This window comes from Copadichromis virginalis, linkage group LG22 (assembly GCF_057382275.1).
Source record: "Copadichromis virginalis isolate Kocher_CV1m ecotype Utaka linkage group LG22, C_Virginalis_male_GT1.1, whole genome shotgun sequence".
In the NCBI taxonomy this organism is placed as follows: domain Eukaryota; kingdom Metazoa; phylum Chordata; class Actinopteri; order Cichliformes; family Cichlidae; genus Copadichromis; species Copadichromis virginalis.
In genome coordinates this window covers 13,545,648-13,664,858 of record NC_140638.1, presented here as the reverse complement: position 1 = coordinate 13,664,858, position 119,211 = coordinate 13,545,648, and the positions used below count along the sequence as shown (strand labels likewise).

The following is a 119,211-nucleotide window of genomic DNA, read 5'->3' as shown; positions in this document are numbered from 1 at the left end:
CCTGAGAAAATTGTGAGATTGCAACAACACACACCTGAATGATCCAGACTGGAAAACTTCCAAAACGTTCGCTCTTATAGACGTGCTCATACTCCCTGATTATCAACTAATCAATTTCTCCTAGCTGCCACTTGCTTTCTTAAATTTTATGGAACACCCAAGGGTGTACTTAGTTTTTCTCATAACTGCACAAAGTTCAGTGAAAACAAATCATAACTCTCCTTCTGCAACACAAATTCTGTAAAGGAATTTCAGACATCTTTGTGCTACTGAAGGAAAATCTACATGTAAGTCAAATAAGTTAATAATTCAGTAAATAAAAGAAGCAATTTTAAGATGAAGTGTGTAGGATGATTTCAGTCATCTTACAGTCTGTGTAAAGAAGTCTTTCTAAAGCGTGATGTTACAGCAGTGGATGCTTTTGTTTAACTCGCCAGATGGCAGCAGGGTGGACAAGCTGTGTCTGGCTATTGTCTTTTGGTTTTCTTTTAGCAGAGAAACATGACACTCAAATAATTCTGAAAAAAGAAAAAATCCCAGAGTAGTGGCAGACATATCTCTCTATTTGTTTTTTTGGTAAAAATGGAGGTAAGTTTATTTTTTATTTTGTTTTTTCATGACCTATTGAATCTATAATGTGAACAAGCATCAGTTTTGTTCAGCCCACCCACTGCTGAGCTGTCTGCATTTAGAGTGGAGGTGTTGGTGAACATGTAACAGGTATAAATAAGCGAACACTACAGCTTCCAGAAGCTTCCAAACACTATATACTGTAGGCATGAACTGTGCCATCAGGAGTTGTGCATTTTGGGAAAATAGAATAAAGTTGCTTTTATCTTTTATACAGTTTTGTATAGTTTCTACCTTTCACATAGTTTTCTATTCTATTCTCAAAGCTTTTTAAACCATATTTTAGGCAAAGTGAGAAAAACCTTTTAGCTTTTTAAAATCCAATGGTAAATCATTGCTGAAGCTCTCCACCCAATTTAGACAGAGGCTTCAAGTAATACTTAAAGCGAGATAAATGTGATCACACGGTGCTTCATTCACACCGTTTCTGGTTGGCTGATAGAAGTAAACATCAAGAAGGTAAAAGCTGTTGTCATGTTGAGTATCAGAGTGTACACACACAGCTATTAGGATGTTTCCAGCTTGCTGATGACAGCAGAAAAGATTTATTTCTGTTTTGTTTATTAACATTTCTATATTACATATTTAAGTGTATTGATAATACCCTGTTAATTCTTTTCGATATTATCAGTTTTTCTTTATGTTTATTGTTGTCTGTGTTTTCTGCCGCTTCCCCGTTTTCGTGCTGCTTCGTAGCTTCAGTTTCTTTTTAAATCTGCTCACAGTTGGCAGCAAAGGAGACGAAGATGAATGGCTGGATGCAAAAGTTATAATAAATAAACATAAGACTTATTAGCGATCCTTAATGCTGTGTGAATGTGTCACTCCAGTGCATGATGATTTTAAACACATTTCTAAAGACAAATTAAGACAACCTCGCTTATATCTCTGTAACAAGCAGATGGCAGCAAGTGCAGGTTGGCCAAGGTCAACCCCAGGGTACTCAGAGATATCAGCGCCTCTGAGGCAGCACTTTTATCCGCAGCCAAGACTCACGCTGCTCCCTGGAGCTCTGCCTCTCCTCTCGATGCCACCCTCTCTGTCCCTTCTGGATCTGCAGGCTTAGCTAACTCAACCGTGTAAGCACATCTTCCCCACCGCTGGAACCAGCCTCTGTAGGGCCCCTTGCTTGCTTTGCCACGCGGCACACACGAGGCACGAGGCATGCACCCCCAGTTTCTTTTCAAGCTTGATAGACGTTCATGGAGAAATCCCCTGCAACCACCCTCCTGTGCTCTTAGCTCCTTCCTAACCTAGCACGCTGGTTGTACCGCTGAGGTTCAGTGCCAGTCATGTCACAACCAAGCCTTAAGCCATGCGAGGGCCTGCTATTACATTCCACTGATTCCTGTCCGCCGCGTTTCAGGGGGGAAAGGACTTGTTCAGCCCGATCAGGGTTTTTGGAGATAGAGTGCTAAATGACCCTCTTAATGTCACTGGGGAGAAAAATGGGCAATCTCTCAATTTGGCATGAGCCGGTCCGTGGCAGCAAAGCAAGAACTTGATAGAGTGTGGAGATTTTAAGCGGCAGGAAACCTGGTGACCTTTCCCTGTTTTCTGACGCGCTGACTCGATTGCCCTTTTGAAAATGCTAATACCAAATGGTTCGCTACAAAACAGGTCCTCCAAGAAGGCCCTCGGCGTGTCAAATAAAAGGGTAGAAGAAGACCACAAGCAGCGTGTGTATTCAGGGGGCACTTTGTTAAGATTTGGGACTAAAGCTCTGTGTAATGTCCAGCTGTGTCACAGTAACTCTCATGTCATGTAACTCGTGTCAGAGTAAAATTAGAGCTTCTTGTAGATAACTTCAAACACTCAGTTGGGCTCATCTGGACACAAAAAACTTCAACATGTCAAAAGTTAACAAGTTTATGGTGCCACTATGAAATCACTTTAAGCCCTCCGTTTTAGGCTGAGAAAGTTTTTTTCTTTCTCTCCTTAACACCTGGCAAATCTTCCACATGGCACTTAGCCGCTTAGTTTCTTGAGCTCTGCAAGAACACATAAAGAGCAACTTAATTATTTGCGATTTTATTCATTCAGTGGGCCACAGAGGTGTGCAAAAGGCGATAGAAAGCATAATTATCCTAATGGAAGACTGAGATGCATGCCCTTTGTAACACAAGCACCTCTTAACAGCCAAATCAATAGCACACTATGGCGGTGCCCTCAGCCCAAGAGTGGATCACCTCCATCTCCACTATCGAGCACTGATGATCATAATAAGCTGCTTTGATGCGATTCACATCGCCACAAATAATGAGGCATCCTCAATCTAGAGAACGCTATTAACTTTTCCATCTTCCTCTCTCTACCTCTCTCAGCAAAGTTCAACATTTATGTAGCTAAACAAGTTTCTCTCTGAACCTCTCCAGGGTTTTATGTCCTTTTGCGGGTTGAGGAGCATCTTATGGAATATTAATTAAATTACCGGAAAAAAAATTTGTCACATCATGAAAAACTCGGTTTGGCAGTGTGATGAAAACAAAAATAGGGAGACCGAATGTGATGACTGTATCGCCCTAGTGAGTTATCAGCTCATCAGAGAGCGCTGAAAATGAAAAAGGACATAATTGTGCAAGATGGCTGCCATACATCTGCGTACATTCAGCTTTAAACCAGATGTAGCTCCACACAAAGTCCCTCATGAGGCTTGTATAACTCCATATGAGGCCACGTCAGCTATGTGTCACTGGGCTATGAACAAGTAACACTGATTGCTCGGCTCATTACTCCTTCTCACCGGACTACTGACTAACAATACTCCTCTGAGGCATTGCACTTGGCCTTTGTACAAGTGCTGAGAGCAAAGCAGACTGTGTGGCTTGCTGAAATAGCTCTCTGAGCATCAGCTGATCCCCCTGTGGCTCGTACTGACGTTAACAAAAAACAGAAGAGCCAGGGTGTTTGGTGTTAAGCCAGAACATGGGGATTTAAATAGAGGCAGATAAGACTTTGTGAATCTCAGCTGGGACCGCCGTCAACAGTCTTGAAGAACTGTGCATGTGATCGGGGCCAGAGCAAAAGGCGTCAACCTTCCTAACATTTGGGCAATGCGCATGCGATTTGACCAGCTGCGTCTGACGGCTGATTTAAGTGTTTGTTCCCAGGCACCGCTGCCATTTCTGCAGTCCTATAGTTAAGTGAATGTGCTCATTCTGACAGTGGAGAGGCAGAGCCATTTGGATTGTTCACAGTCAGCAGCGGGCGCCTCTGTCAGATGAAGGCAGTCTGTGAGAATGTGAAAAGCACTACTCTAAACTGATTATGACACATGGAAAAAATACCATTAGCATTAAGATGCCACTTCTGCCCAAGCTCCCCAGAGTGGATGAGAGCATGCTGTGTGGACAGTGTTGTCATGTTTGACAGAAAAAAAGAAAACATTGTTAAATTAATAGTCAAAGGATTTATTTCTATAAACTCCTCTGCATTAAAGTCTCACAAATAAATTGGAACAACTTATCAGCGCATGTTTAACCTGTTTACAGTTAAAAAATTTGTATTCACACTTTCCTATATGTATGTGTCACTCTAAAGTTTATAAACTTAAACTTTGGGAAGCGTATCTGTAACCGGAAGGTCGCCGGTTCGATCCCCGGGCTCTCTGTCCTGGTCGTTGTGTCCTTGGGCAAGACACTTCACCTACCGCCTACTGGTGTTGGCCAGAGGGGCCGATGGCGCGATATGGCAGCCTTGCTTCTGTCAGTCTGCCCCAGGGCAGCTGTGGCTACAACTGTAGCTGCCTCCACCAGTGTAACAGGAAGAAACCTCCAGCAGGACCAGACTTAGGGAAGGGCGGCCATCAGCAAACTAGTTGGGGGTAACGGGAGTAAGACGGGACAAAGACATGCTATGTAAGGGAGCGAGAGGCAACAGTGTAACCCACACTGAACCTGACAGCATAAATGAAATGATGATGACTACGATGTGTTCAAATTGAACCAAAGTTATGAATCTAGTTCTGACTTGTGATATTTTCAGTGATCTTTTGTCCATACTCATTTTAAAGTGTCCTGTCTGAGGTGCCTCTGTGCCTCGTTGCCACTGCTTGCAGCTGTGTTATAAGTTTGTAGAACTACTGCTTAATTTTTAAGAACAGTGAAATCCATCTGTGCTTTCTCCAAACACATATTTGTCTGTTGTCTCTCCATCTATTATTAGTACATATTAGACAGACACGTTAGACACATGTTATAAGCACAGGGTTGGACCCCTTTGCCTTCAGACCTGCTGTAATTCTTTGTTCCTCAGAGATTTTGGTCCATATTGACATGATAGTATCACACAATTGCTGCAGATTTGTCTGCCTCACATCCATAATGAGAATTTCCTGTTTCATCACATCCCAAAGGCGCTCTATTGGTGTGAGATTTGGTGACCATGGAGGCCATTTCACTACAGTGAACTCATTGTCATGTTCAAGAAACCAGTTTGATGGAAATGAGCCTTGTGACATGGGGTGCTATCCTGCTGGAAGCAGCTATCAGAAAATGGGCACAGTGTGGTCGTAAAAGGAACAGAGATCATCAGCAACAGTTGGTTTTAAGGGCCCAAAGTGTGCCATAGCCTGAAACACTGGTATGATACTTTCATGTTGTTCAAGCAGAATTGTAATGGTAACATCTGAATATTGCATCAGAAATCACGACTCATCAGACCAAGCAATCTTTTCTTCTGTTGTCAATTTTGTTTTTTTTGTTTTTTACCATGTGAAGTGTAGCCACAGTTTCCCATTTTCAGCTGACAGGAGTGGCAGATAGTGTGGTCTTCTACTGTTGCTCATCTGCTTCAAGGTTTGTATAACACTTTTATAGATGCTTTTCTGCATTGATTGTAACGAGTGTTTATTTAACTTACTGTTACCTTCCTATCAGCTCAAAGCAGTCTAACCATTCTCCTCTGACCTCAGGCACCAACATGGCATTTTCTCCCAGAGGATTGTAGCTCACTGGATAATTTCCTTTTGCAGACCATTCTCTGTAAACCCTAGGGATGGCTACTCGGACCTACCAGTCTGGTTCCAACAACCATGCCATGTTCAAAGTTATTTAAATCACCTTTCTGCCACATAAACAGAATTGCTGCCATATGATTGGCTGATTAGATATTTGCATGAATTAGCAGTTGAACAGGTGTACCTAAAAAAGTCTCCAGTGACTGTAGATGATGAGACGTCTCTTTGAAGCTGCTTTTGCTTTAGTTTTCAGATCCAGAAGCTATGGTCAAGGATGATCATAGTTCACTAGAAAGAAAAGTATTCCAACAGTACCCATCGCTTGTGTCTGTTTATCTGAATATAAAAAGTGTTATAGATGGATTAATAACTGAGGAAAGGACACAGAGACAAGTGGCTCTCTACTTTTAGCTTTGTTTACAGCTAGTACTCTTCTACATCAATGAATAAAAGGTGTCTGAAAGATTTAATTTTATCCCAGCCAGCGACCAGCTGTCCTTACTGTCACCCCCTATGCTACACACACACACACACACACACACAGGTGGAAATTACTCAAACTGCTAATTAGGTCAGTCGGTTCCTTCGGCCCTGGAAGTGGAGGCTTGTGCAAGATGGTCAGGCCTGACATAGTGACCTTATGACGGCTTGCCTGGGCATCACTAGCTGGGATTGGTCCAAAGCTGAGGGATGAGCGGCCTGAGCATCAGTTGGACTGATGATTGAAATCCTGAGCATCAAGTACAGGGCTTCTGGGCATCCTGCCATATGTCACTGTGATACTGTATTCTACAAACATAGTGAAACAATCAGAAGGAAAGACCTTTTTCATACAGTTAAACAAGGTTTCATTTTAACACAGAAAAAAACCCTCTTAAATGAAGAAGTTATTTTTAGGCATATAAACAAAGACCTTGGAATCCGATCTTTTAAATAATTATTCACACTTTTCCAATACTGAGAGATAGACTACACAACTAAAATGATATAAAGAGAGTGCCTTTTTCTGTTTTTGAATTGCCTTGCTTGTCACAATCAATGGGATTTTCCACAGAAAGTTGTTTACCTCTTATTATTTGTAATCTCTCAAAATAAAGCATGTCTTCTTGTGACCAGTCGTTACTGGCAGCATAATGGAGAGCTGATGGATTTATCATTTCTGCTGAGGAGCTGGCTTGCAGGTTTACATCAGTGAATGAAGCGCAATGCCCTCATGACATGAAAGCACTTATGACACTCAGTTTTCAAGATAAATGCTTGCATCCTGCCCTTTTAGGCATCATTCAGAAGTTATCAGGAAGGCAATTGTCCAACATTTTCTGGTTTTCCTCGCATATATCTATTGTTGTTTGAAATCACAGCTGTCAGAGACTGACAGAGAAGAGGGAAAGCAAAAGTTAGAGGAAAGATAGAGCTTTAATGTCGAGTCTTAGAAATAGCTTTAAGGAAACATTAAGGTTAATGTAGTTAACTAAAATAAAAACTAGACCTTTGAAAGAAATTAAAACTAACCGAAACTGTTTTAGGGAACTTGCAAAGGTAACTAACTAAAATAAAAATATAGAGGAAATATCTTTAGTTTTAGTGTTTGTTAATTTGGTAAAAAAAAAAAAAAAGAATATGTAAATATTAGGGGTGCAACAATACTCGTATCGGTATTGAACCGTTCGATACAGTGCTTTCGGTTCGGTACGCATATGTATCGAACAATACAAAATGTTTTATTTATTTTATAAACTTTTCTTCTGACGATGCTGTCTGTGTTGAGAGCTCAGTGGATCTGCGTTCGACTACTCCGCCTAGGTTGCACTGTCGAGCGCAGATGCACTGAGCGCAGCACAAGCTAGCGAGACACAAGCTAAGTTCGTTGCAACATGGCAACTGCCTCAACGCTAGCCGAAATTGAACCTCCCCCACCCTCATTCAGATCTGGCGTTTGGAACTATTTTGGTTTTCATGTGAAGTATGACCCTGATGGTAAGCGCGTCATGGACAAAAGTAAAACAGTATGTCGGATGTGCCACGCAATGCTCAATTGGTGGGAACTAGTGCGTTAGCGTAGTTAGCTTGTTAACATGTTGGCCGTCTAGCCCCATGCACGGGGCGATCCGCAGTAGCTCGTTAACGGAGATTTGCCGTGTTGTGGCGTTAACGTCATTTCAGATTAACCCTGATAGCACTAGTGGGAACACAACGAATATGACTGCACATTTACGCCGACATCATCCTAGTGCAAAGACAAGTGGAAGCAGACAAAAACAACAAGCACGCATTCTACAAACTTTACCTGAGTCATTTAGACAGCCGTTAGCACATGATTCTCCTTATGGGGACCTGATATGTTTAATATGCTGCTGAGAATATAGCCCAGAAGAAGCGTATAGTATAGCTTTTATTTTGGAAAGAGCCATTTCTCTGTAATAAACTCTCTTTTCCAAAGATGAGTGATTTCTCGATCAGATAGATTTATTTTTTTTAATTATTTTGTTGTTTCAGCAACATTACATTTAAAAACTGTACTTTTGAGTTAAAATATATATTTATAATTTTAATAAATGACAAATTAAAAAGGAATGAACATTTTTTGTATCGAAAAAATATCGAACCGTGACACCAAAATATCGAACCGAACCGAACCGTGAATTTTGTGTATCGTTGCACCCTTAGTAAATATCTGTATATCAAAATTTGCTTTATGAGGCTTAGATTTATGCATTTGTCGAGACTTTGGATGTCCATAAGCCTGAGAGTCAAAGTTATGTGTTTTTATTGAAATACCTCTATTGATCTTCCTAAGAATCTTACCTCTGACACATGCCCTCCACACTTAATAATTAATAAAGACTAAAACTCTGACTGAAACAAACAAATACTAAACTAAAGCTAACATTTCAAAAATCAAAACTAAACTGAAATAAGCTAGTTCACCCCCAATGAAAAAGTAAAAAAAGTAAAAAAAAAACTTCGTGTTCACCAACTTTCTTTTCCGGAAGCTTGGGACTTTTTCCAGTTCTGCTTTTAGCGAGGTCAGAAATGGAGAGCCGGAAGATCAACACTTGTATGGAAACTGCTAATGAGTACATCAAAGAGTCAAAAACTTATAACCAGACTATTTGGACCTTGAGTTGAAACTTTCCACAAATATTCTGTGATGTTTGCACATTTGCTTTCATGTCCTTTTTAACTTGTATCCATTAGCTGCAAATCTAATCCCAAAAGCAAACTCCTCTGTGTCTACTTTCAGTTGGACTTTGATTTCTCTAAAATTCAGCTTTATTATGAGGCTGTCATGTTTCGGCTGTGTGGCAGGCAGGAGAGGACCCAAACGCGAACTCACAGAGACAAAAGGTAAACTCAAAAAACACAGCTTTATTGCTGGCGTGGGACACGAAAAACAATACAAAATAAACTAAACTGGGAAAACTAAAGCACAGGGAGCCACAGGGAAAAATCACACAGCTATGACGGAGACTACGACACTGACAAAGAGAAACACAAGGCTTAAATACACAGAGGGATAACGAGGGAATGAGACACAGAAGGGGAGCAATCAGGCTGGACGAGACAGAGACGCAAAACTAGAGACACTCAAATGAGGCATGGACCTACAAAGTAAAACAGGAAACACACTGACTGAATTCTAAACATGCAAACTTAACAGCAACAGGGGAGACATAACATGGAACACAGGGAAGCCGTATGACAAAGCCAAAGAGCAAAACCTAAGATAACCATAACAGATCTAGGGAAACACGAAACAGTACCACAAAGGACTCAAAACATAATCCATAATATAAAAACACGAGATCTCTCCAAAATGAAACAGGAAACATGAGAGGCAGACATGACAACATAAGACAACAGACATGAAACACACGAAGGGCAAGGGAGACTTCACAGGGGTTGAAAACACAAGAGGGAACTAATAAGCAAATGAACATAGGAGACCTGATGAGCTTAACATACTATAAACATCAAAATGAACTAAAACTCAAAACACTGGGTCCTAAGACCCAGGATCGTGACAGAGGCTTCCTTCAGAAAGTGTTGTTTTGCCTCACTCACATTTCCATAATCTCAATAATAAAAGTTGTAAAGTTAGCACCACTCATAATCAGAAGTCTTACCAAACTAAGAACCAGGATGAACAATGAAGGAAAACCTGTTTAGCCTTCTCACAAAATCTCGTTTGCATCTTGCACCCGGTGGTTGCTTTAATTTATACTGCTGATGTATGATGTTTAACCTGACCAAAATCGAAGCGCTTGCAGTTTTACAAGTGATTGTGAGTTGTGAATCTTGCACAGTGTCTGACAATTCACACACACAGGATCAAACCATTAGTTTGCAGCTACAGTAGATGAATGCCGAGCCTCTGAGAATATCTTCCTCTATAATCTGCCTTTTCTGCTCCCTCACCTAAATCCGAACCTATCTTTCCATCCCCTAATTTGAAGTCATAATCCAGAGGCTGTGTTTTTTCCCCCCCTCCTAGAAAGCTCGCACAAAGAAAGGTTGATGTCCATGCCAGGCCTTGTGACATTTCTCCCTCTCCCTCGGGGCTTAGCTGCACCCTCCCTCCTCTGTACACCCTCTCATCCAAAATGCTCCAATTTCTTGGGAGCAATATCTCCTGCTCACAGAGAAAAAGGTCACATGCTCCATTATTTCAAAGTGAACTTTCGACCTAACATTTACAGAGGAGACAAAAAATAGCTGTCAATGTGAAGACGCAGCAGGTTTAGTATAGCTGTATATTTTTGGATGAAGGATAGATTGCTAGGTGAGTGGAGGCGACGTGCAAAGATTATCATTGTTTGACAACACATGGTTCAGTCTCTATGAAGAGACAAGGGATAACACGGCTGACAGAGATAAGTGGTCATACATTGATCTGAGTGTCGCTGCTGCATGTAATGCACAAGTTACTGAAAGTGGTTTCTTTGCTAATAATAGCTGTTCTCCTTGTGCATTACTGAGCCTATACATGCAGGATCCGGCCAACCCCCGAGGCCCTGATGGCAGTGACTAACACTGCCTTTTGACTCTGACTCCCTCTGCCAAGATCAGTTATCTCTGCCAGTGCAGTTCTAGCTTCATAACTTCTCATTAGAGCAGTGGGCAGGCTCGGTGATGAGAGGCAAAGCCTGATTTTTTTACTATTCAGCGTGTGCCTGTATGACAATGAGAAGTTTACTGATGTCGCTCTTCTTAAAGCCTAATCATTAAAGGATTTCACAGCACTACCTTTACTTATCAACAGGCATCAGTGAGCACAGATAGAGAGGAATAAAGAGGACGATAGGGTGAGAAGCAATCCTTTGTGAATACACTGAGATGCTAGCTTAATTGCATCCTCAATCGATGTTTGTCCTGTGGTCAATCAAGGCTGCTAATTTGTGTTTTGTTATTGACTTAACTGTTGCTTGGTTTGTTGTATAAAAGCAATCCTCTGGGCTTTCCTAGCAGCAGAACCAAGTCCGGAAAAGCTTTTTAACTAGACCTAGCTCTTATCTTTCAGATTTTTCTTTCTTTCTTTTTGCAACTCTTGTTGCTCTCAGCATGCTATCAGGTTTGTCAATACTTGTACCTACTTGTACTTGTCAAATATTATTGGAAAAGCCTTGTGTAGGCATTTTCAGTGCTTGGTGTTCTATAATGATGCCCATCACCTGACACACCCGCAGTGAACAAAAACACTTGGCAACAACATTTTCCATTACTTTTATTGATTCCTCGTCAATCACGAAGAAGCAGCAAGATTTTCTTTTGTTTTTATCTTTGAAGATTAGTAGCATGAAAAAGGGAAGTAGACTTTTGCACAGTGCATATATACTTCCACAACAAAGTGCAAGAGTTTGAGCCAGACCTTATTTCTGCAGAAAGAAATGAGAAATGATCCCGCGCTCCTTCGGTAATGTTGAAATTTCAAATTTGTTTCATCACTCCATTAGATCTGTTTCCACTGTTGTTCAGCATAGTTCTGTAATTTGGCGTACCTCAGCCTTTTTTCCTCATTTCCCTTCCTTAAGAATGGCTTCTTGACAGGTAATCTTCCACTGAGGCCATTTTTGATCAGCTGTCAGTGAACAGCATATGGATCAGCTGCTCACGTGCTGTATTTTTCCTATTTCCCATGGATGCAACTTTCAGATACTGCTGTAGACCGTTTTTTTTTTTTAGGTCTGCCATTTCTTCTTTTGTCTTTTACCGTCCTCAGATGTTTTTTTTAAGGGCACACTGCAGAGCATGCCAAGTTTTCAGCTGATAGTTGCTTTGGAATCACATTGTTGGTGCAAAAATATAATTTCTGCCGACAATAGCCTAAAAATACATCTTAAAATTGATTATTTGCTAAGTTGTCTGTTATGTGTAGATGCAACACTGTTTCATCCCTTGCGTGCCTTTTCTATGCTTGAATGATTCATAAGTGTGGCGGGGTGTGGTCTGTGGCTCTGCTGCAGAGTAGGGGGGGTGCAGCGGTTTCAGGGGGCAGTGTCAGGAAGGCTGGCAGGGCAGCTGGGACCAATCTGTTTTCTATGCTGTCCCTATTTTATTAGGTCATTGGAACCGGAAGGAAGAGCAGTGGAAGGAGTACTGATCTGGAGAGAGTGGGGCTGAAAACCCTCTCACCGAGTGTGTTGAATTCTATTGTCATAAATAAAACCTCAAATAATATTCAGGTGCTGGCAAAACTGTCTGTCAGCCTGGGTCCCTGGGTTATCGGTTAGTTAAGTTAATAGTTAAGATGAGTTAACAAACAAAGCATTATCGCACTGGACCACATTAAAATATAAAGTAAAAAATAAAGGCCAGTGGTGACTTAGGACTTTTGCATAATACTTTATATTGTAAAATGTCATCTGGCATTATGGATGTGGTGTTCTCTTTGCTTTAAAGTGTTTGCCTTGCCAAAGAGGTTGTGGATCGCCATAGGTCTGGCTGAGGATTGTTAACAATCACCGAAGAATTTTTGAGAAAAAAAGGATTCAAGTGTGAGGAAAATCATTGATAAATTCAAGCAGATTTTTAGCGACTGTCAGTTTCTCCAGGAATAAACATCCCTTCATATTCAAGCAAAGAACAGATTATTTGATGAAAGAAAAGTGTCAAAGAACCTCAAAATGTCATCACAGAGTCTGCAGGCGACTTTTACAGGTGCTGCTATCAAAGTGATCAGAAAAGCATTGCACATCTTTAAATGAATGGAAAGTATGCCAGGAAAAAAAGCCCGCTGATCAAAAATTACATTAGAGCAGAAGCAGTTTCTTGTTTGCTGCATAAAAACATGCAGACAAAGACCAACTCTTCTTGAACAAAATGCTTCACACTGACAAATGGGGGCTGTTATTAACAGTATACACGTTTTGTCCCAGTCACTACCGAACAAAGGCAGACCGAAGACTCACCATAACAACACCACAAGTTATCAAAATACTATGAGAGTAATCTTAGCCCACGTGTGAACCACGATGGTAGAAATGTACTGGCCTTTGGTTTCTTTACTGCCTCGAGGACATCTTGCAGACACTATTTCAAATATAAAATTTAACATCAAATGAAAGATGGCTTAAATAGAATTCGAGTCTACATGTATGCCAGTTGAAAATGAAATCTATCATTAGTACAAACCAAATCCACCAATGACCAGTTCAGAAAAATTAAAAGATTTTAGGAATGGTCCTGTGGGGTGGAGGATTAAACCACTACATGCAAAATAACAAGGCATTATCTCTCCTATGGGAGGAATAGTAGTTTCTAAGCTAGCATTTTCACACCTGTTCATATTTTTTTTAGTGAGCAGTTGTTAGATTTTCCATATACGTAAAAAAAGATATTTTCCATAACTTTATCATGTGCCCAAACCATTTTAATTTAGCAGATCTATTCTTCCACTACTATTATTTGCTCAATATAGCATTAATCAGTTTGTATCTCACTGGGTTTATTTGGTATCTTTGATTCTCTTTTGTTAGTAATTTAGGCCTGTCAAGTTGGTGTTATCATGTCTGTTTCCATGTTTGCCTGTTTTATTTTGAAAGACGCTTCCGTTCTTTGTCATTGTATTTAATTTCACTTCCTAGTAGCGTCAGTAGGTTCATGTGTGCTCATGTGTTTTCATTTCCCTAATCACTCTTGCGTGTATTTAGTCTGTGTGTTTCTGTTGATTCGTTGTCAGGTCGTCTGTTAACCTCACCCCAGTCAGTCATAGGCTGTATCCCAATTCAGGGTCTGCAGCCTTAAAGGCCGCATTTTAAGGCCGATTACGTCACAGCGACGCGACGAAGGCTGTCCCAATTCGAAGGCTGCTCGAAATGCGGCCCTCAAATGCGTCCTTCATTTCCCTGAATTTTAAGGACGTGGTGGTGTAGACTTCGTGGCCCAACATATCCCAGAATGCATAGCGCGGCGGTGGGTGTGGATAATTTTGCCGGCGGATGAGGGGACCCGAAGAGTAAACTTTAAGTAAGTACTTTAAGTAAGTACTGAATATTATGTCACTTATTTATGTGCAAATGTTTAATAACGAAGAACATTAAAACATTCCTGTTGGCCACATGTCGGCAAAGTTACGTGACATTGGTGACGTTTGTACTAACTTGGTTTTAAAGCCTTTACTTTAAAATATACGCCGTTCAATAGCTGACCTTAATCTTACAGAGAATGATCAAAGCTCATGTAGAAACAAACAAACAAATGAACAAAAGATTTTCTCCTTCATTTCTGTCAAACAAAGCTGTATGACACGTTTCCAGCTGTCAGTATCATGGTTGCTAGGCAACCTGGGCAGCGCAACGGAGGCTAGACCGTCCCATTTCACAAGCCCCGCACTTCCGGCCTTAGCAGTCTTTAAGTACGCGGCCCTTGAGGACCGTTGAGGCTGTGTACTTTAAGGCTGCAGACCCTGAATTGGGATACAGCCATAGTGTCTCATAGTTTGTCGTAGTGTTTCATGTTTTTTCATAGTTTTCTTAGTTTACTTGTTTATCTTTTGCCACCAGCCAATAAAGGCTTGTTTTTGTTCAAACTGCAACTTCTCTTTCAGCATCTGCTTTTGGGTCCTGTGTCCTGTCACAGTGTACACCGCCTCTTGCTCCATCGCAGCTGAGATAGGCTCTATTTCACCATCCTAAATTGGATAAACAGGAAAAAAAGTAGTGAGTGTAACGATTCAAACAATAAGGATTGGTTGAATTGTTTTCATGTAAAATTCTACAAATGCCCTCAAAAGGCTTGTTTGGTGTTGTTAACATATACTCTAAAAAGGTTAAAAGCAACATGGTTTTGTGAATGTACTGCTCTCATTACATAATTACATTACAATATAAGTGTGCTTGAAAAAATGAATCATACTGGATATGCAGCTGCCTTTCTTTTGATGTATTATGAAATCCTATTTTATTTCTCTTCACCAACATTTTTTCCTAGAAAAAAAAGTCCTGTATTCTTCTATTTTTGCCTCCTGAAGGTTTTGTGCAATGGAAAATATTTCTCCTCTCTGTAACAGTCATGCTAATAATTTCTTCTCTTTGTGTTTGCTCATCAGACACATGCTGCTTGGCTCTTGTTTTCTCTCTCCTCTCCTCAATATTTCATGCCACTGAAAGTGCATCTATTCTCAGCGTCCCCATGCCCTACCACCTCCTGACTGTCAAAACATAATTTTCTATCATTCGACACCCCTCCACCTTCTTAACCCTCTCTCTGCCACTCAGTCTTCCAACAAGAGGCCATTACTGTATGTACGTGTATTAAAGTTATCTAAGGTGTTGTTTGGGTTTATTTCGGACTTCGGACTAAACCTGATGCAGCCAAACACAAAACTGTCCTTTTGTTAATATGTACAATGCACCATATGTGATTTTCAGAGTTTTACTTCTCTCAGCTTCACAAAAACTACATGGCCTAAAAATTATTTATTTAAAATATGACTTTTTGTTATTTCAGTCCACCTTCAGATGAACTCTGGTGACTTGAGCCATTAAGTTTTTACCAAAACGTTCCTGCCGCCAGTCATGTCCATAATAACAGGTTTCTGGCAAAGTTGTAATTTGTTTCCCCCTGAGGGTTTCCATTTGGAAACCAGCATCAAATATTGCAAGGTGTATGGGTTACCACACCTATAAAAAAGTGGGCTGTGACCCAGAACTTGGCCTGCCACACTATGCTGACACCTTGTTCACATTTCATCCAGTTTCATTATTTCTTTATTATGAAGCAGCATCTACTGGAGTTTACGTGTGTTCCACACATACAGTACATACCATAAAGGTATCAGCATGACTTCAACAGAGGGTCAAATAGAATCTGAGTCTCCAGTTTTCTACAAATCTCTGATGTTGGAAACGGACAATCTGACAAAAAACAAGGGATGACAAAAAAAGTAGGATCTGAGTATCTCTTTTAAGCTTTACTTCTTTGATTTTTACCAGAATACTTCACTGATGTGTGAACAATCACACAGTATTTCAGGATCTTGTTTGAAAACCAGCATTTCGGACCATTGCGTGTTCATTTATAGGTTTTTGACTAGTATATGTATCCATCCATCCATTCTCTGCCTCTTATCCTTTTACAGGCTCGCGGGGGGGGGGGGGGGGGGGGGGGGCTTGAGCCTATCCCAGCTGTCTTGGGGCGAGAGGCAGGGTACACCCTGTAACCCTAACCCTAAAGGTTGCCAGTCTGTCGCAGGGCTGACACATACACACAGACAACCATTCGCACTCACATACACACCCGCATTCACACACACCAGCCATTTGTTACTGGGCTGGGGGACAGCCGAACGACAGTCACCTGGTGCTAAATAACTATTATATTTAGCTTAGCAAAATAGCGTCACATAATTAGAAGGATTATTTCTTTGCATCAAATAAAACAACAAACCAGGCTAAAGCTACACGAGCCTGTTATGGTCAAAAACTGCGCAGGATGCTTTTGGTCTCGGTGGACTTCACAGGCCACAAACAGTAATGGTCCTTTCAAGCTATCTAAGGAAATATCATTTGCAGAATATCAGACCAATTTACAGTCACTTATGAGTGAAAATGAGGTCTCTGTTTCAGAATCAGTAAGTCATCATCTATCTATCCATGATATGTGTGCTATTTAATGAGGAAAAGTGGAGACTAATATGAAAAGTGGGAACCCATTGCAGAGGGAAACCCTGTAAAGCAGCCAGGATTTGCAAGCACTACAGTATAGGTACAACTGCTGGAGTATTAAGAATTAAGAAAAAAATAAACATGTAGTAAATTAATAAAAGCCATCAGTGACACTGAACTGAACATGGTGACTTTGTGTCCCAAAGAAATCTTTCAGTTTTTCCAGGCGCCGCTGGAGTTACACTGATGTACATTGTGCTGGCTGTGGGATGACTGGACACTGGAGAGGTTACAGTCTTCTTTTTAAGAGCAGTTAAGTTTGAAAATGGAACAGGGTGGCAGAGGTCCAGTTTTCAACAAGGAGACTGCAGTTAAAGTCCAGTTTTGGTGCTTTATGTTTCAGACTTGTTACCCTAGTTTTCACTCGCTGGTTATTTGTGGGCAATTAAAAGGATTTTCAGGTTTAAGAAAATATTTATTTTGATTTGTTTTAAAACTGTTTTACTTACCTAGAAGGGTTTTGCCAAATGGTTATTTACAAGCAGGAGGGAGTGCCAAAGACTTGGAGACTATAGGCACAAACAACAATGACTCCTTGGGTGTTTCTATGAGATGCCAGTGGCTGTGATAACACATCAGCAATTGACGCCCTGGGAATGAATTGGGACGGCGTGAACCCCCAGATGCTGACATGCAGAAATGCTGGAACGCCCAGGGGATCTAAAGAGGTGAACAAACTTTGATTTATTAAGAGGCAGTGCACCTTTGAATGTCAATTCATTCCCTCAATTATTCCAGTATTTAATTTCTCTCTAAACAGATTGCTTTGACAGTTCATCTCCCTGCTTCTGTCCTTTACAACCATTTAGCACATCACTCTCTTCTCCAGGCCCCATCCCAGCGTCCATTTCCTTGCGCTGTCTTTTAATCGCAGCCTGATGCTGAGGAACATTATTCTTGATTGCTCGGCAGATGCCATTGTCTTGGGCTTATATCTTCACAATCACATTAGCCATTTGCACAGCTGGGTACTCACTGAAGCGAGGCAGGTTAAGCACTACACTCGAGGGGACAAAACGATGGTGGCCCACCTGGAGTTTGGGCAAGGCCTGTCCTCAGCTTCATGCCATTAACAAAAACACTGCTGGCCTTGCTTCCATTTGGCTAATGCCTCCATACCTCCCTTCCCCACCTTCCTTTTCTCAGTCTCAACATGTTGCCTCCAGATTTTCACCAGTTTGTCTTCATTTCCTTCTCTCACACTTTGTAACTTTCTAACAGTTTTAAACCTACAAAATATATGTTCATGACAAATAAAACAAAAAAGCAGTAGGATGAGGGAGGGTTGACAAGGTGACACACTGTGACACAGGGATACACACTTTTACTTTTTACACAGCGCTTTTTATTTGTCTACGTTACCAGGTTCAAAAGGCTCCTGCCTCTGCTGTTTTTTTTTTTTTCCTGTCACACTTAGTTTATATTCAAAGTTTGACATTTCACTAGATTAACTGATTAATCAAATAAATTGTTGTTTACTGACACCGCCACTGGACATTAAACTCAATCAAGGCAACCTCATTTTAATCCATTAACATTAAAGCTGAGATAAATCCAGAATGAGATGTAGGGAAAAGAAGAACAGATGGGTGTAGAAAATTAGAGATAGCACAGATAGAAGCCAGGAGGAAGAATAAAGAGGTCCCGCTGAGGAACAAACCAGCACATCGTTTTAACTGTAATGTTCAAATCAAATCAAATCAAATCAAATCACTTTTTATTGTCACATCACATGTGCAGGCACACTGGCACAGCACATGCGAGTGAAATTCTTGTGTGCGAGCCCCACAAGCAACAGAGATGTGCAAACACAACAACACAAACGAGCAAAATACAAGAATGGTCAACCTGAAACTAATAAATATATGTACAATATATAATAGTGTATGCATTTCTGGATGTGTATACTAAATATTTTCCTACGTGTGTGTGTGTGTGTGTGTGTGTGTGTGTGTGTGTGTGTACACATTTTTACAAATTAAATAGTAAAAAAATAAAATAATAATAATAATAATAATAATAATAATAATAATAAAATATATAAAATATACAGAGTTGAATATGTGCAAAACAAGTGGCATTTATATACAGTGTGGAGTGCATAATGTTGAAGTTCCAGTAGTGAAGCTGAGGTGTCTATGACGTGTTCAGCAGTCTGATGGCCTGATGGAAAAAGCTGTCTCTCAGTCTGCTGGTACGGGACCGGATGCTGCAGAACCTCCTTCCTGATGGAAGCAGTCTGAACAGTTTATGGCTGGGGTGACTGGAGTCCTTGATGATCCTCCCCGCTTTCCTCAGGCACCGCTTCCTGTAGATGTCTTGGAGGGAGGGAAGCTCACCTCCAATTATCCGTTCAGAGCACCGCACTACTCGCTGGAGAGCTTTGCAGTTGTAGGCGGTGCTGTTGCCATACCAGGTGGTGATGCATCCAGTGAGGATGCTCTCAATGGCACAGTGATAGAAGGTCCTGAGGATGCGGGGGCTCATGCCGAATCTTTTCAGTCTCCTGAGAAAGAAGAGGCGCTGCTGCGCCTTCTTCACTGTTTTGTTTGTTTGCTTACAATGGGAGTAAAGTAGGCTGAAGAATGAAATCAATAATGAGCGAACGAGGATGCATGAAAGCATTGAGGTTGATTGATGAGAAAAAATTATCAGAATAATCAATATGCCTATAGCTGCTGTTCATGAATTAATCACAAACACAGTCACAGTTAAGGTAACGAGCCGTGCTACTATAGTATGTATCAGTGCCTACAGCAAAATACAAGCTGTGCAGCTGCAGAGGCTGCGTGAGGCAATAAACACGTATAAACAGTGCAAAAGAACAAACGTGTTCAATAAGTTATGATACCGAGAAGCTTCACTCGGTCACATGATCAGAATACACTCAAAGCACATTATAAATCTGCAAAATCGGAGCCTCTGGTGGTTGAGACGAGCCGAAACATATGAAATGTCTTTCTGTGCATTTTCTCCTCACTTTCTCTGGTACTGTGCGGTCAGGACCCGCAGCAGGAAGCAAGAGATCATTGGTTCAAGTAGAGGGGGAAGAATATGCTCCTCGTGGATACACCACTTCTTTCCTCCTGAGTGAGAGGTGACAAAAGGATGACAAATGTTGGAGTGGATGGAGGTGAGTGATCCAGGAGAGCTGCACAGATAGGTGGCGGGACAGAGAGAGGGAGTGGGGGGGGGAGAGAGTTGGGGGAGAAAATAAAGTGATGGTACTTGCTCTTTCATCCACCCCTTTACTCCAGTCGCCACGGCAACATGCCCGGAGGGCACTCAAGAGAGGCGTCATCACTGACAAAAACAACAGAGAAGCGGGGAGTGAGTGAGAGCAAACGAGAGCAAACTAGACAGACGGTGTGTATGAATGAGAGATGAAAGAGTGGAAAGTAGGCAGCAGATCTACAACCGACTCAGGCTGCGTCTCCTCGCTCGCAAAAATTTCTGACCTTCAGGGACTCGGCTAAGAAGTGTAATGAGCATTCATTTATCATCGGCGGTAATTCAGATTAATGTTTGGATCGCTCAGCAAAAAGTTGCACCGACAGAGTCTACGACCATGTTTATGGGTGTGACTATCACTGATATCCCCTCCAAAAAGGGACACCATTATGAGATATGAAATTGGCAGAGTTAATCAAACCGAGGCTAATGCTTAATATTTGGAATTAACTGAGCCATTAATACTGTGGGCAACCATTAGGCTAGATAGAGTGGTTAAACCACCACCGGCGAAATTAAACAGGTTAATTAAAGTCTCCAAATTTTCATACGCTCCCCCCTCGGTCTATATTTCACTGTTTAACACACACACATAAGCACACAGATACACTCACACACACATATAATTACTCAGACACATGTGTTATTACTGTACTTGTAATGGCCTTGCACTCACTGTATTAATTTTCTAATATTAATGTGAATCTTATTTCTAGCCGTAACCTTAAAGGGATAGTTTACCCCCCAAATCAAAAATACATGTTTGTTTTTTTTCCACTGGCGTGTTGTGTTGTTTGTCCCTCTAGATTATTTTGGTGTGAGTTGTCCAGTTTTTGAAATGTTGGTTGTAGAAATGTCTGTCGTTTACTGAATATAATAGAAGAAGATGGCTAAAAAAAAAGGAAACTGGAAAAATGGAAAACCTCAGCAGCCTCAGCCGCCTGTCTTTTTCCACAAATCATGATCTGGCATTTCAAAAAAGATAAATCAGTTTGATACAGGAGCTGTACCATTGGGTAAAAGAAGTGTGTATTATATACCTATTGAAAGCACACAATCTCTGGACTTCACGAGCAAGGCTTGAATCTGACGTAGAGACTGAAGGACGCTGTAATCTCACAGTAGCAACTTAACAATCATAAGGCTGGCCCAACATTATGCTATATTTGATATGACTTTAATTTAGCAAATCAGACCTTAGACTTAACTCAGGGGCACAGATCAAAGGAAATTAGGGTCGTTTTCCTTCATTAGTGTCACCTGTTAATACTTAGCTGAACCCCTTTTGCCTTCAAAGCAGCCTTAATTCTTCATGCTATAGATTCAACAAGGTGCTGGGAACATTCCTCAGATCGGGTGACCATCTGAGTACAGTGAACTCCCTGTCATGTTCAAGAAAGCAGTTTTTGATGCAACCTTCAGAAGATCGATACAGTGTTGTCATAAAGGGATGGGCATGGTCAGCAACAATAGTCAGGAAGCTTGTGGCATTTAAAGAATCTTCGCTTGGTAATAAGAGGACCAAAGTGTGGCAAGAAAATACCCCCACACCATTACACACCATTACACCACCAGCAGCCTGAACTGTTGATACAGGGTAGGATGGTTCACCGAATTCTGATCATACCATTTGACTTTTGCAAGAGAAATCAAGTCTCATTAGATCAGACAATGTTTTTCCTTTGGAGCCTGAACTGAACTTTGACTCGGTTTTCTTTTCTTAGCTGTCAGGCGTGGATCTTCTGTGTCGTTTTCTGTTGCAGTAACACATGTGGCTCAAGCTTTGACATGTTTTGCAGTCAGAGATGCTCTTCTGTATTAGTTGTAGTGCGGATACACGAGCCTGCATGCAGCCTGTTTCAGCTCCTATTTTTCCAGGACTTACATCATTTCCTCTGGGACTAATAAATTATTCTGATTCTGATTCTAACTCTGTTATAACAAGTGGTTATTTGAGTTCCCGTTGCCTTCTTATCAGCTGAAAAGCAGTCTTTCCATTTTTCTCTGACCTATGACATCAACAAGATATTTTCTCCCAGAGAACTCCTGCTTACTATATTTTCTCTTTTTCAGACCTTTCTCTATAAACCCTAGAGACAGTTGTGTGGAAAAATCCCACTAGAAACATCTCAGCAGTTTCTAAAATACTCAGGTCATCCCTTCTGGCACTGACAACAATGCCACATTCAGAGTCACATAAGTAACTGTTCTTGTCCATTGTGATGCTCGGTTTCAACTTCAGACGATCGACCATGCACATGTTTACATGGCTACATGCACTGAGTTGCTACCATGTGATTGGCTGATTAGATATTTGTGTAAATGCGGATTTGAACAGGTATAAATCACTTCCGCATTTGCCTCATTTTTCAGACCAAGAGGCTACAACCATCTTCTATATACACTCTAAGGTCGAATATTTTGTGACCGTGTGAGTATTGTATCCCTCCTCCACCTCAGCTGAAGTTTGCAGATGTAGTTCACTAGAAGTAAAATTATTTCTGCATGAGACATCGCTTTTATGCCCACTGGCTTACATACCTGAAATTTTTCTAAAACTTTTAATTCCTGAGTCTTAAAGAAAATTCTTTTCAAAGCACTGTTTAGGATTGTGCAATTTGTGTACTCGTTGTGCATCTACACACACACAGAATGAAAAATATTGATAAAGAAGTCCTGAACACGATGGCGCTTTACATCAAGATGACTGAGCCCAGCACTAGATAGCTCTGTGTACCACTATTACAGTGTGGTGGCTTTGCATTAAACTTTCAACCATTTGTATATCAAACACTATAGCTGTTGAAATGTGAACAGCCTGATGATAATTAACTGTTAAACATGCGATAATGAGTCGTGAAGCAGCCAGAGGGGATGTTATTCTTACAGTGTGTTCTCCAGTTTAATCTCTCAGTAAACCCTGAACCTAATCTGTTCTTATGGAAACAGAAAAAAATACTTAAATTTTCAAGATGTGACCTGTACTGCATTTTTAAGGCCTGTAATTATGAAAGGAGTCATGGAAACCGTTTTATTTTAGATATCAGAGTTGTCACATTACCACTCTATATAACATACCGCTTAAGTGCTTAAAGGAGCGCACTCTACCATATGGTCTGTGTCAAGGTTTACTAAAACAATACCTGATGAGAGGCTGTTTGGGGGGGGGGGGGAAGGCAAAAAGACCAAAGTAAAGTAAAGGTGATTATTTTTAACTCGTTAACAAATGGGAAAATGTGACATCAAATAAGTTGATTTTTCATGTTTTGCCTATCAGTAGTAATTTTTTATAGTTAGGTACACACAATAAAGCAGAAAAGCTGGAGCAAACTATCCACTGGGTGCAGCACTGACTGATTGACTCTGACCTATTTACTAATTAATAGGTGGTGCTAGATGGGCTCTTTTGGAGCGGTTTTATTGTTTGTCAAATCAATGTCCTTTAAACCTAAAATCATCTTCACCTTAGCTTTAAATAATCAAATTCCTTACTACAATATGACTGATCCTTTTATTTTTACGCATATATTTTCATTTTCTTGTGAGACGGTGCATGTTTTGAGGGGGCGGGGCGGGAGAATAGATGGACATGTGGGCACATCTCAGCCGTCAGAGGGCGGGTTTGTAGCGTTGTGTTCGCAGCGTGTGGCTGCTGCTGCTACTGCTGCTGATTAGAGAAGCGGCAGGTCACCTACAGCTACACAAATCTCAACAGCAGAGGTCCAGCGCCTTGGATGCGACTCTAAAGCGCGTCGAGAACAATAAGCACCGACTTACAGCTGTTAGTTTTGAATGTGGTAGACTGTCTTTCTAGTGAAAGAACTGGGAAAACAAAACAAAAGGTGTGACTTGAAAAAGTGCCCAGCGGGCACGCGTCAGAAGTCCGGATAGATTTGGCACAAGTAAAGATGCCCAAATAGGTTTCGTCGCAATGGGATTTGAGTTGAAGAACACGTAACCACTTACAAGTCACCCCGATTCAACCCGTTGTTAAGGTAACTGGAACTTGAAAAGGCGTATTTTCTTTCTCTTTTCGTCTTCTTCTTCTTCTTCTTGACCGCTGGGATGTTGTGAGTGACGCGTCGCCTGGGACAGAAGGAGCGGGGACGCAGAAGGAAGAGGGGGCACCAGAACTGGCTGAGCAGCGGAGGGATTATGGCTCTCGCAACGTTTTCCCTCAGCCTCATCACGCTGGCGCTTACAAACTTGCACCTTTCGAGAGCCAGCAATCGGCATGCGGTGTACTGGAACAGTTCAAACCTGCTGTAAGTGGTGCACTCTCTCCCCTTGTTAGCAAATTATCCGATGCTGGTCTTTGTCGATGCACACCTGTGTTGATAACTTGTTTACATGACGGTGTGAGCACCTTCTCCTGCAGCGACGTGCTTCTTTTATTTACAGCAAAGCCCTTGAACCACCACTGAAATACACCACAAGAGTTATATTTAAGAAATACGAGTTTATAATAAGATAATAACCAGTTGCAGTAGTTCATAAGTGTCTTCTTTTTTATCTCTTCAATAATTCCAAGCTTCAGATGTTTCCTTTGTTCCCAGTCATTTAATCCATTTGAGTGCAGTAATACATCTCCACTGGGAAACTGTTTTTGCGATGCTCCTCGTGTTCACCCTGCCTGTAAAGTGCCTGCTATATAAATATTTGAATCCTGTCTCACATTTAGACCATCTACTTGCTCCCAGTATTGAGTCATTGAAGTAGTTTTCATTTTTTTTTTTTACCTTGCTGTCTGCTCGTCCTCCCTGCCCCCATTCAGCATCAATGCATTATTCACATACATCACTCAAACTTGAAGAAGTCAGTGTATATGTGTGGTCATTACAAATAAGTATGCTTGCCACACTCACTCAAACATACCTCTGACTTTATTCTCATCCTGTGATTCCTCCGGCATCTGTGAGGTTGCTTACCTCTGGTGAGCTTTCTCAGGCTCTGCTATCTCTCTTTCTCTCTCTACTTCTATAAAGCCAGCTTGCTGTGGGGCAGAGATCGATGTGGATTCTACTGCCTTTGTCTTCTCATTAGCCAACAGTAAATTTATCTTTCTCACATTCTTTTATCTCTTCTCCTCACACAGCTTCCCTCTTTGCCTCCCCCACCACCCCCCACTCCTCGTTCGCCTCCTCTATCTGTGTTCCTCCTCTGTCCATTTGTATTCACCTCAGACGCGGGTCTCTCCTATCGCCTCTCTCTATCACATACTTTGCTTTTTTCTTCCTTCTCTTATTTTTCTACTGTGTATCACCAGCCCGTCTGTCCCCCTCAATTCCACCCCCCACCTTTCTTTTCCCCTCTTTCTGCATCTCATTTCCGCCCCCACATCTGCTGCTGCTGGTCCCTCACTCGCCTTCCGGGCTCTCTGCTGGGGGCACACATACAGTAAACGATTGGAATTAGAAAAGTGGGGTGAATTTAAAAATAGTCATTATAATAACAGTTCGGAAACCTGATGGAAACAGTAAAGGTGATGTCGCAGCAGTGTCACTTCCTCATTAACATTAATGTGAGAATGGCAGAGTCACATTCACAACTGTTTCAGATTTATGACTACAGTTAATCCCGTCAGTGTGACATGAATAGAGAGGGGGTGTATTAACTGAGACTTAGTTGCGTTTTAGTGCTGAAAAAGTGCACGGGTTTTTGAGTGCCATAATCAACAGTAGTCTATCTATCAATTTTAATTAGTTGTCTGGCGTGTGCTCCATCTAAAATGATTTTCACAGCGTGGGTATGTTTGCTCGGTGTAGTTATTCATTACAGCGTTAGCACATTCGGTGGCTTTAAATTGACATTTATGTGTTAAAATGACAAATATGTGCACATATTGATGAATTCAAAATGCAGTGTGTGTGTTTGTGTGTGAGAGAGAGGCATAGAGGGAAGGAAGCAGAGAGAGAAAGACAACGTGCAGGTGTGGGTCTACATGCATGCGTGTGCAAAACCTTCTTTCTCCACAGTGAGATACAAATCTCTAAAATAATGCAAAAACTGACCCAGTTTGCAGGTAGCAGACAAATCCTCAGAGGCTATGGCAAGAATACTGATGGCCATCAAGCCTTAAAAGGCCCAAGGCTTGGAGCCATTTCTCCTACATGCACAGAAACCAGCTAAAGGCCTTGCTTGTTCAGTAACGCAGCTCTGTCTCTCATCCAGCTTTCGTTATAGAGGCAAGCTCAGGAGGGAGCAGTAAGAAATGAAGGCAGTAGGAGAGAGAAAGAAACCAGAGGCCTTTAGGGCCAAAACTCTGGTTCAGGCCTTAATGTTTCACCCTTGAGCGCAGCATTCAGCACAGATGGTTACGGCACAGCTGCAAGAAATGGGATCACTTGGAAGCCAAGCTGTTTGTGCCAAAGCCATGAAAATGGCTTTTTATGATAACGCTCAGCTAGAAATGTCTTGCTCTGGTATACTGAAAGTCAAAAGTGGATTGTCACACAGTGGATTCCTCAGTAATACTGCTCTGTTTGATTCTTTTCAGCTTTTCTGAGGTAAACAACATCAGATGATTTATTATTGCTTTTTGTCATGCCTCGCACAATTTGAAACGAGATATCCCGATTATCATAACCCCAAGAAATACCTCGGAGTGCTTTGATTACCGCCCAAGCCCGTCACGACCGCACTACCCCCCATTAGAAAGTGTTGGCCTCAGCTTCCACTCTCAGCAGTGTGCCTGGCCAACTCGTTACAGATGTCCCTGCTAATGGCTGACTGAGGCAAGAAAAAACACACACGCAGGCCATTAAATCATCTCGCATCTGAGGCCATCTGCCAATTAGAGGGGGGAGATGTGGAACATCTTGAGAGCATGCCGGAGCAGCGGTGCACTGCGGTAGCCTCGCCTACCCGCAAGCAGCGTCCCATACTCCTGCCACCTCCTCCCATCAGGTGTCTGGCCTCGCTGGTTTCACAGGACGCATCTCCATAATTGCCCGGTGTGATGTGGGTGTGATGAAAACAGCAGCGCAGCTTTCATTCAATCTCCCACTCCCTCACTAAGTCACATAGTTCATCTGCTAATGCTTTTAACTTAGCAGAACACCAGAGCAAAAAAGTCTTTGCATGGGTGTGTGAAGGAATACCAGAGAATTGCGTTTGAAAATGTGCCACACGTCTCTTTGCTAAATCGCCATTCCCTTGCCTGCTCAGCCAGATGAAAGCTTTCTTTCGCTGTTTGTGGCCGATACTTAGTGATTTACAGCTCAGCGTGTTTTATGCTACACATTATGGACTGATTTGGCCCTGAAATGGTGTCTGTCAAGCCCCTGGAACACACACACACAAAAGAAAACAACCCAATTCCCCACACAGTATATCTGGTGCTACAAAATAAATTATCACCTTGACAAATAGCTTCCCAGAGAGTTCGAGGAACAGCGGCCCGGTGATCAATGTTGAGTCAAGGTGCCGTCTTTCTCAACAGGCTCATTAACCACCAGGTCGGTTTTTGTGGGTGTGTAGACCCAGCTAGAGTTGGAGGCGGTCCCCTATGGGACAGAGGAGAACCTGGTGCCCTGTAGGAAACACTTTGTAGATATTAAGTTGCAGTAAAGGCAATCATTACTGAGAAATGAAGAAATGAGAGAGAGAAGGATGGGAAAAAGAAATGTCAGGTAATGGATAAGGACATTTCAGAAGGTAGATGGAGAAAAAGCAAAGGCTACAAAGTGTGAAGAATAGTACTGTAAGGAAGAGCTGGCTCTAACTGAGAGATTGTAATAGAAAGGAATGGAAGGTGAAGATGTTGGAAAGGTGGAAAGCAGAGATGTCTTTCACTAGAATAAAGCAGTGGAAAGATTAATTAAGTCGGTCAAAAGTCAGGAAGGGTGAAAAAGAGCGCAGGCTTTGCCGGATATGGAAGTTCGGTTATTTGGCTGAATGTGCTGTAGCTGCTGTTTTCTGGGGAGAAGATACCCACAGGAGTTGATCCGTGCTAATGTGGACACAGGCTGGGTCATTCATGTGGACCAGTGCTCCGAGACAATAGCTGCTGCCACTCACCTGCCCCTCGGCCCAGAGAAACACGGCGACGCATACGGAGCTTACGGGAGACAAGCAGATTTGCTACCTGATTACATGCACGTTCGTCCGCCTGCAGCTCTGTCTCTTGGCTGTCTTGGTAATTTTGCATACAAATGCATCTTATTCACCGGCGTTCAATTTGTTCTTTTGCATTCATTGTACCACACAAGCGCCTCAAACAGCAGTAGATAGTGGGCTTTTTTTCTCCTTGGTTGCAGTTATGTTAAATGAGAGGGAATGTGTGTGAATAACACTGATTGAAAAGTGCAATTTGACCTTTTGAGTTTTTGAATTAATCATGTTCCTCCATATCTAAAATGGAATATTCCCCTCTCCAACTATTCAGGTTGTTTGTTGAGATATGAATGCTTTCCATTTCGTTTGTTTTAGACATTTAGAAGATTCGTTTGATGAGCACTGCTTTTAAATGGACGACTAACTTAGTATCATCGCCCAGCGCTCATTGGAAGTGAAGTGGTGGAAAGTGGTTAAAGGTTACTGGTCTGCAAAGCTGTGTTCTGACCATTTTTAGCTTGTTGCAATGTGGTATGAGTCACATAAGTGGATGGAGAAACACTGAAAGGATATTTAATGGCTCTTATAGATCCAAGAGTGGGTGTGCAGATCAATACATTTATATGGTATGGGAAGGTGAATGGAACCTGGCCAAACAAAAATACGAACTGGTTGCTTTTGGAGCAGCAATCAATCCGGGTGCATCAGGTGATCAATTTCCAAATGCATTTTTAATTTGATTTTGTGGTGTCCGTAAAGCGCCGTGAAGCATTCGGCGCTAAGCTCGGGAAGCTCAGATCAAGTATTGCCTTGGAACAGCATGCCTGAGAATTGATTATTATGGGCTTGTCAGTCACTGCTCCGGGGTTCATGCTCCTTAGAGGCCTTAACTATGTTTGTGTGAAACAAGGCCTTGGTATAGCTTCAGCAGGAGCTCCAGAGAAAGCAAAGGTTAGAAAAACACGAGTGCAGGCACGGATGAAAGAAAAGTAGCCTATGTGTTTTGAATAAATCCAAGACTCAAAGTAAATGCAACTTATTCCTCTGAAATGTGAAAATAAAATGAAAAGCTTTAGGAAAGTATGCACCTGTGCAATTCTTTCACAAGATAAAAATGAAAAACCTTTATCACAACGTTCTCCTTATGCGCATATTTTATAATATCTACTCTCATCTTTTTCTTTTCTTCCAGATATGAAACATGTGATTTAGAATTCTTAACACAAAGAGTGAAATTTAATATATTTAAGGGACGTAATTGCAAAAACAAAAATAAAATGGCACAGTGTTCATTTTTGGCCACTGCTGTTGTTGGGCATAAATCACACTCTACCAAGCAGTTTGATTAAAGCCAACATGCAATTCAACAGATTTGAACCAAGGGAAAAGTCTGAAAACATCAGCTATTGTTCTGTTACAATAAAGTCTCCCGTCTTGGTGTTTCGGCTTTTTTATATCTATTCTGATCCTCCTAAAGGTCCAAAGCACTCCAAGCCTGCTGAGCTTCATTTTAATAAGGAATCTGCAGGTGTGGTGGGCCATTATAACCCGTTCATGAGCTCTGATGGGAAGCTACCTTGGGACTCATCTAAGAGCTACCTCAGGTGACCTGGAGTGCTTTTTTCCGTGGAGGAGTCCAAGGGAAAAACATAGTTAGGCTCTTCATATGTCATCAAAGGCCATTAGCATTCCTGCACTCCAAGCTTATAAAAACTGCACTTAACTGGCAGTGGGAACTCACAGGAGATAGTCCTGATCCCAGACAGGTAGAACCAATTTCAGACTCAATGATTTGAATGCAAATGCTTTCTACAAAGAGGGCTTTCCAACTTCAGAATGGCAACTCCACAGTACATTACACTGGGAGTCTGCACCGCAGTGCCCGTTACCCACTGGGAAATTACATTGCTGCTATGATGAAAATGGCTGCCATGTAGGAAAAAGATCAAAGCTGTTGATAGGTGGATGGTCACTGGCTGGAGTTTGATTATTTGGGAAATGGGCCTTGTTAAGCTACATGGCCAGGAAAACAATATGGCAGCCACAGCAGTTGGTCAAAATAATTTGTTTTTTTATTGAAGCAGAAGGCCTCTTCTGAGGTATGGCAATTGAGGCGGTATTTTGCACCAACTGGCGCCCTCAGAGTTATCAGTGTCCTTTCATAAAAAAGGCAGCGAGCGAGGACACAGGTTTGTGCTCTGTCATATCTTGTTCTCTGTTCATTCCCTTCAGGTCTTGAGCCGTGACAGGTCTTCCCTCTAATGCTCTTGGGTGCTTAACAACAGCCGTGTTACGAGAAGTGGAAACTGTCCTCACAGCTTAGTGGATGATACGGCTCCAGTATTCCTTTTTATGTGAGGGCAATTTCGGATATGGGCAGCGTAATAATTAGATATTCTCTTATAATTGAGATTTTTCCTATTGAAGATGTAATTATATGAAGGTCTAAGACCCTTTGGCAGCCGTCGTCTCTGTAATAAGAATATTTGAAGAAAATTGAAATCTCTCTCTAGTGCTCTGTGCATCCAGAATGACAAAAAGTAATTTGACCTCTCAGCGGCAGCCGCCGCCGCTTAATGTATCCCTCTTATGTTGTTAGAGGGAACATTTAAATCAGTACATCTTCAAGCGAAACTGCTCTATTACAAATATGATAGCAAAGTCGTTAAAACTTGAAAGTGTGGCGCAAGTGAATCGGAGGGGAAGCTACCTACTGGCAGAAGTAAAGGTTAGATTGTTGTCAGGAACCTGGAGAGCTGTGCTGCGCAAATTTAAACTGCGGAGATATTGAAATGCTGTGCTTGTTGAGGTAATTACGTTGGAGGTATTAAATAAAACCCTTTTTTTCAGGGAACATCCAGCTTTTGAAAAATATAGTACTGTACACGCAAGTCAGTATGCAGTGTCCACATCGGATTGCTGGGAAAGAGGTCGAATAGACGCATTAGTCCTTCTTGTTGTGTTTCTGTTGTGTTGAGGGGGACCAATAAACAATACTGTGAAAGCTGAATGTTTTTGAGTGCTACATGAGTTCAAAGTTACATAAGAAAATAAATGAAATCAAATGAAATAACAGTTAATATTAGATATATTATATTAGACACACAGGTGATTACTTTTTCAATTAAACTGAAGAAATGAAGTGAAGCCTGCCAGCCAGTTCAGGCAATCAACTTGAGCTGCGCTGCTTTGTACACAAATGGCATGGCTCATTCTCCTCATGAACACTGAATACTTCCTAACAGTTCAGTTGTCTATTTAATGCTACAGTCACACTACAGAAGACATTGATTGGACACTTTAGCACAACCATAATTACTGCAACTATGTGCAATTAGTTTTTTCATTGAAATGTTTGCCTTGAAGACAGGGATTATGACAGGGTCTATGACTGGTGACAATGAGCTGCTGTCTTCAAAAGTGACTTTGCATCAAGACAACATTAAAATGGCAATAAAACAGAGTCTGTTTGTGATTCAGTGGGGTCAAGTTGGCTATTAATGTGTTAATTGTGATAATTTGTCAATTAACTTTGGTAAATCTGCAAAAATTGCAAATCTGTTGCAGTGTTTGGTGTGGTTGTGGCTTAAGAGGTGGAGCAGGTCATCTACCAATCAAAAGGTTGGTTATTCAATACCTGGCCTCTCCAGTCTGCATGTCCGTGACACTGAACCCCAAGTTTCTCCCGATACATTCACTGGACCATGAATGTGTATCAATGTTAGATAGAAAACACTTAGCCATAGAAAATAGTGCTTGTATAAAATCTTTTGTATAAATGGGTGATTGAAGCTTGAAGTACAAAGCTTTGAGTGCTCAAGCAGAATAGAAAAGCACTGTACAAGAACCAGTCCATTTACAATTTATTTCCTATTCTAAATCTTTTACTGTCATCGTGTATAGAAATTCACATTAACTACTTAGTATTCCAGAGTCAGAATCTGATAGATTTGAAACAGGAATTCCTCCACAAATAGTGACATAGATGCACCACGATGGGATTGGCAACCTGTCCCTTCTCCTTGTGATTGATCATGGTCACTCAGAGTTTCAAACTCTGGTTGTTGCAACTACTTGGAGTTTGTCTCCAAAAGCATAATAAACTAAAGCAGTAACCTATTTTTCCTTGTGGCAAAGATGTTGCCATCCTACTTTAGTGTTACTAAATCATAATGAGGCTCACGCATGACCACATACATGGATTAAACATTATGGCTGTGGTATGATTTTGACAAAGAAAATTGAGAAAATTAGAAGAGACAAAATACCTCAAGCAGCGTTCTCATGTTGCCGTACATTTAATTGCTGGGTATGCCATATGTGTGGCTTGCTGTTGTGGTTGCCAGTCACAAGGCAAGTAGTCTGAGCTTTGACTAGTTGTTGGCATGAGCTTAGCTGGCAACCTGTGACTTACTTTGATCACTACAAAATTCTTGATTTAAATAAACATGATCTGATTGGCTGGCACTTGAAAAGTTGAACTTTTCGCAACTCCAAGCAGCACAAACAAAGCATGGTATCGGCTCCGCAATTCAGTTTGACAACGTAAGTCATCTCCTTCAATGTGAATGACAGGCGAGAGCGTGAAAGCCTGAAAGATGTGCATGTGTGTTCTGTACAATACGGATTGCGAGAAGTGTGTCACTTTCTAAAGAGGGAGTTCTTGCAGGGTAGCAAGACTTCACTTCAATAAAGAGGACTGCTCATAGATCTTTTAGTAGGTGCTTTATTGAAAGAAAAAAATCTGATGCTGTGAGATGTCAGGCCAAGTTCAGATGGTGTTTGTTTCCACATAATAAGAAGCAAACCCCAAACCCTGAATGCTAAAACTGAAAACCAAGTACTTACCCAACTGACAAATAAAGAGCAAATTGAGTTTGGAGCCTACAATCCAAACTGTATTCTGCTGCTGCAATGAATCATGTGAAACTTCAGCTGTCTGACTGAAATGAGGCTTGTTTAATCTCACACTCATATGGATGAAAAACAGGGTGAAAATAATCTCCTGCTCCTCAGACTTAGCTATGCCACAATAAAATACTTGTGCAATTATTTATTAGAGACAAATGGGCAAAAATACATTTTTAATGGTTCAGACTTTTATGTAATATAACAGGAGGTACAGTCAGCAGATCAGCAGACAGCTCAGTGGTACTCTGCTCCTTTCTTTGCACCCATGTTTCCATATCTTCAACCTCATCATTTAATCAGGTCTCGTGTTGGTCTGCATAAAAAAAATACCTACTCTGAATTCATTTGCCGCCTTGATGTGTAAATCCAGTCATGGTTAATGCATGAGCGACGGCACATGCATAATTATGACTCTGTACTCACACACCTGCGTTTTTTTTCCCCTGCACTTGGACAAGACATGACTCAACACACTGTCGGCGTCCTCCGTCACCGAGGGTGGGAAGGTTGGTGGTGGCGAAGGTGGGGATGTTTCAGTCCTTTGCTCTCTCCTGATCAGTTTGAAATGTTGATGAGGGAAATAGCTCTACATCGCAGTCTGTTATTTGCATTTGTTAAAGCTCGGAGGATGATTTGTAGAGGAATAAGAAGGGGTGGCGCCCTGCTTGTTATCGCAAATTTTTGAGAGCCGTAGTATTAATGACCAGGTTCTTGAAATATAAGAGTCTGTAATCTACCTGTTCGACATGCCTCCTGATTAAACTGTGCAAATCTCCCCTGGCTATGTACCAATCTGCTGCAGTGCTTTGTTTGTTATTTGGTTGGTTCAGCTGCTTTTCAGCAGCTTGGGGCTATGTACAGCAGACATCTGTGAGTGCTGCCCCGATGACCATAGTGTTAAAGCTACATTTCTTACTTACCGTGAGTGTTGTATATGCAATGTTTTCTCATGGTAACAACCGGTGTAATGCAGCATAGCACTGTGTCTAGACTAGCATGGTGTGTAAAACTGGGAATCACACAGAGACGAGCCCAGCGCTTCACCATGCTGTGTGTGGGTGTATAGAATATCAATGTCCTGCTGTGCTCTCTCACTCTGTGTTTGTCTGGCTGCTATTAGGTGACATTTAAGGTGTTTTCATGTCTCAATGTCTGTCTGGGTTCTTGTATGTGTGCGCGTACATCCTTGTTTGATTGATTGTCTTTGAAAGCACAGTAATGATTCTGTCTCCTCGTCTTGGCCCTCTCCGTCTCTTTTGGTCAGTGTCTCCCTCACGCCTGCGTTTGCCTCGCAGAGCAGCAGCGCTCTCCGTCTTCCTGCCGTGTTGTTTGAAGTGTTTTTGCTCAGCCTTCTGTTCCTGCTCCGTTCTCACCTTGTGTGGAGTCAATGGGAAGTCCCAGAAGACTGCCTAGCTCAACCGCATTGCTGTGCGTGGGAGGGAAAGTGGGCACTACCGCCCATTTACCTCCCTTTAATTTATCGCTCTATTGCAGTTGAAAGAGTGAATCACATAGGTCGTCTCATTATTTAGAAATCATCTCGCTCATAGACGTCTTAGTACAGTGTGAGAACACAAGGGAGGCTGTGGTTTTCCTTCTCACTGCATTCTTTGTGCCCGTGTGTCTTTCAGTATAGGATAAAGTATATGTACTGTGAGAGATAGATGGTTATGATAAATAGATTTGCTTTTGCAGCGCTTAAAGGGATTCTGTGCCACTTCCCAGGAGGAAAACGTAGAAAAAGTTCTGACAAAAAATAACCAAAAGGAAGAGGAAGAAAGTGAGTATGGGGGAGGAAAATGAGGGGAAAAAAGGAACTTGTGAGAGGGGGATATAAAGCACTTCTAAGACGTAAAGGCTGACAGTGGAGTGGAGGTGGGGGATAGGCTAGGACGAGGAGGAGGAGGGGGGAAAAGGGGATATTTGTATGTAGGGGAGAGGAAGAGTCTGCATGGAGAATATTAATGGTGTGTCAGGAATTGGAGTATCTTTAAAGACCTCAACCTTTTCTGTGGTGCTGATGTGTACTGTATCAGAACAAGCAGCTTGGAGGCACTGCTGAAAAATCAGGAAAAATAGCAGAACAGGCAACTGTCACAGTGGCTATTCTGAACCCACACACAATATTGTACCGGTCGGAGTAGTGTTTGCATGGCACAGATCCTGGTGGCTATGAATCAGGAAATAGTAATGGCCCACTCAGATAATTTCCACTGCTTGTCCACAAGGGTTGGGAAATTGGACAAATATATCATGATATATTGTGCTAGCAGTGATTAGCCAAGTCCATTATCAGTGGTTCTTTTTCGAGCCGATTCTCGATGATGATTTTTATCTTTGTAGGTTAACAGTTTGGAATTCTTCTTTTATGAAAATGCAGCACTATGAATTTATAGACACTGATACCACTGATCTGATGCGGAAAACTGGCCTTTGAATGGTCCACAGTATTTCCCGCAAATTCAGTGTGTGATGCTAGTGTATGTGCACTCATCTGGTTTAGCATGCATGGGTGTGCATGTGGCTACTTTCCCAGTACATTGGCTTTCTTAAATGACTCAATAAATAATAGAGTTTCTTCTCTACAAATATTTTATTTGCCTAGAACTTTGCAGTAATAAATAAATAATAAATATAATCAGATGCTTCTTTAGTGAGTCTCTCATCCTGCAGATGAACTCTGTCTTGAACTGCAGTTATAAAAAGTAGTCCTTGTTCTTCTCTGCATCATTTGTCAGCTTGGTGTCGTGGAAGGTTTGTAATACAGGTTCTAGCTAGACTGGCCCTCCTGCTTAGATTGGATCTCCAGAGCAGTATAAAGAGTAGCAGCAGTGCTCCAAGATATGGATATGGAGTCTGTCCAATGGTGGTACGAGAAGCTCACTGGGGAAGCAGGTAATTGATGTTGAGGGCTGTAGTAAGACACCTGAGCTGGGGAAATAGTCCTCCAGTAAACCAGTCACTGGTGGCATTGTTCTGTCAGATGGTTTAAAATTAAAAACAAATAATAAAAATAGGCATTTGTTTATGCACAGCATTTCAATCAGGTTGAGGTCTCAGCTTCCTCTGGGCTATTGTGGCATGTTGATTCTTTTCTTTTTCAGTCATTCTGTTGTAGAGTTGCTGCTGCACTTGCGATTGCCCTGGTCATGTGCTGAAAAACAAGCCTAAATCATTACCTCTCCGCCACTGTACTTGACATTTCATATAAGGTATTTGTCCTGACATGCTGCAATGTAGTGTTGTGTATTATGGCCAGACATCTCTGCTTTGGTCTGCCTGTCAGTCTGTCCAAAGGACAATTTTCCAGGAGTTGGACTTTGGATGCTCTTCCAAATAAGCCAGGTTTGTTTTTAATTGGACAGTCATGAGCTTTAACTTTTAACATGCCAACTGAAGCCTGTAGAGTGTTTTTTTTTTTTTTTTTTGGCAGCGTCTTGGAATATTGCACAATCTGACCTTGGAGTGCATTTGTTGGGACATCAGTCCTTGGAAAGTTGTGACATTGTGCCATTGTGTCTGCATATCTATCAATCTAGCTAGCTAGCTAGCCAGGTAATTCACTCTGTACCTCTCTCTTTAAGTATTATTCACATGCCTCAAACACAGCCACCAATTTTTCAGTTGCTGTCGTGTCAGGACTGTGAAATCCCTCCAAGCACCTGTCAGCTCTGGGATCTACAGCAGGAAGGAGAATAGAGGGTGCTGCAGGTGTGCGCATTGTGTGTGCGCGCACATGCGTGAGAGGGAAGGGAAGTGTGAGAAAAGGAAGAGGGAGAGAGAAGTGACACTCATTTACCACATGATGCAAGGAAGAAACACACTGTCTTTTGTGGAAGCCTGTGTCACAGGTGACAGTCAGTGACAGGGCCATGAACAGGCCTGTCAGGAAGGTAGGAGCCAAAGAAGGGAGAGACGCAGGAAATGTATATGGTAGTCCTCGTATAGCAGATGAGAAATAGAGTGAGTATAGGCGTAGGCTACGGTGGCAGCGAGAATAACAGTGGAGCACATTGTTAGGAGTTAAATGATGTAGTGAAGAGAATAACATATATAGCCTGAGGTCTTTGTGTAGAAGATGGGGAAAGCAAGTGACGCACAGCAACTGCAGGAGATGGATTCCCCTTGTGGAAATTGGTTTAATACCAGGAGGTTTATTCCTTGGAAAAGCTTGCTGCCTTTAAAAACATTGCGGTTGTAATTAGAAAAAAGGGAGAAACTGTAGATAATCAAATTCACGTCTCTGTCTGATATCTCTTTTGTTTTGCTTTTTAATTTAATCCAGAGTAATGCAAATTGAAACATCAAACTCTCAAGTTCTCCTTTCTGTCAACACAAATTGTCTGCTGAAAGAAAGTTTTACTCGTCTTCAAGATTTCCTAAAATCTGTGACAGCCTCAGACTTGGCATTTGCAATCATAAAACAGCCTGTAATCCCTAATTAGCAGGCTTTAATTTCGTTAACGGGAATGAACTTTTGCTCAAATTAGAGGTTCCATTAAGTTTTGATTCGAACCTCCAGCGCACGCCGTGCGGAGGGAGGGAAACGAGTGTGGAGGAAACGATATCTCTACCTAATGTGCAGTGCTAGAAAGATAACGGCAGTTTCAGAAATGCCAGCGACATTAGCATTCTTGCATCGTGGTATGTGTGTGTGTGCGGTCTCAGTTTTTAAGTCTAAAAAAACCCCAAAACTGTTGTGCGTCAGCGAAAACCAGTACCCGCACCCCCTCACAACACACACCTCCTCTTCATTAGACAGTTCATCAGCAATCTGTCATCATATGTATTATTTATGAGTGGAGCTGAGTTAATTTTAAACATGCAGCACAGGTTTCTTTAGTTATTTAGGTTTCATTTTTTTATTTTTTAACTAGTGTCAGCCCTATTGTATATTTAGAGACAGGGAGAGAGCGCTCGGAGCTTTAGAAAATGATGCTTTTCTCCTTAATGAGGACTTGTTTCCACCGCTGCCACCTCAACCCGAGCAGAGCGCCAGGGTTTTCTGCTCTGCCAGCCTGTGCTTGTATGCAAATATCCATTTTTCAATCAACCTTGCGTTCGATACAGGTCTGGCCTTTTGCGAAGTAATTCACCCAGAATTCCTTTGACCTCCGAGGTCAGCGGGTGGAACGACACCTTTAATCACTAACCTCCACTCGCTGTCGACCGAGACCCAGGGAGGTCACTTAAAGTAAACAGGCTCTCGGATTGCATTTAAATAAGCAACTCATGATAGTGTAATGGCATTGACTGAGTCAGGTTAGCGCATCTGTCTGTAACAAGATAGAAATTTTGCACCAATGTTTGGAACTTAAATAGGCAAATTTGCATTACAATAGGATTATCTGTGACCAAGATGTTTAATAAGCTACCAGGCATCTTCTGTTTTTCAAGTAGTTTCTGGTCAGGAGGCTTTTTTCTGAATATCAGAAATTAAGCAATACTGTAACATTGCCTTACTACTTCAATTTTAAACTTGTTTTGAACAAAACTTAGAACTGTAGCTTTTTTCTGGATTTTTATCCCCATTAAAAAGCACCAGTGATTCCTTTTTTGTTGTTGTTGTTGAGTTAAAATAGGCAAGAGAGAAAACGTTATAAAGCTTGAAAGTTTTTTTTCCCTAATTGTTTTGGCACATATCTCATAACACTTTAAAAAGAATTCTCAGCAACAGAAAAAGCATTTCCCAAAACTGTTCATGTGTTCAGCAAAGCACTATAGTTAACCTACAAAAGGCTGTAACTCATCCAAAACTGTCAAAATGAAGTTTTTGTGTCCATGAATACGTCGGTGCCACCAACATCTTCTGATGTTTTTACTGATATTGAATTTCTATTGTAACTGACTGCTATTGTGTGTCAAAATTAACTGCCCCGATTTCCGGAGCACAATGTTCTGCATTCTGCTTTGTAAAAATAATGTGACGCACGTAATGCTCGAAAAAGATAATTATAATTTCCCTCATGGGAAGGTTGGATGTCTGAGATGATTAACAGTTGAAACCTGTTTGTTGAAGCTGTGCTTCTAATGTATTGCTGGCAAAGCCACCTGAGTTCCCAAACCAAGTCTGACCAAAAATATTGGAGTTTTAAGATGAGTATTTGACTTCACTTGGCCTTCCTCTGGTTTAGTCCCAGGAACTGCCAAATAATTTCATGCCCTTTAGGACTTCTTCTATGGTTGAATTCCTGGGGGCGTGTGCCAAGTGTGATGTGAAGCTGGGAGAGGTTTAGGAATTGGAGGATTTACAGGTGAGAGAAAATTCCTGAAACAAAGCATGCTTTCAAAAATGTAAGTGTCAATCATTTATTTTCATCAATCAACAAAATGCAGAGAATGAACAAAAGAAAAATTCAACTTCAACAACAACAACTTCTTGTTGTTTTTTACTAAAGAAAGGTCTTAATGACTTTTGCTGTATTTTTGGGGTCGTTGTCCTGCTGCAGAATACATTTGGGGCCAATAAATAATCATTTATATTTCTGAAAGCATCCTTTGTTTACAGCATTTTCTTTCTGGAGTGCCTGTATAAATGGGAATTGCTTTCTCAGTTTTTAATCTTTTAATTTAATTTTTCTTCACTTTTGGCCAAACCAAAGTGCACTATAAATAGGCTGTGGCAAACCACTACTAGGAGATACTGTGTGCAGTAACGTAATGCAATAACACAATACTGCTGGGAATCACTGGACACCCTGTCAGTAAGTTTTGCCACAGATGCTCAACCTCCTCACACCTACGTATCGCTCTGTTGGCAATGTAAGCCCAACTGTGAAGAACTCCTGTGTGCCCAAACCATCCTCGACACTCTTCTGCATGCTTCTGTTTTCTGCTGTCTTCCCCTTAATACAACTTCTTTCTCCTCTTCCACTCACATGAGCTGGTGTTGCCCCTGCAAAATATTTATCTGAGCAGGCTTCTGTTTTTGTTTCCCCTAATTTTTATGAATATTTTTTAACAATACTCACAACTTACATCTATAAGCTGACTGAACAACAGGCACCACTGAAGGAGCCAACAACTGGGCAAATACCAAAATTCCTTGTTGAGTTTCAGCTAATAAGGCTTTTTAAGTTTAGCCTATGTCTTTTCAGGACTCATCACTTGGCCGTGATCTTGAAGCCAGCTGGGCATTTATTTGGTCAGTCATTTTGAACCATTATTGAAATGATCTTTTATTTTATTTTTCACAGGGCCATAAAATGTATTTATACAAAATTAAAAGTCAAATCTAATAAAATAGCACTTGCTGACTTATTTTTAAAGTTTGAATTTGTAGTTCTATTATAATTTTTGTTGTTACAGAATTTTCTCATAGATTTTAATGCAGGAAACGTGCCTCTTTCTATTGCTGTCTGTGGTTTAGCAGACTACCTACATCACACCATAAAACACAAAGTCTCCGTCAGTGTGTTCGTTTGTTACTTTGTCCACAAACTCCTCGTAGGCCCACCAAGAGTTGAGCTGCCAGACTTGGCCACTTAAGCCACTGAAGGTTCTTATCTATAACAGATATAATGAGGCATTTTATTGCCTAGCAACCACCTAGCAACATCCTAAAAGAATTCGTTTTTAGCATTTTTGCATCATGTAACTTTTATTTAATGACAATAATATCTAAATGATATTATGACAACATTGTTTTGCTTACCAAAAGGCTAGCATGGCCTGTTTTTGCACTTGTGCATCTATGACACCTTATGAAAGAATCCGGTTGTTTTAACGTAGCAATAACAACTCATTTATACCCACAAATGTTTCATTTTAAACGTCTAAAAGCCAGCTAAAATGAAAATTTTAAACAACAAATACAAAAACAACCAGCATCCACTCTCAGTGTGATTAAGTATGCCACTCTGCCAACTGCATAAACAGACACAACAATACTGTAGCATGGGCATGTACCAGTCAGTGAAATTTATGAAATGTTGGCTCACAGGAGCTTGACACTTAGATGTACTTTTCTGTATAAGATGACTAACGACAATGACATAATGTTGGCATGTTTTGGCATGTGACATTTTTCAACTGAGAAGGAAACATAATCTTTTTTGATCACATTTAAAACTAATAGTTATTCAAATTGCCGTTGTATGTGCAAAACAAAAATGAGAAATTTCTGTTATGCTGCAACAAATAATCAAATGTTCCAAAGAATTTCACTTGATTTGTTTTGCCACTAAGTTATTCAAGAATTTAATCATAAACATTTATAAATAACACCGAAGCTTACTACTTAAAATATGAAAAGCGTACCTTTAGGGATTGCATCCATATTTAACAACACTCCGGCGCTATTATACTGAACAAGCATGTTGTTTATGTGGAGGTGGATGGCCATAACGATACATCTATCTTTCATGCAGCAAATTAGAGATTTTACCATACATAATTAATATCTCCCTTTTTGTATTTTAGTATTCTAGCCTCAGCTGTACCTTAACTATGGCTTACTATAACCACAGTCTTTCTTTTCATGGTCTTACTTCTGATTGTATTGAAGAGGTGAAAACAAATTTCAGATGTTGCCACTGGAAGTGAAAGAAATTGTCTTTGAGTAGAATTTTATGGAATAGTCCAGCTGCACTATTCTGTTGTAATATCCAGCTATAAGCCTCCGAAAGCAGAAAACTTCAGCCTTTTTTTAACATTTACCGCCAAGGTGCCCTTGAGCAAGGCAATAAACTTTTAATTACTGACGTGCCGTAGTTTAATAGCCAGCTGTACAGGGCTGGTTTTACAGTATGTGTAACCCTGCTCTCTTATGACTTCAGGCTGCTACAATAAATGTTGTCCATGTAAACAAGTCTGGATAACAAAGAGAAAAAAAAAATGAGTCATCCATCTGTAGTACTACACATACTATAGGTGTGACCTGTAAGGGGGAATTACACTGTATATTGTCATTCTCTGAGATGCTTCTCCTGCCACTGAGTAGTTTATCTTAGATGTGGCATCAGTCTCTGTGCAGACACCTCATCTCCCTCTTTACCACATAAACCCAAATGCCAAATCTTCCATAAGCCTCACGGTTTAAACCAAGATACGCTGTAAATCCACTTGCCGGCACTTTACATCTACCATACACGCCAACATGCCAATGCAGACAGTACTGTTCAGCTTGACTGGGAATTCTTAACAAGGCGATAATTGTAAAATTGTATTGAGTATTGAGAAATTATGCAAATTTGCATTTGTTCTGCATATCTTTTAATTCAAATACATGCAGAGCAATCATGACAAATTGATTAAAGTTTTGATTGGAGGAGATTTTTTGAATGTTGTTTAGTTATTAGTGATGTGGTGCTTTTATAAAACAGCTCATCAAAGACACCCCCCCCACAAAAAAAAAGTCTTTGTTTCCACCGAAATAACTCAATGTCTAACTAATCAAGGAAGAAAAGAGCTACACACACACTTGGACACACACATTCACACAGACAGAAAATCCGGTAACTCTGATTCTTCTCTGTAAAGCCCTGCAGGTGTGGTCCACTCCTCCTGTGCTATTAGCACAGCCTATCATTGGTATTCATTTCCCGCTCCTAATTCCCCCACAGTATTTTTTTCCCTTCTCACTTGACAGAGGACCGTGGGTTAAACGCCGGGGGGAGCGCTTCATCACGACTAGATCTGATCCAATTAAATACAGATTTAATCAGCCCCGCAGTCGGCGAGTGAATACTCAATGTGATCAGGCCGTTGGTAACTGGAAGCCCAGCAGCGTGGGCGCTGGTTTCCATCCCCAGGCCAGAAGATTGGCTTGGTGGGTGAGGAAGCACCTTAATCCTATCTGACCTGTCAACTGGGCTCATTCAGATATCTGCAGATAGGCTCGGTTGTCATTTTTTATTAACCTGATAGAACGCTGAAGCTGTTTCTTAATTCTCTACAGTGTCCACAAGCCCTTGTTATAATGCTTCCTAACACAATGTTAGTGTTGTGAGATGCTGCGACAGCAGGAAGAGCTATAAGATGAGGCCTTAATGCAGGCAGTCACAAAAATTAAGAGATTTAAGGAGTTATGTGTGGCAGGCTAGACATTTTGCTGGGGGTTAACATTTCATTTACTTTCTCGTGTACCAGTGGCCACATGAATGGAAAGGAAAGCATAAACCCCCCCGCCCCTCCTTTCCTGCCAGAGAGGGAAGATTTTACCTCCTTCTTTGCAAATGGCTGCAGCTGCTGATTGTTGAAACCTTTTACTCTGCAGAGGAAGCAGTCCTGTGATATGAAATACAGCTCCCCGGTGCCCCATCAAAGTCCACTGTAACTGCTGTGTCACCTTCAGAGTTCCAAGGGAGGATTGTACATCGGGAGCTGCTGCAGAGCTTACTAATGAGAAGTCATTGGGAATCGGGTTGCTTTTTAACATAGCCCAGTGTCTGGGGGTCGTTTTAGTTATGACCTGAGACTTAATTACAAATCCTGCTATTTAGTATATGGTGTTATGCATGAGAGCCAGCGAGAGAGAGAGACTGGCAGTCTGTGACTAGATATTTCTGTGAAAAATAACGACTCTGGCTGTCATTCAAATGTGTAACTGTAAATAAGTAATGCCTGTCTCAGTTAGCCACATCCCACACAATGCAAACATAACACACCATGTCATTAAGTGCACTGTTTAGTGTCTGAATCAAATCCAACCTGGCAGGCACATTGCTCTGGCTGGCGAATCTTAACAAGCTGGGGGTTTGTTCCTCATCTAGTATGCCAGCAAGTCTAGTTTCTACCAAAAAAAAGAAATCTTGGTCCACTGATATCATATTTTTTCTTCAGCAAACTCAAAACAGTATGCACATTAGCTTGTAATACCAGCAGCACGAGAAGTTACTCTAATAATCTAAAATGTTTCCATTTTGATGAGAAAGAAGCTTTTACATCCAGGTTTGGGTGTAGCTTCTGGTACTGGCAGAAGCTGACGCTGTGGAATCTGTTGTTTGATGTGGGAGGAGGGATGGTGGATATATTGGGTAAAACATGTTGAACATGGAGCTGCCATGCAGCAGGACAAATAGATTCATGGAGGTAATAAATGAGGAGGTTGGTGTAACAGAGGAGGATGCTAGGTATCGTGTAAGATGGAGGCAGATGATCCTCTGTAGCAGCCAGAAGAACTGTAATCTCACTACTGATCTATCCATCCATCCAATGATCTGTCAATTTTCTTCCACTTATCCAATACAGGTTAGCTGGAGCCTATCCTTTCTGTCATAGGGCAAGAGGTCAGGTAAACCTTGGACCGGTCAGCTCAATCTCAGGGCTAGCATGCATAGCATGTCTTTGAAATGTGGGAAGTAGCTGGAATCCCTGGAGAGAACAGGGAAAAGATAAAAACTCCCCACAGGAAGATCACAGCCAGGTGGTTGAACCCAGAGCTGTCTACAGATTAAACTTTTATATACATAAATCACAATTGAGAAGCCATAGCTCTCAGTCAAAGCCTCGAACAGGAAAAGTTGCTTGAATATATTAATGCAAACAAGTTAGCTTACCAATTTTGGATAATATGTCACGTTGATTGTTGGGCTGTGATGTGCAACTGGTCTTTCCAAAGTTTCCCAATGACTCTGTGGCCGTCCTTTATAATATAACGCAGCTACACCCACGACTTCCTTTGAAATATCAATTAGTTTGGAGCAAGTAATCATTCAGTAAACATTATATATGTCAGACCCAGCAGTTTGCCTGAGGTTGGGCACGTTGGAAGTTCACAGGTACTCTGTTCTTCTGCTGCCAAAATTACTGGATTCTCCCTGGAAGACTATTGATGTACTGCCTTTCTGACCATGAAAGTAACACTGGTGATTGTCAGACCAATAAGAATTTGTGCTGATGAGAGGGTATCAACCCAAACCATCGACCACTTGATCTGGAGACTGCAGCCCAACACAAATCAATCTGTTATTTTAAAGCGAACAAGAAACTCATTTTCTGTTCCTTTAAACTTTGCAGTTGTGAATTATGGGCTGTCAGATCATATCCTGAGTGTCATTGACATTCAAAGTGCTCCCCAGCCTTTATTAAAAAATAACACAGAAAGAGATGGTTTTAACATTTTACATTGTTCAGAAAAGCTTATCTATGTATTGAATAGAGAAATCTGAAATTAATACAAAAATTACTTTTGGAGTGTGTTTAGTGTTTCCTACTAAATGGTCCAAAGAGGTGCAATTTGTTAATTACTTTGTGAAGTGATTCCAACTTCTATTGTGTGCATTTCAGTCACATCCTGCCCCTGGGATGGCTATCTTTCACTCTTCTTCTACCTCAGATCAGTAGTCTTTAATTGCCTCCTGTGTTTGGGGAAAGCCTCACCTCAACTGTTATTTCCATGTGTAAATGAGATGAGGACAGAAAGGTTACCCCGAGCCCCATAAGACTGTGCGGTCCTTTCAGTTGGTCTCAGCTCACCCCTGTTTCTAGTCTGATATTTCAAACACTGCTGTGTTTGAAGTGCGCGGTTGGGTGCCTGCGCATTCGGCACTCGGGCGCGAGTCGTGGTGCTTGTTCAACTCTGGCAGCCCGTCTGTAAGTTCCTTCTTTTTGTATTTGCATACCGAACAAACAGGAAATTGTGTTCATTTGTATGCAAATGTGTTTGTCCCCAAGGCTGGGATTTTGAATTAAAAGTTTTACCGTCCCATTAATTCCAAATTACACACAGGCACTGACATGGGCTCCTCCACCCGGCAGGGGGGGTATCCGATTTGCCATCCAAACACATCTCTGTCAGTTTAGGCTGTTTAGTTTGCCATCTGCGAAACCGAGTCGGAATTTGGGTTTAATCTGGTCCGCTGATTTGCAGATTGATCGTCTGCGTCACATTGCAATCTCCTCTTAATTAACTCGCGAAAATATGCAAAGATTTCGTTGTGATTGATATTCGAGAATACTACTAGAGACAGACGTGAGGAGGCCTTGGAGTGTCTGACTGACAGGTTGTGAGCAGCATGGTGAATGAGAAGGAGTAGCGAAGGCCGTCCACCATGCCGATGTAGCACACCTCATCAGCCCTGCTCATTAAAATACATGTACAACCTTATGAAAAATGCATGACCCCATCAGTGACGTGTGGCATGTATGGGCTGATGCTGACAGTCAAGGTAATATGAAAAATTAGCACTTACGCATATGCTTCTCAAAAGGGCCTTGTGTTTATCTTAATATTGCACTCACACTGTACCAATTCAGCCTTTCAACCTATTGATTATAATGATTGAATACCTGTTGTGGCTTCAGATGGACAGATGTATAGACAGACAAAAGGCTAGTGACACTCAAAATAATGAATGAGAGCCTCCATGCAAAAAAGATTAATGAATCAGAGTCAAATGTATTGATCGATTTCCTGATCTAAGTGATACCCTCTTCATGCCTCCTGCTTCCTGAGTCAAATTTAAGAAAAGGTACCAACTTATGAAAATAGCATAAAATAGAAATGATCAAAGCACTCTTTTGGAAGTATTTACTGGTCTTTGCTTAGAGGAGTATAACATAAAAGGCCTGAGTTCTTTTGTTCTTGAGTTTCTTTAGTTTTAATGGTGCTTTGACCTTAGAACTGAAGAAGCTTCTCGGATGAGAGGTGAAACGTCTTCAAGCAACTTAAAGAAGTCCAGACGCTTTTCTTTGCAAGCTCCTTTGACTAGTTCAAGACTTGTTCTTTAGAATACTTTTGCTTTGAATGTGATGCAGAAATGTTTGCAAAACTGATCAAGAAACAAAATCCACGAAGGTGTTGCAGCTGCTGAATGTACACCGCTATCTGCGAATGTGTAAAAGTGATTAAATTTTGCACAAAGAGAAAAGCACAACAGCATCCACACAGTGCTGTTCACAAATTAATAATGCATGGAGCACATCTTGTATACATGCAAAATTTTGGCAGACATCTGATGTCTCTGCGCGATGAGCCAAGGGAGACATCATTTTTGACTCTACAGTCAGAGAGTGATGGTGGCTGAGTGCTTGGATGCCAGGTTTGCTAATGAAAGAGGGAATCTGGCTTTGTGTCACTACAAAGACTTTAAAATAGGTTATACTCTTAGGAAATGGTACAGCACCTAACCGGCAAGGAGCCAGTGACTTGAGGGGGGTGAAAAAGAGAACTTTGACAATGAAACTTACAAATACGGAGAAAAGGAATTTTTCTGTTTGCTAAAACAATTAAATGAACTTAAAATATGGCTTAGTCTACCGAATTCAGGGTCATGCAAAAACCCCAAATTAAAAAAAAATCCTGCTCACTGTTGTTCTAAGAGAACTAGATGCCGGCTCATAAAAACAATAAATAAATCCCCTGATATTGCCTCTTTTATATTGTGTACAGCAATCTCCCTGTATTGACTATGACTACGTAAGTGCTGCTAACACGAGATTGAGTTATTTTGGCAATACTTTATCTCAATAAAAGAACGATATTCACAACATCTATTCAAAGAAATTGACTTGCAAGTTGCATGCCCTTGTTTATTGTTTGTACTGAAAAAAATCAATGTGAAACTTAGGAGCAGATGGGAGAGGATTGTTTTGCACCTGAACAAAATCATTTTACAGCACTCAAAGAATGCTTGGCAGATTTCTGGTTTTATTAGCAGGTCTGGCATTCACGCGTCCTGCTCACCAGAGTAATTACAGCCATATAGTTTTCATTAGTTTATATCTTTGTTTCATAATTGATGTTGTGTTTTTCAGAAGTTCAGAAGTGGGTTAGCTTACTCAGGATTTCCTGGTTTTAGTCTTAGTTTTACTTATTTATTATTATTATGCAGAGTGTTAGGGGAGAAATTTTAAGAAGTTCAGAACAATACATTATATAGAACAAATGCAAGACTCTGTATTGGCAAATCCTACAGTGATCATCACAGTTTACCCACAAAATATACAAAAGTAGTGTACTCTAATAGCCTGATCAAAATGAAGATGTTTCTCCGTTTTTAGTTATACTTTTAAGTACAGAATATTATATCAGTTTTTTACACCCAATTTTAGTTTAGGTTTTGTTTACAGATGCACCGACTGCAATTTTCTTGCACGATTTTTGTAGTTTATTCAAACAAGAATCTATTTTTTTTCAATGCATAATATTATTTTTATAATAAAATCAATTATCAAGCTTTTCCATTGCTGTGCTTCTGAAAAGACGTGTAAATAATTAAGTGAAAATTAATTTCTGTACACCTTTAGCATGTGCAAAAGATTTATATCATGTACTTCCATCATTTTGCAGTATGTCTGTAACTTCACCAAATGACAGGACAACCATCCCTTTCTGGTTTTCACTTGTATCCATGATATATCACGATATCTTTTGCTAATACCGAGGCTGCTGATTTGTGGTTGTCACTGGATAGCTTTAGTATTAGTATAGCTTCATGACGTGTTAGCAGGTGGTGGGTGTGATGAAAGGAGCATGGCTTTCTGCCTGCACTACCGTGTGATTGCGGCACACGGATAAAATGGACTGGTTTGTAATCGGTCGACTGGGTGGTCACTGGTCTGGACCAAGAATAGAGAAAATTGGCCAGTTCTCTAGTTTAATTGCTTCTAATACTCTTGGTAAGCACTCATGACCGTAAATGCAGAAAAAAACAAAACTGCCCGTCTCGTTGACATTTGTTGTCCTGTCAGATGATGCTCTGAAATCCATTTATGTAAACAAAAAATGTCACAGGTAAAATTTGAATATAAAATGCTTTGATTTGCTGCTTGGCCTTATATCACATTTATAAAATTTTTATATGATTGAAACCATGCAGGAATCCTTGCAGAAGTTAAAAGAATATGTGGATGAAATGATAAAGATTTTTGAGTTTACATCCTAGTCGCTGTTCAATTTAGCAACAACCTTTGGTCTGGAATAAATTTGTAATGGATTTTTATGCAGAGCATTGAAGTGAATACTAAAAGTAATATGATTGCTTAGTCATGTTGCGTGCCTCATCATCCTTCCTCACTATTTCACAGGATCTGCGGCTTTTTTACCATCTGTGACAGAAGGTACTGCTTAGTAATGAGGGCTGCTGATATGTTTCTGCACCAGTGGCACTGAGACAAATTAGAAGCTGTTTATTGTACTTAGTGGACAAGGTGAATCTGAGATTGTGAGAGGGGGATACAGAGAACGCAGTCTTTCCGGATGAAAGTAGGCAAACTGAATGTTAGAGCTATTCATCCTTTTTTTAATACAACATGATGATGTAGTTGGTGTGCATTTGATACAATTTATAGGACTGGGTTAAAGGTTTATTTCTAGCTTCCAATAAATCTGTTTGGTCTCCCCGTTTTTGTCGGTTATACAGATTTAAGTCGATGCATGCGGGGGAAAAAAGAGGCCGTTTAATCAATCACTAGCCAGAGCAAGTGACAGCTGATTAATAATCATCTGAAGAGAAACCTCAACTGTGCTTCAGAACTCAATTCAGAACAGCAAATTTATTGATAACCATTGAATCTGCTGACAGCTTGTGTGCCTCTTTGCTGTTTTATACCCAGACTATTGTTCTGCCGCTGAATGAACTGCCACAGAGCACAATATGGTCTGTAGTGTACATTTCCTGAGATGAGGAATGTTGTCACAGTTGCCACACTAAATCTCATGAGTGCTAGGAAGAAAGTTTGACCTAGAAGAGAGATTTGGGCTGGATGAAACCTGCAGCGTAAGAGATGCTGTAGGAAAGTAGCTTATAAATGTAGACACAAGGTTAAAGGAGGTGGCATGAGAACGTGGCACAAAATCTACCGTCAGCACCCCCCCCCCCCCCCCCCCACCACCACCACCACCACCCACCCAACGCCATATCCACTGGTTATTAGCTTTGAATTGGAAGAATTGAATTAGACTGACTTGTCTTTAAAGGCTCCTAGAGTCTAGCTGCCAAAGCGTTTTCTGCCTTTCTGCCCGAGAGCGAGCAAGGGTCAGCGGGAGTGCATGAGTGGGCAACAACTGGCAGCCACAGCCACTCAGAGACACCCTGGAGGGGCTGAGGAGAGAGCCGACCACAGCTTGGCAGCTCCACTGGAGTCTGATAAGCTTTAATGGCACCGCCACAATGATTCACACCATGCGAGACATACACACACACGCAGAAACACATACACACACCTCTAGCTGCCTTGTGAGGAATAATTTCTGGACCCTGGATAAATTTGCAGTAGCAGGGAGTCTCTATTTACCAGTAATTGCATTTCTCTGCCCTCTTTCAGCCCTGCCTTCAAAAATGTTCTGTGCCTCAGGAAGTTGAAGGTGGCTGGGGAAAAAGCAACAGAACATGTTGTTGGCCTCACACGGTGCTCTGCCACAAGTTGACAGCTTATAGGCCAATCTGTACCACACACGAATACAAGCTGCGTACGGTACACAGCCTGTCAGACAGACATGCTGCATCATCTGCATTTCCCGAAAGCCTGCTCAAGCGAAACAGAATATATTTAACCGATGCATGTGTGTCTACTCTCTATACAATGACTTAATTGATCCATTACTCACCATCACAGACACAGCAAAATTATATATCTCGGCAAATGAAGATGTTCAAACACAACATCTGTATTCTCTGCCTCTGTTTGTTGGTGTAAATTATGATTTATGGTTCAGGGATTTAGTTAATTTTTCAATGTGCAAGTGTCTAAGGGTTTTGTGTTGACATTGAGGAGATTAGAAAACTGTGCACTATCCCTGGAAGTTTATATTGGAGGCACATAATTTACATCCAGTTTCAGTGTTCAGTGCCAGGAAGGATGGTCGGGTTAGATAGATGTCATCTGATTTTCATCTGGTCAGTTTTGACATCCTGGCGCAGACCTGCCTTTAATATTGTGTTGTTTTTTAAAAGAAGCAGTAGTCTTCCCCTAGTGTGGAAGGGTTACACAGCTAATTTAGTGTTGAGGTGTAACAGAAGGGGTTTGCACTCCACAGCCCACCAGGTCTAAGTCGACCCCCTTCAGGTCCTAAACTTCAAGGATTTGTTTAACATGTATTTTTAAGGTGTTTCTTCTTTTTCTAAAACTCCCTAACCTGCTGTTCCTATTGGCCATTTTACCTTTATTAATACTCATTTGTAGAACTGTAAAGTTTAAAGTAAAAAGCAAAGTAAAATAAAACTAGGCAGAGATTATAAGTTAAAATGGTTTTGTCTGTTCAGCTGGTATCCATCAGTTCATGTTCATTAATTAGAGTGTAGGGACTCAAGAGGGAAAAAAAGTCACCTCACATAAGCATGAATGCTGGCAAATGCTGAGGTTGGCCACTTGCATAGGTTAAGGTTACATGATGGACTCTGGAAAGATTCCCTGCAGAAGTCTCAATAAGACCTTGGTCTTTATTCTCATTTAACTGTGCATATGTTTTAAATTTGCTTTAAGGTGACCTCGAGGGTTTTAAAAGGTGCCTTTAAATAGAATGTATTATTATTATCGTCATACTGGAAGTGTGGAATTACACTCCCTGCTTAAGGCTCAGCTAACCAAGTACAGCATTACACACCCAAGCAGTTGATCGCTGCCACTGGGCCTAATAGCTTTCTTGGTAGAAACCCTGTTCTCCATGGTGTCAACTCTCCATACTATGTCTTTAGCTTGGTACAAACACTGGGGACAGCCTTGGCTTGGCCTGTTTAAAGCCTCTTGGCTTTTCAGAGGGTTTTCATATACGGCGTGTAAACAGCACATGTGTGCTCTACACACATTTTGCCCTTTGGTGGACAAATAAAGTTGAACAGACAGTAAGTGTTGCAAGCATGAGGAATCGAGAGGAGACCCATCACCAAATATGGTCTGCACTTAAGCTACTGCCTAGACGGACACACACAGTGAATCATCACATGGGAAAAGTCAGTAGTGTGAAGCAGCCACTCTAATAAAGTACCCAACTCTGCCCAGCTTATTGCAGTTTCTGAAGCTTCAAACGCCCCAAGTCTGCTCCTTGTTAGCAGGAAGTCACTACAACGCAATAATGTACTTAGCAGCTTTGTCTGTAGAGAGTGACTGCTGCGCGGACCGCTACCAAGTGGAACAGATTGCAGTATTGCATATGACTCAATGTCCATCTGCCCCCATTATGTGTGCACTGTCTTTTTTTTTTCCTCATTTTTGCTGCTTTCAGCACTGAAGCCTAGTCACACATTTCTCTCTGCTTTTTGGAAGCTTGAACATGAAAACGCAGGGGCAGGTACTTAAACACATTTCCACACATAGAGGGAGCCTCTGTACAACAGGTAATTATTTGAAAAGAATGGAGCAAATGCGTGGGGGTGGGGTGCTAATTGCATTGTGGGATGGCTCTGCAGGACAGAGAGATGTCAATTGGAGAGGCTGCCATTTCTACGTACACCTCATCCATTGTTCTCCCTGGTGAATTGCAGGGGGCAGTGTAACTGTATTTATGTGTACCTGTTAGAACGTGGGTGTAGTTTGTTTGTCTTTGTCAGAGAGGATGATTTGCCCCTCGCTGGAGAACACTGGCTGTGCACAAACTGCCGGTAAATGGGAACATGAGTTTAGCAATAATTCGGAACCCCTCTTGAGAGCGACACAGAAAGCCTGTCGCCACCTGTCATAACCCTCAAAACAGCAGGTAGGGCAGAGAAACACCTGCCTGTCAAAAGTCTTTTCTCTCTAATTGTTCTGCGCACAGATTAGTGGTTTAATTCCGCTTTATAATCACCGCACATTGTTTCCACTTATTGTTTCTTTGCTCAATTTGTTTGTTTGTGTTCACACTTTAGCAACACAAATGTTCTTTTGTCATGCCAACTAAGCGATTTGCGTTCGAGGCAATTGCTTTTAATTTCATTTAAGGAGAACATAGACGAGGCAGGAGAGCAATAGGGGGAAATAGAGAGCCACCTGCAGACGTGGGAATCAAATGAAGCAAAGTAGGAAATCCAAATTAAAACTGTTTAATTCTTTAAGGTTATATGGGAACTGTTTTAACCAATGTAACTGACAGAAGATGATGGATTATTCATTTAAAGGACACAATTACCATATTAAGTAGGCAGGTTCTTTAACTTGTGAATCAGGCGGCTGTATCTGAAGATACATTACAGTAAGAACAAAGCAGCCCTATTGCTTTTCGGTTGCCCGTGCCTTTGTCTGTGTTGGATAATGTGAAGTTTTACACTTATCTTTTGAGGTTCAAGAGCAAGTAATCCTTTGATCTTTTATTCATTACAACTTTCAAACAGAAGATATATTACTTATTGTCAGCCAAAAATCTTTTAATCACTTAATATATTACAGTGCAACTGAAGCATAAATAAAACATATAATGCCCCTTTGTGATAGAAGGATATTGTTGCTGGTTGAAGCATGAATAAGGTCTAGTTTAATCCAAGCAATCAACTGAAGATGTTGTTACAGGACAGATCTGTACCTGTTTTTTGAAGTGTGACATTCCTCAGACTGGAACGTGTCCAGCTTGCTCCCAACTGGGCTGTTTGGTGGTTCAAGGCCCCCTTTTTGCCCGGCAAGTAGGGGTGCCGAAGGGCAGCAAGGGAGGAGGCTGGTTGAATCATTTTTACTCTGGGGTTGTCATAGGTCTCTTAACTTCCTCACAAATCAATACAAGCCTTAAACTGCAGCCAAGCGGCTCAAACTGACTGCAATTTCTTCCTAACGCTGGTTTCGTCCACGTTTTTAATCAGTAATAACTGAGCAGTTTGAACTGAGCCAAACACCCCTGTGGGCCAGAGAACACTGACTCATGTTGTTCGCGCGCATTAATAATTTATTATAGCATGTAACACAGGATAATTAACCGTGCTGTTAAATACAAGCTCAGTACAAAGTGCCATTCAGCCCGGATGCTGTTTTCCGAGAGTGAGAAAGCACGGGGTGATGACTAAGCCATCCATCTCTGTTATGAATGATTATAGGCTTCACACTTTTTGTTTGGTTTGCATTTTGTTTCATCGTTATGTCAACAACAAGTACTACAATTAGGGTGTTATTAATCAGCTGCTCAGTCGTGAGCCAGACAAAACTTTATTTCCCGAGTTCAATAAAAATCCATCTTAGTGCTTAATGAAATACGGCTAGGGATAACTTATTACTTTACCTTTAGGTTTTAGTATTGATAGCAGAGTAATCAATGCTTTCTCATCCCAGGGCACCAAATACTGCAATTTTGTCAGGAGGAACCTTGTGTGTCACGTTGTGCACATGTTCTGTTCATGCACAAAGTCTACATTATAAGTTCGGAGGAGCGGACATCAGACAGGAGACCGTGATTTGTGTCCTGCTCAGAGCTTTGGCTAGCTTTAGGCAGTTACTGTAAGCACTCTGTGAGGTTTAGGGAAAGGTTGCGGTTTGGTTAAAATTCATCCCTTCAAATTTGCTCAGTGGCTCAGTCACACTAGAGTGAAAATAGCCTGCTTGTGACTAGAAAAAATGGGTGATTGTCTGGTGAGTAAATTTTTCACTTTCAGTGACCAATTGCAAGTAGCTGTGTCAACAACTTTTATTTTTCAAGATTATTTTTGGCTCCTTTTTTTTGGACAGTAAAACAGTGAAGAATAGACAGGAAGGAGGGGAGAGAGAGCAGGAGAAGACACGCAACAAAGGGCCGCAGGTCGGACTCAAATTTGGGCTCCTGCTTTTAAGCTGTAATGCATATGGGTGGCTGCTCAACCACTGACCTAAACTGGTTTTGTTTGAACGACGAATGCCAACACGCTTTAATCAGGCCGAGTCAGTCTGCTCTGATGAGTGCAAGTCGTCTGCGACTCATTTGCAAGAGTGAACTCCACTCAGCCGGGTTGTTAGCGCAGTGTATTTTGTTATATATTTCTACAAAAAAACACCATTGTCATTATGCTGCTACATCACTGTCCTGCAGCAACTGCGTCACTATTTACGGAGGAATTTCTAAATTTTTGTTTCAGGTCGGATTCAGGCGTGGTTTTGGATGGACTTTGAATCTAAGTAGTTAACGTATGTACTGTATGTAGATAGCAACAGATTTGTGATTTTCACAGATCTTTCACAGTTAATTGCAGTATTGTATCACAGAATGATTTAATGTAATTGCCAACCTGACAGAATTTAGTCACAAACTGACATCAGACTGACTCTTATTGGAGTTTCGTTGCCAAACTTGCTCTGAAACTGGCAACTGACTGCAAGTAGTTATAGACCTGGTTCTCGCAGTGAGATTGCTCGTGTTTACAGTAATTTCTCTGTTTTCACTGGTGTTACTGGGATATTTATTGCTTTTAAATGTGATCAGCTGCAGTTATATTGCTGATCGTTCAAGTCATCTTAAGCAGAAATTCTTTTCTCTGAAATTATCGTTTTGTATATCTTACAGTAGAAATCAGGCCTTCAAGACTTTAATTATTTGTAATATTAACATGAAACAGTTAAACTCTTCTTTAATGATCATTACAGATCACATTGAGTAAGTGCAGCAGACTTGTGGTATGCTGATTTTACCTCGCTGGGTTAGCTCTGGACTCTTATTGTTCCACCCAGTACTTTGTGTCTATAAAATCTCATCACACCACAACACCTTTACTTCTGTGGTGGCTCATAGTTCATTCCAAGCCAGAAATTCTCCCATAAACTATTTATTTTTATGTAATTTATCGACTTTTTGAAAAATCTTGACTTTGTCCCCACCACAGAGGAAGAATGTGAGATGTGGTTGAAAACTTTGAAATTGCTATTATCGTTTTATTTTGTCTAAATATGATCTTTTTTTTTTAAATATTACGTTGTTTTGCAGAAAACCAAATACACACAAAAAAATCTGCCAATTGTTTGGTGCTAATTTGAATTACTCAAGAATCGGCGATATTCCTTCCCATCAGTACGCAGAATGACTTCGTTATTTATGAGCTTCAGTTGTTTTTCTCAGCTTTTCTTTTGTCGTTTCTTGTACTGAACGTACTTTTCTCTTTCACTGCCTCATGCTGCCTTTACTTGAGTCCCTCCATGTTACATTACAAGCAGACCAGCGATTTGATTCTGTCAGCCCTAATCTAACCAATGTAACTATCTAATTGATCACTTCTGTGTAATTGGAATCATTTGAAGCTTTATGCTCCAATCCATGTTAGCCATGCTCCAGTCCCCTCTGTAACACTGCTCCCCCCACCCCCCCTTTTCTCCTTCCTCTCTCTTTCCTCTTGCTCTCTCCCTCAATCCCCAGTGGTTCTGGTCCACTGCTCACCCTCCATCTCCCTTGGCTTTTTATTGACTGTTGAGTGTAAGGCGGTGTTAAACCAGCGTCGATGTAATAGTGGGCATTAGCCCTTTGAACTGCCCTTAATCTGGCTTTAATATACTCACATTTATTTTGGCAACACATATTTGCACTTGTATTAAAGCAAACACACACAAACACATGTGGACAGATATCTTACAGAAGTGTGTGTGTGTTAGGAAATTAGTGTGTGAGGGTGTGAGCAAGATGGTTCCTACATAAATGGGCATTGTAAAAGGGATAGCAAACCCTTTTACCTGTCAGAAGCTCTTGTGTGCTCCAATGTACTAGAGCTGCGCTTCAGACTTGCCTTTAATTGGAATGTAATTGGAGAAGCACCATTGATCATGAATCACATTCAACTCAGTCTCCCTCCTCCCTGAACTCAGGGCTGTTCTGTTTTCCACTCACTGACTCTGAATCTTTTGCTCCCAGTATCCCTCCCTCCGTATGCCCCCTCTGCCTCCTTCTCCCATATGGAGAACGTCAGTCATGTGCAGTGGAGCGATGCAAAGGAACAAGGCCCCCTACTGGGTCCACAGGACGTGGGTCAATGTGCGTCTGGAGCACATGCAACAAGAAACAGAAAAAAAGGGGGGGGGGGGGGCACAAAGGAGAGGAGAAAAGCGATTAAGAGAAGCAGAGGTGGGGGGAGATGAGATGGAGAGCAAAAGTGGAATCATTTATAATGGCTTGCGCGCTCTATTGCGCCATTTCATCCAGCATTTAGTTAAACGAGGTTTGTTTTGTTTTGCTTGTGTTGTTTCGAATGCTCGGAGAAGTCAATTTGTTGGCTCATTTGTCAAACGCTGGACTGCGTCACCGGCATCTCAGCGGTGTCATGGAGCGGAGAAAAGCTCTCTCGCTCCGGAGTGTAGATGGGAATCAGGCTGCTGGAGATTGCCTGCGTACCGTCTTAAATGTGGACTGGAAAACAATGGAAACTAAGGGCACTAGCAGAGAACCTCTGTCCCAAATTGATTTTTAAGTGGAATTGGGCAGCATGAGCGAAGAGCTGGGGGTGGGAGTGGCGGGGTAAAGAGAAAAACAGAGAAAAAGAGGTGAAGATTGCAATGAACTGTAGATACCTTGAAGTGATGAAAGGTTTTAATACCACTGTTATGATTTTTTAGTAACACATTTTAGTCTTTAATTCTTTTTTAACCACAGATTTAAATCATAGTGTCCAACAAATAAGAGTCTTAACGAGCTGTAGGGTGTGAAAGTTTTACTTGTTGGCTGTTTATTTTGCAAACACTGTTGGCAGCAGATTTACCCAGCTGCAGCTAATTAACATTAATTGTTGACCCAACAGTGAGTTGACTGAACATCTAACACATCCTTGTTTGGTTAATATGCTCTCTGCATGCAAGTGTACACTTGTCCCAAGATTCCTATTATGAAGGAAGAAACCACACAGTGTAATTTTGATGTTAGCCTCACCACTCCAATTGGTCCCGTTTTGGATAAAGAATCTCTCTGATGAAGTTAACAAGTGAAAACCACGGGCAGCTGGCAGTCCGCGAAATCTTCCAGTTAAACTTCATTTGTAAAGCTCAGTCCGTAGGCATTCTTTGCAAAAGTCACAGTAGGAAAACCGAGAGGAAAATTTGTGCATGCTCACTGGGACACAAATGAATAAAACAGAGCCATCATTAGTTATCAGTTATTAGTGACATTCCCACTCATGAAAAGCAAGTATCTGTCTAAATATATACAGTATAGTTGGCATGACAAGGAGATACGGTACATCTTTCCTTCCTGCGTCACACTGGGAGGAAATAATGTAGTAAGTAATATGTAGAATATGCAGAAGTTGGTACCAATACCAGTAGAATTAAACCTGTGTCCATACACAAATTGTTTAAGAAAAAAAATTATACCAGGGATAATTTACTATGAGGTATAACAATAGTTCCAGTAGCTTAAACATTTGCATAATGTTAGACATTGCAATAGTTTTTACTTAAGCTTGACATCAGAATATCAATGTGATGCTATGGTGCTTCTAATTGATTGATTGAATCTTTATTTTGAACATGTTGAAAAAGTATAAAAAAAAAATAGAATTAAAAGAGACAAATGAACAAAGCAAACAAAAGGAAAACGAGCAACCACAACTCCAAATAACGTCCATGTTCAAAAAGGAGCAGGAAGAAGCATAAGCTTATTTAATCCCACCCCTTTTCCACTATCTAGTATCAATAGACTACAGAAATACCTCCTTGTAATTACATTATATGTTATGTGTAATTTTTTTTTTTTTTTTTTTAATATATACACATATATGTTTCTATCTATCCATACCTACGTATATACACACATACGCACATATACACATTTTCAATAACCCCATTAACACCTGAAGGATACACAACCTACAATTTTATATATATTTAATATATATATATATATATATATATATATACAGATACATACACACACATACACACACATACACATATATATATATATATATATACATATACACATACACACATATATATATACATACATACATATACACATACATATATACCCATACCAACAAACCCGTGCATGCGCACACACATGAAAATATTAGACAAGAACACCCTATCAAATCTCTACCTTTTCCCTGTACCCTGTAAAAACCATATCCTTAAACCGCTTTTTAAACTGCGCCATGCTTGGACATTGCTTCATATCTTTACTTAGTCTGTTCCACAGCTTCACTCCACACACAGAGATGCAAAAACTTTTTAATGTTGTACGGATACGAGGATGTTTTAAATTTAATTCCCCCCTCAAATTGTATCCCCGTTCCCTTTTAGAAACCATTTTTAGAATATTGTCAGGAAGCAGGTTATTTATTGCTTTATATATAATTTGTGCTGTGAGAAAATGAACCAGATCTGTGAATTTTAGAATTTTTGATTTTAAGAATAGTGGATTTGTATGATCTCTGTAACCAGTTTTATGGATTATCCTTATGGCCCTTTTTTGTAATATAAAGATTGATGATAGCGAACATTTGTAAGTATTGCCCCAAACCTCTGCACAGTAATTCAAATACGGTGCAATCAGGGAACAATAGAGAATGTGGAGTGATTTGTGGTCCAGAATGTGTTTTACTTTACTCAAGATTGAGACACTTCTTGAAATTTTGTTATGTATATGATTTATATGAGACTTCCAGTTTAATTTATCATCTATAATCACACCAAGAAACTTATGTTCAAGTACTCTTTCAATTTCCACACCATCTACATGAATCTGCACTTGTGCATTTCTAAGGGAATTCCCAAATAAGATAATTTTAGTTTTACTTAGATTTAGCGATAGTTTGTTCCTGTTAAACCATTTTTTAATTTTGCACATTTCTGAAGTAATTGTATCCAGCAGCTCCTTTAGATTCCCCCCAGAACAAAAAATATTTGTGTCATCTGCAAATAATACTAATTTTAATATATCAGATGCCTTACAAATATCATTTATATAAATAATAAATAATTTTGGACCCAGTACAGAGCCTTGTGGAACACCACAAGCAATGTCCAAGCATGATGAGGAATGGACACCCAGCTTCACAAATTGTTTCCGGTCACTTAAATAATTTTTCACCCATTGCAGTACAACCCCCCTAATCCCATACCGTTCCAGTTTATTAATTAATATGTCATGATTGATTGTGTCGAATGCTTTCTTGAGATCCAGAAATACTCCAGCTGCATACTGTTTCTGATCTATAGCATTCGTAATCTCCTCAATTGATTCGATTAATGCCAGAGATGTTGATCTTTTTGATCTGAATCCATATTGACTGTCAGAGAGTAATTTATATTTATCTAAGAATTTGTCTAATCGTTTATTAAACAGGTTTTCTAGGATTTTGGAGAATTGTGGTAGTAAAGAAACAGGCCTGTAATTTGTGAAGTGGCGTCTATCCCCGGTTTTATACAGCGGCACAACTTTAGCTATTTTCATTTTGTTTGGCACTTTTCCCGTCTGAAATGATAAGTTGCAAATATATGTTAGAGGTCCTACAATTCCTTCAATGACCTTCTTGACGATTTTCATGTCAATATCATTACAATCAGTGGATGTTTTATATTTACACATGTGTACAATGTCAATTATTTCTTTTTCCTCCACTGATGTGAGGAACATTGAGTTAGGGTTCCTATCAATCAGGTTTTCACTACATTCTACTGATGGCAGTGACTCAGGAATTTGTTCTGCCAGTTTTGGTCCAATATTTACAAAATAATGATTAAAGCTTTTGACCTTATCAGCAGTGTTTTCCATAATATTGCCATTATCGATAAAGTATTGTGGATAACTTTGTTGTCCAGAATTATTTTTAATGATACCGTTTAAAACATCCCATATTCCTTTCATATTATGTTTATTGTTGTTCAATATTTTACTATAATACTCCTTTCTACATACACGTATAATATTGGTCAACTCCATGAATCTTCTTAAAAATATGCCATATGCAATATCAATATCAGCTTCTTTGTACACCTTGTCCCAGTCCTGATTTAATAGATCGTTCTTAAATGCAGTCATAGTTTCTTCCGTCCTTACACGTCTGTATCTCAGTTGTTCTTCATGCTGATTTTTCTTATAATTAGTGTCATAAACTGCAAAAACTGGTAGGTGATCACTGATGTCATTAATTAATATTCCACTCACAATGTTGTTTTCCATATTGTTAGTGAAAATATTGTCAAGTAAGGTGGCACAATGTGGTGTAATTCTGCTAGGCCTGGTTATTTTAGGATGTAAACTCAAACTGTACATAGTGTTTAGGAATTCGTCGGTCATTTTATGCTTTTTTGGATTCAACAGGTCAATATTAAAATCACCACAGATAAACATAACTTTTTGATTTGTTTTAGAGAATATTTCCTCTATGAAGTCATTAAATACTTGAATACTAGAGCCAGGTGTTAATTTGGACGTGACTCCTCTTTTAGTACGAAAAGCACAATAACATAATTTGCATATTGCCTTTTGCAAATCACTTATCAACCCTCGGTCATCTGCCTCCGTTGCAAAGTACTTCCATCCCTGAACCTTGCTGCCTTTCCTATGAGCAAGTCCGAGCGGAGCTACGGTGGCAGCTGCAGTAGTCGTCATTTTCTATGTGTAGTCTTTGCTGTGCTTGTGGTTGTCCTGATGTGCTGAAGGATACACAAGAACACTAGTAGCTGTATGCCCGCCATCAGAAAAATTTCAGCCTCTGTACATTAGCTGCCTACAGTATCTACGATAATAATTTAAGAAAAACCTCACCTTTTTCATATTTCGGTATTGAAGGGCATCATAAGGCTCAGTTCAGGTATCGTCACTGCTCAAGTGTGTATTTTAATTATTCATGGACCGTTAACAGTCTAAAAAGTAACTGGGATGCAGGTATTTCTATAAAATACATGTTTTTAAAATTCCTACTTGTACTTTTGAAATTATTCCTTTGTTTCTCATATGAGGGAGGGGCTGACAGTCATTTTTCAGCCATTAAAATGATGATACTGTCAGAAATTAAGACAGAGAACCCAAATGCAGGATTCGGAGAATAGCAATGACATAAGACAATTATTTTATTGAGCTGTTGTAAAAGTCCAGATGAAATACAAATTCCATAAAGTACAAAAACATGCAGAATGCATGAGGAAAACTAGGAGAACATAGGTAGCATAAACAGACGAGAGACGTGCGAAAGAGCGGACTATATTCACTCAAAAAGCTTGGTTGACCAATAAGAGAAAGAACAGACGGAAACAGGAAGTAAAGATGAAGGCACTATCAAAATAATACATGAGTTGAAACCTGGTAAATACAAGGCACATAGAAAAGACACACGAAAGAATATCATAGAAAAATCAAAATGAGAAACGAATCTCAAGAAAGAGTAAATAAAACCAGGGACCACGACAGATATCATAAAATCTCCAACGCTAGTTAGTAAACAGCTGCATTATTTTTGTCAGAAAACAGTGTGGTGTTATTTGGTATTTTTGTGTGGGCTAACTTGTCATCTTTATTGCAAAAGAATTTTTTCCATTATGGTCAAAATTGGTCAAATTCAGCAGCTACCCTGGCAATCAAGGTCAAAAGCTGCAATCATCATTTGGAGTAAGTGCACAGCTTGCCGGGTTCAATTTAAGACAACACTGCCTCACAATATATGCATTATGCAACTCTGAGCTGAGGTAGTGTGAACGTGCTTGGTCTCTGACTAAATAATTATTCCAGTCCATATTTTGTAGTGACAGTCTAGATGCAGGCCATTTATTTATCCTATCCAAGGCAGGTCTGTATATTGCTGTTGTGGAAGTAAGTCATGGCATCATTTTAATTTAACCTTCAGGCTTCAAAACTTAATCTCCATGGTCACATTATCTCAATGAGCAACAGGGCAGTAACTCAGAAATTGAGAGATATTATATAAATTAGAGTTTAATGATATGTGAAGTTTTTATTTTAATGTAAAAATGGGGTAAATTGCTCCTGCACGCATTAAAATTGGATATTTATTTTAAAGCACTCAGCTCTACCAAGGATTCAGCAAGGGAAATGAGAAAAGAGATGTGGATTGTGCTGGAAACTAGAGGAGGGTCAATGATCCTTCTTGGATATTTATGAGACATAAAGGGTGACATGAAAATGTGATCAAATGGATGAGACGGAGCGGGAGACGAACGTTTGAAAGAGCAACGATTACTGAGGAGGGGCCGAGAACCTATGGCTGGGTTGTAGCATTAGGAGGAACGAGAGCAAACAGCAAACAAAAGCCGAGCAATCAAACAGCGAAAAAGAAGAAGAGGAGAAAAAACCCCAGAGATGAATAAGGAGTCGCAAATGAAAATAAATGGAGAATGAGAAAATTAAGCAGGGGTCGTGAGATATGAGGATGTGAGGAGAGAAAAGAGGTGGCGAGTGGGTGAGGAGAGCGAGGGGGGAAAAAAATCGAGCAAGCAAAGGGGGAAGGTTGTTGTTTTAAGATCAGTACGGCTGAGTGCGTTTTCCCCTCTCTGGGGAGGGGGCCCATCGGCTCTCCGTGTCTGTCACTCCACTCGTTTATGCCTTGCTCCGAGGGAGAGGTAAAGGGCACTGAGTTGTTTGTATGTGTGTGCGTGCGCGTGTGCTCGAGGTGGCTCGTCTAAATGGGGGCAATTTGGAAGAGGAGTGCAATGCTCTTTTCATCAGCAAATGAGTCACCCTTCCTTTCATTAGGTCGCTTTTCTTCGCTCTTCTTCTTTCAGCGCTGTTCTTTCCCGCTCGCTTGTTCTTCCCTTACAAATACAGGCCACTCTGTCCTCTGCTTCTGTCATTTCCTTTTCTCCTGTTATTGAAATCTAACACTTTCACGTCCCGTGGTCATTATGGGTCTTATATATAAATCTGCTGATAGAAATCTGGTGATATTTTCCAGCCTCAGCCTGAAGTGAACGCTTCAGATTGCACCGTCCAACTGTTCCAAACCCCTGAACGTCTAGTACAAAGAATATAAAACACATTTAAGATACCTTAAAGTTCAGTCATTCAAACATGTGTTGCTTGTTTTTTATTATATAGCTATCAGTATTTTTTTGGACACTTCTTTGGCTTTTCAGTGTTGGTCTGATAAAGATTAAAGCAACCAGTGATGCTGAAACACTGACAAGAAACAGCCTGATTTCACCGTCATTGCACTCCTGTGATGTGAGTTATTTTGTAGGGTTCAAAGAGAGATATAGTTCCTATTATGCATACTCTGTAGTGTTAAAAAAATCTTTTTTAATTGGATATGTCCAATATTTTCCTCATTTATTCTGAAATTCATTCATTCATTCAAGTAATAGGCTCCTATAAGTCTCCAGTGGAGTGGATTAGAGAGTGTACAAAATGCTTTGCTTAACTAAAGGTTAAAATGATTGTGTTTTATAATGCTGTTAAAAAAGTGACTTTGCTGCAGTAATGATGGTAATTACAATTAGTCACTTTCCACCCCTGCTGCTCACTTAAAATCACAGAGTAATGAAATGAATGTAGAATTACACGCCCATGGAAAAGCATGGTAACGCCTGGAATACATTTAGTGCTTTAAAATAAAAAATGAATTCAATAAAACATATAAAATCTAAATGAATGGATGAAAAATGAAAGCAAAATAAATGCCATCATTTCTTTTATGGTGTGTTTCTAAGAATCTGTGAAGGGACAAGAAGATGATGACTTTACTTTATAATACAGGCTGGCTAATGTGTGCTGTTTAATTAAAGGCCAGTATCAGTCAAATATATTAGCAAGCTAATTTATCTGTCTAGCCCGTGCGATGAGTGGTCTCCACACTGGCATAAAATTAACACTAAAATACGACTCTGTTTCAGTGCAATTGTGTTTTTTTTATTTACAACATGCCACATGCTCTATTTTTGGTAAGTAACTGTCAGGAGCCTCTGAAGCCAAGTTATCATTGTTTTTCCAGGTATTCAGACCTGTCACCACGAGTGTGTCTTTAGCCCAGTTGCCATGAAGGTTATCAGGCCAGCGCACAAACTAGACTAGAAGTGGAGGGGGTGAGCAGGGTGGGCTCCCCACAGGTTAGGAGGCATGAGTATGCAACGCCAGGTGCTTATTTTCACCTGTGTGTGTGCGTGGTGTGTGTTCCCGTGTGCGTTTGCAGGGCTGTCTGTCTGTTTATCCGCCTCTCTCTTTGCGTGTTAGTGTGTACCCATGTGCAGAACCTCCCAGCAGGAGCAGCCAAAGTGCACTCCTCTAATGTCATCCTGTGGCCGTCCTCCAGCTAAAAGCCAACGGCTTGCCCTCCTCAACACTCCGCCCCCCTCTTCCCCAATGTCACCTTTCCTCCTTCCACTTTTACTTTCTCCTCTAACACCTCCTTCACTCCACTCTCTCCCTCACTCACTCTCCATCCATTTGTCATTTTTCATCATCCGTCCGTGTTTGCTAATCTTCGTCCTTTCTCTGCTCTTCATCTCAATTCATCATCCCTACTTGGGTCTTGTGCTGAAGGTTACCCTGTGGCTGATGGAGAGGAGGCGAGGAACATAATCATAAAGACTGACAAGAATGGAAGAAGGAAGTTCTCTCTATTCTCCTTCTTTCTCTTTCTCGTTCTTTTTGTTCTTTCTCTTTGCTTCCTTTCACCGTCGGTTGCTCCTCTCCTGATCTCTGCTCCTCCATCTGCTTCTCCCTGTCTTTGTTACTCTGACACCACTCACCTCTCTCTCTCCTGCTGATCCCTCTGTACTGACAGCCATCAAATTTCCAGCAGATGGACAAACTTCACTGAAATGTGAAGTGATCGTCTGTGTGTGCTTAATTTAAAGTGATGCCAGGCAGTGCGACCTCTGCACGAGGTCGACGCCTTTGTGTTTACAGTTTGTGCATGTTAAATATGGCCAGCTCGCCTTGCTCTGTCATGCTTCACACACACCCACACAGCGAGAGCTCGGTACATTAGGCTGTTAGAGTATTCTATCTTTGCGGACATAAGGTCACATTCAGAGCTCCTGAATGCCTCAGTACACAGGCCGGTTGCATTAGGCCCAGAAATCATGGCAAAGCGGCCCGTCTGTCTCTATCTGAAATTCTAATCACCGCTTGCAGACATTACTATTCAGCGTGTGCTCCCGCTGGGTGCCCGTTAAGCGGCTAAGCTTTGCACTAAAGTTTTGGTTAAACCGTGAAGGCCAAAGCCAATTTCACAACACCCATATTTGTATTACATATTGATAAACACAATCTGTCTGTTACTTGCTGCCCCCAGTCTGCCGTCTCCTTCCCTTGCTCTTTGCTGTCAGTCTCCCTTCACCTCGGCCTCCACCGGTCCCTGCTCCAACTTCAAAACAGTGTATTTTTCCACGTTTACAGTGCATCCAGTGGACCCATTCCTGTTGTCACCAGTTATTTCTGCATTACACATCTTTTCTTAATAATCTCCTCTCACATCTTTCAATTTTCCCTTCTTTGCCGCCCTCCGTCTCTGCATTCCTTTCTTGTGCCTCGGTTAAAGCGGTTCACCTCTCCACTATCTCCATGCCCGGGCGCACTTCCGCCATTCGACACAATTCTTATCTTTCTCTCTATATTCCTTCATCTCTTCTTTTTCTATCCGTCTTCTCTATCTTGTTGCCCAGCTACCTCTCGCATACCCCCATCTCTGCGACCTCTATCCCCTCCCTTTCTGTCCCCCTGTCCCCCAGCTGAAATTAAAGTCTGTCGGCACGAACCGGGCCCGACCACATCTCCCACCGAGGCTCAGCCACACGGACCCAAGAAAACAGACCTTGAAAAACAAGATAAAGTACATCAAAACTGCAGTGGGTTCACTGCTCCATGGGCAGTGTATATTTTTGGATACCATTTCACATTTTTACACTCTCCCTGCCCCGCTCCACCCAGTCTGTCTGTGTTTCTCTCTCCTTCTTTCTGTTTTGCTCCGTCTCTCTTTCTCTGTGTTTCTTTCACGGGCACACATTGTCGCAGTCTTGACAGTGAAGCGAGTCTGCAGTGATTAACATTGATTATAGTGGCTAACGAGTCTCCTTTTCATTCTGTTGGTGTGAACGTCTCTGTGTGTGTGTTTTAATATATGTGTTATTGTGTATGGCTGTGTGTTCAGAGTGTGTACATAAAGCTGTCACTCATCTGGGCTGGGTGTGTGAGAAAAGAAAAGCCCAGCTGTGAGTACTTAGCAGTGTAGGTGTGTGTGTGTGTTTAATGGGATTGTGTTGATGCACTGCTGTGTGTGTGTGTGTGTACATATAGTATACTGATGTATTCAGCTGCTGTCTGTTTAGCAGAGAGACACATCCTTTGTTGTCTTGCCACATGGAACATTTTACCCACAGATTTGCTTAGTGAGAAGCAAACGGCCTGCAGCTTAATTCTACTTCCAGTCAACTGACCAGTCACATCTGTCATTTTACATCAAAAACACACTGGATGCCCTGTTGCGTTTCATTATTTGAAATATATTTATCCCTGTGTGAACATTTACATTTTATTTTCTCGCCTTTTTTTTCGCTCGTTTGCCAGGTTAGTTACTGTTTTAGTCTGGATAAGGTTGAAATAAATATCAGGATATTTTAAACTACTCTACCCAATATTTTATTTTTACAATATATTGGAAGCCATCTAGAATCATCACCAGACTCTGCTGTTCAGCTCAGTTCTGCTGAACACTTTTACATCTTTCCACCACAGATGGCCTATGAACACTGGATATAGCTTCTAAACCTGATTTCTTTCTAATCACAGACAGCGGGTAACTCCACTGGATGCAAAAAGTGCTTGAAGCGTACTTCTTGACCCGACGGTTACTGTATGAAACTAGTTTCAAAAAGAGTGCTGCACCAAAACCTCTCTGTGACTGCTTTGATCATTAGAAGACTGTAGTTTGCATGCAAGGCAGAGACTTTAAACACTTGCTAACTACCATCAAGCAGTGGTGAATCTTGAAAAGCTGAGATGCAAACCGGAGAGGCAGATCTGAAAACAGATTGCCTTATAAAATGTGTTGGCCGCAGCAGCAATCGACACATTTTAGCTTGAAAGCAGATGTTCCACATTTGCATTGCACTCTTTATGGTTTTATTACTGTTTAGCAACTAGTTGGCAAATGTTTTCAGATAATTTAGCGTCTTGCATGCAAACTACAGGCTGCTAGCAACTGAAACAATCACAATGATATTTAGCAATTTCACCATTTTTTATCCATTCAAATAATATGCTTCTTTAAGTCTCCACCCGATTGCAGAGAGCACAAAATGCTTTGCCTAGCTAAAGGTAAAATTATTGGGTTTTATAACACTGCTAAAAAGTGACTTTGCTGCAGTAATGATGGTAATTACAATTTGTCACATTCCACCCCTGCTGCTCAGTTAAAATCACTGCGTAATGAAATGAATGTAGAATTACATGCCCATGGAAAAGCATGGTAAAGCCTGGAATACATTTAGTGCTTTAAAATAAAAAAAATGAATTCAATAAAACATATTAAGCATTTAAACGAACGAACGAATGAAAAATTTAAATACAATAAATGTCATCAAGGGGTTATTTTTATAACGTTTGATTAAAGGCTGCTATGAGTCAAATATATTAGAAAGCTAATTTATCTGTCTAATCCAAGCAATGGGTAATGTCCACACTGTCGTAACACTAAAATATGAGAAATGTTTGGGACAGCAAACCATCTCCTGCAACCACTTGCCAAATTGTTGGGGAATGTATTTTTCCATAGCAACTGGTGGTTCCATAGCAACTGGGAGGGGTCACTGACCAGGAGGTGGGCCTGTTTGACTGGGCCTTTAGCAATTTATTTCACAGCAACTGTGAGACCTGAGGAGCCCATGGTCTTTGTCACTGGTTTTAAGCCTTAATGAATACAACATTTTTTCTTTTCTTTTTTCTTTTATTATTATTATTATTATTATCATTATTATTATTATTATTTTTAATTATGGGCTCTGTGGGAGAAAAAATAGACTTTGGAGTGTGGATATCTTACACTTCACAGGGCAAACAGTGTCCTTAGTTTCTTGGTTTCAGGTCAAAGCTTTACAATGAGATTTCAACAACCAGTGGGAGACATCATGGTGGTTACCATTTTAAATGCAGTCTACGATTCCACTCGTGTTTTTCTTGTTAAGTGTTGAAAATATTGCAACAACAAAAACAGAAGATAAAAGTATTGCTAATGTTGCTCTATATCTGCTCTTTGTGATAAATACAACTCATTTGCTGTCGTGCCCCACAATACTTTCAGACAATAGTACGAATATGTGACAAATTAAAGGAAAAACCTGAACCCTCGATCCTTCCAGTGAGAGCATGCAGTATCTCTGTTATGCTATGAGGCGGATCAATACAGTGCTGTTCTGATTGATCACCTTTACCCTATGATGAAATATCTCTTTCCTAATGAGAGTAGTCTCTTCTAGGATGACATTTTTATTTATACATTTTTTATTTAACCAGGAGGTCCCTTAAGATTAAAATCTCTTTTTCAAGGGAGACCTGGCCAAGAAGGAGCAGCGCTACAAGGTTACAAAAATTATTAACACAAATATAACACAAATACACATAATTATAATAAATCAAATTAAAAAGAACATGTAAGATAACATAACATACAAGTCCAGCTCAGAAATAGCAGTTGGGCTGTTCTTGGTAAGAGCGCTGAACTGCCACAGGTGGACAAAAACATTCAGGTTTAGTTTGTTCTGAAGGTTACTTCATGACCAGTGTGCAAAATAAAACATCACTGTTCTGCTAAGCTCAGAAATCATTCCTGGGTACCAAAAAGATGAGACATGTGGAGGGGAGAAAATCATAGCAGTTGTTTGTAGGTGTTAAAAAGTTGCATAGATAAGAAAGGACTTTACCCAGTGTCACCCACCCAGATACCTACATTGTTGTAGGCTTTATCTAGAACTTTATCCAAGAAAGGTCTTATTATGATAATAAAAACACAATAACCGTTAACATTTTCATGAAGTGCTCAGTATGCACTTTGAAGGAAAACATGTCACCCACCCAGATACGTAAGTTTTTGTAGGCTGATACTTTTTTTTAATTATGTCTCCACCTGGGAGACATGTTACCAACATTATCTCAGATATGAAAGGGATTTCTGGACATAACAATGTAAATTTACCAGATCTGTTGGACATGAGGGGGTCACTGAATGATTGGTTGATGTAGCTGCAAACCTAAACACCTTCGGGAGAACTGAAGTGTTAGGCAACGGTCTCAATAACCATCATCAGAACAAGAGAATAATGCATGCTTAGATTTCCAGAGACTTTGCATGCAGTAGTTGACACTTTGCTAAGACATACTATGTTCTTTTCATTTGTTAACCTCCCTAGATTTGCTTGCTCGTTGCTCCAGTTGGCCTTAGAAATAAGAGGTATAGATTTATGGCACTGTATGTCAGTCATATTTACAGCATAATGTAAAATGACAAATAAAATAACAAAACTTAACTTCAGCACTTACACTCTTAGTATGCATGAATTGAACGATTGATATTTTTAACTACCACCTGATTAAAGTGAGTGAAAACTTACCAATTTATATAATAATGACATAACACAGTCTAATCCTCACAATACAATTCTGCTGACAGGTGATAAATCGTATAATTAGATTTTTTCCCATACCTAGCTTTCGGTGCATAAAGGCATACCAAATCGACTGTCAAAACAAAGGTGGTATAGAGTGTGCAAGTCTAAACAAAAGCAGATAATTTGCATGTGCTGGATGTTTCAGGTGTGACTGAGCGTGTTGATTTGGTCCTGTATGATACCTGAGCACAGTAGCTCATGCGGTAACCCTCCTGGCTGAGGTGGTGTAGGCTCAGTGAGCCTTTGAGGCGCAGAGATTCACATCCGACATGGCTGCCTGAGCCATAAGAACAACTCCATGAATTATGAAAGGGCAAAAGCCATTGGCTGGGCTGTTCTGAGAGGGGAGGAGATGGAGCAAGAGATAACTACACATTGTAGATAGATACAAAGATAGTGTAGAGTGAGCAAAGTGGAAAAAATACAGTAGAAAAAGATGCACTGGCACAAAAAAAGGGAGGGTGGGGGGAGAGATAAAGCTTGCATGTGTAGTGAAGTGAAAAGATGTTTGTTTTGGAGTGAGGGGGAAAAAGTGTGTGTATGTTTGTCTTTGTGTGTCTTTCTTTCGGGAGGATCGACAATGCATCCTTCCCGAATCTAACCAGCTGTGTGAAGAATTGCTAACTACGCCACTGGATTTAGACTCATCACTAGGCCCACAAAAGCAACATTTTCACACAGCATACAGCACACAGGCTTTGTTCCAGCCTCTTCAAACAGTTTTTACTGTGGAGGTGTCACAGCACGCCAGGCGGGGATCTGCTGCCCACCATTTCTAAACCCCAGCAGAAAACAGAGGAGTGACGGAGTGAGGGGGTTTTTTTTCTTCTTGCACCAATTATCTAATGTGTGATCTTGGGGCCTGTCTGCCTGTCATGCACAGCCTCTGGTTTATTCTGTCTTTTAATCTTTCTAGTAATCTTTTTGCCACTGCTGAGCCAGTGTCACAGCAGTGAACTCCAAGACAAGGCAATTCCATTAGGAGATGGTATGAGGCGGTATTCATTATTGGCCTCGGCTAGATGCTGCACCGCACATGGAAGGGTGGCAAGGGGGTGTTTTAATTTGATTTGATTCCTCAGGATAATGCATTGTGCCTCATCGCAAAGTTGTTCCAGAGAGGGGATTTCCATATTCACAAGGAGGTATTGTAGATATTGAAAGCAGGTTGATTTCCTTGTGTATCATTGTCTGGTGTAATTCACCCCTACCCACAATCCTTTGCCTCTCCCTCACACCGTTCCAGGTCTATCTCTGTGAAGCCTCCTCTCTGAGCGGGCCTCTAAAATCCTGCCTCAGTCTAAAGTGTTTAAACAGAAAACATTGCAAACATGTAGCATTTTAGCCTCCTGCACCCAGTGCTCCCGTTCTGCCTCTCCAGTCACTCTCTGCCCGCGTTGCCAAACAGCAGCAGCTGTGGTGTTAAAAACTGTCCTGAAGAAGCAAACATGCTGCCTCTCCCAGGATGCTTCGCATCGAACGCTTTCAGAATGCTCCTCGCTTCATTTCCTCGGTTGCACAAGCACCTTTTATGTACCTGCAACTTTCACAATTCGTAACCCTAAGAAATGTGGAGTGACGGAAGGCAGGCGGAAAAAAGATGGGACGTGGAGGGTGGGGAAAGAACAACGGAGGGAGTGCAGCCACGCAGGTGAGGAGGTAAAGAGAAATAGGGGTGAGCGTCGGCTGCAGCCAGTCAATTATTCAGGTTTGTGGTACCTACCTTGGGAGCTGCTTTCAGCATGCCTGCCTGGCATCACCTGCTAATAGGCCACCAATTGACATGCTAGCTTAGCAGACGGTCCTCATCTCGCTTTCCTCATGTACGGGGCTCTTATCAGTGCTCCCTGCTGGAACGTGTAAATAATTACTCCATGACCACTCTGCTGTGAGCTAGAGGGTTATTTGCACAAAGAAAGGAGGATATATTTCAAAAGGGGCGACGGGTTATTTTAAGAAAATGGGTGAATTATTTATGGAGGCCTGCTAGGAAGTGTTTGTGCGTTTGCGCTGTTGCATGTTTGGTGTGAGCTGGAAAGAACCTGAGGGTTTTTATCTGTTAAAGACATGTGTAAGTTAATTGTATTTAGAGTAAGTGATCAGGGAGCGCGCTTTGAGGTTTATTTTTTACATTTCAAAGAGTGTGTGCATGCGTGGTGGTCTTCGGGGAGGGGGTGCTTACACCTACATTAAACCCTGCAGTCGCCATGGCTTGGAGATAAAAGACCAGATTATTCTACTTGGCATCCATTAGATTGTCTGAATATCGTCCAGTTTAAATCTGACCCAGAACTACTTTCCTTGATCTTCCTTTCTTCCTTTCCTTTCCACCTCGCACCCCTCTCTCTCTCTCCTTTGTTCTCTTTCCTCTCTTTGGTGCGGGATGAGAGAGGGATATGTGTGCCAGCCCAGAGAAGGAGCTTACAGACTGAGGTTTTTTGAAAATGAACGCCCTACTGTGGTTAACTTCCTGTGAGAGTAGCCGAGCCCCCTCACTCACTGAACTTCAAAGCTTGCATACTACACTTTGTAAAGATAATGTAAGCGGCACTGTTGTCTTGTGGCTCCCTCTGTGGATTTACCTTCGTGTTATACTTTGCCTATATTTTTGCAACGTGGTTGTTTTATGTTCACTTTTACCTGCACACTGCCTCAGATGTCTCATTTGTTGAAGATTTTCTTTACGTGAATACTAAGCTGATGTATGTTTGTGCACTCCCTGTTTTGCTCGAGTCTGTCTTCTGCTCTTTTAGTAACCAGACAGTTTGAGATTGGCAGGATAAGCACTTTGTTTTTTGGACATGGCCACGTGGGCAACTGGGAGCTGCCTGGCACCCTCTCTGAGGGTGTGTACTGTGGAGAATTCATCTTGATGAGAGCTCCTATTGTGTGTCACAGCTCCTCTGCTATCTCACTTTCTGTCAGGCTGCCTGTCTTTTTCCTCTAAGGCCAGCACCCTTTGTATAAGTGGCAGCATACAGTAAACAAAATAGAAATAGACCTTTTCTCACAGCTAATATTTTGATTTGATTCGATGACAGAAAAACATGCCACATTGGGCTTTGATCGTCACGTCCTGCGGGCACCTCTGGTCCGAACTTGTCAAAAATTTCAAAAAATCTCATTTTCAGTTTGGGCAGATGGAGTAGCTCTCTAAATGGAAAAAGATGGAAAAAGAAATCCACCTGAAAAGAAATCGATTGTGGATGTTTATTGTCATTTTGACTACTCTGAGTATGTGTGATTGTAGATTGTGCTAGAGGAAGGCTGTGTCCTAGATCAGGGCTGAAGAGATTTCTTTTTTGCATTGTTGCAGATGTCCACTAGATGAAGGTACTTTGCAGATATTTAGCTGAATAGCAGAGGGGACTGTAGCATCTCCATGCAGGTCCCTTTTCAGTACTGCCAAGGGCACATGAGTCTAAAAACTCGGCTGTGGATCAATGTGCTAGGATACCCTGGTCTAATGAATCACATTTTCCTTTACTTTATTTCAATAGCCAGGTGCGTGTGCAATTATTTACTTGGGTAGCATGATGCACTGCAGGAGAAAAGCAAGCCAACAGAGGCATTGCATTGTTCTGGACAATATTGTACTGGGAAACCTTGGCTTCTGGCATTCATGTGGACACTGTTTTGACATTTAGCACTCAGCTGCACATTACACACATCCCTTCATGGCAGTGATGTTGCCTGTGGGTATTGATCTCATTGAGCAAGATAATCTGCCCTGTCACGTTGGGAAAAATGTTTGGAAATAGTTTGAAAACCATCTCATGGTTTAAATTGATATGATCGAGCATCTGGAAGATGTGGTAGAAAAACAACCAAAACCTAGAGGCCTCCAGGGATCTGCTGCTGTGGTCTTGCTGTATTTTACCACAATGACACCATTGGAGGTTTTTCGTAGTGCTTCAGTGGGATGTGTTGGTGGCACAAGGGACCCAGAGAAAGGTGATGTTACAAACACCGTCTTTATGTACAGTTAAGTATATCTATGATATGGTTTGTATGCTCCATTATGCCCATTTATACATTTTGGACCTTTTGCTTCCAAGTAGAAAAGACCATTTTTTCTGCTTTTCATGATTTGGTGACAGATAAGTAGTGAACCAAAGGGGAGGAGAGTGAAGCAAAAAAGCAGCAATCTCACAGAGAGAGAGCAGATGTGTACAATCAGGCCTTTAGTAGTGAAGTACAATTGGAGCCTCACCTTTGGAGAGATGGACCCTTGTTATCGCGGCATGTTGCGAGGTACGATCACACCGAGAGCTCAGCGGGGTGGATCACTTTTCAAGACTGGCCGTGACTGGAACTGGCATCGGTTTATGATACATCTGAAGGTTTTGGTGTGATTAGGAGAGGAGTTATTCTCGTTTTCTTTTTATGTTCGACTGTTTTTTGTCCACGCCATTCGTTCCAATTAAATGACCAGATTTTTGGACATAGCAGCACAGCAGCACGGATATTTGAGCCACTCAAAATCCCAATTGCATTAAACCAAACCGGAGTTATGAGCATAGGGAGTTTAATTGCGTGTATCTGCGATCTCAGTGTTAACAAGAAGATCAGGGTAGATTGGCATTCAGCGGTGAGTGAGAGGAAGGACGCTAGCATCAACTAGCTAGCCGGTCGTCACGGCAAAGCTACAAGAGCGTCTCTCAGCATGGGCCCGAAAAAAGTTCTGTCAGCCGAGGAAGGAGACGATATTAAGAAGTCGCTGGAGTTTATGACAGAGGAGATTTCTACTGTCAAACTGCAGCAGAAAGCCATCCTGGACCTGGTCGAGGAAGTTAAGGCTCTCCGCATCCAGAACGCCGAGAAGGATCGGCGGCTGGCGTACCTGGAGAACAGAGTGGCGGATTTGGAGCAGTACACCCGGATGAACGATGTTATCATCACGGGGCTTCGCATCAAACCCCGGTCATACGCCCGGGCGGTCGCCACTGACAATGTAGGAGGGCCAGGAGAGGAAGATGTCAACTCCACGGAGCATCAAGTGGTTACCTTTCTACGGTCCAAAGGTGTGGAAGTGGATTATAACAACATTGAGGCTTGCCACCCTCTACCCCGAAAAAATGACAGTGACAAACCAGCCATCATTGTGAGATTTGCAAACAGAAAACAGAAAACAGCACTGTTAAAACAAGGAAAGAAACTGAAAGGATCCGATGTCTTCATGAACGAACATCTGATAAAAAGAAATGCGGACATTGCCAGGAAAGCACGTTACTTGAAGAAACAGGGAAAAATTCAAAATACATGGACCACCAACTGCAAAGTATTCATTAAACTCAATGGAACACCGGAACAAGCCAAAGTGTTGGTCATCAGAAATATGGAAGAGCTGGACAAATACTGAGGTCAACTTACTCTGGAGGTATGAATACACATGTGACGTGACACACAACACAACACATGGCACAGTCCAAAAGAACTTCATCTGCATCCGGCAACAATATCAACATGACTGATTGGAATTCTCTTTATGATAATCTGGAACTGAGAACATTTCGATACACAGACCATAATGTTCTAGACTTAGAAAAGGATATAGACCCGGAAAATAATTTCTTCTACAACATCAGCTGTAACTGCTGCTACTTCACTGATGAACAGTTTAAGCACACCATCAACACGGAAAATAAATTATCAATAATCCATTTTAATAGCAGAAGTCTGTATGCCAACTTCAACAATATAAAGGAATATCTAAATGAGTTGACAAATCCATTTGGAATTATTGCCATTTCTGAAACATGGATCAATGCGGAGAAAGGAATGGACTTTGGACTGGAGGGATATGAAGTGAATTTTGTAAATAGAAGGAACAAGAGTGGAGGGGGAGTAGCTGTGTATGTGGATAAAAACCTAAACTACAAGGTGGTAGAAAGTATGACAACTGTAATTGATAATTTACTAGAATGTATAACAATTGAAATTTATAAGGAAAAAGAAAAAAATGTAATAATTAGCTGTATATATAGAACACCTGGCTCTAGTATTCAAGTATTTAATGACTTCATAGAGGAAATATTCTCTAAAACAAATCAAAAAGTTATGTTTATCTGTGGTGATTTTAATATTGACCTGTTGAATCCAAAAAAGCATAAAATGACCGACGAATTCCTAAACACTATGTACAGTTTGAGTTTACATCCTAAAATAACCAGGCCTAGCAGAATTACACCACATTGTGCCACCTTACTTGACAATATTTTCACTAACAATATGGAAAACAACATTGTGAGCGGATTATTAATTAATGACATCAGTGATCACCTACCAGTTTTTGCAGTTTATGACACTAATTATAAGAAAAATCAGCATGAAGAACAACTGAGATACAGACGTGTAAGGACGGAAGAAACGATGACTGCATTTAAGAACGATCTATTAAATCAGGACTGGGACAATGTGTACAAAGAAGCTGATATTGATATTGCATATGGCATATTTTTAAGAATATTCATGGAGTTGTACGATAAAAACTGTCCAACAATAAAATACAACAGAAAGCACAAATATTCAGATAGACCATGGCTCACTAAGGGTTTACAAAATGCATGTAAAAAGAAAAATACACTCTATAGGGAATACCTAAAACAAAGAACAAAAGAAGCTGAAAATAAATATAAAAAATACAAAAATAAGTTGACCAATATTATACGTGTATGTAGAAAGGAGTATTATAGTAAAATATTGAACAACAATAAACATAATAAGAAAGGAATATGGGATGTTTTAAACGGTATCATTAAAAATAATTCTGGACAACAAAGTTATCCACAATACTTTATCGATAATGGCAATATTATGGAAAACACTGCTGATAAGGTCAACAGCTTTAATCATTATTTTGTAAATATTGGACCAAAACTGGCAGAACAAATTCCTGAGTCACTGCCATCAGTAGAATGTAGTGAAAACCTGATTGATAGGAACCCTAACTCAATGTTCCTCACATCAGTGGAGGGAAAAGAAATAATTGACATTGTACACATGTGTAAATATAAAACATCTACTGATTGTAATGATATTGACATGAAAATCGTCAAGAAGGTCATTGAAGGAATTGTAGGACCTCTAACATATATTTGCAACTTATCATTTCAGACGGGAAAAGTGCCAAACAAAATGAAAATAGCTAAAGTTGTGCCGCTGTATAAAACCGGGGATAGACGCCACTTCACAAATTACAGGCCTGTTTCTTTACTACCACAATTCTCCAAAATCCTAGAAAACCTGTTTAATAAACGATTAGACAAATTCTTAGATAAATATAAATTACTCTCTGACAGTCAATATGGATTCAGATCAAAAAGATCAACATCTCTGGCATTAATCGAATCAATTGAGGAGATTACGAATGCTATAGATCAGAAACAGTATGCAGCTGGAGTATTTCTGGATTTCAAGAAAGCATTCGACACAATCAATCATGACATATTAATTAATAAACTGGAACGGTATGGGATCAGGGGGGTTGTACTGCAATGGGTGAAAAATTATTTAAGTGACCGGAAACAATTTGTGAAGCTGGGTGTCCATTCCTCATCATGCTTGGACATTGCTTGTGGTGTTCCACAAGGCTCTGTACTGGGTCCAAAATTATTTATTATTTATATAAATGATATTTGTAAGGCATCTGATATATTAAAATTAGTATTATTTGCAGATGACACAAATATTTTTTGTTCTGGGGGGAATCTAAAGGAGCTGCTGGATACAATTACTTCAGAAATGTGCAAAATTAAAAAATGGTTTAACAGGAACAAACTATCGCTAAATCTAAGTAAAACTAAAATTATCTTATTTGGGAATTCCCTTAGAAATGCACAAGTGCAGATTCATGTAGATGGTGTGGAAATTGAAAGAGTACTTGAACATAAGTTTCTTGGTGTGATTATAGATGATAAATTAAACTGGAAGTCTCATATAAATCATATACATAACAAAATTTCAAGAAGTGTCTCAATCTTGAGTAAAGTAAAACACATTCTGGACCACAAATCACTCCACATTCTCTATTTTCCCTGATTGCACCGTATTTGAATTACTGTGCAGAGGTTTGGGGCAATACTTACAAATGTTCGCTATCATCAATCTTTATATTACAAAAAAGGGCCATAAGGATAATCCATAAAACTGGTTACAGAGATCATACAAATCCACTATTCTTAAAATCAAAAATTCTAAAATTCACAGATCTGGTTCATTTTCTCACAGCACAAATTATATATAAAGCAATAAATAACCTGCTTCCTGACAATATTCTAAAAATGTTTTCTAAAAGGGAACGGGGATACAATTTGAGGGGGGAATTAAATTTAAAACATCCTCGTATCCGTACAACATTAAAAAGTTTTTGCATCTCTGTGTGTGGAGTGAAGCTGTGGAACAGACTAAGTAAAGATATGAAGCAATGTCCAAGCATGGCGCAGTTTAAAAAGCGGTTTAAGGATATGGTTTTTACAGGGTACAGGGAAAAGGTAGAGATTTGATAGGGTGTTCTTGTCTAATATTTTCATGTGTGTGCGCATGCACGGGTTTGTTGGTATGGATATATATATATATAATTGTAGGCTGTGTATCCTTGAGGTGTTAATGGGGTTATTGAAAATGTGTATATGTGCGTATGTGTGTATATACATATGTATGGATAGATAGAAACATATATGTGTATATATTTAAAAAAAAAAAAAAAATTACACATAACATATAATGTAATTGCAAGGAGGTATTTCTGTAGTCTATTGATACTAGATAATGGAAAAGGGGTGGGATTAAATAAGCTTATGCTTCTTCCTGCTCCTTTTTGAACATGGACGTTATTTGGAGTTGTGGTTGCTCGTTTTCCTTTTGTTTGCTTTGTTCATTTGTCTCTTTTAATTCTATTTTTTTTTATACTTTTTCAACATGTTCAAAATAAAGATTCAATCAATCAATCAATTGCTGGATTTGAGTGCTTACTAGAGTGTAAGCCATATTGCTGACAGTGTGAGTTGCCACACCAATGCAAAGCCTAAAGCCCAGGGGCCAATAATAGCCAGAGAAATATTCCCTAGTGGTCCTTGGAAACATTCCAGTGTAATAAAAGAAAAGAGAAGATGCCTACTGGCCTCTGTTATATTTATTTTATGCAAAAAGTGTAGCTGGAGGAAAGCCACAGTTTAATATTCAACTGTGTCATCTATTCTTCAGTTTGATATTTAAACTTCCTCTGTGGATGTCTGGAAAGTAAAGAGCAGCTTAAACCGCACAGATTAATCAATGAAATGCATGCCTGTTCATATTTCCTCTGAATGAGCTGGCAGCAAACCCGTAAATCTTTGCAAGTGATTTAATCAGAGTTTGGAGCTGTGGAAATGGTGTTATTAGGGTGATCATTATGAGTTTTGTTTCCCTCGCTGCTGCAACTCAAACATGTATAGCCAGTGAGCCAGTAATAGCTAACAAAAAATGGCCTTTGCATAATCGAGCATTAAAAAAATGTCCTCTGGTGTCCCTGTCAGAAGTGTTTGCTGGATATCTGACTGTGTGAAGCCAAATTAAAAGTAAATTTTCTCTTCTATCATTATTTTATTTAATCATTTTTAGAGGCCTGAAGGGGTAAAACTATACATGACGGTACATAAGAAACTAGCAGAAAGACAAATATGGCCAAACACATCTCGTTCTTCTTATTTTGGCTGCTCTCTTTACGTGTTGCCACAGTGGATCATCTGCCCCCCTCACTCTCTTCCATCGCACGAACTCTCTGCATGTCCTCTTTCACTACATCCATGAATCTTTTTGTGGTCTTCCTCTCTTAGTCCTGCCTGACAAATTGTTCCAAATTCAGCTTCCTTTGCCCAATATATCAACTGTCCCTCTGCATGTCAGCCTAACCTCTTTAAACCTGTCTACAAAACTGCTCAACCTCAGCTGTTCCTCTGATATACTCGTTTCTTAATCATGTCTATCCTGGTCACTCCCAAAGAAACTCTTGGCATTTTCATCTTGAGCGCCTCCAGCTCCACATCTCCACCCACTCCACCCTGCGTGGACTCTCTCCTCCTCCTCTAGTGTGTACTGTCCATTGCTTTGGATGGTTGACCCCAGGTCATTGAACTCATCCACCCACACTACTTCTGCTCTTTGCAGTTTCACTGTTACACCTGTCTCGCTCTCATTCACACACATGTACTCTGCCTTGCCTCTACTGGCTTTCATTCCTCTTCTCTCCAGCACATACCTCCACCTCATCTGTTCCCTGCTCTCACAACGGAAAACGGTGTCGTCCGTGAATGTCATACTCCGCTGACCAATCACGATTAACAAATAGACTTGTGTGTATCATAGAAGTAATTAATGAATAAATAAAAACGCAGAAATAAATAATGAAAAATAGTTAAGCGTTAAATGCATTTATCAGTCACAGATACCAGCTTTTTTCTGATTAAAGCTTCTGAAGTGTGAAGATTGGTTGTTTTTTCTCTTTTTCCCCCTCAGTTTACATCTAAGCCGTTTGGACTCTGTCCCAAGGGATTGGATGTAGGGATTTCTTAGGATTTACACATTCATTAAAGATTCATTAAATTATTCAGAGAAAAGGGAAGACGCCCTCATGTTAGTCATATTATATGTTGTATATTTAAGGTTGCCAGGCAACCCAGGTTGGTGTTTATGGTTTAGTTTCTCTAGGTCATCCCTTACATTTAGTTTAGAGTAACTACTGCAGACATGCTCTTCTACAGTAATTGTATTTGCTTCTGTTACAATGTGGCTAATAGCTGACATTTCTGAATGGGTCCTGCCTGCTTCCTCCACTCACTTAATAAAACAGCAAGCCTGGAGTGAGGTTGGGGGAGATGTACTGACTACAAGATGGAATAGTGAGCAGAGAAGTCATCCTTTAACTTTACCTCGAGATTCATTTCTCAGCCTCTGTGTTGGGGCTCGCTGCTGGCTGCTGCTCTTTAGCTGATACTGCACTGTGGCTCTCCTGAGAAGGAAAAAGCAAAGAGAGCTAAGAAATTTTTGCTAAGAAGAGATCAATAAAATATCACTTCAAAGCAGAAATCTATAACTTTCTGCACGGTCAAATTACATCAGGAATAACTGTGTATTTAATGTTCCACTTATGACGGTGTTAAACCCTGTTGTTGGCATGCAGTGTAAATGTCATGATCGGGCAACGTCAACACAAATGTATTAATTGGTGAAATGATTAAGTCAGTTGAAAGCTTTGACATTTCAGCGTTTGCAGAGTTACAGACTCGACAGTGTCCCCGAGCGGTTTCCAGCTTTTACTCTGAAAATCATCAAACTCTCGATATGTCAGAATCTTAGTTGTGTATATTTGTAGATTTTTAAAATGGACTGTTAAGCTTTCCGTAAAGTTAAACTAAAACAAGCAAACATAAAGGCAAAAGTAGACACATCAAATGAACTGGGAGGCGGTTACTATAGAAATGAGCAAATATGAAAAGGTAATATTTTTCTATCTCTCAGAGACCACTGTGGACAGAGGAAGTGGAGGAAACTAGTGGATGACTCCCAGTCGTCTAATAGTAATAGAAGTGAGCTGCATCGTATGCCACTTCCCATAAACTGGCTCAGCACTTGTTTCTCCCCTGGTCCTCCATTTTGGATCGAAACATTGTAAACGGGGCCGTTAATTGCAGCATTAACTCAATCAGTGACGACTCGCAGGAGATATTGTGTGTGGGTGTGTGTGTTCATGTCTCATGGTTGTCTGTGTCCATTGTGTGCATATGTGCATGTGCAAGTAATGAGTTTTGGTGCTGAGGTACGGAGAAAATCAGCAGAGTCTAGCTAGGCCCTGCCAGGGGACTTGATTGGAGGAGTGTTGTCGGTGCTAAACAGACGATTGGTGAATGCCATTTAAGTCACGCCATTTTGTGCTTCGATAGTTTATCCTCCCGATGAGGCTGACGGTGATTACCTCGGAGAGATTGTGTTTTTTAAGGCAATCAGTGAGGATATCACGCTGACCTCATCTTTACTGACAAAAGTTTGCAACTTTGATCAAAATACAGTGCGTCTCTCAGAAACACAATACATGCACTGCAAGCTTCTATTATATATTATATTCCAAACCAAAACTCATAAAACATTGTGGACACCTGCATTGCACTATTAATTAGATATATACTTACTGGTCACTTTATTAGGTATAACAGTTCAACTGCTCACTGCAGCAACTCAGTTCATTTAAGGATGTGATCAAGATGACCTGCTGTAGCATCAGAATGAGGAGGAAAGTTGATTTAAGTGACTTTAAGCATATCATAATTTTTTGTGCCAGATGAGCTGGTCTGAGTATTTCAGGAACTGCTGATCTGCTGGGATTTTCCCACACAACCCTATCTAAGGTTTACAGAGAATGATCTGAAAAAGAGAAAATGTCCAGCGAGCAGCGGCTCTCTGGGAGAAAATACCTCCTTGTTGCCAGAGGTCATAGGAGAATGGTTAGAGTGCTTCGAGCCGATAGGAAGGCAATAGTAGCACAAATAACTACTCATTACAACCAAGGTATACAGGAATGGGTCTCTGGGCGCACAACATGTTGAACCTTGGAGCAGAATGGCTACACCGGTAGAAGACCACACCGGGTGCCACTCCTGCTAAAAACAGGAAGCTCAGGCTACAATTCACACAGGCGTATCAAATAAACAATAGAAGATTGAAAAACAACCTGGCCTGAGCCCGAGTCTAGATCTCTGCTGCCACATTTGGATCGTAGGCTCAGAATTTGGTGTAAGCAACATGAAAGGATGGCTCCATCCTGTATTGTCACACAGACTGGTTGTGGTGTAATTGTGTGGGGAATGTTTTCTTGGCACACTTTGGTCCTTTTAGTGCTAATTGAGCATCTTTTAAAGCCCACAGTGTACCTGACTATTGTTGCTGACTCTGTGCATCCCCTTATTACCACAGTGTTCTCATCCTCTGTTGGCTGCTTTCAGCAGGATAACCTGACATGTCACAAAGCTCAAATCCTCTCAAACTAGTTTCTTGAACATGTCAGTGAGTTCACTGAATTCAAATGGCATTCACAGTCATCAGATCTCAATCCAGCAGAGCACCTTAGAGATGTGATCGAACAGGAGATTTGCATGTTGTATGCGCAGCTGAGTAATTAAGGCAGGTCTGAATGAAAAAGGTGCTAACGAGGTGTACCTAATAGAGTGTTGGGTGAGTGTAGATTACTTGCTGTGTAAAATGTTGGTAGTTTATGCAAAGCTTAGTACTTTAAATTAAAGCATAGTGAGACTGCTGTCTTTGACAGAGGACGGCTCTGTTCATAATTGCTTTGTAGATGTTCAAGCACATAAATCATGGAGGAGTCGAGGATTCCCAAGATCAAAATAATTGTATCTAGGAAGAAAATCTGGCCACAAAAAACAAGGCTATGGGAGATTTGCAGAATAATGAAAGAATTTTGCTTTAAAACCATTATTTGGTTTTCATGTAACATCAATATTATTGTATAAAACTGAGCCTGTAACAGATGTTGAACTGTGTATTTTCAAAGGATGATACTGGTGTAATTTATACTCAGCAGTACCTATCTGCAGTAATGCCTATGCAACCCACAAGTGCTTCATTCTACAATCAAACGCTATTACTGCCTTTTCCACTGCAGGGTTGGACTGCATTTGTGAAAAGCAACAACTTGTCTCTTCCAGCTGTTTTTAATGGATTTTTGAAAACAGTAGAGCCTCCGGCAGTAATGTAAGGCGAACCTGTGGCAGAACAAACACTACCAACTTCTGTGAATGTGGAGAATACCGTAGTGGGTTTAGACATTTCATATCCATTCATGTCAGTCGACAAATAAAAATAAACAAATACAAATGCACCAGGATTATTTTTCCTTGAAAGCCAGCAGCATCTGTGCTTCTGCTTTCTCTTTGATGTAATCTGGCAAAAATTATTACACAGAAAAAAAAAAGTGACTGAGCTCTTGGATCCGTTCTAGTTTCGAGCTTGGGAAAGCAAAACAAAAATAAATGTCACCAATCGTGTAGAAAGCAAGGGAAATAAAATTTTACAAGTGTTGGACAAGTTATTTGAAAACTGGAAAAATTACATTAATAGCTACTCAGCAGCAAAGGTCACTGTATTTTTCTCAATCTGTTATAGATACACAGACAGACAGATGCAAAGGAGTAGGAAGAAGCCCACTATTTAATAAATAGTCATCACCTTTTGTCTTTGCGTCATTGTTTAAAACCTTCTTTACTGTTTACTACACTTACACACACACACACAAACACACACAGTAGCACGCCAACAGATATCCATATACACACATAGATGGGTCACAGCACCTGATCAAAGCCCTTCTTCCTTCCTGTACCTCTGAAAAACCGTATATTTTTAAACTGGGTCAGGCTTGGACATTCCTTCAGCTCATCATTCAGTCTGTTCCACAGTTTCGCTCCACATAGAGAGATGCAAAAACTGGATCAATGAATTTTAATGTTTTTGATTTTAAGAATAGTGAATTCGTATGATCTCTGTAATCAGTATTATAGATTATCCTTAGAGGCCTTTTTTGCTATATAGATAAAAATGGTTGGGAAACAGTGAAACCAGTGAATGAAGAGAATGTGGAGTTTTTTGTGGTCCACAATTGGTTTTGCTTTTACTAAGTACGAAAATCCTTCTTGAAACTTTATTCTCTCTAAGTTTTATATAAGATTTCATAATAATATGACCTTCCATGGAGTCACCACAGTGGATGGATCCGCATGTTTTATCTGACACAGATTTAACATCGATGCACTTTCTTGAAGTAACTCTTCCATTTATCTAGACTTGAGAACCACACCAGGAGTACATTAGCTTGTGGCTCCCTGAGGCTATTTCTTTCTTTTTTGTTTTATGTGTGTGTGTGTGTGTGTGTGTGTGTGTGTGTGTGTGTGTGTGCATGTGTGTGTGTCCGTGTTGAAAGTTGAATGTGTAAAACACCATGTAGGCACATGTCAGCTATTTTAAAATTATTTTTTAATGCTAACTAAATATCATGTTGTTCAGTTTAACTCAGTGTAAAATGTCAGACTTCAGATGCAGCTTATTCAGCAGCTTATTCTGATGTCAGAAATGGAGAAAATCCTTAATACAGTCATTTCGAGATGACAGCACCAGTTATCTGCGGTTCATTCTTTTTGTTTGAGAGAGTCCCTATATCATTAGAAAGCCGAACTGAAGGGTTACATCAAAGCTCAGTATTAAATGAATGAGGAATATCTTAAATTGAGAATCGTGTAAATCCAAAACTGCAACTGGAAAAAAGCAGAAAACGTCCCCTTTAACAAGCGGCACAAAATCTGGATGGATTAACTGACTGTCCAGCAGTTAGCCTAGCCTCAGTGACCACACACAGCTCTCCAGAAGTCCCAACCTCCTGCTCACAGTTCTTACACTCTCCAAATTGGAACAAAGCTGAGCGCCTCCTGAATGGACACGTACCTTGTTAACAAGCCAGTGCAGGAGGTGCACTTTCTCTTTTTTGGTAAAGGCTAGCCGCCTTCCACTTTTGACAAGCCCCCTCATCAATTTACCACAGCCTGCCCACAGACAGGAAAAAACTTCCAATAAGGCTGTGAGCAAGCCTACAATATGTCAAAGTAACAGTGTTACTGAAAATTTAATGTGTAATTAGTGTAACTTTATACAGGCAAAGAAATTGCACTACTGTAATTCGTAATCCCTTACTGCCCCAAGCTGCTGATATATGATTGTTTAGGATTTCTTTTACATTTTACTGCAGCAGTCGTGGATTTCCTGTGGCTGTGCTAAATGCACCGTTTCTGTGCACTGTATGTTTGTAAGTGTCTCACGCTGTAGCGCTACCTCACCATTGTTATTTATTACTGCCAGTATTCTCCTAAGGCTCTTTTTAGCACAGACGTGAAAGGTGCAATGGTGCTGTCTTTGTCTCATTCTTCCTCTCTTCTTCTTTCTCTCTTTTAACCCCCCCACATTCCTCTCTCACTCTCTCGATCTCTCCCCTGCTATTTTCCTCCCCTGGCAGTCTTCACCAGCTTGTGCTGCTTATACTAACTAGCTGTGCACTCCCACTCATAGGAAAATGGTGATGAGACAGCAAAACCACCGCAGACACAATGCACAGTGGAAAGGGAGGAAACGACTTGGATAAAGGGTGCAGGGAAGGAGAGACAACAGGCGAATGAGATCCATCAGTCTTTTTTATGCACTTTTACCACATATATGTCCATCCCCAGAGGGTGCTGTGTCTCTGTCTAGGCCACTGCCTCCATCTCTGTGCTTTACTCTTTGTTGTTGTCATCATTTGAAGTATTTCCCCCCCCCTCACCCTTCCTCTTCCTCCCCCTACCTTAAGTTATTAAATCTGTTCTCACCCCCTCTTTCCGCTTCTCTTTTCCTCTCCTCCCTCCATTCCTCTCTGGCCTGCAACCTTTTTGTCTTGTGCCACTAAATGGACTGCTTATATAACAGCATACACCTAGAGGGACTCCCCGCCTCCTCTCACCCATCAGCAAGCCTGGTCTTCTCACTTCACCCTTTTAGTCTCCTTTCCTCCTTGTTTTCTCCTCTGCCCCACCTTACCTTCTGTTTTTCCCACCGTGTCATTTTCCCCTCCCCTTCTTCCTCTCTTCTTCCCAAGCTTCCTCATTTGCTGGCCAGTTTTGGAACAAACAGTCCTCCTGCTGTGTAGCTAGGGTAGGTGCTAACCAAAACAATAAGGAGGAAAAGAACGGGGCCGCATCTTCATGCAAGTGCTGAAATGAGTCATCGAAAAGCGGAAAGCAGATCTGCCGCTATTTGGATAAAGTTATTAAAGTAATACATCAGGAAAAACGCTCAAAGCAAAAACTTTATGAAATAGTAATGGTCATTTTTCGCTGCCGTTTTACAGGCTGGTTAATCATTGGATTCTTCTAAACATTATTAATGATGAAACTTATCCTTGCATTTAAATTTGTCCAGCTTTTACATTCAAGCTACATGGAAAGGGACAATAAGACATTGCTGTACATTTAAGAAGACTCTTGAGCCGTTTTGCATATTTTCAAAAATGTATCTCTCCAACCTGCAAATGCTCAAGAACAAATGCTTTTGCAGACTAGTTTGCTGCATTTGCTGCACTGTCTCAGCAGTATCCAGTGGCCTTTCATCCATGAATATGATAGAGCACTCAAGCACAGATGCTCTCTCGCTGGATCTTCTTCCCTCCTTGCATTCAAGTCTTCTCACACACTTATTTTTCAGTGACGGTGAGTCCGCCTGACTTAACTTGCATCCAGGATTCTCCTGAATGCATATTTTTTATTCAGCACACCCTCTATCTTGCACTTTCATCTCATGTCTCCCTCAAATTCTCTCTATCCTACGCCCATTGTACCTCTTTATCTCTCTCTACCCCTCCATTCTCCTCACCATCTCAACCTTCCTCCCTTCCTCCACCACACAAACCCCCTCTCTAAATATAGTCCCTTTGAAGCATAGCTGTGTTGTCTCTTCCCGCAACACTGCAAGACAAAAGTCTGTCATCTCACATCTAAGCAGTGGGGATAGAAAGCACAGATAAGATTGATGGCCCAAAAAGAACACTGGTTAAGAGAATTGATATTCATCTGCCTCAGCATGTGTGTATACATGAAGAAAAGGGGAGAAAACGGAGGGGAAAATATTATCAGAGTGGGCGAGAGGATCCAGAAAAAGTGATCCGCACAGTAAGAAAGCAATAGAGAAGGGTCTGACATTTCTGATCTTCATTTTGGGATTGAATGAAAAATATCTCTGGGTGCCTGACCCAGTAACGCATGCACGTGTGCATGTTAGTGTGATCCTCTCAGCAGCAGTGTGTGCATGTGTTGGCATAATGTATGCACAGTGAGGAGTGGTTATGAGAGTGTTAAAGTGTGCGTTCTTTTGTGAAGCAGATAATGTGTAAGAAAGAGAAGCCAACCAACAGGAAACAAATAATAATGGTGCAGAGAATAAGAAGGGTGATCTTTGCCCATATAATACAGCACAATACCACCACCTAATGGTTAGTATGAGTCATTGCGGGCACTTGGCGTGGGTTACACATCGCTGCAACTTAGGACAATTCCCATCTCATCAGCTCACCTGCAGGAGCCCTTCTAATGACTTCTACTTTGTCTAATTACAGATTGTGTAATTTACATAATAAGTATACTTAGCATTACAAACAGTGTTGGTAACAGCATGGTGGCAGTGTGGGACATTATTACATCACTCTTTAGGTTGTTCAGTTCAGTTCCTCTGTTTTAAATCGACTGAAGGGTTACTGTACAAGACACACACACACACACACACACACACACATATATTTATATATATTCTTAACCTCAGAGTGGATTTCATTTATGCTAAAAGGGGACATTGTTCCATCATGCTTACTGTGTAGACCGAGTCCCCTGCAGCCAGAGCAGCCAGAGCATACATCGCCGCTGACAGAATCTCCTTCCACCTCATTGACCTGGCCCGAAGCTGGCTCTGGGGAAAAGACAGGAGTACAGATTATGATTCTCAGCACGATTCCCTGGAATTGCCACCGGGCATTTGGTGGGAAAATGTGTGTTTTTATATGCAGAGGGAGGAGAAAGATGTAATAGTTCAAGGTGTGAAGAAAACGCTGTGGGGATTAACTCTCTTTAAGCCCTCATTGCATTACATTTGTGTTAACTATACTGTTGAAATTGTTAACCAGCTGCTCAGTTAGTTATGAAGCAGAAATTAACTGACAGCTTATTGGTTATTAGTCCGGTAAAATCTTTGCTGCTTTGTTTTGCATCGTTGCATTTCCAGAGTGTTGATCATAAAAACTTTTTTTCATCTCGTGGTGGTATTTTTCACTGAGATTAGGTTTTATTTACTGAACAGCTACTTGACATTTCTGGGGAATATGTTCATTTGCTTTCTGGCTGTATATTAAATGAGAAAATTGATACCAGTGTAATAGACTTCATCTACAAGCTCTGCAAAAACTCACTTATCCAAAAACGAGTTTTTCTTTTCCAGGGAAATATGTGCAGGCTGCTTTTTGGCTAAAAAGAAAATGTTACCTAGACTGTGATTTGTGAATGTTGAGCTATTCCTTTAACAGATAGTGAAAGAGGTTTAGAGCGGTTCCATAGTCACTTACCCACATTTCTTTCTGCCTTTTTTGAATGCATTCATCTTATTTCTGTCTTTGTTTTTATGTCAGCCTCCGAAGGGAGGGATACACGGTGCAAGTCAGTGTCAACGACTACCTGGACATCTACTGCCCGCACTACAACACCAGTCAGCGTGGGACGCTAGAGCGTGTCGTAGCAGAGCAGTACATCCTCTACATGGTCGACTACCACGGCTATCGCACCTGCAACACCCAGAAGGGCTCCAAGCGTTGGGAGTGCAACCGGCCCCATGCGCCCCATGCGCCCATCAAATTCTCAGAGAAGTTCCAGCGTTACAGCGCCTTCTCCCTGGGCTACGAGTTCAACGTGGGCAAGGAGTACTACTACATCTGTGAGTCAGACCTGCGAACACCTGCACGAAAGACTGAGGGTGCTGCACATTCACTGTTTTGATCTAAGATTATAATGAGGAGCTTTTCCTCAGCTGCTGCCACGCACATGTACTGATGGTACGTGGGTGTTGCTAATAGATTCTAAGTTCAGCTGAGGACGGGCTGTTGCTCAGTTGCAGCTCTGCCGTTTACACAGCCGGCTGCTGGGGATCGTGCGGCCTGCAGAGGGCACAAGTTTGACATGTGTTGTGTGTGTTTGCTCTCTGTTTTAGCCACGCCCACGCACCACCACCACGGTCACAGCTGCCTGAGACTGAGAGTATTCGTCTGCTGCTCCACTGGTGAGACCAGAAAAATCTGCCTTAGTCTTAGTATACGTCTCTTCCGCTCATTTTATACCATTTCCTCTCTTTCTGTGTCACTTCATTTGCCCTCACCTCCTATCTGTTTGTATCTCACAAACACAGAGAGAAACTGAGACAAAGACACACACATACACACACAGAAAAACTAAGATCTGACAGTCCTGTCTCAGAGAGAGGCTTTTCTGCCTCGTGCTGTCTTGGCAGGGTTTGGATGATGGCGTATTTTACCTCGAAGCAGTGCTTTGAGATGGATGGCTTAATTTTATTGTCTGTCTCGGTGCTATTACAGTAATGTGCTGTCTCTCTCTGCAAGTGACACACACAAAAGATGTAAAAGAGAAAAAAATAGATTGAATTGCATGATCCAGCTCTCTGCCCTCCTCTTCCTCTGTCACTCCCCATACCTCTCTCCCGCAGCTCTCTTGACCACCCCCTCCTTCTCCTTCTCTGACTATCTCTTCTTTCTCTGTCTTGCTCTCCGAAGCCTGCCGCACGGTGTAGTGTGTGTGTTATTTTTACCCTGGTAGCCTGCTCTCTTCCCTGCAGGCCTTTGATCAGGCAGCCCATCGCTGAAAGCCTCCCCCTTTCCTCTAACCTTGTCAGCACTAATACATCCCACACTCAGGCCAGTGTCAGCCCCTGTGTACACATCACCTTAACACCAACCCCCCCCACCCCCATCCCACTGTCACTGCTAATCTATTGATGCGTCTACCACGCCTCTGTTTGCTTCTGTGTGTGTGTGTGTTTGGGTGCATCTGTGTGCGTAGGAGTGTGTAGGAGTTTGAGCACATGCGTCTACACATGGGAGAATGTCAACTGTCAACTGTTTCTTATGGCTGTGATGTGCATGCATGAGCACATTTAGCCAGTTTACCAGCTCCAACCTTTGCTTAACAAGGTCATTTAACAGCTTGCTATCAAAAAACATTTCTGGTTTCAGCTGCCTTCTTTTCATTCTGTGTGTGTGTGTGTGTGTGTGTGTCCCACCTTAAATCCTCCAAGTATTTAAGATAAGAAAGAAATGTGAATATTCATGACACATGCTTTACATCCTTGATGAGCTGCAAATTGCTACCAGCCTCTGTGCGCGTCCTCCGTTAATGCTGTTCCATCCACCTAACTCTGTATCGCAGTCACAGGCTTACACAGACAAACATATTAGCTAAAGAAAAGAGGCAGAAATACACAAAGATGAAGAGACACAACCCAAACATCATTCATTCATGGTTAATTTGCCTGCGCAGACTGAGTTTAATTCCATGTCTGCACGAACACTGAATGTGATAATGAATTCTGTTCCAAATGCTTTTAATGTTTTAATTTTCACATGGGGATTCAAAGTCTGCGATTTCTTCATGCTTTTTCAGTGGCAGGGGTACACGGACTCCTTCATCTTCTTCTGTAACTGTGCAGAATTTAATGGTGCCTAAAATTCACTCCCCCCCTTGTTTCGCAGTGCTGTCGTTTTAATGGAGTGTCTTCTCTCCTTGTCTGTGTCTCACTCTCTCTGCCTCTGTCTCTCTGCGTTTCATTCCTTCCTCTCCTTTCGTTCCTTCTCTCTGTCTATGTGTGGCTGTGATGTGTTTCTCAGTCTCCCAGGCAGACGAGGACTCCATTCAGACTCCCGATTACACAGTCAGGCCAAACATCAAAATACACAACATTGGTGAGTGACTTTAAGTTGCCAAAAGTGAACAGGAACCAGTAGCTCCGTATTTGGTTTCTGCAAAGCGTGATTTGTGCACCAATCATTGTGAAAAAATAACCCAAATCAAGTATTTTTTAAATCTGTGGTCAGGGAAAGAAAATCCATAAGCCGTAACTGGTTGATCGGTAAAACCTCAATTTTCTGCTCTTATGATGCTCATCGTGCAATGTGGGCAAGACGGTGCACACAGCAGCTTATGGATTCCACAGTACTATCATGCACCTGCTTTTTTATATATACACTCTAATTATCTATTTACTTATATACTATAAAAAAGGAGTGTGCCAAATTATTATTACAAATTGGGTCTTATTTTTTTCTGTTTAGTTAGCATCGTTTCTATTGGTTATGATAGCGAAATAATTGCAATAAGCGGCATGGAAGCACTGAACCAATACACCCAAAATGGAAATGGCCTCAGTACTGACCTCATTATAGCGTTCATTCATCAGTGTCTTTATAAGATTAATTGTTTCCTCTATCTGCTGCATTAATTCAGTCATGATGCTGCACAGCAGTCTCTGACCTGACGTTATCGTACATGAAAATGATTTTAATGAGTTGCACACAATGAGGCATAAAGATTACAACTAAAGGTAGAACAAAGAAAAAAAGAAGCACTGGTATTGGATTATTAAGAACTCTTGTAGTTTAAGTTGCATTTAAATGTAAGTACAACTCCCTTAATGAACAGGAAACCTCCTTACAGTTATGGTAAGTGCAGTGGCCATTGTTAATTCAAGAAGCACGAGGGATTGTCATAATGAACAATTCTGATTATTATAACATTAATAATTATAATACAATTATATGGACAAGAAGTATGGGCACATCCCATTCTGAATCCACAGATAGTAATATGGAGTTGGCTCCCTCTTGCCGCTCTAACAGCTTCCATTTTTCCTGGGAAAGCCCTCTATGAAATTTTGGAGTGTCTGTGTGAATTTTTACTCATTCATCCAGAAGAGCATTTGAGGTCAGACACCAATGTTAGACAAGACAGCCTGGCTCTCATTATTCATTGAAGTTCATCCCAAAGGTGTTAAAATGGGTTAGGGCTGAGGTAAGGGTTCTGTGCAGTCCAGTGAAGTTCTTCCACACCAGACTCGATAACTCCATGGATGCTGTTTTGCGAAACAGGAAACTGTTCCCATAAAGTATGGAAGGAAGCATGGAATTGTCTGAAATGTCTTGGGAAGCTGAAGCATTAAGATATTCTTTTACTAGAACCAAAGGCTCAGGCTAACCTAAGAAAAACAACCCTCCTCCACTTAACTTTACAACTGGCACACAGGCAGCTTTCTTTCTCTTGGTGTTTATCAAACCCAGTGTCATCCAGCAGACTTCCAGATAGAGACGGGTGAGTTGTCACTTCACAGAGCTGCTCCAGTCCACGGGTGACGTCCTTTACATCACGCCACCTGATGCTTGGCACGCAGCTGCTCAGCCAGGGAAACCCATACCATGAAGTTCCCAGCGCACAGTTTATGTGCTGATATTAAAGGCAGCGGAGGTTTGGAGCTCTGCAGTTATTGAATTCACAGAGTATTGGTGACTTTAACGCGCTATGCACCTCAGCAGTTCTGCACTTGCACACTTTGTAACTTGACATAATCTGACACTTCGCAGCCAGCCTGCATGGCACGGTGCTTCATTTTTATACAACGGGACTGAACACACCTGAGTTCAAAGATTATGAGGTGTAGCCCACAATGCTTTTTTCTAGATAGTATATATAAAATTTTTGCCTTTGTTTTCTCTTGCAGTTTAGATTGGCTTTAAAACCTGTGTCTAACAGATTGTATTATATTTAAAAAAAATTGATGTAGCCTCCTAGTCCGAGAAATAAAGCCAATAAGCATCTTTTCCCAAGAAATGTTTGGAGTGAATCACTGTATTTCCACCACAGTGATTATATGATGATATTTTACCCACCAAAGACGTCCCTGCGGAGGGGTTATTATTTTCTGACAGTTCAAGAACTCGGGCTTTCAGCGCTAAACATTTCTGACTGGTCAAGTAGCCTGCTTGTACCATTTTGGGCCAGTCTGTCTTATCTCACAATCATTTTCACGATATTTGGTAAAATTCAGTTTACCTACTTTAAGGTATACCACAGAAGCTGTTGGGTACTGTTTGTAAACACTACATTCAATTTTGGAGCTGTGGGAGTGAGAACAAGAGCAAACAGTGGTGGTTGAGTGAGGTAGAAAACGAATGTAGAAAGGGAAGAGAGAGAGGGAGGTGTTAGCAAAAAAGTGATGAATCAGAGGCATAAAATGTTATTTTCTACACAAATAAACATTCCCACACCCAAGTAAATGTCTCAAACTTCCATTCTGGTGGGTACAGTGGTGGAGTGGGTAGCACTGTTTCCTCATAGTGAGAAGATTACCGGTGTGAACTCCAGCCGGGACTTTTCTATGTCGAGTTTGCATGATCTCCTTGTGCCTACGCAAGTTTCCTCTGTGGGTTCTGGCATTCTCCTACAGTCCAAAGACTTGCATGCTGGTTAACCAATGATTTCTAATTGGCCATGGAGGAACACAGGTCGACCAGTGCAAGGAGTAGAGGTAGTGAAGGTGGATGAGTTTATGCACCTGGGGTCAACCAGCCAAAGAAGTGGACAGTGTACAAGAGAGCTAAAGAAGAAGAGAGTGCAGGCAGGGTGGCGTGGTTGGAGATGAGTGTAAGGGGTGCTTTGTGGACAAAGAGACAGGAAATCGACCTGGAGTTGAAGATGACAAAATGCTCATTGTCAGAGTACACCAGAGAATCGGCTCAGATTGAGCAGATTAGAGAAAAAGTTAGAGAAGCAAGGCTGAGGTGGTCTGGACATGTGCAGAGGAGGAATAGTGGATATACTGAACAAAAGATGCTGAAGCTTCTGGGCAGGAGGAACATGGGAAGATCAAATACGAGATTCATGGATGCAGTGAAGGAGAACATTAAAAAGTGTGGTGTGACAGAGCAGCATGCAAGGGAAAGGATGAGATCGAGGCAGAGGATCCGCTGTGGCAAGGCCTAAAAGGGGGCAGCTTAAAGAAGAAAAAGCAGTTGTCCAATGATATGAAGTCGATGAAGTGCTTGAAGACTGTATAATAAAGTGCTGTATGGCTAAAATGTGACGTGTAGTTTAAAGCACTTTCACAGTCATTAAGACTAGAAAACAGCTGTAGAAATGTGAGTATGTTAGACTCCCCTTTTTAACAGTCATTATTTGTATAGAAGTCTATGAGGAAAATGACTTTACTTCTTAGTTCATTTGTGGCCCCAGTAAACACTTATCGAATGAGCTCCCAGTCACTAGTTACAAGTCTTACTCAATACAGGGTGATGCTCATTTTGTAAATCACAGTCATATTTAGACCAGGATGTAATTTAGGGCGAGTCTACCTTGATGTTGACAAGTCTATATGAGTGTGTAGTGCCAATGGTTTGTCAGTGAGACCTGACCTTGAATCAAAAGCATAATCTGGGCTCCAAAGCAGGACTTCACAAACCAGTGGGAGACTGGCTGTTCCTACATTTCAACTATTAGTCTTGTTTAGTATGTTAATAATTAAAACAATACTTAGGAGTTTTGAAATCTTCAAATGTGGCAATCTATAAAACAAGGAAGAAAATACTCCCACAATGCTCGGCACGGGCGCGCACACACATGCACATTCACAAAGAAACACCATTTTTCTTTTTCTGTGCGAAATCCAAGGTCAGCAGAGGTCTTGTAAGAAATGAAAGGCCCATGTTTACCTAAGAAGAAAGCATGTCAGTGAGCAAGTCAATTGTGCAGCTGAGTGGTTACATAAACCCTCTATTTTTCTTTGTCTTTCTCCATCCCCATCTCAAACAAAAGCCTCTTGCCGGGAATCATTTAGTATGCTTGTTTCTCGGAGCTGTAGGCAGTCTGTGACGAGAGCTAAGAGAGTGTGACCTGCCTGAGATGGAAACTGAGACCAACTGAGATAGAATGAAAAGAGCTCTTGAGCCATCAGCAATGAGTACCTTCAGAAAGAGGAAAGGCAGAAAACAGAAGAGAGAGAGAGAAAGACTGAGGGAGAGACAGTGTGAGACAGAGAAAGTCAGACAGATAAAAGATGGGAAGGGAGGCAGTGAAAGAGAAAATGCAGCAGGAGAAAGTCTGACAGAAAGAAGGATAGATAAGGCAGAGTGAGAGAAACAGGCAGAAAAAGAGATAAAACCAGAGTGGGAGCAGAGAAGGGGGAGTGCAGAGAGAAGGGGCAGAGGAAGAAAGAAAAGCTCAGTGGTGGGCGAATTGCTCAGCAGTAACTCAGGCTCGAGCTTACGTAGAATTTAATATAAAAAAAAAACCACGCGCACACACACGCACACTGGCAGGGAATCATAAAATATCATAGCCTACGGTGTTGTGATGCATTTTGCTGAATACATTTGGAGAAATAACAAAATCAGGACATACAGATCTATGCGCACACACTTATAACAACTCATGGCCCCGTTGGCTCAGCTGACCGCTGGACACCCACTCTGTGACTCACCCTGAGGACCAGACCCACCCACGGACTGGCTTAACGTCAACAAATCTCTCCATCTCTCCCTCACATGTGTTTAGGCCTGCCTTCATCCTCGTTCCTTTATTATTAGCTTCATTTCTACGTCACATTTTCCTTATTTAACAGAGAGTTTCTTCTGTTGCAGATCCTATCCTGCTGTTGTAGTTTTACCCACCATTTCGGCGGATGTGGTTAAAGGGCAAGTAAAAGCAAGATAAACGTACAGACTGTAAACAAATCCCCCAGGCCAGTCAAACTTACTCGGAAGGTCAAATTAAGGGCAACAATAAAAATAGGACCCAGGCTGTGCATGGTGATCATTCATCACACTTTATAATTTGTGAAAGGAAGCGCTGATACCATTTGCAGACTGCATGCAAGCAGTGCTTACTAATCAGTTTTATGAAACAGCCCACTGTGGGCTTGTTTACAGTCTGTCAGAATGTCTGTTTCGCTTGCATTTTTTCCCCAATTAAAAAGCATTTATGGATCTCTGCAATTAAGTGTAAAATGAGTTGATTTGCCATTTTTGTGATATTTACTTTTTAACCCCCCTGCAACTCACCTCTCATCTGCATGTAGCTGTGTTCAGCATTAATTATGGATAGCGAATCCTACAGCAAGCTGCTCGTAGTATTGTGCTACGAGAATTCAGTGTCAGTATTGCTTTTTCCTCCATGAATTAATCATAGGTTTCTAGTTTGCTATAGCAAAACCATAGCACGCTCTGTTCATCTTTCCTACTGTGACATACCTGCTCTTAAAATCTTTCCACCTGAGTGTCTGCAGCAGCAGAGGAGGTCTAAAAGCTTGAACATAAATTAGATGGTGGACAAGAAAATACAACTGGAAATGGATAATTCACACGCATAAATTTACTTCTTTTCACCGTCTCTGTTTATATGCAGAATTTCTTCAAATCAATCATAAAATGTTGTGCAAACAAACACTTTTTTTTTGCAGTCTGTCCATCATTCTAATCAAGTCTGGTAAGTTAACTGCATAAACCTTGGTGAAGTTAGCAGATGTTGTATTTTAGTAGCCACCGAACAAAAAGACACCTGGCTGCCATTTCACTCTACTGCGCTAACCAATCAAACTAAACAATTAGTGATATGGACATCGTGCTGGCAAAATTTTCAGCTGACCTGGCAGCTGAATTTTGGGTTGTTAGTAAGAGCTGACATAATGTTTTTCGTGACAAGATGAGACATATGGTGACTAAAGAGTACAGTCATCTGAAAAGGTTTTCACATGACTCTATGCAGTCATGTGAAAAACCAGCTACATCCCATGATTCAGTAGCTTGCAGAACCACCTTTAATAACAGCTGACAGTAACATGAAGTAGCTGCTTTCTTGCACTTTCTCTGAGTATTGCACAGTTTGACCTTGGAGTGAATTGGGTGGAAAGTCCACTCCTGGGAAGATTGTGGCATTGTGTTAACACACACCTGAATGCTTCAGACCTGCGAATTGCCAAAACATCTGCTTTTAAGTGTAGAGGTGCTCACACTTGCTAATGATGAGTTAATTAAGTGCATTTGATTAGTAGCACCTGGCTGCTACTTATCCTCTTAAATCCGATGGCAGTGGTAAGCCTTTCCTTAGTTTTTAGAGCATTGCACAGAACTCTGTGAAAATGCTCTTTTTCACATGACTGCAGTCTCATATGATCCTAATTTCTGCCGCTATCTTTATGTAGATACAAGGAAGATGGCATCCACAGCTGGACCTACGCACGGGACCTGGTTGAAATGCAAGTTGAAGTAGTAGATAGTCATTCAGAGGCCTGAAACCAGCCTAATAACCTCTCAACGTTTAAGTTGACGGAGTCAATGGTCAGCTTTTAGTGCACAATAACAGCAGTGCTCAATGTTAGTCAGTGAGTGCTAATTGCTCCCCCGGTTTTATTGGTAACAACAATCAGTGGACTGTTATTTAGATCGAGTGAAAGCCGTTTTAATATCCTCCACAGTATTACACCTCCCCCACTGACCTGGAGAGCTGTAGGCGTGCAAGATGGGCCCATTGCCTCATGTTGTTTATGCCTCGCTGCAAGTCTAGCATCATTGTGGCATAGCTGGCACGAGGATTTATCAGACCAGACAACCTCTTTCCACTCATCGACAGTCTACTGCTTTTGTTTCTTATCTCACTGTAAATGCCTTGAGGCGGTTCACCGTGGACAGGAGAGCTACCCTGCATGCCCATCTGTTGTTATACCCCCTTTCACACTAGACTGCACCGGATTGTGCGCTTGGAAATTGATTACTATATCCTACAATTGTACTGTGATGTTAGATGTCAAATACTGGACCTTTGATAACTTGTTATGGCCCGAGGCAGGAAGTGTTCCCCACATTCATCTTCCAATGCCGTCCTCCCTAAATAGCAAGGGTTTTGAAGAGGTGCATATTGTGTGGGGTGGTGATTGTCAAAGCTCACGGCACCCACAAACAAGTCTGTAAGAATCAGTTCACATGCACAGCAACTTTCGAGAAGAGACTGTGCAGTTGCTTATGTAAAGGTAAGGAACGTTCGGCTTTTTCTGGAGGCAAAGGATGTCTCGTCTTCTCATCTCCAACTGTACGCTGTGCCTCAGACTGTTGAAATGTTGTTAGAGAGACAATCCACATGGTGTGGCGGCCTCGCGGTGACCTGTGGGTCTTACCTGAGGCAGCGCCTTAACTTAGTGTTCCTTGTTTGTCTTCACCCTGATGCATTGCCGTGTTAATGTCAGGGTTGTGCGTCATCAGACAGATGCCTCGTGTTACTTAAGAGCAACTTTGACGTGGACAGGAGTCATGCAGTGAGAGAGGTCGCTTTACTCTCAGAGAAAACAAAAACAGAATTCCATGCATTTATCACCTGCAAGGTGATTGCCATCTCTCTCTGTTATCACCAGCTATCTAGTTTTTTTCTTGTAATTAGGTGCCAGTGCTGTTACATGTAGGTAGTTCAGACAAGAATTTAAAGTTGCAATGAAAAAGATTTAAAAAAAAAGAGAGAAAAACATTTTGCCTGTTCAATTTTGTGCTTTTCTAACTGAAGCCAGTTTAATTTTATGGAAGACTGGAGCTTTATATCACAAAATAATATAAAAGAGAGGGGGGGGATTTTAATTGATAACCATACTGGTTTTGTTGTCTGTCAGCCAAAGCTTGTCAAATAAATATCTTTCTTCTACCAAAGCAGACATGTTGCATTAAACTACTTTTCATATAAGGTCAAATCAGTGTATCATATATATATATAATGCCCATGTCTTTACTCGTATTAGTATTTCAGATACTGTTAATGCTTTAATCTTGTGCAGAAGTCTGTTATTATACAAAAAAATCAGTGACAACGAGTTTTGAAATTTTGAGTTCAGCTCTTCATCAGTGTGTACAAAGGCTCTCAGGAGACAGGTACAACAACGAGCCTCTACAGCCATCTGTAAAACACGGTTGAAGCTCTGTCATGATTTGGTAATACATTTCAGCCAGTGGTGTTCAAGATCCTGTCAAAACTGATGGAGTTATAAACACAGAAAAGTATCATCAGATTTTGATACCATAAAATTTGCAATACCATCTGGAAAGCATCTGATTGCCAACAGCTTTATTTTTCAGCAATGATCCCAAACACACTGCCAATCCAGTTAAAAGCAAGAATGGCTTGGCCTCCCCAGAGCCTGAACTTCAATATTATTGAATCAACGTAGGATCATCTTGACAGAAAACAGAAAAAACGCAACCAACATCCAAGTTTTAAATGTCCTTCAAAAAGCCTGGAGAACTATTCCTGAAGACTACAATTTTTAATTAAATTCAATTTGATTTATTTACCTCAAGCCCCTTTATATTTTTTAAGACCCTACAATAATACAAAGAAATCAAAGAAAACCGTAACGATCATGTGACACTCTGTGGGAAGGAAAAACTCCTTTTTAACCCAAAGAAATTCCCAGCATAGCCAGGCTAAGTGAGAGGCGTTTATCTGCTGCAACCAATTGGGGTGAGGGGACGAAGACGGGACAAAGACATGCTGTGGAAGAGGGCCAAAGATTAATAATAAGTAATAGTTAAATGTGCAGAGGTGTACACACAGTGAAGAAAAAACACTCAGTGCATCATGGGAATTCCCCAGCACCCTAGACCTATTGTAGCGTAACTAAAGGAAGATTCAGGGTCTCCTGCTCCAGCTATAACTATATGCTTTATCAAAAAGGAAAATCTGAGTCTAATCTTAAAAGTAGAGATAGTGTCTGTCTCCCAAATCCAAATTGGAAGCTGGTTCCACTGAAGGCTCTGCCTCCCATTCTACTTTTAAATACTCTAAGACCAACAAGTAAGCCCCCAGTCTGAGAGCGAAGAGCTCTAATGGGGTGATATGGTACTATAAGGTCATTAAGATAAGATGGGGCCTGATTATTTAAGACCTTGTATGTGAGGAGGAGGATTTTAGATTTGATTCTGGATTTAACAGGGAGCCAACTAAGAGAAGCCAATAACGGAGAAATATGCTCTTTTTCCAGTTCCTGTCAGCAGCATTTTGGATCAACTGAACGCTTTTCAAGGAGTTTTTAGGACATACTGATAATAACGAATTACAGTAATCCAGCCTAGAAGCAATAAATGCATGAACTAGTTTTTCAGCGTCACTCTGAAATGGGATGTTTCTAATTTTAGAGATATTGCGCAAATGGAAGAAGACACTCCTACATATTTGTTTAATATGTAGGAGAAACGCCAAGCTCCTCACAATGCTACTGGAGGCCAAGGCAATGCCATCCATAGTAAGCTTACTTTCTTACGAGATTGCATACTTCATTTGTACACGAGTTGTTGTATGTTTGCAAGTTTCAGTAAATTGCTGCACAGATTTCTTATTGTCCTATCAAAATATAAAGAAATGAGGGATGTACCTCAGAACTGTACCTGCCACACTAGTTACTGTGTTTTGTGAACACTGAGGATGACAGCCTAACACTGAACAATTCTTCCAAACATGAAAGGTGTGATTTGTCTCTGCAGTGCTGCAGCATTAGTATTATCAGTAGTATCCTCTTTCTACTAGCTAAAAATTGTTTGCCGGTCCCTCCCTTTCCACTATGGGGCTAATTTTTGAAAATGTTGACTACACCATCCAGGAGCTTGTAGAGCACTTCATGCTTATGTGCCCAAAGCAAGCATATATGAGCATGATATGAGACACAGCCTACATTTCCAAAATGTGCTGATGTCATTAAGTAATTGCAGATTTCTTCTATAATTGGGTTTATTTTATATAGAGAAGCTGGTTTCGAGCCCAGGCATCCTACAGCTGTAGGACAGATGGACGTGAAAGCTTTGTTTGCTTTCTTTTGGTTTATTTTGATTTGTAATAACCCTCTAGATATAATGGGAAGCATTATGTCGAGGCAGAACATAATCACTCAGTGTAATCCACTTTTTACCAAATAATACAAAATGTGTTCTCCCGGCTCTTTCTCCGTCTCTCCCCTCCAGCTAATGTTCTGTTGTGTCTAATCAATGGCAAGGCCATAGTAATTTGGTGTGATTGAAATCCCTCCAGGATAAAAACATCATTAGTGTGAGGAAAGGAAGAGACACACACATACACACACACACACAAAAAGAAATAGATCAGAAACAAAAATGTTTTTAATTTTCCATCCCAGGGGGGAAATGGCCATATGTAGCTGATGATAATTGGTGGTTTGTTGGTAATTGCATTATGTCTCTTTCTCTGCATATGTTAAGGCACAATTTGAATGCATCACACACTGCCTTTAGATTGATTAATTAATAATGTAGTAATGGTTTATTCCCTTCTGTCTTCTGTCTGACACATTTTCCCTCTCGCGGTTTTACATTCTTGCTCTCTCTTTTCTCACTTTCTTGTTTTCTCTTTTTGTGGTTTTTGCTCTCCAGATGAATTTAACCCTGAAGTCCCGAAGCTGGAGAAGAGCGTCAGTGGCAGCAGCCCCTCACGTGACCGCCTTCTTCTCACCGTGGCAATGCTGCTCGTGTCTGCCGTCCTTTTGTCCTAGCAACAGTCGCCGAGTGGCACTTCATGCATAGCTGGACCCGGCTTTTGCAAAGGGCTTTGTATCCACCAAGTTTGTGATTACGTGAAATCTGACAGAAACACACAGAGTCAAGGTGCAACTGAAGCGCAATCAAAAGGACACAGACAAAAAAAACACGACAAAAAACAACAAAAAAAACAAACAACAAAAACAAACTTTAACTTAGCTTAATGGACTTTAAAAAAAGAGGCCTTTTTTGCTGTCATATTTACACCAGTGTATTTTGACACTCCATGTGCTCCATAGTGTAGGGGTTTACACATTCACCTAACAAGCGAAAGATTCCCAGTTGCATCCCAGGAGGAGACGCAAATCCCTTCGGGGTTGTGTCAGGAAGAGCATCCGGCGTAAAAATCTGCCAAATCAATTATGCGGAGCTACCGGCTGTGGCCTTATCCCTTGTGAAAAAGGGAGCGGCCGAAAGTAGCTTCTTACATGTTGCTGGATATCATTATCACACCACTACCACCTTTATTGCGGGTGTTGAGACCAAAACAACACTCAGAGTCCGACTTCTGCGCTGCTCCGAAGCCTGATGAGAGTAAGAAAACTGACTTGTAATAACTTGGGTGCAGACTACACGCTCTTATTGTAGCATGGATATCAAATCACCGGAGGAATTTAAGCTGCTTTCTCTTCAACTTTGAGCTTTGAAGAAGATTGGAAACCTGGACTCCGCAGCGGCTTTTTAGTCCTTGGACCACAGGCCCAGTCTGATGATGCATTAAACCCAACTTTGATGTAGTAATGAGCAAGATGGACTCTGGATCTGTACTGATCTTACCCAGACTATCAGGACATAATCAGTCGTGATGAGAACTCCTGCTGTTGCGCTGGACATTGAAGAATGTTTTAACACTGATGTGAGGAAGCTGGTGGTAATAACAGTCCAAGAAAGGGGAAAGACTTTGTGATATATCCACGAGCCTTTCAAAAATCCATTTTCACCAGACATCAAAAAAATACCCCTAGCTTTGTGATAGGTACAGATGCAAAGCCTGCATTTCTTAGAAGGTAGCAAGTGCCCTCTTAGAACTAGTCTTTTGTCTGCATTTCCTGCCTTCACACTGTAACAACCCTAGAAAAGTACAGACCCTGGACTAGTAATTTGATGGCACTTAGACGTGGTAGATGTGTGTTTTGTTCTGACGCATTTACCTTCAGCACTTGGCGTAGATTTTCCGGATGTCAAACCTTTCGCTGCAATCAGCACAGTCATTCAGAACGTCACTAATTTACAGTTCTTAAAAAAAAAAAAGAAACTCTCACAGCAGCAAGTCCCCTTTTAATCCCAGACAACCCTGTCTGTTCCTTTTTCCACAGCCAATCAGTGCTGATGACCATTAACAGCAGTCACAGTCACCCTGGAAACAACCCCATACAGTCGCCAAAGTGCGGCAGGTGCCTGAGGAGAAACTGTGCTTTGAGTCTCAAAGTAACGCTGCCGCCATTTTGTTAAAAAAATATATATAAAGACGTTAAAAAAAAAAAACACTTGTGAATGTGCAAATAAAGAGAAGTTCACTTTTTTATATTGTAATACAGGACAGCGTAGGCTTAATCAGATTACAATGTGTGCTTTTTTTAATTTATTTAATTTTTCAAATGTATTTATTTTGTCATTAAACTATTTATTTACCTAATTTATTAGCGTGCATTTGTAGGCCTTTGCTTAATAAGCTATCGTGCCATTTTTTTTAAAATTCTTATTCTTTTTTTCTATTATTACAGTGAATTTTTTACTGCAGCATTTTTGCTTGTGTAGATAAATCGATGTAACTCAGCCTGACACAAAGAGAAGGTTATTGTTCATGACTAATCAGTAGGGACGTACGCGCAGTAACCCCACTCTCATGTAACGGATACTGCTTACCAGATTTTGTTGCTGAAGAGCATGTCATAAACCAACTGTGAATGCAGTGGCAGGCCATGCCGATTGAGGGGCAGCATCTCAAAGTGTTGCGCTTGCGAAATGAGGGATGCGTGCGTCGTAATGTATATTTATAATACATGCCGGTTGTGGAATGTGCGTGCGTACAAGTGCGTGTGAGTTTGTGTGCGTGCGTGCGCGTGAGAGCGAGCAGGGGGAGAAAAAAAACAAAACGAAACAAGCATATGTGTGCACATTTGTGCGTATGTATGTAGAATGTGTTTGTCCGCGCTTTTCAAGTATGTGGCATTTAGGAATTTCGTACTCATAAAGGAGTCATTTGTAGGATCTGAATATGCAAGTGCGTACGAGAGAATGTGCTCTTCTGTAATGTTAGTTTATGTTACGGGGTTTGGGACGTGGGCGAAAAGCATTTACCGATGTTGAAGACAAGCACACGAAATGTGTTTGCCTTTGACGAGAATGATTAAACAACTGTAAATTGAACCAAGAATGATTAAAACAATGCCAATTAAAACCTTTTTTGCAAATTTAGCTTTGTGTATTTATTCAGGCCTTGTGTTGTTCTGCTCTCCTTCGACTGCCCTTTCTTTATCTAAACTGTTACTCCTTCACAAACCCTGCACTCAGATGTGTTTGTTTTTCTGAAGCACTACTTGAAAGCAAATCTCTTCTGGTTTTTTCTTCTCCTTTTTTAGATATGTTGGTTGTGAGCAGACGGCAGTCAGGCTGCAAACTAAAACTATCCTTTTCACGTGGCCCGTCTATGCAGCACCTCCGGTTTCGCAAACACCTCTTCTGCCATAAAACATAGTGACAGCGTGGAGGGAAAGTCACAGATCCAAATCTCCCACTCTATCCATCTCTCTTTCTCTTCTTACTCAAAAAAAAAAAAAACACCTGCAAGCTATTCATGTCTCCACAAATCTGTCTCTCCACATCACACTTCTTTCCCTTTGCCCCTGTCAGCTTCTTTTTAATCTTCAAACCCAGGACAGAAAGACGCCGACGATCACTAGGGACGAGCCTCAGATGCTCTAATGTCCGTATCAAAGAGCGGACAGAGGGGTCAGATAAGATTTTGTCTTTGATGTTCTACGTCATGCCTACAATCACATTAGAGAGGAAGAGAAAGGCGTTGTGAAGATTCAGCTGTCTGCTTGTGTTCATTTAAAAAAAAAAAAGAAAAAAGTGCTGGACGTCCAATTTTTTTTACATGTAGGTTGTAGGATTTTTGCCAAGTTAATTTGACGTACATTACGTGACTGACATAAAGTGGTTCACAGTAAACCAAGCAGGTTACAGTGATGTGATGATGTCTGTTAATGTCTTATTCACAGCTGTTCGACTCAGCTGGGAGGCAGCGGCTCCTGATTCTCTCTGACATTTGTGCATTGAGCTGACAGGCTGATAATTGCTGAATATTACAGTAGGTCTTAACTTACAGTCCCTTGCCTTTTTATAGGTCTGTACTTGCATAAACGATTCAGTGTTTTGACACCATGAAACACTGGAATGGCTTTAGCGTTTGCTCCGGGGCCCAAGCTGACAACTTTAAACATAATTTTTCAGGAAATTGGACTGCTATGATTTCGGCAGTGAGAATCAGTCTGGTTAGTTAAGTACGGGAATTACACTGTCATGTGTAATTCTGCACCTTAAATTCCAGTTTGGAAAAGCATTATTTGTTCTGCTTACTATTTAAATGAGTGGATCAGGAGTGTTACCAGTGGATTTAAAACGCCCACCTATCCCCGAGCGGCTGACAAAGAGCTTCACATCGCCACCGTGAAACAGATACCCAACAAGTGCTCTGTCCAGGCTCTAACCAAGGAAGACATTCCATTAGCTAAAGGAGATGACCTTATGCCTGTTCCGAGGCATATTGTCGTTTTCTGAATCATTTACTGTGAGATAAGCCATCTGTAGCACGGGCAGGTCTGTGCTGTCGAGAAGAAATTCCCCTGACAAGCGGCACCGTCTGGCCCAAACAATGAAACAGATGCCTCCTCCTCAGAGAACATGATATAACTCAGGACATCAGTGACACAGTCAGGGTGAGTAATGCGCCATTCGAGCGCTCTTTGGAAACTCCCCTTTCGAGGTTGGGAGTCATAAAAATGAGTTGGGGCTCATTTCAATCTAAATCGACTGTTTTATTCTTACAGTCATGCAGCAGAAGCATAAAGTATATCACACTTTTCTTTTGAAACACTTGACATATTCTGATTCACTGACATAAAGAAACGTTCACATAAAAACCTGGTTAAGCAAACGTCTATAAACTTTTAGGAATAGTTAGTCTGATTATAATTTCACATATACCTTCATTGGTAGCTTGTGACACTTTTTTGCACCAGTTATATAAATTTAATGTCCGGTACGGTGAGTTGTTGGAGGGTTGCATTTGGCTTGCACAATCCTGCGAGTTGAATGAGGCTGGAAGGATGTCTGCCATGAACTGTCTGGGCAACGATTCTTTTCCATCAGCCATTCCTCCAGGAATGATCCGTGTCATTATTTTCTTTGTTACATTATCCTTTTTTTCACCCCTTCCTCAACTCCAAGCCTGGTAGCATTACCTTTTGTTTAAGAATTTCTTGATGGGCCTTAAAAATCATGGTGTGACCAGGTCCAACAAAAGAAAATCAGCCCCAGATCTTCACATTTACAGCATCATGCTTCACTGCTGGAAGAAGGGCTCTTTTGGCAGTGCGCAGTGATAACTTTTCATCACACACAGCAGTTTCGAACATGACAGAAAAGCTCTATTTTGTATAGGCTCACGCCTGAATTATTATCTCCCAGGTGTTTTGAAAAGGCTCCCATTTCCAGGCAGAGTCGTAGTCGGTGTGATTGCTCTCCATTTTGTTACATTTTTACCATCGCAGACGATGGGTAAAGCTTTGTAGAGGGCTTCTTAGCTTTTGCAAACAGATATGCTTTCACTCCCCTCTTCATGATGTCCTCTAAGACCTCCTTTTCCTCTCAGCATGTGGGACTTAGGGGGGCATGCTTTGATAAATATAATATATAAATATGTCCACATGAAAATAGGATGAAAAGACTCAAGGTAAAATAGCTTCAATAGCTCCAGAATGACCACTTATTACATCTATACATCAGAGACAAGACAAACACAAACAAATTGTTAGATTTTTCTTTATCAAAAACATTCTTTTTGTGGTATTTATCTTCCTTGAAATGCTTTTAGCCCAGTGTCCATGCAGACCTAAACTATTTTCTGTGATCTTTATACTACTCAGTGCCTGTATTTATGCACATCATAAGCTTCTTACATTTCGCCTCCCTTTCCTTTGTATCCTTGACTGAATTTCTACGAATCTCTAAATGATTCCTGACAGCACCTTGAGGTTAAATACATATATAGTGTTTGGGCAGCTTTGGATTTATTGTGTAAAAAGTGTGGCCTCACTTTCACATACTTACAGATTCTATATTGCTACACTTTCAAGAGGAGAATCTGTAACAAGTAAAATGCTGGCAGACAGCAGCTGATATGGAGGTTTTGACTCAAATTCGGTGAGCAACCTGCTAAACAACTCTCTACCCATAGATGTCGCCAAATCTGACTTTCACTCTATAACCGTCACAGTAAAGTAGACAGGTAAATAGAGGACACATGACAGACAATATGTTGCAGATTTACTGTAAGTACGCCTGCAAGATAAATAGTGAATTCAGAGAAACAGTGACGGCAGCACTAAGTTGACTTATATATTACGTGAACAGTGCCCTGAATATCTCTTGGTTTGTCCTTTAAGTAGATTTAATTTATGAGCTAAGCTCCTGAAGTTCACTGGGGCTTACATTTTGTATGTAATAACTTGCTCAGGAATAAAGTGTGTGATTATTGTAAACCATGTTTAATGGTGCCTGTGAAGCCAAGGGGCACTCAGTTTTACCAGCATGTTAAGCCAGTTAAGAAAGTTAAGATAAATCAGGCTTTAATGAGGCCGTCAGGGGACATCAAAGTCCACACAGGTAGAAGAAATAGCCTCATAGGGTATATATTGCATAACCAGTGACAGGATGAGTTGACCTATTGTACTAAGAACGTTTCTCAACCCAGCAGGATTATAAACTTTCAGTAAATTCCTGCTATTTCTGTTGTACATTGAAATCAGAGTTTATTCTTGTCGTAATCTGAGCTCAGGGGGAATAGGTTTGTTGTTGTTTTTTACTTTTTAATATCTTTGGTAGAGACGGGATGTTCTTTTTACATTTCATATGTATCAGAACAGTACTCAGGATTGTGCCTATTATTAAAGACAATGACAACTGAGAATTTGATCAACTTACGAGAGGTTATATTCTATTCTTAAACAGCATTTCGAAGTATTTCAAAATACATTTTTGGCTTTGCAGAAGAGGCTTTAAAGCAAAGTTTGTTCTTGTTAGAATAAGTTTTATGACTTCATTAAAGTAAACAAGAAATAATTAAATGTCACCAGTAAGATAAAACAGAAAAATTAAAGAAATGAAAAGAAGTGTGACAAAAATAGAAACACAGACCCAAAATTGAGCTTTTTTCATTTCCCTGCATTGTAAAGTAAACTAACACGATCTGTTTGGACACTTACAGACTGAGTTTTCTATGTGAGTCACGGTCCTGTGTAAAATTACTGTAATTATTGGTACAGACATGCCAGACTGCTTTGAGCTGATAAGAAAGCAGCAATAACCACTTACAGCCGAGGTATGCAGAGCATCTCTGAATGGGCAGCACGTGGTGGTGTAGTGTTGTGGAGGATATTTTCTTAGCACATTTTCAGCCCTATAGTTCCAACTGAACATCATTGAGGCATCGCAGCCTACTTGATTATTGTTGCTGACCACGCCCATCCCTTTATAACCACAGTGTATCCATCTTTTGATGGCACGCGATTATATAACATTTCAAAAAGTTCAAATCTGCACAGACTGGTTTCTTGAACATGATAATAAGTTCACGGTATTCAAATGGCCTCCATAGTCACAAGATCTCAACTGAATAGAGTCGATTTTATCTTGTGAAACAAAAGATTTTCTATACGAGCATCCTCACACAGAACATCACATCCTGGTTTGGGAACAGCTGTGTTAAGGACCAAAAAGCTCTTCAGAGAGTGATCCGTACAGCAGAACGCTGCTGCAGGATTGCTCTCACCTCACTTCAGGACATTTGCACCAGGAGATGCCGGACTAGAGCAGCGCAGATACTGAAGGACCCGTCCCATCCTGGCAACAAACTGTTCCAACTTCTGCAATCTGGTAGAAGGTTCCGCATCATCCGGGCAAGGACGGAGAGACTCAAGAGGAGCTTCTATCCCCAAGCAACATTTCAAATTCCTTTAATTTTAAATATGTTCATTTTGTCTATTTTGTAAAATAGTCAGATTGTCTATTCTTATTTAATTCACTTAATATACAGAATTCACCTTCTTGCTGTATACATGCTACGACTGCACATTCACCTAATGTGTATATTATATATAACCCCACCCCCCTTTGCACAAGTCGAGGAGCGTGTCAGGTTACATTTGACTGTGTGTTATACTTGTATAACTATGCATGTGACGAATAAAGAACCTTGAACCTTGAGAGTCACATCATGGATGTGTAGCCGGCAAACTTTACAAAATGTGTGATGCTATTATGTCAGTATAGCATCATATATAGATATGCAAACCAAAATCTCCGGGGAATGTTTTCAGCATCTTGTTGGCTCTATGCCATGAAGAATTAAGACCCTCTTGAGTGCAATCCTGTGATAGAAAAGTGTAACTAATAAAGTGGCAAGTGAGTGTATATGTAGTGTAATAATTAGCAAACAGATATGAATGCAAAGTGGATTTCCCAGAACGTGAAACTCATTTCTGTTTGGCAAAAAGGAGGATAGCCAACTTTGTGAGAAGAGAGAACTGGAGCTCCAGAACTGCAGCAAACCACAAACATCCATCAGTTCAGACAAACCACCGTCTAATGAAAAGAGGAAAAATCACCCTGTCAAACAATATCGCAAATGCTAGCAGTCTTATGGCTTCAGCTGGACCAGAGATGTCAACACTACTCACCCAAGTGCATCATCTGTCGGTAAGGGTTGGCTAATGCTAACATGGAAAGAAGCAACCTGAGAAGGCAAAATTCAAACAGACTTATAAGAGAAACTTCCCCACTTCAAAAGAACACGGGACCATTTGTTGGATTTATTGTATTTGGAGTTTCTAAAAGGCAATTGGAGCAAGCTATATTCTAGTGGATGAGGTGTGTTAGCCCTGCAATAGATTTGCAACCTGTCCAGAATGTACGTGTTTTTTCTTAATGGTTGCTGGGATAGGCTCAAGGCCCCATGAATCTAACTTTAATTGGAGGATGGATGGATGGATGGGTGAAATTCTGAAAATACATCAGCTTAGTGAAAACATGTCAAGTGACATAGATAGATGCTACTTTGTGCATATATATGAATGCCGGTGTACCACGTGCCTTGAATATGGCCATCTTTTTATACAGTCTTTGATCATAGCACGTGACTTGAAAAACTCATGCATGACTCCTCTTATAAAATGAAATAATCTGCATGATCTCAGGTCCACAGCCGCAGTATGATCAAGTTCACCTTGTCACAGGTGAATGCTGAACTTTGTGTTAAATTGTTTGAAAGCATCCTGATGGCCCCCGTTCAAATCATTTCAGGATTTTGGATTTGACTTGACAGTCCTCTAGCTTCAGGTTACTGTGAGTCAGCTTCTCTTCTCCACAGACAGAGCAGGGGGGAATGCACTGAGAAGAGGTGACGAGATGTTTTGGGATCCAACATTAAATCACTTCATCCCTTGGGAAATATGATGTCAGTTCTGGAAACAAAAAAAAAATAGTGTCAGAAAGGGGGAGAATTCTGTGACAGTCCAGGGGGAGGAAAGCTATCAAGACAGTTAACAAGTGTGATGTCAGCACTCACTTTATTATGTTTCACAGCTGATCTGATACCTGCAGCTCTCAGGATGAGAAGGATCTGCGTGTAGTCTCATTAATAGTCCCTTTTGAGCTGATGCTTGGCAAATACAGCAACCAGAGTCAAACTGAAATTTAAATGTAGAACCCGAAAACAAAATCGATATCGCTCGCTTGAACTTTATTGCAGTGAAAACAGAATTTGTGTAGTGACAGCCAACTAATTTAAAGGTCTAAGATGCAGCGTCTCCTGGACATGGTTTTTTTTTTTTTTAAGGAGCAGGAAAATGTGCATGTGCATCTTAATTAGAGCAGCGTTAAGCTTCCTAGAGGGCTTTGCTTTGGCGCACATTAATTTGGGCTCTCGCCAATCCTCTCCAGATCAGTTGACTAATGTGTTGACAAGTGGAGGAAAGTCTTTCCACATTTTCAGACTGCATTTTCTTTTTGCAGCAGCTTCTAGTAGTCGGCACAACACCGTGTGTGTGTGTGTGTGTGTGTGTGTGTGTGTGTGTGTGTGTGTGTGTGTGTGTGTGTGTTTGTGTGTGTGAAAATGCTTTGAATATTAAAAAGGGCAGGATTTGACTGTAACCTTTGGCCATGAGAAATTGAGGTAGATACAAGGCTGCAAAAGTTTATGCTGCCCTTGTGGATGTCTTCTTTATGCGTTACATTTACAAGGATACCGGTAAACTGTTATCTGCTTTTCCGTTTGGGACGATGAAGCTTTTTGTGAATTATAGAAAACACATCTTTTTTTTTTTTTTTTTTTTTCTTTTTTGGCCTGTCCCGTTTGGCTCTTTTGCCATCAGAATTGTTGTCTAAAGGCAAAGAAAGATGCCCAACGGATTTACTTTACCAAACTGACCATCCCAGCCTTGCCGTAATGGTCCATTTGATTCACCTTTTATTGTTTATTTTATTTTTACTTACTGAATACGGGACAGACTTGACTGGGGGAAAGAAGGGGAGAAAGAAAGAGGGAAAGAGAAACAGCTGAGAAGAGGGACGGGGGAGAAGGGCAAAAGACAAAAACCAACAGAACGGGCAGAGAAGAAAAAAATGCATATATCAATGACCTGGGTCACCTGCTGAGAAAGAAAAAAGAAAGCAAGCAGAAGAGAACAAGAGTAATAGAATAAACAGCATCACAATGATATATGGGAATATGACAGTAAATACTAAATATTAAACATTATTGTGCAGCACATAAGATCAACAGAACACAGTGTGCTTTGAGGTAGGAGCCAAAAAGGGTGTAGTTTGTGGGTGTGATCACCCGTGTGTACACCTGTGAGCATGGACGTGCTTGTTTTTTGTTTTTTAAAAGGTTCCTTCATGTAATAATCTGCTAGAGGGTGTGGGGGGGCCACAGCCCCGTCCTCCAGGGCGTGAAGCAGGTGTGGAGGAGATCAAAACTCCAGACATCCAGAGGCCCCCAGAACACAAGAGACCAAGGAAGACCAACAGAGGGGCAGCTGCGCCACTGTCCCGGAAAGAGCTGAGGAGAGTCCCAGATGAGGGCTCACTCAGCAGCCGCGGAGCAGAAGCCAGGGGGAGTTGCAGTGACGCGCCCGTGAGCTCCGCCGGCAGCCAGCTGCGCCTCAGTGACCGAGCCCCAGGCCGAGAGGCCGGGGGCACCCCACCTCCGAAGTGGCCCGAGCGAGCCCCAGGCTCCAGGCCCCGATAAGCGGCCGCCAAGGAGTGAGCCGGTGTGTACCTGGACGCCCATCCCCGGACACAAAGAACCACCAACGCACCGATGTCTGAGGGGGTCCGCCACTGGCAGGGGAAGTGGTGGTAGGGGGAGATAGGCCTCCAAACCTTGGAGGGCCTGAGATGTCCCCAGAGAGGTGGCGCCTGACACCCAACCTGACATATAGACACAGACATACAGGCACACACAGATACAAACATCCATTCCCACCCTCATGCTCTCATATGCACTTACTCCACACTCAACCAACGTGGAGACAGACATAAAAAGACGTTGTACACACGATCACACTCCCCAAGCGTACTCTACAAACCGGGTCTAGGTGCCCCCGCCCCTGGAGGGGGGAACTGCACCCAGACCCAGGTGGTGTTTCCCTTTTCCCTGCGGTGGGGGGAGGCAGACCGCCCCGACTCCGACACATCTGGAGTCTGCTGAAAGCTGCAGAAACTTCTTTTGCAGGAACTCTGTAAGGATCTCCTGTGTAGCTTCTTAACTGCAGCGTCTTCTTGCATACATTAACCCAGGCTTGTTTGCAGACTGTGAAGATAACTAAAGAAATCGATGGGTTTGTAATCAAACGGGGAAACGATTGTGTTCCAAAGTTTTCTTGACGCTAACGATCATTCTTCTTCCCTCCAACTTGTTCAAACAAACAAAACATCTGTCTTCTGGAGTTTTTTAATGTGTTTGGTTTTGTTTTCTTTATGCTGTGTCACATTTTCTCTATGTCTACCCCCGCTCAGCGCGTGGGGCTTTGCATCATTTGTGTCTGATTTTTCCATCATCAGGTTGTACTTCCTGTAACCCTTTTTAACCCGTGTCTTCATTCCCTTCAGTCTCCACGCTGTTGCCTGATCACCCCAACCTCCTCCTCTTCCGCTCCCCCTCCAGATTTAGCTGTAATCCCTCATTTCTGGTTGTCACATCTGCGCAGCACTCAACAGCTGGGGAGCGACACACAAACAGCCACAGGCCTCGTGCGTGTGTGTGTGCGCGCAGATATGTAGGCTACATGTGCCCACACTTTGGGCATCTGGTCAAAACCTAAGCCCAGGAATAGCTAATCCTTGACTCTGAAAAAGTTGTTGTGACAGAGTATTTGTGTCAGGCTGATGATACAGGATGTTGCACTGACACGAGTAAGTCTCAAAGGAACTAGATAATACTGTCTGAAACTTAGAGGAAGCTATAAAGAGGATACATCTTGTCTGGTTTGTAAACAAATCCAGAAATCCAGACCGAAAAACAAGTGCTACACGCCTGTGAACACGGCTTTAACCATTTTGATTTGAGCCTCTGAATTTCTCTGAGAAGCTGTAGATGTAGTGAAGATGTGTTTACTTTTTCTTACTTTTCCTTGCCTCACATCTTTTTTATTTATTCATTTTTACATCACTTCATTTCCTCTGCTTTCCTCCTCACTGATTGGCTCGTGTGCTCCTTTGTCACCTGACTCAAATCCCCTGCCGCTCCTTATCTAAGGACCGCACTCCCATTCACCTTCACATGGGGTGACGGTTATGGTAAGAGGTTATGTTACTCATTATTTGGTATCATTTGTTTGCTATGTAAATTGAGAATAAGTGGATAAAAGTCTAATCTTGTTTTCTTGTTTACTTTCCAGACTGAGCCGTACACGTGTGTCTCTTCCCTTGTTTACTCTCACAACAACAATAAATCTGAAGGACTGGATTGTAATTTCATGGCTTATGCCTCTCATACATTTTGAACAGATGCCTACAGCACAAAGAACTTGATAGTTAACAGAGGACCCGGCATGACTTTGACATTAAATGATGCATTTTAGAGCTTCTTCTTTTGCTTAAACTTTGAAGCGACCAAAGTGCTCGGTGTATATTTATAAGGAGACTTTTAGATCAGCTAATTTCATCACTGAAAAAAATTATAGCTTTTAATCTCCACCAATCTACTTTTTTCCACTTTTTGAATTCAGGGTCACAGTAGCACAAGAATCTATCACAGCTATCACAGGTTGAGAAGTGGGATACACCTGGGCAAGTCATGAATCAGAATCAGAATCAGAATACTTTATTGATCCCTGGGGGAAATTATTTTTTGTTACAGTGCTCCATTTTAAACCAACATTAAGACAAGACAGACAATACACTAACTAAGAATAGTACAATATATACATATATATAGTTGGAAAAGAAACATGTGTAGCTGTAGCAGCAAACAGTGTGTTAAGTGGATGCGTTGTACAGGGAGATGGCCACAGGCAGGAATGATTTCCTGTGTCGTTCAGTGGTGCTTTTCGGTAATCTCAGTCTCTCACTGAACGTGCTCCTGTGACTGACCAGCATGTCATGGAGTGGGTGGGAGGTGTTATCCAACATTGTCTTTATCTTGGACAGCATCCGCCTCTCCGACACCACCTTGAGGGAGTCCAGCTCCATCCCCACAACATTGCTGGCCTTACGGATCAGTTTATTAAGTCTGTTGGCATCTGCGACCCTCAGCCTGCTCCCCCAGCATGCAACAGCATAGAGGATCGCACTGGCCACAACAGACTCATAGAAAATCCTCAGCATTTTCTGGCAGATGTTGAAGGACCTCAGTCGCCTCAAAAAATAGAGACGACTCTGGCCCTTCCTGTAAAGTGCTGTGGTGTTTTTAGCCCAGTCCAGTTTATTGTCAATGTGTACTCCAAGGTATTTATAGTCCTCCACAATGTCAACACTGACCCCCTGGATTGAAACAGGGGTCAAGTGTTTCCTGGTCTTCCTGAAGTCCACGATCAGTTCCTTGGTCTTTGCCACGTTGAGCTGCAGATGATTCTGCTCACACCACGTGACAAAGGAGTCGACCACAGCCCGGTACTCTGTCTCATCATCCCTGCTGATGCATCCAACCACCGCAGAGTCATCAGAAAACTTCTGAAGATGGCAGGTCTCTGTGCAGTGGCTGAAGTCTGTGGTGTAGAGGGTGAAGAGGAAGGGGGAGAGGACAGTCCCCTGTGGTGCCCCTGTGTTGCTAATCACCTTGTCAGACACACACTGTGGGAGACGTACATATTGTGGTCTTCCAGTCAGGTAATCAACAATCCAGGACACCAGAGAAGCATCCACCTGCATCGCTGCTAACTTATCACCCAGGAGGGTCGGCCTGATGGTGTTGAAAGCACTGGAAAAGTCAAAAAACATGACCCTCACAGTGCTCGCCGGCTGGTCCAGATGGGTGTAGACACGATTGAGCAGGTAGATGATGGCGTCCTCTGTTCCGAGACGAGGCTGATAAGCGAACTGAAGGGGATCCAGATGTGGTCTTACTATGGGTCGCAGCTGGTCCAGGATGAGCCTTTCCAGGGTCTTCATGATGTGGGAGGTCAATGCCACGGGCCTGTAATCCTGGGGGCCACTGGGACGTGGCGTCTTTGGTACAGGGACGAGGCATGATGTCTTCCACATCACCGGGACCCTCTGCAGACTCAGACTCAGCATAAACAGTTTATGAAAGACTCCACACAGCTGGGGGGCACAGGTCTTGAGGACAAGGGGACTCACTCCGTCTGGTCCAGCAGACTTGCCTGAGTGAAGTCTCCTCATTTGCATCTCAACCTGGTATTGAGTGAAGGTGATGGGTGGGGGAGGGGTGTCAGGAATCTCACAGGAGGCAACATGTGAAGAGAGAGGCTGGCACAGTGGTGTGGCTCTGGATTCCAGGCTGACTACAGGTGAGGTTGTGGGGGTAGGAGCAGACACTGTGGTGTCGAATCTATTGAAAAACAGATTCAACTCATTGGCTCTATTCTCACCTCCCTCAGTTCCCCTGCTGTTGGTTGGCCTGAATCCAGTGAATCCAGTGAAGTTAACTGACTTACATTAGTTTCTATCAATTAACAGTTAACCTTGCACACATATCTTTGGTTGGTCAAAGGAAACCTGAGTACCTGGAGTCTCCACACAGGAAGATCCCAGCTGGCCAGTGGATTTGAACCCAGGACCTTCCTCCTATGAGGGGACAGTCCTAGCCACCCTTGTGCTGCCTAGCTTGAGGTCTTTCTACCTGATATTATAAGATAAAGTCCCTTGAGGAAACTGTTGTTGAACTGAATTAAATTGAATTGAACATTCAATCATCACAGAATAACACAACATTTGAAGACATAACGCTGTCCAGCTTTAAACCTTAAACTATTGTGAATCCATTTCATCTGATTTGGTGCAAATGAAAGTGACAGCAGGCGCACTGAGAGGCAAGACAAGACAAGACAACCTCCAAAAAGGGAATCGTCTGACTGATTTTTCTCTTGTTTGCTTCTTGCCAGTGTCCCTGCCAGTTAAACAGACTTTGTATTACACTGTAATAATCAAGTGTTTCCTTTATTTTACGAGCAGTGTTTGAAGACCAGTGAGTAAGGAACCACAATACTGTACCAGATTTCATTGGAGCAGTGGTTGTGGTGCAACAATGTGGGGAACTAGAGGAAATGTCAGGAAATGCTTGAGATCACCAAAGTTTGGATTCATGGTGGGAATCATGAATATTTAAGATTACAAACGTCAAAAATCAAGCTGCAGAATTCAAGTGGACACAAGTGCAGATAATTTTGGTTTCAATGGCATGTTGGTTTTGTCAAAATATTGATATGAGGAGGGATTTTCTTAAAAGTTCAATTTTTGTTGCACTCCAAACCAACGTTTTGTACTTCGTGAACACATAACTCAACTCAAATTGGTTTACTTCAGCTGACTTCTTCAGACGTCACAAGATATCCTGACTCACTTCCCCGTGGCAACGCTTTTCCAAATGTCACATTGACAGGCTAACTTTGCTTCTCTTCTGTTTTCACGTGCTTTGATTCAACATCAGACAGACATCTTGTCTCATTTGAAAGCATTCAAAACGAAACAGGGGTACAGAGCATGATTTCACATACTGTGTTGTTAAGTTGTCATTGTTTTCATCGCTTTTCACTGCCAGCCCTGCACTGGCTTCAGCAGATTTTATTTTTTTGGCTGCAGCATAAATACTCTTTGAGACTGGAGCCAAATGCCCATCTAAGCCACATAAGACGTGTGAGTGGCACATTACACCAGCAGGCCACAATGATGAGATGAGATGTTAACACAGACTGGTGAAGAATTTAAATGAAGGAAAGAACAGACTGACATCTGGTTATTAGAAGTTGAAAGTGATAGTAATGTATACATTAAAAAAAAACGGTAATTTTCTATTTATATTCAAAATCAAACATTATTAACTAAATATTTTTTGCAGTCTGTATAACTGTCTTTTCATTTTTGCACAGGCAGTCTTTTTTTTCTTTTTTTTTTCCCAGACAAAGAGCCCCGCCTCCTCTCCGGTGAAGTCATGGCCAAAGGTTTTGGCAGCAACAATTTGAAAGAATATAATTTTTTAACAGAAAGAGCTCGTTTGGCCCGGAATATCTTTTATTTACACATTTAATTGCAATTTTATAAGAAGAAAAAGAAGAACAGAAATGGATCTGACTCTTGTTAAAGTGTGTTTGAAAGTGTCCTATTTGCCTTTTCTGTAGTTTGAATAGAAGCATTAAACTACTCACGGTCGTGCTGTAAATAAGTGTGGATCTCACAGGAAAAGGCAAACTGTATAGCTGTGTGACATCAGCTGTTACAGGAAAGGAACTATGAAAACACTTTGGATTTCCATTATGTTTCTGCTGCTCATGCAGGACTATTGTTATTCAGCTGTACAAGGACAGTAATAGCAATGAAAGAAAATAAACTGTGGCTGTTCTGTATGTGTACTCACTAAACATACAATCCTTACAAATGAGGCCACAAAACTATTTCACTTGGATATGCAAAGACTTTATTAACTGTTCTCAGGTCAGATTTTGATCTGAATGGGACGTTTTATTAATACCTGCACAGCTACTCGCATTAACTCCAGTTTTACTTTGTGGGCACTGGTATTAAGTATTTGCATGTCAACAAACTAGTCAAACAATGTTAGCATTGTTTGGCTGTTCGACTGACACCCTAAGGAGACAGGTGTTCCATATCTGTGATAAATACATTTGATTTTGAAGCCTATTTTTTTAACACACACCATATCACACCATATCACACTGAATTGTACAAGCACCTTAATAATTATGGCTCATTTTCTTTTTCAGGCAGTC

At 41.1% G+C, this 119,211-nt stretch overlaps 2 protein-coding genes across 5 annotated transcripts; both read left to right on the top strand.

Moving 5' to 3' along the window:
- Positions 1–23,608: 23,608 nt before the first annotated feature.
- On the top strand, positions 23,609–104,941 carry efna3a (ephrin-A3a). 4 transcript variants are annotated; one of them, XM_085446041.1, is made up of 6 exons: positions 23,609–24,248; positions 89,525–89,826; positions 90,100–90,168; positions 91,787–91,861; positions 101,114–101,220; positions 102,359–104,941. In XM_085446041.1, exons 1-6 carry the CDS (start codon positions 24,139–24,141, stop codon positions 102,506–102,508), a joined length of 813 nt encoding a protein of 270 aa, XP_085302167.1. In that variant the 5' UTR covers positions 23,609–24,138; the 3' UTR covers positions 102,509–104,941. The 4 variants fall into 4 exon arrangements, with proteins under 4 accessions (XP_085302167.1, XP_085302164.1, XP_085302166.1 ...); XM_085446038.1 differs by lacking the exon at positions 101,114–101,220; XM_085446040.1 differs by lacking the exons at positions 101,114–101,220; positions 102,359–104,941 and adding an exon at positions 96,584–96,773.
- On the top strand, positions 74,896–75,707 carry LOC146682954 (uncharacterized). The gene has a single exon (XM_085446734.1). It carries the CDS (start codon positions 74,954–74,956, stop codon positions 75,647–75,649), a length of 696 nt encoding a protein of 231 aa, XP_085302860.1. The 5' UTR covers positions 74,896–74,953; the 3' UTR covers positions 75,650–75,707.
- Positions 104,942–119,211: the final 14,270 nt, after the last annotated feature.

Bases quoted from the DNA above. Each gene is read 5' to 3' on its own strand.
- efna3a (XM_085446041.1), top strand. From the start codon at position 24,139: ATGGCTCTCGCAACGTTTTCCCTCAGCCTCATCACGCTGGCGCTTACA. The intron at 89,827-90,099 runs GTGAGTCAGACC...TCTCTGTTTTAG, and splicing joins CAAGGAGTACTACTACATCT to CCACGCCCACGCACCACCAC. The intron at 101,221-102,358 runs GTAAGCTTACTT...TTTGCTCTCCAG, and splicing joins CCAAGGCAATGCCATCCATA to ATGAATTTAACCCTGAAGTC.
- LOC146682954 (XM_085446734.1), top strand. From the start codon at position 74,954: ATGGGCCCGAAAAAAGTTCTGTCAGCCGAGGAAGGAGACGATATTAAG.